The sequence below is a fragment of the Mytilus galloprovincialis genome, chromosome 6 (genome assembly GCF_965363235.1).
Source record: "Mytilus galloprovincialis chromosome 6, xbMytGall1.hap1.1, whole genome shotgun sequence".
NCBI classification, from domain to species: Eukaryota; Metazoa; Mollusca; class Bivalvia; order Mytilida; family Mytilidae; genus Mytilus; species Mytilus galloprovincialis.
Window position 1 is genome coordinate 54,499,797 of NC_134843.1, and position 144,179 is coordinate 54,643,975.

The 144,179-nt window shown below is 31.2% G+C and overlaps 6 protein-coding genes across 9 annotated transcripts in view; 2 read left to right on the plus strand and 4 right to left on the minus strand.

Moving 5' to 3' along the window:
* The window catches only part of LOC143078615 (uncharacterized), an 18,234-nt gene extending 12,770 nt beyond the window's left edge, over positions 1-5,464 (minus strand). The window contains exons 1-3 of the mRNA XM_076253469.1: positions 5,376-5,464; positions 3,492-3,531; positions 2,563-2,590 (exon numbers count right to left, since the gene is read on the minus strand). Coding sequence (XP_076109584.1) covers positions 2,563-2,590; positions 3,492-3,502 — 39 coding nt within the window. The 5' untranslated portion in view covers positions 3,503-3,531; positions 5,376-5,464. The remainder of the gene's footprint in view (positions 1-2,562; positions 2,591-3,491; positions 3,532-5,375) is intronic.
* Positions 5,465-11,060: 5,596 nt separating this feature from the next.
* Positions 11,061-21,301, minus strand: LOC143079897 (cilia- and flagella-associated protein 45-like). 2 transcript variants are annotated; one of them, XM_076255522.1, is made up of 10 exons: positions 21,181-21,301; positions 19,553-19,851; positions 17,537-17,681; positions 17,082-17,252; positions 16,156-16,503; positions 15,787-15,894; positions 14,665-14,972; positions 14,023-14,247; positions 13,061-13,128; positions 11,061-11,288 (listed from the first exon to the last, which is right to left on the minus strand). In XM_076255522.1, coding segments are annotated over exons 1-10 (1,677 nt in total). In that variant the 5' UTR covers positions 21,184-21,301; the 3' UTR covers positions 11,061-11,286. The 2 variants fall into 2 exon arrangements, with proteins under 2 accessions (XP_076111637.1, XP_076111636.1); XM_076255521.1 differs by lacking the exon at positions 13,061-13,128.
* Positions 21,302-21,330: 29 nt separating this feature from the next.
* On the plus strand, positions 21,331-41,916 carry LOC143079898 (large ribosomal subunit protein mL39-like). The gene is made up of 10 exons (XM_076255523.1): positions 21,331-21,460; positions 23,888-24,082; positions 25,464-25,603; positions 29,458-29,557; positions 30,742-30,803; positions 34,605-34,865; positions 36,865-36,939; positions 37,945-37,992; positions 38,863-39,197; positions 41,797-41,916. The coding sequence occupies exons 1-9, from the start codon at positions 21,403-21,405 to the stop codon at positions 38,944-38,946; spliced, it is 1,023 nt and encodes a 340-aa protein (XP_076111638.1). The 5' UTR covers positions 21,331-21,402; the 3' UTR covers positions 38,947-39,197; positions 41,797-41,916.
* Positions 41,917-44,086: 2,170 nt separating this feature from the next.
* On the minus strand, positions 44,087-62,044 carry LOC143079899 (glutathione synthetase-like). The gene is made up of 12 exons (XM_076255525.1): positions 61,928-62,044; positions 60,377-60,563; positions 59,102-59,177; positions 58,672-58,826; positions 57,886-57,928; positions 56,803-56,876; positions 56,115-56,279; positions 55,496-55,565; positions 54,419-54,610; positions 53,255-53,336; positions 51,022-51,211; positions 44,087-45,710 (listed from the first exon to the last, which is right to left on the minus strand). Exons 1-12 carry the CDS (start codon positions 61,986-61,988, stop codon positions 45,560-45,562), a joined length of 1,446 nt encoding a protein of 481 aa, XP_076111640.1. The 5' UTR covers positions 61,989-62,044; the 3' UTR covers positions 44,087-45,559.
* A 5,946-nt stretch (positions 62,045-67,990) lies between these two features.
* LOC143079900 (sphingomyelin phosphodiesterase 5-like) lies at positions 67,991-81,618 on the plus strand. Of its 3 annotated transcripts, none has more exons than XM_076255527.1 (7): positions 67,991-68,150; positions 70,739-71,658; positions 72,163-72,235; positions 74,060-74,200; positions 76,888-76,977; positions 77,316-77,560; positions 78,543-81,618. In XM_076255527.1, the coding sequence occupies exons 2-7, from the start codon at positions 70,771-70,773 to the stop codon at positions 78,627-78,629; spliced, it is 1,524 nt and encodes a 507-aa protein (XP_076111642.1). In that variant the 5' UTR covers positions 67,991-68,150; positions 70,739-70,770; the 3' UTR covers positions 78,630-81,618. The 3 variants fall into 3 exon arrangements, with proteins under 3 accessions (XP_076111642.1, XP_076111641.1, XP_076111643.1); XM_076255526.1 differs by having other exon boundaries at positions 67,991-68,131; XM_076255528.1 differs by lacking the exon at positions 67,991-68,150 and adding an exon at positions 70,612-70,633.
* A 44,966-nt stretch (positions 81,619-126,584) lies between these two features.
* Positions 126,585-140,898, minus strand: LOC143079901 (bactericidal permeability-increasing protein-like). Its single transcript, XM_076255529.1, has 15 exons — positions 140,741-140,898; positions 140,198-140,297; positions 139,354-139,485; positions 139,048-139,121; positions 137,778-137,932; positions 137,022-137,085; positions 135,549-135,640; positions 134,836-135,012; positions 133,799-133,867; positions 132,763-132,927; positions 131,663-131,730; positions 131,260-131,302; positions 130,621-130,684; positions 129,123-129,199; positions 126,585-127,191 (listed from the first exon to the last, which is right to left on the minus strand). The coding sequence occupies exons 1-15, from the start codon at positions 140,841-140,843 to the stop codon at positions 127,102-127,104; spliced, it is 1,473 nt and encodes a 490-aa protein (XP_076111644.1). The 5' UTR covers positions 140,844-140,898; the 3' UTR covers positions 126,585-127,101.
* Positions 140,899-144,179: the final 3,281 nt, after the last annotated feature.

The following is a 144,179-nucleotide window of genomic DNA, read 5'->3' on the forward strand; positions in this document are numbered from 1 at the left end:
GTGGGAATAGGAGGAAAACTTGTGCAACGGATTATACTGTAATAACATTTTTTAATCAACTGTTAATTGGCCCAGTGTTTTTTTTATTAGAACAGGTAATAAGTCATTTTTGTACCTGTATGAATTCTGTGGGTTTTTTTAAACAAAAAAAAAAATTAAAACAAACATAAGTATAATTATTTTATTACTTTTATAACACAAATTCAACTTTGGATTCAAGCAAGCATATTAATATAACAAATTATACAACAGCACTAAATCAAATCACACATTGTAGCAACAATCATTGTATATAAGTCTATTAAAGTTTATCATCTATTCTACGTGAAGAAGATGGGAGGCTGCATCACCAAACTCTATTGTAGTTACTTCTTGGTTGCGGTGTGTAAGCTTAAGTTCGTCTAATCTGATGTTGATTTCTACATACTTCTTCTTGGGGCTGCTCTCTTCCCACCGGCTGCATACTGGATCATAGTCATGGCGTTGAATGCTTCCTCATGTTTCAGTAGTTTAATCAGTTCGAAGATGTTTGGATGTGCATGGGTGACATGTTTCTTCAGTTTGCTGTGCCATCCCTCTAGATGCTTTGTTGTCCTTGGCCCTTGTGTTAGGTAGTGGTTCCAAAGATGACTATTCTGTTCAACCCAGTATGTTGTTACATAGTCTGTAAAGGCTGTGTAGTTAGTGTTGGTATCGATCTGGTCTATGTCTGTTAGGGCATTAAACCACACATCTTCATCCTCGGCAAAGGGTATAAGTGGTTTGCTGAGACTTTGGTTGGTATGTTGTTCAAAGTATTGATGGTGGCAGGACAGTTTGCAGTTAAACACTTCCAGTAAGTTTGTATGCCCCTTTTGTTCTTTGCCTGGAACTTAAACCCACTGTGTACAAGGTTTTGGTTCCCGAGTCTGTTTGTAACAAACTTTTCTTGTAGTCGTGCATTAGCCATTGTCACTGAATAATGACTTGACTGGGCAAGGACCACAATTTATATCAATTTGTTAGCTTGGAGCTCACAGAGCTTGGGGTTGGCATCTGAGTAAGTATTTGTCAGTTAAGTTCTTAGCTTGCAAAAATGATTCTGATTTTTTTTTGCTTGGATATCTCAGTCAATTAAAGTTAATCAAATCTGATTGCTGATGCTTTGAAGTAAAGTTAATAGTTTTCACCTATTATTTTATATCTTTGATTATTGGTCCAAGTAACTATATTTTAAGAGTATCCTTTTATTCTACATCTTAAATTATACTTGGTTATAATATCATTTATATCTAATTTATAAGTACAGCAGACAATTATTTAAGGTTACAAATTTATCTAACTCTTATCTATTTATGATAATTTTCCTATATTTTTAAGTACAATTTAAAAATTTATTTCTAAAAATAAATCTAACTCCAATTTATTTATCATAATTTTTCTTTATTTTCAAGTATTTCTTTGGTGAAAAAGAAACATATTACAAATAAACAAGGTATTATACCAAATATGTTATACTTTGAAAACAAATACAGGTAAATCTTAGGTGAAATTCTAATTAACCTTGATTGCTATAAAAACATCTATTGTTATTTGCAAGTGGGAATAGAAGGAATAGTATTTTTAAAAAGTGGGAATAGGAGGAAGACACCATATAACCCTTCTAGTTGTCACGTCATTAAAAAGACACTACCAAAGGTAATTTTTTTCATTAAAAATTAGTAATAACAAGATTAACAAAATAAAATAAAATAAGCAGTTTCACACAGTAAATTTCATCACTAGTCAAAACTATAGTAAACACATTTATTTTTCATTACCGATATGTTATTACGAGTGAATGGCAAAATGTCGACCTGGGAAGATAACTTCCAAAAATATCTTAATGAACTGTTACACAAGAAGTCAACTGTTTTACTATAACCTGACGTAAAAGTCAACAGGAGAAAGAGTCTAATAAATTTCTTACTTTTGTAACTTAATATAATTAGCATTAGCAGTGCAATATTCATAATTTTTTACACTTATACGTGTTTTGTTTTAAAAAAAATTAATGACGTCACCGGCAAGGACACTGGTTTATTTTTTAAAGTTGTCTGGTGATATGATGTACTTCAGTCATGTTACGATATTGGAGATCTAGAGCTTTTTCAACGTAGACACATCGGAATGACCCAGGACCCAAAAAAAAGCTATGGTACCGTGTGGACGTAAATGTCACCCTACGCATCCATGCAAGAATACATTTAGCGATGAAAACTAACTTTGACATCAATATTTAATGTTGTTTGAATTGTAAATAATACAATTGCATGTAGAAATCATTGTTATTTTATAAAGTTTTCTCATGCATATTATTGAAAAATATACCTATATGGTCCAAATACACATATGGTCCGGCCCGTTTATAACCAAACGAGTATATACTCATATGGTCATGACCATACGCGTATGGTCCAAATCCTCATATGGTCCGGAACATTTATAAAGAATTTACTTATATTCATGGCTACCGAAATCTATGTTTGACGACTTGATGATCTTTGCGTTGACCATCAGAGTCGTGTTGTGAAGAATACTTACTGAAACAATTCCTTTAGGGATCTCAGTTCTGCAAAAGATATATATATATATACTTCAATAAATACAAACTGCAACTTATTCATTATGTTTTGCGAAAATAGACATCAAACGGTAGATATTTACCGTTGATCCATATTCCATTATATTCAGGTAAGGTATTTGTCGTTGTACTCCCTTACAAAAATACTTTCATGACTTACGCATACATTCAACAGTGTACGCAGGAAAATATAGTAAAAATTGTTATTATCGTGGATTCATAAATATTCGTTGGATACCAATTTTCGTGGAATTCGTGGGTAATGGGGAACCACGAATTTAAATGTTTAACGAATTACATACTTTCCAAAGGCTAGAATGAAAACTTTGCCAAAACCACGAAATTAAATATCCACGAAAATGCAAGTTTTCCTCAATCCACGAAAATTGATGAAGTCACAGTATTGATTTTCGGCAGGCGAATGACTACAAGGGCTTTCGGATCGGTTCTTTTGAATTGTTGTTTTCAATTTATGTGCTTTGCACAATTCGGATTGTTCAGTATAAAAAGATGTGGTATTATTGCTGATGCAGCATCTCTCAACCAGAGACCAAAATGACGTAGAAGTAAACAACTATAGGTCATCACACACCTTTCAACAATCTACAAATGCATAGGAAGCAAGCTTTCTTCAACTGAGTTTTGTAATTTGTTTTTGTTTTTGGCTGTTTTACAGCTGTCCTGATATAAAGAGAGTTGGACGCCGGCAGAAATGTTTTGTCCCAACATGTTCTGCGTGTGACTGTCTGTCGTTTAGTGTCTGTGTTTCAGGGGTTGTTGTTTGTTGGTGTATGATAGTCTGGTTGTAAATGGATAGTTGTTAAACCCGTTTCAATTGTTTTAAATTTTATTGTTGTCGGGTAATCTATAGTTACCTATATTTACTTACATTCTCGTCATTCTGTGTCAGTCGGATAGTGGCCTTCATTCTGAAATAATAACATTAGATGTATGTTTCATTATTATACGTTATATTGATTGGCTAACAGCAATGGCGCGTCATTCTCCATTTCAAAATGAATTTTATTAAGTGGTATGTTAAAAATTATGGTTAAAAAACATTTCTTTTGCAAACTTATAATCACAAAAGTCTAATTGGGCACAATAATGAATAGCAACTCGATTTGTCTTATACACCAATTCGTAAATGTTACCTCTACAAAACCTACCTAGCGTGTTTGCTTGATTTTGTTCAAATTCTTCAATAACTAAGGCATTAATTTGCTTATTTTTTCTTTTTTTTTCCGTCACAATGTTATGAGAGTATTAAGTCAATAATGAATGGCTTTCTTTCAGTATGAAAATGAAAAATCAATGACACATAGCAGATCTTATATCAAAATCATGTTTCTTGTTAATGCGCATATCGATATAAAGACGTCGTTAAATCACATGCTACATCCAACTTTCAAAGATAGTTGAAAAAACTAATAGTTTAGTTGAGAAAAAAAGGTATGTTTTTGCATCTACTATTACAGTTCACTGATACTTGAAAATCAATATACCGGTTTCTTTGACACAGATTTATCCAATATGTGTTTACCGAAGAGTTATTCCTACAAAAGATAATGAAATAAGTGTGATTTGACCTTTAATACATTTTTGAACATTTGAAAATTTAAGTCTCAATCAATGGAATCACTGTTTATTTTTATCTATGTTTTAAGCTGATATTATCTAAACTCAAAATTTGCGCAATGCATAAACCATCATAAATGTAAAGTGTTGTTGGGTTAAAAAAAAAAAGAGAGGCTTTCAAATTATTTCCGATAGCAGCAGTTCAATACAGAAAAAATATAATTAAATAAAACAGACGTGTTTTGCATATTATAGGAGATTTTGGCACTCAAGTATATTGTTGGATCTGAAATTAAAGCAATCTATATTGATTGGTAGAGAGGTTGTAAAATATACCTTACATGTACTACAATTCAAACATTTTTCAACCAATGGTCAATCTTTCAATTTGCTTTCATTCTTTATACATTTTATGTTTATCTATCTATTTATTTATATTTTTCAGTGTTCGAGAGATTTACAGCCGATTGCAATGAGTGTTTAGGTAAAGCTATAATATCTTTGATTAGCTTGCTTGCTAACTGAACCTTGAAGTGATTATTAGGTAATGTATACTTCCCTGCTTTCGAAGTAGTATAGTCCTACATACAGATAGATTGGTTATCTGTCTACTCTTAAAGGAGTGTATAAAAAGGAAGATGTGGTATGATTGCCAATGAGACAACTATCCACAAAAGACCAAAATGACACAGACATTAACAACTATAGGTCACCGTAGTATACCTAATTTAATCATGACTCCATGGTTTTGCTAGCAAGCAAGCTAACAAGCTAACCAATGATATTACCGTAACCTACACACTCATTGCAATCGGCTGTTAAAAAATCATCAACCAATTTTCTTGAATTCTTGAATTCTTTATAAATGAACTGAACAATTTAAATATTCGTCAACTTTAACAAAATTCAACGTAAATGACCCTGACTTGAAAATTCACGTAAGATTCATATGACTCTCAATTCAAGTGGAATTCGCATGAACATCTTCATTCGAGTTTTCTGTATTAGCTCGTTTGAGGTGAACATGGTGATTAACACACATGACTTTCACTAGAGCAAAATTTACCTGTGTATGGTCTGGAATGTGATTGCAATATATGGTATGTATCACATGCCTTTGAAAAACGAACAAGATCATGCATTTATATATTCAGCTAAAACTCTGATACTTAGAAATTGAAAATAAATAACTCACCCTTTTTACTAAATCTTAATTTAATAAACACAATGCACATAACAAAGTACGAACTGTTTATATTATCATATGATAAGTGCGTACAATTTTCTTATTTATTTATGATAACTTTATCTGACAAGGAACACATTGTAACATGTATTTTACACATTATGATCATCATATGAAACCAGTACGATTTTAAATAAATATATTATTGAAATTAAAAGGTCTAGAATATTTAACCAAGTTAAAGATTTAACGCTGTTAACATTTGAAAAGACGACAAAACCAGTAGAGCACTAAGAAAATTTGAATTAGGCAAACAGACAAACTCTTCGAAGAGAGCAAATTTAATCCACACCATTCTGTGGTTCAAAAATGGTAAGATTTCAACATGTTAAAGACGTTAAACAGCTGATGCGCATTCCTCAAACTGCACACTCCCTTAAAATACCTTAAATTGGTATTTAATTAAAAAAAATGTTTCGAAACAAAATGGTCTTAATTATTTTCTTAAGGATCAAGTAAAACCAAGGAAATATAATTTTCCGAACTTTGCTAATCTCAATATCTTGATATAGCTATATATATATATATATATATATATATATATATATATATATATATATATATATATATATATATATATATATATATATATATATATATATAAAAGTCTATAAAAACGACCAACCAGCAAATTTACTATGTACCGGATCGTCTAGAATAGGCGATACTATGCAGATAAGGAAAAAATTATATCAGTCTAAAGATTTGCACAACGGTACTGATATAAGATGTTATAATACGAAAATGTTGTTATTAAATCGTGCTGACAAATATTTCGGCTCAACAAATGGCCTTCTTCAAGTGTCACAAGTGTCACAAGTTTTTGTTAAAACTTGTGACACTTGAAGAAGGCCATTTGTTGAGCCGAAATATTTGTCAGCACGATTTAATAACAACATTTTCGTATTATAACATCTTATATCAGTACCGTTGTGCAAATCTTTAGACTGATATATATATATATATATATATATAGCATTAATTATTTGATGACACTTAAACGTTTGCACAAAGTGGCATTACCAATCAAACAACAAATCAGGCATTAAATTGATGTCTATAAATATAAAATAAATTGAACATTTTGATCTGTAAAATTGAATGTATGGTGTCCGTGCGTGATCCATATCACTAGTAGATCTGTAATCTATTTACATGTAGTAACATATACTAGCACTTCCAACTTTGTTTCGTACAAAGTCACACTGACGCTGTCACAAGATATGTTTCAATACACTGATTCGAAAAATATATGATTTCTATTTTGTTTGCTTGCAAACTAGCGAGAAAAGTTGTTACGCTATACTACTTTTTTACAAGATGTAAGGTCTAATTCAGTTGAAATATCGATTCACATGGATTCCGAAAACAAGCAAGCTTTTCACATGAATATAGTGCAAAAATATAATTTAAGTTTACACAAGAAACATGACTACCGACTGAACATTTTCAAGGTTATATTTAGTAGGTAATAATCTTGAACATCGAATTAAACTTTGACCTTGACCTCAATTTCAAGATCAAGTGTCATGAAAATCATATCAAAAGATCACAGTTTCAAAATATATATGGAAATAAGGTTATTCTGCCAAACAGCTCATTTTGAATGTATTGGGGAAAAAGTCACCAGAGCAACTTGAGCCAAATGTTTTGATGTGGTGTCATGTCGAAAATTGGCAATACCTTATATCAATAGCTTTTGTGTGTTCTTAAAAGTAGCAATAACAAACAAGTTCAAAATTTAGAATATGACCTTGACCTCAATTTCATGGTTTATGGCCAAGGACCTCATATCAAATGCCTCTAGGTTATACGATTCATGAGGTACATCAACTATATGTCAAATACAATAAACAGCTGTGACATGAGCGTATGATACACCCGTGGCGTTTTTAGAGAATAAAACGTTCAATTTCTTCTCAATGTCATATTAGACATTTATGAAAATCAAAAGGGAGCTTACATCAAAAGATATTAACAATTCACCAAAGTTTCATGAGAACTGTAGAAGGCATTTTTGAGTTATTGTCTGAAAACTGGAAAATCCCTACTTTTTTATGAATATAACTCTGTAACTCGGAAAAGTAATATCTTAAATTTATCAAAATAGAAAGGGAGCTCATGTCAATAGATATAAACAATTCACTAAAATTTCTTGCATGATAGTGAAAGCATTCTTGAGTTATTGTCCAAAAAACTGGAAAATATCCCCTTTTATAAAATGAATAAAACTCCATAACACAGAAAGGTAAAATACATTTTTTCTTTTAAAGAAAGGGTGTTCATGTCAATAGATATGAACAATTCACCAAAGTTTTATTCAAATTGTTTAAAGCGTTTTTGAGTTAACGTCCAGCATGTTGACATTCAAAAACGGGCGTATAAAAAGGAAAATACCTCTTATGGCATGTAACAAGGCTACTTTGGTCTAATAAGGATCACCCTGAGGAAGTAACAAACATTTTTAAGATAAAACTTTAAGTGATAATAGTTACCCTTTTTGAGAATCAATAACAAGAAAAATAGTATGTGGGTAGAAAACTCCCACATAGAAAAGTGTTCTCATAAAGTATAGTGGGTTTTAAAAACACAATTACTGTTTGATATCATATACCAAATATCTTACCGACATGTTTCGTAGCAAAAGCATTAATTCGAAATGCTATTCAGTATTGGTGAATGAAAAAATAAAGGGCTGCGCTTTAGCGCATGATACGCCCGTTGCTCTTTTAACTTGTCTTTTATGCTTTAAATGAATTTATATGATCAACTAGAAATATATATACAAATCAAAAGGGATGTTACATTAACATATTCACCAAAGTTTCATAAAATCTCCCTTTTTTAAGTATAAAAATTCATTACTTAAGAAAACGTAAAATCTAAAATTTATAAAAATGGAAAGGGAGCTTATGTCAATAGATATAAACAATTTATCAAAGTTGCATAAAATTTGTGAAAGTGTTAGTTATTGTCCCAAAATTGGAAAATCCCCCCTTTTTTAAGCATTAGAATTCATAACACGGAAATGTAAAATCTGAAATTTATAAAAATTAAAAGGGAGCTTATGTCAATAGATATAAACAATTCACCAAAGTTTCATGGACATTGGTGAAAGCCTTTTTGAGTTATTGTCTGAAGTGTTGAAAATCCCCCCTTTTTTTTATGAATAAAGCCCCATAAATCCAAAACTTAAAATCTGAAATTAATAAAAATTGAAAGGGAGCTTACATCCATAGATATAAACAATTCACCAAAGTTTCATGGACATTGGTGAAAGCCCTTTTGAGTTATTGTCCGAGGTGTTGAAAATCCCCCTTTTTTATGAATAAAGTCCCATAAATCCAAAACTTAAAATCTGAAATTTATAAAAATTTAAAGGGAGCTTACATCAATAGATATAAACAATTCACCAAAGTTTCATGGACATTGGTGAAAGCCTTTTTGAGTTATTGTCCGAAGTGTTGAAAATCCCCCCTTTTTTATGAATAAAGCCCCATAAATCCAAAACTTAAAATCTGAAATTAAAAAAAAACGAAAGGGAGCTGACATCAATAGATATAAACAATTCACTTAAGTTTCATGGAAATTGGTGAAAGTGTTTTTGAGTTATTGTCCGAAGTGTGGACAGACGGACGGACAGACGGACAAAGGTATACCATAATATGTCCTGTCTAAAAGACGGGCGTATAAAAATATAAGCAGAACAAAATTAATTAATCTTTCCATAGAAAGGTAGAAAGACCTTAAAACATACTGATAATTTGGAAAGATTGAATCATTAACTGTTGCAAAATAAACTTCTTTATCCTATTTGTATTTAAAAGAACTAAAATTTTAACCAAAGGTAACATGCTGAAATATCTAACCTGCATTACTGACTTGTGCTGATAGTCTTCAAGATAAAGGTTTTAACTACAAATATCACATAAACTTGTCATAATAGTCTCTGATGAAATCATACAGCTCAATACAATAGGATTTTGATCTTAACCCCAAAAAACATCAACCCTTACTACAAGAACTTAACTTTCAACTATGAACCATGAAAATGAGGTCAAGGTATAATGAACCTTGCTAAACCGACATATATTCCTTAATATCATTACATACACTAAATATATTTGACCTATTCCTTATAGTGAATTGAGTTTAGTGATATAGGACATATGACACACATAAACTTCAGTGCATATGGCATCTGTAAACAAGTTAAAAAGTGAGGAAGGAACTCTTCCGCCTGAAATATTAGGCTGAAAACATTTAATGTATCATGTTACTACCACCACAGGATTAAGATATCGCTTTTGTTGCATGGGAGACAAAAATCACTTAAAACTTATGTTTTACAAAAAATTATAATAACATTAAGTTTTCAACAAATTTTAAGCATTATAAGAACTCAGTAATCACTGACATATATGTACATCATATTTACTCAAATTGACTCCATACACAATATAATATAATATCAACACCAGCTTATCATACATACATGTACCTTTTGGTGACTTTAACTGCTGTATTTTGTGTTCTTGGGTTGGTCTCATTGACATAGATCTCACATATGCTTTTATTCATAGACAAACCATTATTTAATTATATTGATTTTAGTTTCACTCTGCATGAAATGAACAGAAAGTGGAAACATTTACAAATTGACAGTAATTCAAATACTCAATTCAATGCAATAAAGGACTAAAAGCAAATTCCATTCAAACATGTTCACTTAAGTTAAGATAAGCATGATAAGGCGTGATGAAGAAAAATAATAACTTATTTTAAAGAATTTTAATTTCGATAAAAGAAAACAGAACAGGTATTCTTAGACAATATATAAAATCATGCCAGCCATCAGCTCCTTCCTGTAGGCAGTGAAATGGTATTCAGTGTTTCAACTATATAATGATATCTTTTTTCCAAGGACACATTCTTTAGCACTAAGATATCACAAAATTAGTCGCATGATTTTTATTTTTCGAAACAATATGTATAAATATTATATTTCTAAACCACATACACTATATCTGACAGTTTACATATAAATTTACAAATAAAATATCACAGACTTGCATACAATAATAAAAAACAAAACATCACCATAGATTTTAAATACTGTTAAAATTAATTTTTGGGCCTTATATTTTTTCTTTCGAAAAAAACTCTTTTCTGATTTTATATTTCAATGAAATGAAAAAAATAACAGCCAGAATAACATTTTTTCTAGTTTTCTTTTACTGGTTTAATATATAACAAAGAAAAGTGGTACCCAAAGATAATGGGAGTTCATGATTGTAAGAAAATATCCTTCATTTTAAACTACAGTATTTAGTTTCACAAGAAAGAGCTGTTTGTGAAACTACGTACAGCCACTCAAAACATTTGATTTGAATGGCCAGATGAATTAGTGAAAAGGTACCATAAAAGGTTAAATAATCAACTCAACATAATTTTTTTTCATAATTGAATAAATCATGAAACAAAATACATTTTTCTATAAATTTCTGCATTTTAAATGTCAAATGCTTAAATCCATTATCTTATGGATTAAAAGCTATAATATTAAAATCAAAAATATCATCCTCTATCCTGTAAAAAATTATCAAGAAATTGAATAAAATAAGACAAATAATATACAAATTTTCAACTTGTATTTCATAAAATAAGATATGTGAAAATCTCTTTTCAGATCAAATGATGTAAAATTCCATTTTTTCTTTCTTACAACATGAGGTTATATTCCCTCCATAATTTTACTTGTCAATGTTTTTTGTGTCATTTTATGATTATGTACTGATGTGTTGAGGCTGGGCTATTTTTCTTTCCACTTGAGCCAAATACTTCTCAGGTATTCCAGCATTTCTGAAAAAATAAAATGAAAAGAGTTATCTCCCATGTCTGCAATTTTTTAAATCTTAAAATGTCACGAGAAATTTCCATAAAAGATGTAACAAGAATGTTAATCTAACAAATATCTATACACACCAAAAAAATATTAAGGTCAGTTTTGGTTTACCAATATTTTCTTCAAATTATATATATAAATGTATTTTTTTAAATATTTTAAATTGAAATAAATTCTACTAACAATTTTTAAATTCTGTGAAAAGATATAATTTATTTAATATACATGACAATGATGTAATAAAATAGTTACAACAAGACATTTTTAACATAATTTTTTTTATTAAATGTTCTTCCAAATTTTGTTTACATATATATTCAAATGCATTTTGGGTATAAAAATACACTATTATTTTTCTTTTAAACATGAATGACAGTGACCTACAAACAATGGATAAAGTACTGTTGAATATAAATAAATTTTGAAGTTTGACATGATAATGTAATTCTGTAAAATAATACCCCCCCCCCCTCCCCCCCATTAAATAAGGAAAAAATATGATCACAATGACAATTAATAAACTTCAATGAGTCTTTTTTTCCCAAAAAAAGTTTTAAAATTTAAAAAGTGACCTCATGTTAATTGATTGATTTGAGTATTATATTCTAACTGATTTGACTGAATTCTCATTTTAAAACATTTATTTTTAAAAGAAAAATTCAACTGAACTTTATCAGACAATGTATATTTCTATATTGCACAAGGTTTGTTTTATGAGTTGGTGGCACTCATGTCCTCTTTCTAGAATAGGTGCATAAAAGCCAAAATATGTTGCATTGCTGTGCTAAGTGAATGTAACCTAAGTAGTCATAAACCCCAAATATTTGATCCCTGCTGTTAGATAATTCTGATTTAATCAAACAATGGTCAAACATAATTACAAAGAATTATATTATAGCAAGTTAGCAACATGAGGGGGGAAATGGGATTCAGTGATTCAAACCAGGAAACATTATTGTAAAGCCACACACACAGTTAATCCCATGTTTAAGATAGCACTTTTAGCACTGCATTTCTTAATGACAATCTTTTATGAACAAACACATATAAATATATTGAAAAAGAAAAATATAATGTACAATGCAATGTGCATGTCAAAAAGAAATATACAGAATGATTGAATAAAAAACAAAATTAATTTGACTGGTGTAATTTATTTATTCTATTAATGTTTGTTCATTTAGTTGTTTGTGATAAGGAAACTAATGTTCAACTTTGAAAGGGAGATAATCAAAGATTTTACTTTACAATTAGTGAGTTATTCTTCCAATGCCCATTCCATTTAAATTTAGCCAATTAAAAAACTTTTAATTTCCTTGCACCAACCAAAAGAAATATTTTCTTAATGTATATTTTCCCCTTTATATCAGTAAATATAAATAAAACAGACCAGATCATGATTGTTTCAAACATTTGTAATATTACATTAGGTCCTTCTCATAAAATACTGTTAACCAACTTATTTCCATGTTTTTAAATCATATAATTTTTTGAAATTTTCCATTTGGCTATTTGTTAGTTGTATGAAAAAAATTTAAGACTGAAATGTTTGGGAAGATTATTATTTGTGATTTATCACATAAATTAATAAATTACTAAGTAATTTTCTGTACAACAGTATCCTCATTAATTTAAAGCAAAGTTGAACAAGTTTCCATAACCAAACAATTAGTTTTCAGCAAAAGTGCATGTCAACCCCTGAAATAATTTACATAGCCACACATCTTACATGCAGTTGTAACCACATTGACTTTGTGTGCAACGTGCGATACATATCTCTCTGGTATTCCAGCATCTCTGTATTTTACAATGATAAAATTAAATATATTTGAACTTATCTAATGAATAGTATTGGTTAGTGCTTATTGATACATGTACCCTTTTTACATGTTCAAATATTATAATTTGCAGAAAACATTTATATACTTTGAAGTTTCTTTATGATCTTTTTAATTATTTACATAGTTGCTTTAGACTGTCAGAGAAAATTCAGCCAGGTTTTTGAGTGAAAACATATGTACACGCCCTAAATGATCTGTGTAGTAACAATGACTAGATAACTGGTTACAAATGTCCAAAACACTAAAGTGTTATTTTTGTCATCCCTAACAATGGCTGGAATAGTAATTTCTTTTGTTTTGTTTCAGATTTTCAAAACTGATAAATTCTCTAGTTTAAAATTCTTTTCTCCTCTTTACGACTTTAATTTTAATTCAGGTGTTAACTGCATATTTTTATCAACAAATTATCAGAAATAAGAAAAATATTCCCCAATTTCATTTTAAATTAAAACAACATGCACAATTCAATCTAGTCATTTACAGTGCAATCTATATATTGTTTAACTATCATCAAAGCAGGAACTACTTTCATATATATATAACAGTGAAACATGCCAAGATATATCCCTTATTTTGAACACATATCTCTTTTTAATTCAAATGAATTAACTCAATTTCAGGAGACCAACAAACTGCATCAATATAAAAGACATGTTATTTAAAGTTTCATATAAATATTATTAGTGTAAACATTAAAGAGGTTTTAAAGTTATTGGTAGATACTATAGAAATAGATATATGTATATAAGCAATGTTTTTAACTAAAGCTACATGTAAAATACTTATAAATTTACATTACCAACAGATATGTAAGTAAAATATTTTCAAGACCATATATTTGAGTAAATACCTTAATTCATTCAATTTCTTCTTTTTAACATCTTCAAGTTTCAGTCTACGATGTCTTGCTTCCTCATCCAGCTTGACTCCTTCTTCGAAGAACTGGTTTCTTTCCATTACCCTAAGAGCCTCTTTCTGGCGAATCTGGGTTCTGACATCATCAGCATGAGTATGACGTTTCTTGGTGGCCTCATGTTCTTCCCTTCGTTCCTTTTCAACCAATTCTTTTTGTGCCCTATTAAAATAAAATACTTTTAAAAATATTTGTGTGCCCTATAAAAATAAAATAATACTTTTAAAAATATTGATCATTGTGTAAAACATTTTGATGTAAAATGCACATTTTTAATCCATAACGTCATTTTCTTTTAATAATTTTTTTTTACTCATATTTGTAAATAGGCATTTTGAATTAAAACTTACTTATTTTCATGTGTTTTTCCCTGCATGACATTTTTATGACCAGAGATGTGAAGGTCAATTGCATTATTTATTGTTATCAATAAGGATACATTGTTTAGATTCCAATATTTTATATATTCCCTTATGTTTCTTAATTTTCACTGTACTATCAACTTCAAGTCTTTAATTATTGCTCATAACTGTGTATACTGTAGTCAAAAATTCTACAAAGATGATGAATTACACATACCTGAGGACCCTTTCAAATTCAGCTCTTTCCCTCTGGGCTTGAACTGCCATGAAATGTTCTTTCTGTGACATTTGATTGGCTCTGGCTTGAATCAACATAGCTTCTGTCACTGCCTTCTTCTTTGATTCCTCTGCTTCTTTCTTACGCCACTCTCTTTCTGTCTTTTCTTGTGCACGTTTAGCTCTAAGAGCATCCCGTTCTGCTTGCTCATCCCTAGCTCTTTCTTGCATGGCTCGTAATCTTGCAGTTTCTCTTTCTTTTTCAACTCTGATTCTCTCCTGTTCTTTTTCATAGGCAGCTTCCCTTTCCTATTAATCAATACATTTGAGTAAAATTACCACATTCAATGTACAAATTTCAAAGAAGATACTTATAACAAAAATATTTTTATGAAAAAAACAAACTTAGAATATGAAAGTTGTTAATAAATGATACCCGTTATCCACAAACAACTAGCATAATACAAAAATGTATGTACTTTTAAAATTTAATTATGATAATTTAGGTACCTGTGAGTATCAGTATGCTATAACATACAATTTGACAAAGAAAATAAGAGACATAGATGCCAACCCCCTTTTGACACAATCAGTAACAAACTATCAAATTTTCCGTATTTTTGAAAAGTTTTCAGTAATCATTCATAAACGTGCATTTACCAATAAAAATTACTGACGAGTGGTTGCAAAGTGATGTACACTAAAATTTGTCATTTAACATGTTGTCTGTAGTATGTATTCCATTCATTAATTGTTCAGATGTTCTCGACTCAAACATTTTTGTTTTGTCAAGGAGAAGTAGAGAAAGAGGGAAAGCTACTTAATAAAATGCAAGTTTGCCTCTTCGGAAGTCAGTTAGTTACCCAACAATAGGTTGATAACTCCCGAGAAACCGGAAGCATTACATTGGCGTTTCCTAAATACTGGACCAGGACGGAAAAGTAATGATAAAAATCCGTGTTTTACAAAATTGAACGTCGATGATTAGGAATCCGTAACTATTCGACTTTGACCGTAATAGCGTAGTTTTTATCGCAAAATCGGAAAAACTACGGAAAAATCGTAATGGTTGGCATCTATGAAGAGACAACAAAATAATAAATATCTATAGTATCCAACTTACTGCTTTCTGTTTCATGTATTCAATTACTTTTTGTTCCTCCACTTGCTCTTGTTCTTGTTTAATAACTTTTCGTTTCATTTGATCTGCATTAGCCTTGTTCAAATCTTCCTGTTAAATAAAAAAAAAAAACAACATCATGTAAAATAAATCTAGATACTGCATTTAGGTTGCCATGAAAGGTACTGAAATAGTATTTCTCTTAAAGATAAAAATACAATAATGATTTGAAAACTAGTTTAATTTGTTGTTACTTTTTACCAAACTAAGATGACTGTTTAAACTGTGAAGACTGATTTAACAAAATTACCTTGTATGTGCTAAATATGAAATTTTCAAATCAAGTTCAAAATTATTCAATCTTTTACTAACCCTTAGCTGTGTCTGTTCTACTTTCTTCTTTTCTAAACCAGTTCTATCTTCATCCATCATTTTTTCTATGTATTTCTGCATCTGAATATTTTCTTGGTCTTTACGTTCTAGATCAAAGAGTCTCTCTTGTTCATTTTCTTGAATTTGGTCTAATAATTTGGCAGCACCCATTAATCTTTCTTCTTTCCTTCGTTTCTCAATTTCCTCTTGTATTTTGATGGCATTCTGTCGATCAACCTCCATCATGACATCTAATCTTTTCTCTTCCTCCGTCATTTCACCTGAAATCTGCCTCTTTTCAAGTATTTGTGCATCTCTAATTGCATGGCATTTAGCATTCAAAATGAGCTGAAAAATAGAAACAATTAGAAAGGTTGTTGCTTAGTTAACACATTTATCATTTTTACATAGGTTTAAATCATAAACTATCACTAATTAACTTAGTCAATGTCAATCATAGACTCAATGGACAAGATTGTGTATGATTCAAGAGGGCCTAAAAAGTTAGCAAGAATTACATTACAACTAATAATTCAAGGTGTGTTAAAATGAACTCTTTGGGTCATATTCGCAGGGATGAGTTTGCAAACTGTTAGAGGATCCACTCTTTTGATCTATGTAAAATGAGGCATTGTCAGAGGGGGCCTGATCCCAAAATCCCAGGTTTAAAAACATGAAATCCTGAGGTTGCGAATTTTAAGGAAATTTAAATCCTGACATCCCGAAATTCGAAAATGAATTCCCAAATCCTGAAAAGCTGAGCTTAAAAACACCCGTTCCTGATGTCCCGAAAAAGGTCCTGCCCCCCTCCACCCTCTAAAATGATTCATCTCTGGTCTGCTTGCAGGCAAATAATTAAATTGACCATCTTAATTTTTTGTGTGAAACTAACATTATAAAAAAAATCTTTTAAACGCATTATATACCTCATTTAGATGTTTAATTTCATCCTCTTGTTCTTGTCTCATTTCATTTGCCTTAGATAATAAATGTTCTGCATTTTCTTTTGCCTCTTCCTCAAGGTCATTCAGTTTCTCATTTTTCCTCCTGTCCATGTCAAGCTGTTTGAATAAAGCTTTACGTTGTTGGCTTGCTTCCTGTTAAGAAAAAAAGATATATCTTATTACTTACACTAAGGTAACTGTTACCCAATTTTCTTGGAACTGGCCGAGGTCAGTTCAATTTGAGTTTTACCTCTAGAGCGACTAAGAGCTATTAAACAATTTATCAGATATTGAAATCAATACTGCACTTGTTAGCATATTAAAAAAGCACAAAACACATTAAATATCAATTTAAGAGAACACAATGTGTAACTGAAAGTTAATCTGTCTCAACATGCAACACACTTCATAAGAAGAGTATTTAAAATTTAATTTACCATAGCTGCCTCTTTTTCTCTCTTGATTTGTTCAAGTTGTGCCAATCTTTGTTCTTTGGTTAAAGTTTGAGCACAGTTAACAATTCTATGGAATTCATATCTTGGTAGTACAATACTCTGTCCTGATGGATCTTCTGTTGGAACTCTGAAACATAATAAAATAGGTATAATATTTGTTGTTATATTTTGGCCCCAAAATATAGCAGTTTTACAAAATTGTTAAAACATAAACTTTCAGCTATTTATTTGGAAGTAAAATACTTCTGTTCCATAAACATAAATATGGGCTGTTTTTTTTACAATACAACTTCATGCACATGAATCTTGTACTAGCATCATCAAGTCAAGCAAAATTACTGAAGTCTTCACAACTTTATCATTTGAGCTAATTTCAGGGCCTTTTATAGCTGACTATGCGGTATGGGCTTTGCTCATTGTTGAAAGCCTTATGCTGACCTATAGATGTTAATTTCTGTGTCATTTTGGTCTCTTATGGAGAGTTGTCTCATTGGCAATCATACCACATCTTCCTTTTTTATATCTTTTCCTTTGATTATATTGTAATTCATTTACTACTCGACAAAAACATGTCTAACAAAACAAAAAATTGGGTGAAATATGTCGAACACACTCAGGGATCTCCATGGATGAAAATTGAACCATGGAGGAACTTTCACCATTACAAACTGTGTCTACGCTGTACAGTGTAGCGCGATCAGAAGTATTTTATCCCTCCATACAAGGAATGGTGAACATGCTATTAATTCATTGCTTATTTAAATTATATTTATTTGAATTTTCATTATAGAATTAGAAGTATCAATATGTTCATTTATTGCCGTTTTTAACCATTCAAATGCCAAGTCTTCATAGTCCCCCCTTAGTCGAGAATGACCAAAGGTGTCATGAAGGTCCCCATGTAGATTTCTTGTATTTTTGGTAATTGTTATGGGGGTTTAAATCATATGATGTGGAGCTTATTTTTCGTGGACACTGTCAAATTCAGAACCCATTACCGGTATGGCTGATTTACAGCAACAACAAAACGATTCGTACGGGTTATGTAAAAGGTTAAAGAGATTTGTAAAGCAAATGAAAAGGTTTTTAATGACTTTATCTGACAAATTGATGCTGTGCAACATGCATCTTTCGAGTCTGAATAGAAACCGGAAACGCGGATGTATCAATTTGATTGTAATATACGAAATGAATTCGGAATTACGATACGATATTTCTTTACAGGAAATATTTATAAGTTTTTACTTTTAAACTTTTAAAGTCATTCTAAATTATTGTTACAGTAGTACTCGAGTTATTTGTGATGAAATAATATTTACTGTTTTGCGTCTTATTTGTACTTCTTAAAAAAGGGGGATGCTGATTGCGTAAGTCAAAATAAAGCACGTGTTCGACTTGTTAAACTGTTTTCTTTGTAACTGGATTATTAATTTATTTATTTAATCTAAATTATCATAATCATTTGCTGAACTTAGTTGATTAATTCGACAAATGGATCGTCTATCCTCAGATAGTATTTTCCTGTCTGGTTTGTTGATCTACCTGTACAAGCTCAGGTACAAGTGATTAGCGATCTTAATCCGGATATCCCTCAGGCGTTAGAACTGTGTTGGATTATAACATAAAAAACCTAAGGGTTATGCAATTACATGCATTTGATTATAATTGATAAAAAAAATGGCGTCGGGCTACAAAAATGATACGTTTTGAACGATGGCGGAAGACAATTTAACGATGGCGCAAGACAATTTAACGATGGGGCGAGTCATTTGACGATGGCGCAAGACATTTGAACGATGGCGGGGCGCCATCATTAAACAGGCCATGGAGATCCCTGCACACTGTACATTTTTAAGTTGGATTTTTTGGAATCTGTTTCAGCTACTTTAATTAGGCATGTTAGATGACATTGTGTTGATCTTAATCATGTTAATCGAATGACACTACAAATATGTATGCAGTATATTCTAAAGATCAAGTTATACTGTTTACACTTACATTAAATTTCTAATTAAATCTTTTGTGATAACTTGGACTGTTTCTTTGTTTTTGTTTTTCTTTCCTTTACTTTTACGTTTTGCACTTCTATCCCTGGCTAGCTGTTCGATTGATAGATCATCATTTGTCCATTTCTCCTCTAACATCTCTTGTCTTTTCTCAACATGGGTTGGTTTTCCAAATAAATTTTCATCTACCTGTGATGAGTGACTAACTACTCTGTAATTTTTTGTTTTTGCACGTCTGGATGCTGAGGAGGCGGAAGAATGACTCCCAACAGCTGATATTGCGCTGCCAGGCTGAAATAGTAAAAAGAAATTATAAAATTTGCAAACATTATGTTGTGAGTAGAGGAAAAGTTATTTACAAGCAAAATCAGCAAATTTTAAAAGATACCTCTCGGTACCTCGAATGACCGAATAACACTTGAAATTTTAATATTAGCACATTTTGGGGGTTACACTAATGACTGGACCGAATGACAGGACCGAATGACAGGACCAAATGAAAAATGCTAATTACTTTTTCATTTCTCAAAGAATTGATCTCAAATTTGAAACATAATAAGATTTCATCATTTGATATATAGATTTAAAAAAATAAATAAAAAAAAATTGTAAGAAACTTTAGAAAACGTGACATGACCAACTCTGGTAATGACAGGACCAACATCGACAATGACTTTTAAACATTGATTATTAATTATTAGTGTATTATCGATGTATTTTGTAACTTAAAAATTATTTACAGAAAGCAGATTAGTTCATAAAAAACTTTAAAAATTTAGTATGTAGATCCAATATGGTGATCACGGAAATCACAATGGCCGCCAAGTTCGATGTACACACTAAATTTAAAATGATCTTTATGAACTTATCTGCTTTCTGTAAATCAGTTTTCAATAATCAATTTTTAAAAGTCACCAAAATGTGCTAATATTAAAATTTCAAGTGTTATTCGGTCATTACAATTACATTACACATTTCCTGGATAAGTTTTACTCAGTATTTTGAGTTCATTTCCAGTATTATACAGATACAGATTATACAGATACAAGTGTTATTCAGATAATAACAGTGTTATTCAGTCATTCGTGTTACCCGATACCTCTTGATGATTATCATAATACATCATGAATGGTGAATGCTAGTTTTTCTACTATACATTGATATTTTCAAGGACATTAGTGCACATAGTTGCTTTACTATATGGTACTGCAAAACTTAGTGGTACTCCATGTATATCATGTAGATGGAGGCAACGATATAATTTTATTAAGATGCCAAATCTACATGTACAAAATTAAATGTATGATTCAATCAAATGCCTTGTTATGAAACAAAATATTGATTTTCACTGCAAGGATCTACTGCAACTACAGACATATCATCATTTTAGAAACTATATTTGATTAAACAGCTGACAGTCGACAGGATGCCCAATCTTGATTGGCTGTATTCTGTGTTGGCAGACATTGATTGATACAAATTTTATGTTTGATCCATCAACTTTTATATCTAAGTAATTCATGATATTGTTAAAATAACGAGGACATTTCAATATGTTAAATATATCATTGTGATACCGTGTATTGTTTTCACAAAACTGCAAGTGTTTTTATGACTTACCATGTTGATATTTTGTAGTAAAGTATTAGAAACAGTTAATGCATAAACAAGCAGCCGACATGTATTTACAACGTGTAGTTATGGAAACTCTATACAGAGGGCGTGTTAATCAAGAGAAGATAATATTTCACAGTCGCCTAAGCGCTTTTTTATACTCAATGTGACAAGGAAAACGGAAGTAAAATATTAACATTGATCGATAACAGATTGTCTACCCTGAAAATGCATGCACGAAAATTAACCTGTCTCTGTTTTAGGAACTTTCCTCTGGCTCATAAAAGTAATATATTTCAATACAATATGTGCAAGGAGGAAATGCACTTAACTCTTCGTAACACCGTTCACAGTTTTTTTTAATTATTTTAATATTTTTATAAATTAAAAGTGCTCAGACAGAAATTCATGTGACATTTATTCAACCTTTTTAAATTAGACATGATCCACCAAATGAAGAACACATCCCCAATGACTAATTATACTTTAAAATAAGGACAGGGTTGTCTAACAATTAACTGAGGTGACATTGCCATATAATATCACAATAAGTCCGTTATTACCATGATTACTAGATAGATAAAAAAAATATTTTGAAGCTTATTTTGACACATTAATATGAGGCAGGCATTACCTGTAAATGGGGACGAAGTCTGTATGAATTATTTTTTTGTAACTTAAATATTTGTTAAAAAAAAGAAACGGAAATACCGTAACGTTTCCGATTTTGGTTCTGTTGTTAGGGATTTTAGTTGTGACGTTATTTAAATTATGATGTCATATGCAATGTAAACAAAGAAACGCTATCATCAGGTAACGTTTTTTCATATCAAGGAATTATTAAAAATGAAATTGGTATTGCGTGTTCCTTCCTATTTTATACTAGACTGATAAATATATATTTTACTCAAAGTTTCATACAAATGAGACCGGAAAAAGGAAGTACATTGTACATTTCTGCGCAGGTCCAGGATTTCAAAACACGACAAAAAAAATTTGAACGATTTTGAGTTCATTAGTACAATGAAAAATTCGGGAAATTTTCCCGAATTTTTTTTTTTATTGAATTTTCTACTGTTAATGGGGACTTTGTCCCCATATTATATAGCTGTCAAATTTACAAATCTTATTAAGAAATTCATTCAGAGATTAAAATACATATATCTTATGATCCTGTGTATACATGGTATAGGTGTTGGCAGAATTAAAGTTTTAAACAAAATGTGATACATTCATGACTGTTTGTTCATCTTCTTTTTTTACATTAATCCAAAGTTTTAGTCTATTGACAAATGTTATTGTTCTATCCACAATCACATTGCTAAATGAACATCCATGGGGACATGCTACCAATAGTGATATAAAGATGAAAATTGCGATATATATATATTTTTTTTTAAAGTATTTACAAATATCATGAATATTATAATTTGTAAATGAAAAAATTATGATTAATAATAGAAAAATAATAAATGTAAGGGTTTCAGACAATGTGATATTTTTTTTAATCTAAATCTCTCTTATATTTATTGAAACTCTTCATTATATAAGTTAAAGATAAATACAGAAGCCATTAGGGTATAGATTCTTCAAACTTGACATTTCCTGCATCTAGACGATTTAAACATGGTGTTGGAAATTAAAGAAAAATACTGTTGTTTTAAGCAGTATTCAAATTTAAATTTATTACTTTTCTGTTATGTTAATTAATTATAATTAAAGGGTTGTTGTTATAGTAACTAAACTTATGCATCTGTTAGCCAATTAGGTAATTACAATGTCATGAATGTTTATCCTCAGGTAATCAAATCATATCTAATTGTATTGACAGTAAAATTACCTGTAAATTAAAATATCAAACAATGATAGTCCCAGAAATAATTAATATAGCTTTTAATATTTATCTATAAAAGATTGCAATATCATTACCCTTGAAGCACAATTTAAATACGTGTAGCAAATTAAACCATACAAGCTGATTATTTGGTATGGGTATTGCTCATAATTGAAGGCCACACAGTCACCTACAACTCAACTTCTATGTCAATTGGTCTTGTCATGGGCAGTTTAGATTAAACATATTTATTTATAGTGGATTGGAAAACAAGTTATTGCAACTTATATTAATCCCTTTCCACTTTGAGGATACGACTGCTGCCTTGTAGCAGCATTAGCCTGCTCTTTTTCGAAATCTACAAGAGTGTCTTTAATGTGCAAGCGATATGGCTCTGAGTCTCTCTTAACAAGGGTCAGCCCTTTATTGTCCCCTTACACGGACTATCATTGTTTCCTCAAGACAAGACAATGCACCACGATCTAACCAGGAACCTTTGTGTTAGTAGTCTGACACACTAACCACTACACCACAGCTCTCCATGGGCAGTTATACCATATTTTCTTTTTTCAATAAATATCAATAATTTTATAAACTTAATTATCATGATTATGCAAAAGGAATATACTGCTGATTTATAATTATTCATGGGGAAGTAATTTTCATAGAACCTGGGAAAATGTGAATGAAATTTCAATGTCCAGCAAGTCATGTAAGTGAAAATATGCTTCAAAATCACAGAATCAAGTATCCACAAAAACACTCTTTCCTCAATTTAAAATGAATCCACATGTACAGTATTTCTTACTCCAAATGATTATTAAGTCTAGAACAAAATTAGTATTTATTACATCAGTGTTACTTTATTTTTTTTAACAGGATTCTTTTCTACAAGAAAACTGTCAAATGCTGAAGTCAGAAGAAAAAGAAATGATTTATTTGAAGCAGAAAAACAGAGACAATTATCATTATATGAACGAATTGAAAAAGTGGAAGTGCAATATACTGGTTTGCCTGAATCATGTACACTGATCATGAATAAAGGGATATCTACTCCATATAACTGTGCTATGCGTTAGTATTTATAAAAAAAAAATGTAAAATCACAAAATTCAAGGAAAATTCAAAAAGGAAAGACCCCAATCAAATGGTAAAATCAAAAGTTCAAACACATCAAACGAATGGATAACAACTGTCATATTCCTGACTTGGTACAGGCATTTTCTTATGTAGAAAATAGATCTGATTAATCATATTTTACTGTATTAAAATGTTTTTAAAAAAAAATAAGAGAAAGACAACTTGTTTAATGATATTACAAGTGCATTTTGATTTACATGTTACATGTATTACAATTAATGTTGCATGTGAATTTATTGCATTCCAGTCCCCTTCGGAATATTTTTGGTGACAGCTCTTAAATTTAATAAAATTGAATTCCTCAAATGAAAACATAGAATATGATATTCACATACAATCTTCTCAAACAGCATAGACATGTAAATAGATTCATGTATCAGGTTTCATGGTTACAAAAAAAGTTCAGAAATTAATAAAAATGTGGTCAAGGGGAGTTAATTCTTTCTTGTCTTTTTCTTTAAAAAAGAAAAATTTCTCATTAAACCTCAGATATAATTTCTATTAAGCATGTTTTATGACACTCAGCATTTTGTGTCAAGTTTGATTTTTAACCTGTCCACAGGCACAATGAATGGTCCATCTTTGTCTAGTTAAGTTTTAATCTTTATTTGAAAAAAGCTATTAAATCTGAAATATTTTTATTGGATTGCTTTTGGCCAGGTTGGACAAAGTCCAAATCCAGCTTAAGGGGGTAGACCTTGGTTCAGGGAGATAACTCTTTAAATCAGTAATGCATTTGTAAAAGTCAAGTTTCATCAATGTATTTTAAGCATTTACCTGAAGCAGAGTGGAAATAATCTATGTTACCTAGAAGCTTAGAATATATTTATGAAAGTGGTTGACACAAACATACTGATGATTTTATGAGTTATCTCCCTTAACCTAGGTCTTCCTCCTTAAAGAAGGGTGATGTTGGGTAGATGGGCTGCCAGAGGAAAATTGTTACCTTAATTCTGTTATCAACTCGTACAGTTTTCAACCCAGATCCCTGAAACTTCATAAGAAGATTGCATTTTTGTTAAACTTGTACAACTGCTTTAATGAGCTGGGAATGTTATTATCATGTCAGATATGAAGTATAGATACCTTCATTTTTCATATAAAATTTTTCAAGATGTACATTGTTTAAACTACTAAAAAATGACCTGCTATTGTTAATTTATTTTGAACACTTGAAAAAAAATTGGTAAAAAATCACATAAACTCCAACAGTGTTATGGTATTTGATTCATACATAGAAGATGGTATTTTTCCAATCCAAACTTAAAAATGTCACAAGATTTCTTGTAAAAAAATAGTTTGTTCCCGTTTTTAGATATGACAGAACACATTGGAAACCAAGCCGTCTTAGCATTAGTGAACGGAAAACTCTGGGATATGCATCGACCATTAATGGAAGACTGTCAGCTATCATTCTTACATTTTAGAGATGAAGATCCAAGAATGGTCAATAAGGTTAGTAAATGATTGAAAATAAACCAAGACAAAATTTGCCATTATTAGGAATTGAATGTTTTAAAATGGAAGGATATTGTATATCAATCCGTGACACCAAATCAAAATATAGATGCCCACACAATAAAAATTTGAGAAAAAAGAAAGTGCAATTTAGAGCAAACATTTTCACCTCTCTACAAATCAAAGCCAGCTCCTAGCACTAGTTTGAGGGAAAATAAGGGGAAATCATTGCCAGATGTCAATCAATACGTGAAGGTTTAAAGTTAAGAAAGAAAAAATTAACATTCATTTCATATAAATCATGGTAAAATGTCAAATACCTTTTTTTCCAAAATCTGTAATAAGTATGCTTCTTAAGATATAAAAAAAAATAAAAGATATATATGGTATGATTGCCAATGAGAAACCTCCCGAAACCAAATGATGTAGAAGTTCCCAACTATACAGTACGCCCAGAGAGTATGTAATCGCGAACTCTAATCACCGATTTCCGAGTGTAGCGGTGTGAAACCGCGAATCACGGATTATACTCCCAATTTCCTCCAAAGATTCTCTCCCAACACCGCGTGGCTGTTTATTGGTTTATTGCCCATCGGATATACTGAAAATTAATGACGCGTGACAACATCATCGGATTAGCCAGATTTATTACCTTTGTACATTTAATCGATCTTGATTGCACCTGAGTGCTTTAAAATACGTTATTTAAATGTCCTTTCATTGTCAGATAAAAGTGTGACATTTTTATTTAAAATAAGATAATTACTCTTGTATGTGTATGCCCATGTCATTGTCATATGACATACAACGTACAAACGTATAAAAATATGATTAAAACACTTATTTTGTATTTTCATTATAGTCCAATCAGGTCATAATTTTGTTTTTTCAACAAAGACGATTTTACCACAATTAGAACCTTTTATGACCTACTCAGTGAGCAATATTCGGTTCATTAATAGTTCAATATTATATAATTAATATCAACTGGCTGAAAACAAAATGATGTTTTTTACGGTAATATGTCCAATCTAAATTAAACCCAAGAGTTAATTTATCGGATCAACAAGTGAACTCTGTTACTTTCAATTTATTTTGAAATGTAAAATATTATGTTTCACTACCTCGGTAGATTACCGACTTGAAATATTTGAATTTAAAAAAGAAACTGTAAAGTGACAAATAGTTTTGTATGCAATGTGGCAGCCCTATATTCATAAATACTGAGATACATTCGCCGCCCAGACACAACACAATAATCACAACCTTTAAATATTTAATTATATGGAGAAAAAAAATCGTGTTTTTTATCCGTTATGATCTGTTATTGATCTTTAATTATTTAAAATAAAATTGGATTTGCGCAATCCATATTTTACAGCTCGTTAAAAGTCCTCGGCGAAATATAAAAAGAAGTATTTCAACAATTATAAAATAGAATATTAAAATGAAATTATATCGTGTTCTACAAGAAAGAAATATGTAAAAAAAAATGTGGATCGGATTTTTACGATCGGCAAATTTTCACAGAGGATCTCTACCAACGCCCATCAGGAACTGAACGACATGCATCCTGTTTTCATCTACCATTTATTTATAGTGTTGACTATGGACGTATAAATAATGTCCGGTTTTATGTCCTCTGTTGATTGAGAAACGTAAAAATAAAAGGCTGATGTTGGTTAATTCAGAATAGAATCCGGTTAATCAATTGTAAAAGTACCTTCTAGAGCCTCAATCTTAACGCACACAAATTTATGTCAATCATTAGAAAGCAAGTTTAAACCTTGAATGAATTTTCCCACGGTTATCCAGAAAGGTCACCTGAGTTTACTGTTACATGATACTATTTCCCGCCAAATAAAAATCTCGTGGACAAAATTGATTTCACTATTTTTAGCATTCAATATTGTGAGCAAAGTCAAGTTCAAGTTCAACTACGCACTGTTGATCACTGAGATGCGTATCGTCTTCCAACGGCAATTAATTGCTTTAAAAATATTCAAAGATCACTGTTCTAAATACAACACAAAAGTTTACATTCATTGTGCGTAAATGGATATTATGCAACGACGAGTTGATGCAGCTATAGAAGTATTCCTGTTGTAGCCAAAATGTATTATTTATCCTAAAGTAATGCTAACAAATCGTGAAGAGAAAATGCCTTAGACTTATTAAGCATAAGGAATGGTGAAAAGTATTTTCTTTTTTTCTTGCATTTACAAGTTTTAAGACACGTAATTTTCTTTCTTTCTCATATTTTATACCTTCAGTGTTAATTTCCGTTTATTTTCACGCAAGTATGTCTCTTTTCGTAAGTTATATAAATTACCGATAAAAAAAAACCGAGGTCATAATCAAGTATAGATTTTTTTTTTATAAAACTTTAATGCAATTGAAAGCATTTAATAACAACAACCTTTTGCTTTTTAAAACTTTTATTTTGTAATCGTAAAATGGAAATGGCGTAGACTTATTAGCATAACAGATAGTGAATAATATTTTCTTTTTTACTTGTATAAAAAACTTTGAGACGTGTCACTTTTCTTTAAACTACCCTAATTTATTCAGCGTTAGTTTCCGTTTATTGTTACACAATTATATCTCTTTAAGTAAATTAAATATTTATTTACTGATAAAAAACGGAAGTCAAAATCAAATATAGTTGTTTTTAAAAATTGATTTAGATGTACAGAGTAATTAAAAGAATTAACAACAACGTTTGGATTTTTATTTTAATCTTTCATTTGTTTCAAGCAATCAGATATAAACTGATAATCAATAGACAGGAAATACAATTGTTTAATTACATTAGAAATCTCACATACCTTGACTATCGCGTGCCGGCATAGATCAGAAGGAAGAGGGCAATTAATTACCTGGTGTGACACCGCGTCACTCCAGACTGGGAGAGATGTTGCTAATACAATAAACAAAAGGTAACGGATTTACGCGGAAGTCAGAGGGAATACTCCCAAATTTCTCCGAGTTTCCTGGTGTCACACCAGGAAAAAACTCGGTGTATGGAGTTTGGGATGGCTTTCGCAAAAATTGTACTGTAGGTGTCATACCACCAATTAAAAGTCCCTATCTGTTCAACCAAATTTTACAATTTTCACAGCTTTCTAAATATTTTACCTTAAGCTTAACGTCATAGAAACCAGGTATATCCTGAATCGTACATGTGTCAACTTTCTACATGCCAATTTTCAACAGATGTTTAAAATCATATAAAAAAGAAAAGGTCTTTCGAGTAGAGGTACCACTAAAAATAACCCCTGGTTTTATGGAAATCTTAAATTAGTATACTATGGAGTGCATTAATCCTCAATTTTGAATGCAAACTCATAAACAAGTAAATTTTAGCTCAAAATTGTCTTAATATATTTCTCTTTCACCAAAAGTTTCATTTCTGCCAATTTTTTGGTTAGTTTAAGTAAACAATGACATCGAATGCACTATTTTTTGTCTGAGTAGGCCTACTTTCACATACGTTCTAAATTTGAGGGAGTAATTGGTGGTATGACACCTAAATTAAAATAAAAGAAAATGGTATGATTGCCAATGAGAAACCTCCAGAGACCAAATGATGTAGAAGTTCCCAACTATAGGTCACCGTACCACCTTCCCAACTATAGGTCACCGTACCACCTTCAATATACCCAATTGTAATATAGCCTGTGTGGAATGTTTAGACAAATGTAAAACAGTACTTCGGTAATACTTCTTCAAGTTAAGTTAAAAAAAAAATAATCATGTGGGATTAGTATGGTTTTCATTTTCTCTACATAAAAAAGTCATATTTTATTAAAACAATACTTTATTTGATACACCTTCTTTTTATTATATAGGCGTTTTGGAGATCCTGTTCTATGATACTAGGAGGAGTATTAGAAACAGCATTTAAGGAGGAATTCTATATTCAGCTTTGCAGTTTTCCTAAACCTGATGGTATAAAATGTTAAAATAGTTATTATCATAACATTGTAACGACAATTAAGGAATGACTGTAATATTTTTTCTGTCTATGAAGAAATAACATAAAAAATGTGGTGCACACTGAATAACGCGTGTAGCAGGTTATTTAACAGTGTGCACCACATTTTTTATGTTATTTCGAATAGACAGAAAAAAAATTACAGTCATTTCTTATAATTTAATTCCATTTTAAACCGTAGAAAACCATGAAAAAACGTTGATGACGTCACGGTCACATGACTAAATTATGTCTATGGGCTGATAACAAAATCAGAAGACGCGTTACATCCAAAATTAAATTATATCTGTGTGGATGATAACTTTGCGGATATATTATTTGATAAAAGAACCTTAAGAAGTAAAAGTTTACTGAATAGATCTAATTTTTTCAGGTTTTACACCATTAAAGTGAATTGTAACACTAATTGAGTTCTGTAATGACCATTAAATATCAAATTTTTCCAATTTCATTAAATCTGAGGTTTTCTGAACCTTGCATATGTTTGGATTGGAAAATCTATTGTGGTGGAATCTTTTTATCTAAATAGTATAATTCAAATCTCATGCACAGTCAATGTGATACTAAGCCTGTTTGATATTTTTATCACAAGCACATGTATAAGTGATGACGGTGTTTAAAATTAAGCAACACAGAATCTGTAAATGCTTTCAAGAAAAACATTAAACTTATTTATTCAGACAGGCTTTTCCACATAATTAATAATCAAGAAGGTATTAGACTTTCATTAGATCTCGGAATATATTTTAATGTATCATACTTACTATTTATTGCATTTTTATTTCCTTTACTCTTTTTATTTTTAGACAAAGCTATAAGTCCAATTTCTACATGTTCTACAAATAGCTCTTCTGTCATGTCTGTTGATTTTCTTTTAATATTTTTCCAAAATTTATTTATCATTAAAAATTATTTTTAATGAATAATTTTTAATTTTCATATATTTACATTTTTGTTGTTGTATTTTTTTTTTTACATTTTTTGATTTTTTTTCTTTTGAAACATTGACACATTATATGCATTGTAAAGGGCTTAGAGTAATTGTTAATTTTAGATAAGCCCTATATACATGATATAAGCACTGTAAATAATAATAATAATAATAATAATAACTTAAAACTATGTTTTTATTTTTCAGTACGTAGTGGCAGTTTTGTATATGATGTAGATTTAGATATGCCAGATTGGTCACCTTCATCAGTAAGTATATATAACTCACATTGAGGGAAAAAATGTAAAAACTGTAATACATACATTTTATTTCATATTTAATTCAAGATATTTTGGACAGGCATATATTGCCATTAGCTTGAAAAATTACACTGGTTATATAGCAATTTGACAAACACCAATTTTGATCATTAAGAAGCTTAATATTCCTTTTACACACAACGTAATTAAAACGTTTAGCTGATTTTACAGAGTTATCTCCCTGTAGTGTTAGGTACCACCTTAAACATTGGTTATAGTTTCAGAAAAAGAGTACAAAATGGGTGTATATATAACATGTACATGTATAAAACTTTTAAAAAACTAGAGGCTCTCAAGAGCCTGTGTCGTTCACTTTGGTCTATGTGCATATTATCAATGGACACAGATAAATTCATGACAAAATGGTGTTTTTGTGATGGTGATGTGTTTGTAGATCTTTCTTTACTGAACATTCTTGTTGCTACAAATATTTCTCTCTATAATGAACTTGGCCCAGTAATTACAGTGGAAAATATTTCCTAAAAACATGACGAAAAAGTTGTTAACAATTGACTATAAAGGGCAGTAACTCATTAAGGGGTCAATTGAAAATTTTGGTCATGTTGACTTATTTGTAGATCTTATTTTGCTGAACATTATTGCTGTTTACAGTTTATCTCTAGCTATAATAATATTCAAGATAATAACCAAAATCTGCAAAATTTCCTTAAAATTACTAATTCGAGGGCAGCAACCCAACAACAGGTTGTCTGATTTGTCTGAAAATTTCAGGGCAGATAGATCTTGACCTGATAAACAATTTTACCCAGTCAGATTTGCCCTAAATGCTTTGGTGTCAGAGATATAAGCCAAAATCTACATTTCCCCTCTATGTTCTATTTTTTAGCCATGGCAGACATCTTGGTTGGTTGGACGGGTCACCCCACACAATTTTTAAACTAAATACCCCAATAATGATTGTGGCCAAGTTTGGTTAAATTTGGCCCAGGAGTTTCAGAGGAGAAGATTTTTGTAAAAGATTACAAAAATTTACGAAAAATTGGTCAAAATTGACTATAAAGGGCAATAACTCCTTAAGGGGTCAACTGATAATTTTGGTCATGTTGACTTATTTGTAGATCTTACTTTGCTGAACATTATTGCTGTTTACAATTTATCTCTTTCTATAATAATATTCAAGATAATAACCAAAATCTGCAAAATTTCCTTCAAATTACTTATTTCGGGGGCAGCAACCCAATAACCGGTTGTCCTTTTCATTTGAAAGTTTCAGGGCTGATAGATTTTCACTTGATGAACAATTTTACCCCATGTCAGATTTGCTCTAAATGCTTTGGTTTCAGAGTTATAAGCCAAAATCTACATTTCACCCCTATGTTCTATTTTTAGCCATGGCGGCCATCTTGGTTGGTTGGCCAGGTCACGCCACACATTTTTTAAACTAGATGCCCCAAAGATGATTGTGGCCAAGTTTGGATTAATTTGGCCATGTAGTTTCAGAGGAGAAGATTTTTGTAATAGATTACTAAGATTTACGAAAAATGGTTAAAAATTGACTATAAAGGGCAATAACTCCTAAAGGGGTCAACTGACCATTTTGGTTATGTTGACTTATTTGTAAATCTTACTTTGCTGAACATTATTGCTGTTTACAGTTTATCTTTATCTATAATAATATTCAAGATAATAACCAAAATTTGCAAAATTTCCTTAAAATTACATATTCAGGGGCAGCAACCCAACAACAGGTTGTCTGATTCATCTGAAAATTTCAGGGCTGATACATTTTCACTTGATGAATAATTTTACCCCCATGTCAGATTTGCTCTGAATGCTTTGGTTTCAGAGTTATAAGCCAAAATCTACATTTCACCTATATGTTCTATTTTTAGCCATGGCGGCCATCTTGGTTGGTTGGACGGGTCACGCCACACATTTTTTAAACTAGATACCCCAAAGATGATTGTGGCCAAGTTTGGATTAATTTGGCCATGCAGTTTCAGAGGAGAAGATTTTTGTAATAGATTACTAAGATTTACGAAAAATGGTTAAAAATTGACTATAAAGGGCAATAACTCCTAAAGGGGTCAATTGACCATTTCGTTCATGTTGACTTATTTGTAAATCTTACTTTGCTGAACATTATTGCTGTTACAGTTTATCTTTATCTATAACAATATTCAAGATAATAACCCAAAACAGCAAAATTTCCTTAAAATTACATATTCAGGGGCAGCAACCCAACAACGGGTTGTCTGATTCATCTGAAAATTTCAGGGCAGATAGATCTTGACCTGATAAACAATTTTACCCCATGTCAGATTTGCTCTAAATGCTTTGGTTTTTGAGTTATAAGCCAAAAACTGCATTTTACCCCTATGTTCTATTTTTAGCCATGGCGGCCATCTTGGTTGGTTGGCCGGGTCACGCCACACATTTTTTAAACTAGATACCCCAAAGATGATTGTGGCCAAGTTTGGATTAATTTGGCCATGCAGTTTCAGAGGAGAAGATTTTTGTAATAGATTACTAAGATTTACGAAAAATGGTTAAACATTGACTATAAAGGGCAATAACTCCTAAAGGGGTCAATTGACCATTTCGGTCATGTTGACTTATTTGTAAATCTTACTTTGCTGAACATTATTACTGTTTACAGTTTATCTTTATCTATAACAATATTCAAGATAATAACCAAAAACAGCAAAATTTCCTTAAAATTACATATTCAGGGGCAGCAACCCAACAACGGGTTGTCTGATTCATCTGAAAATTTCAGGGCAGATAGGTCTTGACCTGATAAACAATTTTACTTCTGTCAGATTTGCTCTAAATGCTTTGGTTTTTGAGTTATAAGCCAAAAACTGCATTTTACCCCTATGTTCTATTTTTAGCCATGGCGGCCATCTTGGTTGGTTGGCCGGGTCATGCCACACATTTTTTAAACTAGATACCCCAAAGATGATTGTGGCCAAGTTTGGATTAATTTGGCCATGCAGTTTCAGAGGAGAAGATTTTTGTAATAGATTACTAAGATTTACGAAAACTGGTTAAAAATTGACTATAAAGGGCAATAACTCCTAAAGGGGTCAATTGACCATTTCGGTCATGTTGACTTATTTGTAAATCTTACTTTGCTGAACATTATTACTGTTTACAGTTTATCTTTATCTATAACAATATTCCTGATAATAACCAAAAACAGCAAAATTTCCTTAAAATTACATATTCAGGGGCAGCAACCCTACAACGGGTTGTCTGATTCATCTGAAAATTTCAGGGCAGATAGATCTTGACCTGATAAACAATTTTACCCCATGTCAGATTTGCTCTAAATGCTTTGGTTTTTGAGTTATAAGCCAAAAACTGCATTTTACCCCTATGTTCTATTTTTAGCCATGGCGGCCATCTTGGTTGGTTGGCGGGGTCATGCCACACATTTTTTAAACTAGATACCCCAATGATGATTGTGGCCATGTTTGGTTTAATTTGGCCCAGTAGTTTCAGAGGAGAAGATTTTTGTAAAAGTTAACGACGACGACGGACGACGACGACGCCGGACGCCGGACGCAAAGTGATGGGAAAAGCTCACTTGGCCCTTCGGGCCAGGTGAGCTAAAAAACATGCAGTTCTTCCAATTAGAATACTCCTGGTTTATATACATGTTAGATCACATTTTACTTGATTTAGCTTATTATTTATTTTTAGTTTTGATTGTTAATATGTTTCACTAAACATACAAATAAACATCATGCATGTATGTATTGTGTGCTTTCTTTGTAATTACAGGTAGAGTTACGTTGTATTAGTCAGATTGGTTCAAGGTTAAAAGAAAAAGATTGTAAATTTGAAAGACTTGATATGACAATAGAGAAAGCAGAGGAACTGTTTATGGACAATAAATTTAAGTTACAACAGATACCATCCATAGCCTCAAAATCTGAGTCATCAAATCATGTGACAGTTTACAGAGCCGGAGAGCATATAGATATCAGCCGAGGGCCAATGATTTCTACAACAGCCTTATTAAATAGATTTGATATTACAGCAGTAAGTTTTATGACCGTTCATGATTTTATGCACACACATATTAAAATTATATAACATTTCAAGGAGTTGATGAGGTATAAATATATTCTCCTCTTAGGATTTTACAGTCCTAATGGTAAATCCTTGCTAAAGTGGCACAATAATTTGTCTGTGTGGGGTGTATAAATTTGCCTGTTTATATGCACATATTAATCAGAAAGAAAAATGGATTTAAGATTGCACAACTGTTATGCATTTTATGCAAGGGAATTTTAGTTAACTGGTATCATTTTAAACAATGAAACATGTACCAATGTCAACACGTACTGGTCCGAGACCACAATTAATTCTTAGTGCATTTCTTTTAGAACATAAATGTTAATTAAAAAAATCCCACCTGCGCTTTCTCAATGAAATTTTTACAGTATGTTGTGCTACTTTTGGGACAAATTACATCAAAATTATAGAAAACTTCATTGGCTTTAATTCAAAATATGGACAATTTTATGTTTAGGGCGTCTTGAAATCTTTTGACAGCTTCCAAAGTGATTTTAACCTTTTTCAGCTGGACCAAATCACTACTTTCCTTTAAAATTCTGGACCCAAATTTTTTTACAGTGTAATTTAACCCCCCTACTTGCAATTTGAGGCATAAAACATGGAGAAATAAATCTGGAAGGGGTATAAAAAATATTAGCAAGTAACCCACTGTCAACACTAGGGACTATATTTGTGGACAACAAAAATCAAGGGACGGCAATTGTGGTCTCGGACTTACTACCTAAAATAAAGTCGTAAGATAGTACAATTACAAATTCATACCAACTTAATTAAATGCACATGAATAAATATGTCGTCTTAATTAAATGATGAACATGTCTTTTAGAAAACAACTGAGTTAATTAGAAGAGTAAGTTTAATATGTCACTTATTGTCCACAATTACAATCAAAACAATGTGAATAGAAAAAGTTGATTAATTAAATTATGTCAGACTTAAAAAAAAAAGGAAGATTAAAAGACAAAATCAAACATGAAAATAGGGCAGAATCAATATGCACCAATTGCAGTTTTGAAAAGGTATTAATTGCACCACTCTCTTTTATTTTGATGATATTAATTGCGCCAATAAATGAAATGAAATTGCGCCACATTTACCTGTAAATATTTTTTACCTATAACATACCTATACATGTTTTACTGAATGTAGGACAGAAATTCACAGAATATTGGATGATATTGGTGTTGTTACAAACAAAGATGATGAATATGTATAGTGTAAAGATCCAGAAAGCGGGATAATTTTATTAGGATGCGAGGCTAATTTAAAATTTCTGTGTACAATGTCAGAGGATTTTTTTGCTGATGATACCTATAAATGTTGTCCAAAATATTTCAAACAACTTAAAAAATAAATAAAATTGGCGCAATTAGATGATTATTTTATTGGCGCAAATGATACCTCTAGTTTAGAAAATTAGGTGGCACAAAAGAAGTATTGGCGCAATTAAGTTGCGACGCAAATGAGTTACTTTTTAGCGCAAAAAGATATCGCCCAAAAAATACAAGGCAAAATTCATGTTCGATAATTAGAATGTTAAATTAAAAAAAAACAATTGATAAAAAAAATGGAATTATTTTATGGTAAATAATTAAATTTCAATAAACAAATAAATTCAAGACAAATCTAAAAAAAAAATCAAATTAAATAAAGTGCATAGGTATGACTTCTGTAAAATTTCTACGAACTTTCCACTGTTGTTGGAATCCTTGTTTAATGTATATTGATAAATGCAAAATGTGTGATGAAATATGCATTCACTCAGGAACATAAAAAGTATTACTTTAAATATTTGATAATTTTTTTTAGTTTGCAGCATTTACTAAAATCTTAATAAAAAATATTGCAGTTATGTCATTACAAAAAAAAAGCATAAACAAATTTCTTTATTTACAGTTTTCTATAATTTAGTTTCACAACATTATTACACACATATAAAAAGGTTACATTTTGATTACAGGTACACAAGTTAGACACTAGTTTATCAAATACTATGTTCAGAGTACAGGGCATAGGTATGCCTACACAGCTTCAGGTAAATACTTTTTATAGAATTTATATCAAACCATATGATTGTCTTTATAGGTATATTTGTTGTGTTTGCAATGATGATGTCCTATTGACATTATGTTTTAAGTTGCCGCTGTGCTCGATTTATGTACCTTCTTATAATAATCCCCATTTTTAGATATAACCTGTGTTGTTATAGCTAATAGCTGCCCCCCACAAAATAGAGTATACCTAGAAAAAAAAAGGGTTGCTGTCCCATTGTTGTATGCTGTAAATTCAGAAAAAAGTCAGATCACAAAAATACTGAACTTAGAGGAAAATCAATTTGGAAAGGCCATAATCACATGGCAAAAATCGAATAACAAAACGCATCAAAAATGAATGGACAAGAACTGTCATATTCCTGACTTGGTACAGGCATTTTCAAATGTAGAAAATGGTGGATTAAACCTGGTTTTATAGCGCTAACCCTCTCACTTTGATGACAGTCTCATCAATTTCAGAAATTATTGCGATGGTTATATTATTGCTTAAATGGGACAGGCTTATAATCGCATTAATTTATTCTTGCATTTTGAAATTTTTTATATGAATTTAGCAAGATTTTTCTCAATATCACAAAAACTACAATCGCAGATAAGTCAAAAATGACAAAATCGCAATAATAAATGCACGCATTATTTCTGAATTTACAGTATTCCACATCTCCTTTGTTTGATGAACAAAATGTAACTCTTTACAACCAGATCTGCCAGTCAAAATGTTGAAAACTTTGGTTTAGATATAAAGTTCACACACTACTATGTTTCGTATATATGTATTATAAAAGCAAACTTGAAAGGTAAGAAATAACCATTTGAACCCATGGCATGATATATAAGGGCCAAATTGAACTGTCAAAACAAAGAAACAGATCTTGTGATATTTGAAAAATACCCTATGATACCAATTTCTGTGTGTACAACATGTTTTAAAATTTAAAGTTGACATCCCACTCTGTTGTGACCATATTGTTTTGTTTTTTTAACAGTTACACTACTGGACATATGAACAGTTGGTGAATAGAAGTAAAAAGTTGGTGAGTAGAAATATCAATTTGTCAATTGTTTATGATAAAGTATTGGATTTTCTTATGCTCTTTCTGCTCATTACTTTACAGTGGCTTTTCTTCCTGTTTTTATTGCATAAAATTATAAAAACTACATGTTTATTCTTCTAAGGTAAATATTGCATTTATGCATGGAAAACCCTTATTTAGCTTATTGTAAATTCAGAAATTTGTGAAAAAATTTGACAGGGGTATAATCCCAATAATTAAAATTGCATTTTGATTTTTTTATATATATGAATTAAACAGAATTTTTTTCAATATCCCTAAAGAAAAATTGCGTTATAGTCTAACATGACAATATTGAAATAATAAATGCACACAATAGTTTCTGAATTCACAGTACATATATAGTATTATAGATTATCACTGTTTTTAGGATAGAAAAAAAAACAAGTGCATGAAGCACAACATTCAATACATATTATCCATGCACAATTCAAGAAATCTATTAATGAAATATATATTCATATCTTAAAGTTACTAAATTATGCTAGTTTGCTTTTAAAAACAATGTGCATGGTGCCTGAACCTTATATATTTTCTATATTGAAGTAATATTTAAAATTTGAGTTATCTCCCTTTGTCCATCATTGGAAAATATCTCCATTTCATTGTACCAATACTTAATTAATATGCTTAATACATGAAATGTTATGCAGTGTTTAATACTTAGTTCCAACTACACATTGAATGCATCTTAACCCACAAGTACTTTGAATTAATATGAAAAGGAAAAATTAATCTCTTCATTGTATTTGAAGTTTCTCTCTAGAAGTAAAGAAAACAAACAATAAATAAATTCTCAGCTGTTGCATTTAATTTTTTTTTTTTTTACAGAACCCTGCACTCATACCAGGAACAGAACCACAAACAGATACCCTAGAATCAACAGAACCATCAAAGCAACAAGCTGTAGATTAAATAAAGTGAACCACAAAGAGCAGTTATTTCTTCTTTGTGATCAATTGATAAATGAACATATAATTTGTATAGCCAGGAAAGATGAAAAACTTTACGACCAGCTAGTATTTGAAATCATGTGAAAACAACATAACATATACAGGAATTAATCTAGCAAGCTTTTTTCTGTATTTCCTAGTTATTTAGTTGGTCAGGTCTAAGGAAAAGATTATGATGTAACAAATTTAGAAAAGATTGTGATACTGTTCTATGTTAGGGCTATTCCAGAAAAAAATGTATGGGGGTGTTGGACGGCAGTTGATCTTTTTTTGCATGGGTGATGGGGGGAGGAGGAATTGAAATTGTGTCGGTAGTTGTTCTCTTACATAACTTAATTAGATGGGTGGTTGTACCTAAAGAGAAGAAAATCTCTTTTTCAGTTGATAGAACCTTTAAATATCAATAGAACACGTGTTTATTCTGCGATTTTGTTTACTTTTTGCGCATGTTAAATCCGTTGGATAATGTCCGAGCGTTTCGAATGGAACTATATATGCATATCGGTGCTCCTAAAAGGGAGAGAGATACGAAGTGTCAGAGTAGTAACTGGTTTCCAGAATTTCTTTTTCAACTCTTCTCCCTGATATGACATGTTCGGTTACCAGATTGTTTACCTCATGGAAACAGCATGTTTGTTCCTGGCTACAATCCAACGGATTATGGAAATTTGAGGACTTTTATTCTCAAATGAAAGAGATTTCATCAATGTTGAGAATTTGATTGGGGTCAGCTCTGATAAAATAAGGGAATACATTAGGAAAAGAGAAGATACAAAGATTCTGTGAAAAAGACTCAAATTAAGAAAGCATTCTCACATCGTTTGTTATTAAAGCTGACAGTTATAGAACTTAAAAAAGTACTTGAGAAGTTCAATGTTTCATACACATGACAACAGAAGAATTGAGCTGACATTAATGAATTAGTAGACAAGGAGCTAGATAACAGAAATCTAAAAGAAGATGACTTATTTGAATAAATTTGTTTAACACAATATCAAACATTATTTAACATCTGACAGCAGAAGATAAGGTTGCATGGGTTTACAATAACACATGTTTATCAGATAAAAAAGGAAATTGTTTTATTGCTGTTTTTCATCTTGATGGCTTTCACAATTTTACAAAAAAACTTCAAACCAAACTTTATTTGTCAACATATTAATTCCTACAAAGTTGTTCGTCATTCATTTTTTTACATAAATAAGGCTGTTAGTTTTCTCGTTTGAATTGTTTTACATTGTCTTATCAGGGCCTTTTATAGCTGACTATGCGGTATGGCCTTTTCTCATTGTTGAAGGCCCTATGGTGACCTATAAGTGTTAATGTCTGTGTCATTTTGTACTTTTTTGGATAGTTGTCTCATTTGCAATCATACCACATCTTCTTTTTTTATATTTGAATGTATATGGTAATCACCCAGTGCTTTGGATTGTTTGTGAATGTATGCTTTTAAGTACCATTCTTTAACCATATATGATCAATGAAACTTTGCATTTGTCTTATACCACCTGAAGATGTGCATCTGGCAAATTAATCCTGGTCCAATGCATCCAAGGGGAGATAACTTATACTGTGCAAACCCAACTCCTCAAAAAAATGACTTGTAACTGAATTTATACATATGTTGAACAACATGACAGATGCCACATGTTGGGCAGGATCTTACCCTTCCAGAGCACCTGCGATAACAATGTTTTTGGGGTACATGTTGCTCTGTTTCCATTTTCTGGTTGTGTTATATGTGGATTTCTGTTTATATCTTTTCACATTTTGTTTTCTTTAGTTGCAATGGCTTGGCACAGCTATTTTTTTCCACATTTGAGTTTGATTGACCCTTTTGGAATTTATTGCCTGCCTCTCTTTATGATGGGTTATATTCTGTTACAGTGTTCCACCTGTACTATTTCTAAAAAGTTGAATTGAATATTTCCCAAATCCTTGAGCAGAAGGTCCACACCACTTAAATCATTTGAAATTAATGAAAATATACCACAGCTTTTAAAGAAATCACATCAGACAACAACAATACAATTTTTTTTTTAGAGGTTACTAGTACTCAAACACTGTTTTAAATAATAAATGCAATATGATAGTTTTATATACAGATATATAGTTGTTTATTTTCATGACGCTGACAGTGACTAGTACAAAACACATTTATGCACAAATCTGCAATAAAAGTTATTTTTAATGCCAAGAGTATCAGGACAAAATATAAAATGTTAAGCTATAAATAAAATTGAGAGTGGAAATGGGGAATGTATCAAAGAGACAACAACCCGACCAAATAACAGCAGAAGGTCACCAATAGGTCTTTAATGTAACGAGAATATACCGCACCCGGAGGCGTCCTTCAGCTGGCCCCTAAACAAATATATACTAGTTCAGTGATAATGAATGCCATACTAATATCCAAATTGTACACAAGAAACTAAAATTAAAAGAATACAAGACTAACAAAGACCAGAGGCTCTTGACTTGGGACAGGCGCAAAAAAACCTAGTCACCAATAATTTATATCAAATATCTGATATTGTCAAAAGTGCAAAAAAACTTAAGAATTTGAAAACTTATTAACATATATACTGTCATCAATATAGCCACTTTCTGGTATCAAAATGCATATAATTTTGGTTGCTAATTTGTGAACGTGAAAAAGCTAGCCTTTATTTTTAAAAATTGTATGGGTTGTGGGGTCAAACTGAAAATGAAGTGTATGGGTAGTTGTCCCATGATGAAATGTAATTTAGTGGGTGATGGGTATAAAAATAAAGTGCCTTCCAACCCCCCCATACATTTTTTTCTGGAATAGCCCTTATGGAATCTATTAGTGAATTAAATTTTCTATGACAACCAATATTGTATTTGATACTCCAGATCAAATTATATTTAACAAGCTAAATATAAATCGTATTATAAAGACATATTGTAACCAACCGTAGCCTATTGGTCAAATTCATCACATCATTTATTTTTCTCGCCTTGACAGAGTAAAAAAGCGAGACATAGATATGCTGTTTCCAGCTTCAGCGGTGGCGTCAACAATGTATTAGTTTGTGATTAGGTTTAGTTTATGGTGAACTACAAGTGATAGGTCAGTCATATTCTGTATATACATGTAGTTGTAAAAGCATTGGCAAAACTCATTTCCATGGAGATTATTTGGCCCTGGCCCCTCAGTCATGGTCTATTGAGTTTGAACAATTTTGCTTAGTTTATATGTATGAGTTTGTGATTAGATCAGTTTAAGATGAACTGCTAATGTTAAGTCAATCATATTTAGTATGCAAGTTCATTGGTACTTGCAAGTCTTATTTCCATGGAGATTACAAAGCCCCATCCCCTCATCATGGTTCTTTGACTTTGAAACTATTACAAAAAATAATGTTTGTTAAAATAAAAGGGAACAACTTATGATAAGTTAATGGTATTTGGTATGCAGTTGTATTAACATCGGAACATGTCATTTCCATGGAGATTGTTCATCGACTTTGAATACATGGTATAGTATTACTATTTTGATTTCGACATTTTCATTACTGTATCAAAATTACAAAATTATAAAAAGGCGAGACATATCTCTGATAATAGTTTATATTCAAATTCATCTGTACTATTGGAGCTCATTAATTTTTTGCCACTAGATGTTAAGGTGCACGTGGTACCCAACACTTTCACTAAAATTAATTTTGCTCGTTTAATTTTCATTAAATTTTGTCAAATTATTTACTTTGACCCTTTAACAAAAATATAAAAATTTAAAAAATTTTGAACCAACCGTTTTGTCAGAAAAATTACACTGGTTATATAGCAGTTTGACAAACACCAATTTTGATCTTTGAGAAGCTAATTATTCCCTTTACAACACAACATAATTAAAATGTTTAGCTGACTTTACAGAGTTATCTCCCTGTAGTGTTAGATACCACCTTAAGCAACCAACAATCAATACATAATTCATGTTTCCTATGAAATTGGTATAATGGTTTTGTCTTAAAGAAATTAAAAGTTGGTTGGCTCAGGAAGAAAAAAAAATTCTCTGTATAGTACTCCAATTATTTTGGCATTAACATTTTCATTAACACACACACACACATTAATTGCACAATGTATGTAAGGGATGACATTATACACTAACATACACATTCATGTTTTGTTCAATGATTTCAAAAGACATGCAATATACTTCTTAAAATTATCTTTCTTTGACAGAAACTGATTACATGAAGGAAGGGACAGAACAAAAATACTTTTCCTGACAAAAGTGTAGCATACAGATGTTGATGTGTCATTGAAATTGTCATAACCATGTCTATATCTTTTAATTGGATGCCGATCAAACAAACTGATTATGACACTAAATAATAATTACGTAATGTAGGATTGCTGTCTCGCTATAGAGACAATAAGAAAACTATGGATTACCAATGAGACAACTATCCATCAGTGATTTATATGTGTGCAAAATATGTCACCATATAAACTTCTACACTGACCAAAATCCATACCACAAATTAAGTTACAAAAGGCCTGACTTGCAGAAAATCTTAAACAATTCTAACAAAGAAAACAAATGGCCTGATTTTTTGTTGAGCCTGTGACTTTTGTGGAAGAAAGTTCGACATAGGGATAGTGATCAGGCGGTGGTGACTGGTACCTCATACCTGTCAGACAGTTTTCATTTGACCTCAACCTCATTTCATCGATCAGTGAACAAGGTAAAGTTTTCATGGTCAAGTCCATAAATCAGATACTATTATATTTGGTATATAGAATGATTGAAAGGTGTACATGTCCAACTGGTAGGTGTCACTGCTTTTTAGCGGTCAAAGTAAGTTTTTGTCCTGTCCAGAGTCAGAAGCCTCTGGGATTTGTTAGTCTTGTATGATTTTTAATTTTGGTTTCTTTAATATATTTCATATTATTTCCATTAATATTATCACTGAACTTGTACATATTATTGTTTAGGGGCCAGCTGAAGCATGCCTCCAGGTGCGGGATTTCTCGCTGCATTGAAGACTCATTGGTGGCCTTTGGCTGTTTTTTGCTCTTTGACACATTCCCCATTTCCATTTTTCATTCTTATTAGAGACAAAAAAAGACTAATTGCACTAGTTTTTATTACAAAATTACCAATATTCTGATAAAAATGTATGATTGTATAAACTATAACATTATATACTAAAATCTCAACAGAGTAAACTAAACATGACAACAATTATTTATTTTTAAAAAATAAGCATTTTGCTTGGTACTACATGTATCAACATATATTTTCTGTTTTGTCTAACAGGATATACCCTGGAAACTTTGTTATAAATAATGCCACAATTTCTATTCCTGTTGGAACAAATACTCTATAGCCTTAATTTCATTAAGAATATTTTTGAATATTTGTTCCCATGGTAGAATCTAAACTGGGTGTTGAGAAAAACAGAACTGTCTATATTTTGGTTTATTTGATCATAGTTTTGTATGCAGTAAGTTTCTCCTTATTTGAAAAAAGTATAATATTTTTGAACAATTCAATTTTGTTGAAATACATTGCAAATTTATTAACCAAAATATTACTTATGTATCAAAAAAATGAAAATGCTCCACAGTAAAAAATAAATCAAATAAACATGAACAAATAAACCTTTGACTTTTCTTGTTTTTATGGTATGAAAAATTATTGTACTGTTTAAAATGGTTTTAACAAAAATTGTTATATCAAATTCCATTATATAGAATCATGGATTTCTCAGTATAGGATATAAAAAATATCAAATTGGATACATATATGTATATCAAAGTGGATAGTTAAAAAATGGGTAAGTCTGCATGCCAGCAATGCATGCCATGTCGCATTAAATGCAATCAAAACTTGAGATAATCTTGACAATGATTAATAGTATTATGCTTACAATTTTCTATTGGCAATTTTTTCCCATCTATTTGTACTATAATATATAAGAATCTGCTTAATACACATTATAAATTAAGTCTTTCCATACAAAATAAAAGTAAAAAGCTGCTACAAGAGCATATGATACATTTGGCCTCTAAATGTTCTATACTAGTTATAGGAAGATGTGGTGTGAGTGCCAATGAGACAACTCTCCATCCAAATAACAATTTATAAAAGTAAACCATTATAGGTCAACGTACGGCCTTCAACACTGAACAACAAGCTATAAAGGGCCCCAAAATTACTAGTGTAAAACCATTCAAACGGGAAAACCAACGGTCTTATAGTACCCATAAGTTCGAAAACATTAAGAAATTTGAAAAAATACCTTAAATTTCAAAAATTAAAACTGTTACTACCAATGTAAGTTTTCTTTCTTATTTCATGAAAAATATAGAAGAGAATGGCTTAAACATAAACTGAGTTACTGCAGGGTATTTGTCTGTTATATTTGTGATAAAAATTGTTGCCGTCCAGGTAATGACAAAATTCATTTTTTATTTTTAAATAATGTGAGCCTTTAAGCCATTACCTTTATTGTAAAAAAATATTCAATGTAACTAAAAATAGGATGCACCACAGTATACCATAATACATTTGACAATCAAGTGATTATTACGAGTAATTATAATGTCCACCCTTCATTGATATCAGATATTAGATATGGTGTATCTATTACAGAAAATCCTACAACAACCCCTCCCTCGTTAGAATCCTCACTTTTAGTTCTCACTAAATGTCCTATTTCTTTGTTCTCTAAAATATCTGTCTCTGATCTGAAATAAAAATAATCCATTGTACAAAACATACATGCAGTGGATTTAATATAATTTGTCCACTTCTAATTTTTTTTTTAGTTTTGACACAGTTTGTGGATATTATGTGAACCAATAGGTTAAGTAAATATTAGATTGACACATAAAGTAATCAAATGGGCATAATTTGTTAAAATCTAAGGTTACTCTTTTACTATTATTGCACATGTATTCCTTCAAAATAGCTATTTTGGCTTCAATTTTAAATTTGTTTTCCAATCTTCATAACACTCCAGCTGTCCAAGAATATATTGCTGATGTCTCAAATAAGTCTGTTAGTGAAATTATTTGAAAGAAAGTATTCTTATTATTTCCCCTTGCTTGTATGTATATCTATATGTTAAGAAGTTAAATGCAATAAATTTAAATTTTTAACCAGATGCTTCAAAGGATGCAGCTTTATACGACCGCAGAGGTCGAACAGTGAACAGTTGGGGCAAGTATGGACACAACATTCAAGCTTGCAACAGCTCTGAATTTGGATTGTGATCAAATTTTTGACATAATATAGATTTCTGACACAAAAAAAAAACTAGAGGCTCTAAAGAGCCTGTGTCGCTCACCTTGGTCCATGTGAATATTAAACAATGGACACAGATGAATTCATGACAAAATTGTGTTTTGGTGATGGTGATGTGTTTGTAGATCTTACTTTACTAAACATTCTTGCTGCTTACAATTATCTCTATCTATAACAGTACTTTCTGTGGAAAATGTTATTGAAAATCTTCAAATTTTAAGAAAATTGTTAAAAATTGACTATGAAGGGCAATAACTCCTTAGGGGGTCAATTGACTATTTTGGTCAGACTGACTTAATTTTAGTTCTTACTTTGCTGTACATTATTGCTGTTTACAGTTTATCTCTATCTATAATAATATTCAAGATAATAACAAAAAAACAGCAAAATTTCCTCAAAATTACCAATTCAGGGGCAGCAACCTAACAACCGATTATCCGATTCATCTGAAAATTTCAGGGCAGATAGATCAGGACCTGATCAACAATTTTACTTCCTCTCAGATTTGCTCTTAATGCTTTGGTTTTTGAGTTATAAGCCAAAAACTGCATTTTACCCCCATGTTCTATTTTTAGCCAAGGTGGCCATCTTGGTTTGTTGGCCGAGTTACCGGACACATTTTTTTAACTAGATACCCAATGATGATTATGGCTAAGTTTGGTTAAATTTGGCACAGTAGTTTCAGAGGAGAAGATTTTTTCTAAAAGATTACTAAGATTTACGAAAAATGGTTAAAAATTGACTATAAAGGGCAATAACTCCTAAAGTGGTCAACTGACCATTTTGGTCATGTTGTCGTATTTGTAGATCTTACTTTGCTGAACATTATTGCTGTTTACATTTATCTCTATCTATAATAATATTCAAGATAATAACCAAAAACAGCAAAATTTCCTTAAAATTTCAATTTCAGGGGCAGCAACCCAACAACGGAATGTCCGATTCATCTGAAAATTTCAGGGCAGACAGATCTTGACCTGATGAACAATTTTACTGTGTGTCAGATTTGCTCTAAATGCTTTGGTTTTTGAGTTATAAGCCAAAAACTGCATTTTACCCCTATGTTCTATTTTTAGCCATGGCGGCCATCTTGGTTGGTTGGCTGGGTCACCGGACACATTTTTAAATCTAGATACCACAATGATGATTATGGCCAAGTTTGGTTAAATTTGGCCCACTAGTTTCAGAGGAGAAGATTTTTCTAAAAGATTACTAAGATTTACGAAAAATGGTTAAAAAATTGACTATAAAGGGCAATAACTCCTAAAGTGGTCAACTGACCATTTTGGTCATGTTGACTTATTTGTAGATCTTACTTTGCTGAACATTATTGCTGTTTACAGTTTATCTCTATCTATAATAATATTCAAGATAATAACCAAAAACAGCAAAATTTCCTTAAAATTACCATTTCAGGGGCAGCAACCCAACAACGGAATGTCAGATTCATCTGAAAATTTCAGGGCAGATAGATCTTGACCTGATGAACAATTTTACTGTGTGTCAGATTTGCTCTAAATGCTTTGGTTTTTGAGTTATAAGCCAAAAACTGCATTTTACCCCTATGTTCTATTTTTAGCCATGGCGGCCATCTTGGTTGGTTGGGCGAGGCACCGGACACATTTTTAAAACTAGATACCCCAATGATGATTATGGCCAAGTTTGGTTAAATTTGGCCCAGTAGTTTCAGAGGAGAAGATTTTTGTAAAAGTTAACGCAGGACGACGCCGGACGCCGGACGCCAAGTGATGAGAAAAGCTCACTTGGCCCTTTGGGCCAGGTGAGCTAATGAAAGCATCTTACAAATCTATTAGGCAATACAATGGAGTGTTCAATTAAAGATTTCTTCTTGAAGTTTGAGAAAAAAATTGAACCCCTTAAAAACTAGAGGCTCTAAAGAGCCTGTGTCGCTCACCTTGGTCTATGTGCATATTAAACAAAGGACACAAATGGATTCATGACAAAATTGTATTTTGGTGATGGTGATGTGTTTGAAGTTCTTACTTTACTGAACGATTTTGCTTCTTACAATTATATCTATAATGAACTTTGCCCATTAGTAACAGAGAACTATATTTGGTAAAAATTTACATAAATTTACCAAATTAATGAAAATTGTTAAAAATTGACTATAAAGGGCAATAACTCCTTAAGGGGTCAATTGACCATTTTGGTCATGTTGACTTATTTGTAGATCTTACTTTGCTGAACATTATTGCTGTTTACAGTTTATCGCTATCTATAATAGTATTCAATATAACCAAAAACGGCAAAATTTCTTTAAAAATTACCAATTGGAGGGCAGCAACCCAACAACCAGTTGTCCAATTCATCTGAAAAATTCAGGGCAGATAGATATTGACTTGATTAACAATTTAACTTCTTGTCAGATTTTCTCTAGATGCTTTGGTTTCATAGTTATAAGCCAAAAACTGCATTTTACCCCTATGTTCTATTTTTAGCCGTGGCGGCCATCTTGGTTGAATGGCCAGGTCATCGGACACATTTTTCAAACTAGATACCCCAAAGATGATTGTGGCCTAGTAGTTTCAGTGGAGATTTTGTAAAAGATACTTAGATTTATGAAAAATGGTTAAAGATTGACTATAAAGGGCAATAACTCCTAAACGGGTCAACTGACCATTTTGGTCATGTTGACTTATTTGTAGATCTTACTTTGCTGAACATTATTGCTGTTTACAATTTATCTCTATCTATAATAATATTCAAGATAATAACCAAAAACAGCAAAATTTCCTCAAAATTACCAATTCAGGGGCAGCAACTCAACAACCGATTGACCGATTCATCTGAAAATTTCAGGGCAGATAGATCTTGACCTGATAAACATTTTTATCCCATGTCAGATTTCCTCAAAATGCTTTGGTTTTTGAGTTATAAGCCAAAAACTGCATTTTACCCCTATGTTCTATTTTTAGCGGTGGCGGCCATCTTGGTTGGTTGACCAGGTCACGCCACACATTTTTTAAACTAGATACCCCAAAGATGATTGTGGCCAAGTTTGGATTAATTTGGCCCAGTAGTTTCAGAGGAGAAGATTTTTGTAAAAGATTACTTTAATTTACGAAAAATGGTTAAAAATTGACTATAAAGGGCAATAACTCCTAAACGGGTCAACTGACCATTTTGGTCATGTTGACTTATTTGTAGATCTTACTTTGCTGAACATTATTGCTGTTAACAGTTTATCTCTATCTATAATAATATTCAAGATAATAACCAAAAACAGCAAAATTTCCTCAAAATTACCAATTCAGGGGCAGCAACCCAACAACCGATTGACCAATTCATTTGAAAATTTCAGGGCAGATAGATCTTGACCTGATAAACATTTTTATCCCATGTCAGATTTCCTCAAAATGCTTTGGTTTTTGAGTTATAAGCCAAAAACTGCATTTTACCCCTATGTTCTATTTTTAGCGGTGGCGGCCATCTTGGTTGGTTGACCAGGTCACGCCACACATTTTTTAAACTAGATACCCCAAAGATGATTGTGGCCAAGTTAGGATTAATTTGGCCCAGTAGTTTCAGAGGAGAAGATTTTTGTAAAAGATTACTTTAATTAACGAAAAATGGTTAAGAATTGACTATAAAGGGCAATAACTCCTAAACGGGTCAACTGACCATTTTGGTCATGTTGACTTATTTGTAGATCTTACTTTACTGAACATTATTGCTGTTTACAGTTTATCTCTATCTATAATAATATTCAAGATAATAACCAAAAACAGCAAAATTTCCTCAAAATTACCAATTCAGGGGCAGCAACCCAACAACCGATTGACCGATTCATCTGAAAATTTCAGGGCAGATAGATCTTGACCTGATAAACATTTTTACCCCATGTCAGATTTGCTCTAAATGCTTTGGTTTTTGAGTTATAAGCCAAAAACTGCATTTTACCCCTATGATCTATTTTTAGCCGTGGCGGCCATCTTGGTTGGTTGACCTGGTCACGCCACACATTTTTTAAACTAGATACCCCAATGATGATTGTGGCCAAGTTTGGTTTGATTTGGCCCAGTAGTTTCAGAGGAGAAGATTTTTGTAAAAGTTAACGACGACGGACGACGGATGACGGACGACGGACGACGACGGACGACGGACGACGACGACGGACGCAAAGTGATGGGAATAGCTCACTTGGCCCTTCGGGCCAGGTGAGCTAAAAATGGAACCCCCCAAAAAATGGCTATTACCACCAAACTCGATCCCAGCCTCTCCAAGCCTTTCCATTGTAGTATATGGAACCTTGTAGTACAATTTCAAAGAGATCCATAAACTTCAACACAAGTTCTTGTCCAGAAACTACAAAAATGCTTGTTTTTGGTCTCTTTTTGGCCCCTAATTCCTAAACTGTTGGCACCATAACCCCCAATATAAATCCAAACATTCTACTTGTAATATTAAACAATGTGGTACAATTTCAGAGCAATTGAAATACTTATACACAAGTTATTATCCTGAAAGTAGAAAAATGCTTGTTTTGGGCCCCTTTTGGGCCCTTATTCCTAAATGGTTGGGACCATCATCCTCAAAATCAATCTCAACCTTCCTTTTGTGGTATTGAACCTTCTTATTAAATTTCAAAGATATCTATTCACAAAAACTAAAGTTATTGTCCGGACACCAAATGTGTCTTTGGATGATGCAGAAGACGACATCATACCATTATACGATCCCAAAAAGTTTTTTTGGGGTCGTATAAAAATAGCTCAAAATGATTATTACCCTAATAAAACTCCATAAATTCCTATTTCATTGACCACATTCCTCGATAATAACTCCTCTCCTTTCTTTAATAAATAATTCTTCTGAACAAATGGGAAAATTCTTTCCATTATAATATATGCCGATCTTTCATCAGAGTCTCTATTTTCTTTCAAAAAGTCAGGAATTTGTTCATCATATAAGTTATTCCCTGGAAGAAAAAAAATGTTAGTATATATATACGCGTATATTAATGCATTCATTAGCCAATTCAACTAGAGGGAGCCTGTGTCGCTCACCTTGGTCTATGTGAATACTAAACAAAGGACACAGATGGATTCAAGACAAAATTGTGGTTTGGTGATGGTGATGTGTTTGTAGATCTTACTTTACTAAACATTCTTGCTGCTTACAATTATCTCTATCTATAATGAACTTGACCCAGTAGTTACAGTGGAAAATGTTAGTAAAATTTTACAAATTTTGTGAAAATTGTTAAAAAATAATGACTATATAAAGGGCAATAACTCCTTAGGGGTCAATTGACCATTTTGGTCATGTTGACTTCTTTTTAGGTCTTACTTTGCTGTACATTATTGCTGTTTACAGTTTATCTCTATCTATAATAATATTCAAGATAATAACCAAAAACAGCAAAATTTCCTTAAAATTACCAATTCAGGGGCAGCAACCCAACAACAGGTTGTCTGATTCATTTGAAAATTTCAAGGCAGATAGATTTTGACCCGATAAAATTTTTTACCCATGTCAGATTTGCTCTAAATGCTTTAGTTTTTGAGTTATAAGCCAAAAACTGCATTTTACCCCTATGTTCTATTTTTAGGCATGGTGGCCATCTTGGTTAGTTGGCCGGGTCACCGGACACATTTTTTAAACTAGATACCCCAATGATGATTGTGGCCAAGTCTGGATTAATTTGGCCCAGTAGTTTCAGAGAAGAAGATCTTTGTAAAAGATTACTAAGATTTACGAAAAATGGTTAAAAATTGACTATAAAGGGCAATAACTCCTAAAGGGGTCAACTGACCATTTCGGTCATGTTGACTTATTTGTAAATCTTACTTTGCTGAACATTATTGCTGTGTACAGTTTATCTCTATCTATAATAATATTCAAGATAATAACCAAAAACAGTAAAATTTCCTTAAAATTACCAATTCAGGGGCAGCAACCCAACAACAGGTTGTCCGATTCATCTGAAAATTTCAGGGCAGATAGATTTTGACCTGATGAACAATTTTACCCATGTCAGATTTGCTCTAAATGCTTTGGTTTTTGAGTTATAAGCCAAAAACTGCATTTTACCCCTATGTTCTATTTTTAGCCATGGCGGCCATCTTGGTTGGTTGACCGGGTCACGCCACACATTTTTTCAACTAGATACCCCAATGATGATTGTGGCCAAGTTTGGTTAAATTTGGCCCAGTAGTTTCAGAGGAGAAGATTTTTCTAAAAGATGACTAAGATTTACGAAAAATGGTTAAAAATTGACTATAAAGGGCAATAACTCCTAAAGGGGTCAATTGACCATTTCGGTCATGTTGACTTATTTGTGAATCTTACTTTGCTGAACATTATTGCTGTTTACAGTTTATCTCTATCTATAATAATATTCAAGATAATAACCAAAAACAGTAAAATTTCCTTAAAATTACCAATTCAGGGGCAGCAACCCAACAACAGGTTGTCCGATTCATCTGAAAATTTCAGGGCAGATAGATCTTGACCTGATGAACAATTTTACCCCATGTCAGATTTGCTCTAAATGCTTTGGTTTTTGAGTTATAAGCCAAAAACTGCATTTTACCCCTATGTTCTATTTTTAGCCATGGCGGCCATCTTGGTTGGTTGACCGGGTCACCGGACACATTTTTTAAACTAAATACCCCAATGATGATTGTGGCCAAGTTTGGTTAAATTTGGCCCAGTAGTTTCAGAGGAGAAGATTTTTGTAAAAGTTAACGCAGGACGACGACGACGGACGACGACGGACGCCGAACGCCAAGTGATGAGAAAAGCTCACTTGGCCTTTCGGCCAGGTGAGCTTATAAAAACTGTATCTTACATTTATCAATGAGTGAATAATGGGAGTTTCACTTTGCTGCTCACATAAAAAGCATTCTTCATTTAGTTATTCTATTATTTTCATCGTATGGAACTTTCTCTACTCTCACTTTTCATATGTATGATATTTTTCCAAAGAGTTATTTTCAAAAAGTCAAAGTAAACATACCACCACCTTCTCTCTGTGGCTTTACTACAAACTTTCTTGGTTCTTTTATAGCTCTTTCTATTACTTCATCACCCTCAGATCCCTGAAAATGCAGATTAATTAGTAATCACCACAAATGACTATAACATAAGTATTTCAAGATTTTCTACCATGTTAATCTAATTTTGGAGTATGATGTAACTGTGCTGTTTCACCACTGTCCCAGATTAGGGGAAGGTTAACCCTTTGAGCAATCAAAAACATGTTTAATCCATCACATTCTTTATGTGCCTGTACAAATTAAGGAATCTGTAGTGCAGTGGTTGTCTTTGATTCATGTCTGTCATATTTTCTTTGTAATATTTTATGTACGTTTTTCTCAATGTGGAAGAGCGTTCAGTGACCGATAATTGCTTATATCCACTTCAATTGAACTCTGGTGGATAGTTGTCTTATTAGCAATACTACCACAGCTACTTATGTTTATAAGAGTCAGAATAATTTGTTTAAATGTCCGTCACCATGCCCTCACACAAACTGTTACTTATTGTCCAGGCATATTATAAATTAACATATGGATGTTAGTGTACTGCAAGGCAGGCTTAAAAAATACATAACATATTAACAACATAACCTATTTCTGTTTAAAGTCAGAAACATCTACAGTAGTTGTAGTATGTCATACCTTGAAGGTTTTTTTTTCTTTATCTTAGGCGAATAGGATTATAATACTGTAAATTCGGAAATTATTGCGTGCATTTATTATTGCTATTTTGTCATTTTAAACTTAAATGCGATTTTAATTTTTACGATTTTGAGAAAAGTCATGCTTAATTCAGTTAAAATATTACAAAATGCGAGTTTTAATTGCGTCAACAACTCTGTCGCGTTATTCGCAATAATAAAAACCTCGTAATAATTTCTGAATTTACAGTACCAGATAAATAAATTGATTGATTTTGATAGAGTCAAAACATCTATAGGCCTGTGATGTCTATGTTGTGCTCTTGACGTCTCTTGTTATTTTTGCTGTTGGGTTTCTGTCTCATATATATATACCCTACATCCCTTTTATATATACCCCAATACCAATATCTCATTCATCTCAAGTTTGGATACCGTAAAAATATTCACTGAAGTGCCAAAATTCCAACAGAAATTAACAAACAAATAGTTTCTTCTTACCTTATCTAAGCTATACTGTCCTATAAATGTCTGTCTGACTCTGTCTACTGCTACAGGGTCAGTTAGGAACCTTTCCACAGCTCCTGGTCTAGCAAGCTCCTGTTGGATCTTCTTTGTTCCTGCTAACTGGTAATGTACAGTTGGACACTTAATGGCCTTTGACCTTTCTATTTTCAATCTTGTATCCCAATCCTTCAAAAAAAGAAATCATTACAAAGTGTTCCATACAAATTTTCAAAATTCAAAATACATATTATTACAAAATGATTGACATGTGAAAATCAAAACTGAGCTTGGAACTTATAAAACTAAACTCTGCGCAAAATTTCATAAATATCTAACAAGGCAAATTAAAATTAGTTATCTTTAGACATTCAATGTTTGAAATTTCATAATGGAACCCAAGACTGACAAATCTGAAATCAATAAAATCAAATGGAAGTTTCTTGCATTGAATCAAACATGGAGAAAAACTGTGTATAGATCAATATCAGCAACTTAAGTGGGAAAAGTTATAGTGGATAAACTGACCAAGTGAGCAAAAAATTAACTCAAAAGTAGACAGAGGGACCATAGTATATATACAAAAGTTAGCTTTTGTTGTTTGTTGACCATATTGACAGACTTATGAAAAGATATTTCAATGTCCTTATGAAAAGATATTTCAATGTCCTTATGAAAAGATATTTCAGAGACACTGTTTTTATTCAATTACGCAATTATCCTAGTAAAGGTATCTGCACTATGCCATCACAGCTAGATCCCACAAGAGCCCTGTCATACCTAGGAGTTAATGCAACACATTGCCAAATTTGATCACATTTTGACTTTATTTTTGCATCATGGTTCTTTTAGCAATCACATGACCTGTTAATGTTGTGTGTTATGGTCTCTGACCATATCATGAGTATTACAGTTAACAGTCAAGAACAGTTTATAGCTGCTATGGGGTATGGGTTTTGCTCCTTGTTAAAGTTGGTATAGTGACCTAAAGCTGTTAAATTCTATGTCATTGTGTCTATGGTGGAGAGTTGTCTCATTGGCAAATATACTACTTTTTTTTAAATATATCTTCACCTGCTGAGATTTATATTGGTCAGGAGAATATCCAGATCTGAAGTACACAACAGCTATCTGTTTGCCATCTCTGAAAGATAAAAATGCATATTGAAATGATATTAAACTAAGTGTACTTTATTTTAAAATTATTTTAATTGATATGAAAATGATAAAATATGACATTAATGAATGGTGAGCATTTTCAAAATATTAAATGGGAGAAACAATAATTTTTAAAAACAAGGAATAATTTTGGGTAGATGCAGGATTTTTTCAAGACCAATTGGTGACCTTGGGTTGTTATATGACCTTTTGTCATGTTGCTGTCTCTTTTACACATTCCGTGTTTCCATTCTTAATTTAAATAAAATGGTTTTGAATATTTTTAAAGATCACAATTCAAATGAGATAACAGGTCCAAAGGTTGCACCCCAATCACCAAAAGTTTATCTATCTATATGAGCCACAAATTTATCTAAAGGTATCTCAGGTTTTCTGATTGATATTTGGTTTCCATCATTTGATTTTGTACAGGGTTTTTGTCTTTCCTTGTTCAACTTATAATTTTGATATTGCCTTCTTATGATCTTTCTACATTTTATAAAGAAAGTACAGATTATCATTTGAATTTACCTACATAAATAATTCTTTTGAATCATTCAACACACTGTTAGTTCCTATGTCTTGAAATGTACTATAAATAACTTTACAATGTCTATTTATATTAAATGCCTCCTTTTCTAACCAAAGTTGGTCCATTCTGTTTCTCTCTACTTTATCCACTATAAACAAAACATATGCACTGAAAAATATGAAAGTGATTCAGAGGTAAAACCTACCTATAATAAAGGTGTAGTCACTTCAACTAACATGCACCTATATTCTAAATAACTATTTCAATTTGAATAAAATTGGGATTTTCTTAATTTAACTGCCATGACTGTCAGATTTCACATATTTTTTTATAATAAGGATTTTTAATTACAATAGTCACAGTACCAATTGACTGATATTAACTGATCAAGGCCAAAATGATTTCACACATCCACCTATGGTTTTAGCAAATTAGATCTCTTACTTTATAAAAGTATTAATTGTTTCATTTAATAAATTTGTATTTGTCAAATAATTACATAACAATTAAATTCATATGATGAATAATAACATTTAACAGATCTAATCTCGTTCATCAAATCAAGATTATAATAAGGTAATTTCAGTGTTGCTAAGAGGTAGTTTTTGTCAACAAAAGTTGAAGTGATGTAGAAGGTAAAACAAAAATATAGATTTTTATACAGTTGAATTTTAAAAGACAATCATTTTACCTTTGTTTACCATATGATTCCCAACCTATTACCAAACCTCCTGCTAAACCATTGGCTGGATTATTACGGGGCATCTGAAAAAAAGTTTAAATACTGAAAATTTTAAAGGCTACTGCAATGAATCCATCATCTAAGAATTTTAGAGCTGCATAAAAGTAATTATATCAGTTTTAAGTTGTCTGATTAGGTATGAAAAATCTTTGGTTTGTGCTGATTTAAAGGACAAAATATTTCAAAGTCAACAAAGATTGCAAGTTATATAATATTTATTTTTAAAAGTCTGTATTACAAACTGAAATAAATAATATTGAGCTTGATATTTTTTAAATAACTTTTTTTAAGACTATGTAATTTTGGTATTTCCTTATCATTTTTCATTACATAATCTAAGTAAAATTAGAATCCTTAAATTGATAATTTTGTAGCACTTGCTGTTTTAAATATCAGCAAGATGATTTGTGGGCTAGGTTTGGACAGCTTATATTAATAAATACTCAGTGGGAAGTTGGCCTCAAAGAGTATTAAAAAAACTGCTGATTGTCTGCTTTTTCTTAATGTGTTGGAACCTTAGTATTGTAAAATTACAAAATGTACTGCTCAGAAATAATCAATGTATGTAATCATGGGGCTTTGACTCTTTTAATCTTTAAATAAATTTAAAAATTTTCCATACATTTCTATAAATGTGTTAACTTTTATAGTTCGGTTCTTATGTTGTACTGTTATACCACTGTCCCAGGTTAGGGGGAGGGTTGGAATCCCGCTAACATGTTTAACACAGCCACATTATTTATGTATGTGCCTGTCCCAAGTCAGTAGCCTGTAATTCAGAGGTTGTTGGTTTATGTGTTACATATTTGTTTTTCATTTATTTTTTTACATAAATAAGGCCGTTTGTTTTCTCGTTTGAATTGTTTTACATTGTCTTATCGGGGCCTTTTATAGCTGACTATGTGGTTTGGGATTAGCTCATTGTTGAAGGCCGTACGGTGACCTATAGTTGTTAATGTCTGTTTCATTTTCGTCTTTTGTGGATAGTTGTCTCATTGGCAATCATACCACATCTTCTTTTTTATAACTTACATTATCTTCTTTAAACTCAATACCAGCTTCTGACAATGAATATCTTAAAAAAAAAAAAACAATCATTAAATGGATTATGCATTTCACAATCATGAAAGAGGGTGGTAATAGGGGTACCTTCATGACAAATAACGGTAAAAATTATTGCCAAATAACATAAACGTTAATTTTTAGTGAATGAGGATAAAATGTGCAATTTCTTTTAGACAATAAAACAATCGACTGATTTGGATGAATCACATTAAATTTTCCCAAAAATGATGGTAACAATAATTATTTAAGACATCTGACAAATCATGATAAGGATATTTTGACGATTCATGGTAAAGTTTTGACCCATTTTAAGCTAACGGTAGCTGAAAATCACCATTTGACGACAGACGATAAAGGGCATAACTACCCTCATGAAAACCCTTACCACATACCACCCGGTACATGGAATTAATCTGACTTTTAAAATATACAATACCTTTTATAAATAAATTACTGTAATGCTCCCAAAATTAAAGAAACACAGAACTCAGTTTTAAGAATGTCTGAATTTTACATTTGACTGCATCAAGGCAGTCATTCTTATCCTTTTACTAGCTCTTTGAAATAGATAAAAAGTAAAATATATGGATTCATAAAATAAATAATATAAATACATATCAGTTTAAATATGAATTGATTGTAACAGATGTCTTGTAAAAAAGTTTTTTAATTTTCTTAAAAATTGACTGAAGGAACAGTTGCATTTTCAACTTTTGGATTGACTAAAAACAATCAGTCAAAATATATACACACCTATGTACATCTTTCAGCTGAGACACCAATCCACCAAAACTAGAAGCAATCGTATTAAATTCTATCTGTTTTAGCTTCAAATTGTCTATATTTGTATTGGTTGTACCTCCTGTGTCCATCATGTAATCATTTCTAAATAGTCCTAGGCATTTAGTCTGTAACAAAAAGAAAAACAGGAAATACTTGTATTAAGAAACCAAGTAAAATTTAACACTCTGATACACATTTTTATATTAAAAAGACATAATTCATATATATTTTGAACATTGACCAAAACAAATTAAGATTAATCCATAAAAGAAAGGTGTATTTTCAAATGAAAAAAATGGTGGAATACATATTGCTTTGACTCCTACTTTACAAACTTTAATAGTTGCATGTGTGATCTCATTTCAGTAAGAATCATTTTGTCACAACATCATGAATTTACCTGTGCAGGCCCTTCCTTTTTAACAGCTTCATAAATATCCCATAAATTTTTGGTAAACTCATCCACCTTAATAACACTAAAAAAAGAAAGATGAATGTTAACCAATAAATTACAATAAAGTCTAATGAAATAATGTTTAGATAATAAAAATATATGAATTATCTCCCCTTTCCATAGATGTTTGACTATAACCACGAAGAAATCATCTATGGCATGGGGTGATACAATGCAATGGATCCAAATATATCACTGGATTGTTTTCTAAACCAATTTAAAATGGATATGATCCAATGTTAGAAGCTAGACACCTGCGACCAATTGTTCAAAAGTGTTGTTAGCCTATTATGCACCTATTACACTATATTTGCCATCAAAAGTTTAGCAAATTGTAAAAGTTATTTATTATCCATACTGCCTTTTTATTTTAGAATAATGCACAATATCCATATTATTCCTCATGATAAGCTCTAAAAGCTTGACTACAGGTAAATCAAATTAAAATTCAATAATAATACAAACTTCAAAAATATAAAATTATCTCCCCTTGCCAAATATTATCACAATAGACAACTTTCGAGTTCGATGCATTTCCATCAAAAACTCTGGTTTTAGTTAACGTCATTTGTGCGTTTAGGGGCGTTGTCACTTCCATTCCAATGTTGAGCGAGTGGTTGGAAAACTATAATTCTATATTGTACGAATTATTCGGCAAATTGAATTCTCAAAATTGACAATCAGCATTGCTGTCATTAGGGAATTGTCATTAAGTACCTACAGAACAACCATTATTTCTAGTTTATCCTGCACAATGACGATCACTAAGACGCTTGATGAAAGTAAATCGTGCAGGGATACAGGCGACCCCCTCTATCTGGTAAATGACGTCATAAAGGCGAGTATAATTGACGAGTTTTTTCCGGTGAAGGATGAACTCGAAAGTGGTCTATTCAAAAAACACATAAAGGGAACAGTAAATTGCTAGAACCAAAACTTAAGGACCGGTCTGAAATATAATTGTATTTGTGTACTCATCAATATTTTCTGCTGTTATACTGGACCAAATTAAATATAAGTTAATATAAAAGAAGATGTGGTATGATTGCCAATGAGACAACTCTCCACATGAGACCAAACACAGAAATTAAAATCTATAGTTGTTTGGTACAGTAGAATTCAACTTTTCTCATGGTTTGGACATTCAAATTACAAGCCATCCCCCTCAAAAGCTAAAATTAAATAGAACAAGTTAAACACAAATTAACTTAAATTACTTACTTTTTTAAACTCTGATAAAGAAAATCATGATCATGTGCTACTCTGTGCATCATTAAGTTAAAATCTTTCTGTGCTTCTTTAGCTTGGGATAAAAGTTTACTAGGAATTTTACTCGGGAATAAAGTAAATGGTCCATGATGTATCAGATCTGATGAGGATGGAGATTCAGCTGGTCTCATTTGTAAACCTGTCAAAAATCAGTTTATTAAATTAAGTGTATATTTTTTTCTGCTTTATATAAATAAGAAGATATGGTATGATCGCCAATGAGACAACTCTCAACAAGAGACCAAATGACACAGAAATTAACTGCTATAGGTCACCATATGGCCTTCAACAGTGAGCAAAGTCCATACCGCATAGTCAGCTATAAAAAGGCATTGAACATGTTGAAATGACAATGTAAAACAATTCAAACGAGAAAACTAACTGCCTTATTTACATAAAAAAATGATCGAAAAACAAATATGTAACACATATAAACAAAGGACAACCACTGAATTACAGGCTCCTGAGTGTATATTATTCTGTACTATAGTTTTATCAAGTCTGCCTTGACAAAATAATCCTAAATATTTGTAAATATAGTCCCACATTTTGATGTTGACATGAAAACAAGATTTGTCAAACGATCTTTTGTGAACTGTGAACTTTCGTACCAGAACAACACCTAAACATGCTGAATTTTCTCTGATTTTAACTTGACCATGGAATGGTGTGTTTGATTGACAAGAATTGGCAGTTTTCTTGAATTTTTTTGTGGTTATCTCTGATTCTATGGGATCCTTCACCTTATAAAAACTGGCTACCGTGATATAGTAAAGTAATTGAAGGTTGCTCGAGACTCTAAGATACAAAATGATTCAAATGAAAATAGTGTAAATTTATATATATCCTGGTTAACCATACTGCAAAAATTATGACGTTAAATAAGACAAGAACCTGTCCATAGTACATGGATGCCCCACTCGCACTATCATTTTCTATGTTCAGTGGACCATGAAATTGGGGTCAAAACTCTAATTTGGAATTAAAACTAGAAAGTTCATATCATAGGGAACATGTGTACTAAGTTTCAAGTTGATGTAACTTTAACTTCATCAAAAACTACCTTGACCAAAAACTTTAACCTGAACTTCACACTATCATTTTCTATGTTCAGTGGACCATGAAATTTGGGTAAAAACTATAATTTGGCAGGGCGTAAAAAAGCATATCATGAAAGCTGTTCCATTGTCAGTGATTTTATCTTGAAATGTTTTTGCTATCAGAAGTCAGTAAAAATTATTCAAGTTAAACACACAATTTTACACAGACATTTTCAAGCTTTAAACCTATATTTTAAAATCTCATTTCTATTTAATTCATACAAACTTGAAATTCTATTTCTGTATGTCATGTATGTAGAAAATGTTGTCATCGTCTTCAAATATCTATTGAAATCATGATTTAAAATGAAAGCTGTTTTGTGTGATTACAGATGTTAGAGGACAGGTTGATTATAAATGTCAATCATGATTAAATTTGTTTGATAAAACTAAATATAAATACCACTCAATAATGCCATTTCTTTTGCTCTTTCAGCAACTTCTTTGATCTTCATTACATCCATTTTGTTGACATGCACACTAAAGCTTCTAAGATGTATCGATAATAAAAGTCAACATTTAAAGGCATAATAATGGTGCAGCCACATTTTTGTATTCAACATTTGTCATTAGTTCCCAAGACATTAATTAGGTATCAGTACTTTAACTTTCATAAACATTTAAAGCTATTATGAAACTAGGGTTACTGCTACACAGCTACTTTTAGTACAAGTAATCTTAATGTACAGTTCTAAAGATGCATATCAAATTAAAGGGGAGGATCCAGTTATCTAAAGAAATGGGGGGGGGGGGGGGTCTCAATCCAACACAAAGGGGGGTTCTAACTATATGTCCCTATTCAAATGCATAATTCGGCCAAAAAAAAAGGGGGGTCCAACCCCTGGATCCGCCACTGTATTATGTATATACCATTGTTTGTAAATCATTTCATTGCGTTATTTTTTACATAAATGCACTTCAATGTAAGCTGGGACTAGAAATATGTATCAAAATAAAACTTGAACAATTTTATTTGGATTTTACAACAATGCATACAATGCATTTTAATTTTATTTACAATGACAGTTTTTGGTTGCATGTTATAGTCCGACGCATTTTGGTGAAACCACTCTAAGCAGCCTTTACAAAGGAGTGATGCAGCAATGTGCACGTCAGTATTGTATGGAACGCCATCACTGCCTTATAAGAAGAACCTACTATGACATGATGCAAATGTTGCTTACATGATGTGAATTCTCCTTTATATGATGTGAATTCTTCATTACATGATGTGAATTCTTCTTTACATGATGTGAACTCTTCTTTACATGATGTGAACTCTTCATTACATGATGTGAATTCTTCATAACATGATGTGAATTCTTCTTTACATGATTTGAACTCTTCATTACATGATGTGAATTCTTCATTACATGATGTGAACTCTTCATTACATGATGTGAAAACTTCATTACATTACATGATGTGAAAACTTCATTACATTATGTGAAAACTTCATTACATGATGTGAAAACGTCTTTACGTGATGTGGTTGTTTCATTACATTATGCGAAACTTTCCTTATGTGCTGTTAAAATAAAAACCCTTGTACATGATGAGAATACTTTAGTGTATGATGTGAATATTGCAGTACGTGATGCTAGAACAGCATTACCTGATGTGAACGTCACCTTATAATTATACGTCATGTAAATTGTTTAATGAGACCATTTAAGGGTTAAAAACTTGATAGAAGCGTGCTTTGTGTTTTTTTATTATTAGGTTTGGCCGTTTTCGGTATTCTGGTGCTCCATAACTCCTTAACCCAAATTTGTGCCCTATATTCACTATAAACGTTTTGTTGCACAGTCCATAGGCTTGTTAAGGATATATAGGATTTAATTGTAGTTAATGTATGCCATTCAAGGGTTCAAAACTTTATAGAAACGTTCTTGGTGGTGTATTTTTATGGTAGTGCTATTGTAACGGAGGAGGTTGGTGACGACACCTCCCGGGACGGGTAGTTGCCATTATTGTGTCCCTATTCGACCATCGGGACACCTGATGTCAGATTATGGTTGAACAACACACAATTAATCAAATGAAACTATGTTTATTCACAAATGTACAATAATTGCGGACAAACGAGAGTCAAAAAACTTTCTTAAATGAAGATCAAAAATAGAGTAATTTCAAATGTAAAAAGTGTTCCCAGAGTTAGTCTTTAGTAAAGTAAATTGGCTTCGCGTTGTGTTTTAAGTAGTAAAATTGCACCAAGAAGAGGTGACTAACTCTAGCGAACTGCACCGAAGTGGTGACTAACTCTAAACTCAAGTGGACTGATACAGTCCGGCGAGTATTTGGAGGCCAGTACAAGGCCGACTCCGACTGAAAAACAATTAAAATCCTTATATTGTCATTAAACTGGATAACTTTAACAGAAAAGGTACTGAAGACAAATTGAATAAATCAACATTCATAAAACATTACAGAAACATCAAAAGTTAAATACTAAAACAGTTAAATTAACAATCCTTACTTTTATCTCACTATGGAGTTAAATCAAATTAAACTTAAAATAAACATTTAATCAACAAATAATTAATCTATCCAAAATTAAGGGGAATTAACTAGGCACATCTATTACACTATTATAAGGTTTATATTTTAGGAAACTCAGTATTATATACAAATTCTTATGAGTTCCTTACCAACGAAGTTGAAGGGGACTTTAGGTTTGCACTTTGTCCGTCTGTCAGAATGTCCGTCCGGAAAATTGGCCTTCCGCATTTTTTAGTTTTAAACATATTTATTTATAGTGGATTTGGAAACAAATTTTGCAACTTATATAAACCCTTTCCACTTTGCGAATGCGAGTGCTTCTTCTTACTTCTTCTTCTTGTGGTATCCAGTTATCCATCAGATTTTTGATGATTTCTAATTGCTGCGCATGCGTAGGATAATAATAAATAAATATTTACAAAAGAATAGTGCCAAAAATAAACAAATACTAACATGACATGTGGTTAAAACTATTTACATAACTACTAGGTTTACTGTTCTATATTGTAGAGAACAGTAGGTGTCAACTGTTCTCTAAAAATATTTAAGGTCTGAGAAAGTACTACCTTTGGAGGTAGTACATTCCATTGTGTAATAGTAAACGGAAAAAATGAATGAATGCCTTGTAGCGGCATTAGCCAACTCGTTTTCGAAATTTACAAGGATGTTTTTTACGTGCAAGAGATATGGCACTGTTGTTGGCCATGCTTGAAGATATTGATTTGATATTTAGTATTATATACAATATAACCATGACAAGTTACAGATCAAGTTCTAGTTTTGTTCCGGTTTGAGGATTTTTTGCAGAGTTATGGCCCTTGGACTTAGAAAATTCATTCAGATAATTGGTTTTCACATTTTGCTTTTTAAAGATATTGACTTAAAATTTGGCATATAGTAAAACCATTACAAGTTACAGATCAAGTGCGAATTGTGTTCCGGTCTGATGATTTTTTGCAAAGTTATGGTCTTCGAACTTAAAAAAATCATGCAAGAAATAAATTTTCCGCTATTTTTTTGTCATTAACTTACAGATTTAGATTTGAAATTTGGTTTATAGTTTTACCATTACAAGTTACAGATCAAGTTTAAATTTAGTTTTGATTTGATGATATTTTGCAAATTCATATGATCCTTAGACCAAATTGAAGAAAAATCACACAATTAATCAATGTTCTGCACATGTTTTAGTCGGTCATGCTTGTCTAACCAACGTTATATTGATTTGATATTTGGTATCTATACTTTTAACATTACAATTTACACATCAATTTCAAATTTTCTGTTTGAGAATAATGAATTTTAACTGGTAGGGGATTATGTATTGCCATGCAATACTCTCAGAATGCTGGATACTACCCATGCTGGTCTTTGTCCACACTTTTTACGTTTGTGTATCACTTCTTAGCCATTTTTTATGGATTTATTTTTTTAAGTTGAGATAAATTAATAGATTAATTAATTTGAAAGTGAGATATGTAACAAAGTAACGTAAGTGAGACAACTGTACATGTACCGTATAGCTTCTGGATATACATGATATAGGAGAAGTATTTTCGATATTTTTTGGAAGGGGTTTGCCAACATTGCCTCTAAAAAGTACTATTTTCATATAAAATTCATTTGAATTAGGTTCCTAAATCTATGTAAATATATCAAAAAAATGACTTATACTTTTAAAAAAAGAAAATTTTAAATATGACACGGCCATGCTTATATAAGCTCTAAATGTATAGCATCACTCATAATTTACAGAAATTTGATATACAGCTCCCTTTAAATGCATTTAAGGATGTACTTAGTTGAGATTTTAAAAAATCCAGAAATTAAAATTGATACTATAAGTCGAAAGAGCATCAGCTAAGGAACAAAATAGGCTAAAAAAAATATTGATAGGTCATAGAGCTCCTTTTTGAGATATTTCAGTTTTAAAAAATGGCGGGAAAAGGCTGACTTGGACTTTTACCTTACATTTACATTGGTATTAATTGGACCTCAAAATTAGCTATTGAAGTTTTCAATTATGAAAATAAAAATCGGTGTTATGGGGCAAAATATTTTACCCTATAGCTTTGGAAAAAATCCAAGGAGTCTGAAAATCTGACACATATTTCCAAAACCTCACCTAAGTATTTCCTTAAATACCACAATAAGCCATTAATATATGATTTCCAATAGCATATTAATAAAATATGTAGAACATACCATTACCCTAAATCAATATTCAGTTATCAAGCCACAATGAATTTTGATATAGAATTTCATAAAAAAAAAAGAAAGGTCATTTGATTTCTATATAAAATCTAGCAGAACTATGACCTATATTTTTAGCTCAATACATTTATCGTATACCCATTTAAAGGAATTTAAGTTATAAATGCCATGCATAATAACGTCCGAGAGGTCCCGTGTTCTTATAAAGATGTTTTGACATAATGAAGTGTTCACATAACGTCATATGTGTTTCTTACCTCGTAATATCCATTTGACATTACGATGTATATATTTTGGCATAATGTAATAGAAATAAGACATAAAGATTTTTTAACATATTGTAAAGAAATTTTCGCATCATGTAATAAAACTTTCAGATTAGGTAATGAAACAACCACATCACTTAATGAAGTTTTCACATCATGTAAAGAGGAAACCACATCATGTAATGAAGTTTTCACATCATGTAAAGAAGAAACCACATCTTATAATGAAGTTTTCACATCATGTAAAGAAGATTTTACATCATGTAAAGAAGATTTCACATCATGTAATGAAGAATTCAAATCATGTTAAGTAGAATTCACATCATGTAAAGAAGAATTCACATCATATAAAGGAGAATTCACATCATGTAAGCAACATTTGCATCATGTCATAGTAGTTTCTTCTTATAAGGCAGTGATGGCGTTCCATAGTATTGCATACTGTACAATTCCATTCTGCATTATCGAATGACTATTGTGGGTTATTACATGATTTTATGTTCACCTCGCTCCGATTTCAATATCCAACTTAGCATAGCTGAAAAACCTAATAAAACTTAAAAACTTAAAAGTCATTTTGAATGCAATTAATGTTAACAGTTGCCAACATTCATTTTTTCATAGTTGTTCTTAATTGGCGAAAAAAATAAGCAACAAAACTAGAGAAGGTTTAGTTTAAGTTTAATAAATCTACCGTACTTTGAAGTGCAGTAATGTAACAATAACTCAATGTAACCGCAGACACAAATATTATTGTTACATTCGTAGTTAATCAGATCCGTACCCCACCCTGTATTCCGGAAATTAGTCTCCAATGTAACAATAATTATTCCATTATTGTTACATTTCCATGTAACCTAGCCAGTGCCTATATATATATATATATATCCTCTTTTAAATGTAATCATGGTAATAAAATGTGTATTTTCATTAAGATCCAATATAAAATCAGAAGTTTAACAACTTACAATCAATTTAACTCAGCTTTAACTCTGTTGTCAGGATATGCTAACCGATCCTAACCGTTGTAGTTTTCAGGGTAAAAAACAGGACATGACACACAATAAAAAATGTTTACATCATATTTAACACGGCTCGTTTGAGTGTAAGTATAGTGTAAGTTACAGCACATATATACTCAGTGACCCTTTAATAAACTAGAATACATACAGACAATTGAAGGAATACAAATAAGAAAATGAGAATGTACAAGAAAAAAATCCAAAATGTGGTTACCTGCTTCAATACCCTCATCAAAACGAAAGTAGAAAAAAACAGAGATTACGATTTCGGTCGATGTAAAATAAATATTATGATAATTAAAGATTCTGTCCTTAACATAACATAGTCTGCAGAAAAATAAAATTAATTTGAAAATATAGTCTGGTTTTATTTCGAAATATGTTGGTATACTTCTGTATGTTGATATTTTATTGCAGACATTGAATACTCAATTTAGCACTATCCTCTACTTTCACTTTTGTTTTGCTTGACTTTGAACTTTTCTTTGTTGGAGTTTGGTTGTATGGATTTCTGTTCAACATAGCTGATGGGGGACAGTTTAATGTTTGATATCGTTAACGAGGAACAACTGTCTGTCCACAGTTGTACTGATGCAATAACAGGTGAAGAGTTGTGAAAATAGTAAATGCATTTTCTTCTGATTTTGATAGACATGATAGACATGTTAGATAAAAATTGAATTCAATCATAAATCGGTTAATCAAGAACGTGTAACTAAAGTTCATCGTTGGGTTAATATACTAGATGATTGCATGAATATTAGAAATGTTTGTCAACGGAAAAAAACAAGAAGGAAGGAAAAAGGGGGGGGGGAGTAATTCTAAGTTAAATTTAAAATTTACTGAGCAATCAAGTTTTTAATGAAGCAAATGCATCAGATTTGGCACAAATTGTAAAGATTTAGAAAAAAAAACAATAGATGAAAAGAAAATGCCCCTAAATAAGCATGAAATGTGTGCGTATCTCAGCCTTACACAAAATGTGCAAGACTTGACAGCACTGAATTTAGGGTCTAAGATTGTTTCAACTTCTGTGAATTCATTATTATTAACGGGATACAATTAACTTATTGTGTATTTGGTAAAGGTGAACCACAACTTCACATCTTAAACAAAGTATAAATCTTCAATTGGGTTGCAGCCTGTGATAAAATAATGAAATCAAATATTCATGGTTCAAGTCACAACTTTTCCTTTACATGCTTAATGCCACAAAATGAATCTGCAGTATGATTATGTTTTTATATTGTGTGTGCAGTTATTATTTATGCATCTCTCCTGAACAGAAAAATAATTTAAAAATAAATCATGAATACATATATTATGTACATGACAGATAAGAAATGGATCTTCATTATCATGATTATCATGATTATCATGCATGTCTATATAAAAAAAAGAAGATGTGGTATGATTGCCAATGAGACAACAACCACAAAAGACCAAAATGACACAGACATTAACAACTATAGGTCACCGTATGCCTTCAACAATGAGCAAAGCCCATACCGCATAGTCAGCTATAAAAGGCCCAAATAAGACAATGTAAAACAATTCAAACGAGAAAACTAACGGCCTTATTTATGTAAAAAAATGAACGAAAAACAATTATGTAACACATAAACAAACAACAACTATGTCTGATTGATGCAAATGATGCACCAACTAGAGGAAACTTATGATAAGGTTATGAAAAAAATTAAACAGAATAAAGTCAACATAAAACACTCACATGGTATTGATAAAAATAAGGATTGAAATACAATAATTTGGATGTGAGGCACTTACAGTGCAATCAAATCCATTCAATTTAAAAAAAAAAAAAAAAAAAAAAAAGTAAAAAAAAAAGTCTCATGTTAGTTAAGTAAATGATTTAATTCCAAAAGTTATTGAAATATTCATGTTGTAATGTAATTTATTAGTAGACAATGTAATTGTAATGTAATTAATTATGAAGACATAATAATTTTAATTGATTACACTTTAAAATTGATATAATTGTAATTTGTAAAAATTGCTTTGGTATGTTATTGACCCCAGATCTTTTTTTAGATCATACTTAGTTCAAATAATTATGATTCCCTGAAGTCTAGCAGTAAATAATTTTTGCTTTGACTTGTTTTATTAGTCAGGGGTGCTACTTAAACAAGTGATTTCATTATCACCTATTTCAGTGAATTTTTAAATTCAGTTATCACCTTTTTAAGTGATTTTGGTGTTTCCTTTGATTTTCAAATGCTGATTTCATTGATTTTCCATATTTTCACAAATTTTTCTATAATTTTCCTACATAAATCAATTATTCCTTTCCCTTTGGATATCAATTTCACCAGTGCCCTTGGGCAGTAAGTTAGTGTGCTAAAGCTTTTCAAAAGTGCCCTTGGGAATTGTTCTGTAATCAAATATTCATTAACTGCTCTTACTTTCAGACAAAGGTTAACAATATTAGAATTTTTTTCAATGGAATTCTGGTCTTTTTACCATTAAAAAAACCAAGCTTGTGGGAAAAATATCCAAAAAATGTTATATTGAAGTGATTACATTTTAACTTCTCAAATAACTTGTTTCAGTGATTTTAAAAAGTGTGTGTGGAAATTTTAAATATTTCACAGCCAAGATCACTCAAGGAAGTGATTTTGAAATCACTTGTCTAAGTAATACCCCCGACTATTTATGCCTTATTGAAAGTTTGTAAAAATTCAATATCAAAAAGTACAATGTATGTCATGATCATGATACTTATTATCTAGACTAAAGTATATATATAATGCGCAATTCATGACGATTACAACAGAATTATTCCAAACATATACATGAGGGTTTGGATGAGGTTAAATGATTAAAGAATAATGCCCTTAAAAAATGAAGATTAGAGAATAACGGGCAAAAAAAATGAAGATTAGAGAAAAAAGGGGTTATTTTTTTGAAAATTAGAGAAAAAAGGGGTGAAAATTAAATGTTTACAGAATAACAGACCCCCCCCCCCCCCCCCCATCCAGACCCTCATACATTTGTTGACGTTATGTCCATACCAGTGGCTCATTTCTTAGTTCCATGAAGCAAGGAAAAAAATTATCTCAGTACCTTACAGTAGTTGAAATAAATGTAAGTAGATACAAATTGAGCTTATAAACAGTTGCAATCAGACTTAGTTATAAAAGAGATATGTTTAAAATCTTTATCATATGCTAACTATTTTCATGATTGTAGGTTTATGAATCCTAGGCAGGCCTGTGGGCAAAATGTTGTATAAAACAGCCTTCCCAATCTCCCTCTTACAGTACCTGTTCTACACCAGTGAAGTTGCCTTATACCCTGTTGTTTGGACAGTGAACCAGTTGACCTCACCATTCCTCATCTCTACGAAAGAAGATCATTGGGATTTGGAGATAATAATAAAGAAAATTGTATACCCACCATTAATTGTACTGTTTTTATCGGTATTTGGAATTCCAGCTATTTTTGGAGTTATTTTACGCTGTTTATTACATTTATTCCGTAGACCATATGTTTTATCTGTGGAGAAATCATTTCATCCTCCATCTATCAACGAAAGAAGAGCAAGTATATCTGTCGGTAGACTTCATCCAGATGGTAGGAGAAATTCATTACTGAGTAAGGGTTTGAGTAAAACTTTTACCGTAAGCTCAGCTAACTTGTGCCTTTTACCCGAGCTTTTATCTAGAATAAACAATTTACCGAACACTGATCACAGATCATGGAAGATAGGAGAGAGAATTGTTATAGATCAATTTTTCTTTCAAAATTCAATGAATTCCATTCAGTCATTTTCACCTGTTTCAAGGAAAAATTCTGGTATCTCACAGTCAGAGAGAACAGTAGTGGAACCAGGTCATAATATTTTGACTCATTTTCCAAAACTTGACTTCTTGTGCCTTCAGGAAACTTGGGATAGGGATTACAGTCACAAACTGATGAGTGAACTTCATAAAGTGTTTCCATGGATACTGTATGATGTAGGAAAAACAAATCTTTTAACAAATAGGTTTATGTTAAATAGTGGTTTAATGCTAGCTAGTAAATATGAAATTCTAGATGCTGATTTTCATCCTTATACTGACAGCTTCTCACAGTGTCTCTACAGTTCGAAGGGGTTGCTAATGACAAAGGTTTGTATACTTATATACTGTGAACATAATCACTTATCTATATTCATGATATTTGTGAGTAACAATTTTCATTGGTTTTTTTAAATGAGTTGGTTTTTAAAAAAATGCATATTACTTTTTTTCATTATTTGGACAAGATAATCCCTTAAAAACACTTGTACACATTGAATAAATTTAATATTCAAAGAAGACCAAAATCAAGTACAAGAATACTTTGAAAATGAAACCTGTTAGAACTAGTGTTGCCCTCAAAATCTTGAAATTTTAGCTCCACATGTCAAAAAATTGCTGCACAGAACACCTATGTTGCAGCAAAGACATATAGCTGTAGTACACTTAGCTAGAAAAAGAACTTAAGTGCTGAGTTTTTTAATAATTTTTGTCTCTTTAGTTAGCCTAAGGTTACTTTTTACAATTTGAATAACAATTAACAATGTTGACATTTTAAGGGAGATAACTCTAGATTTTCTTTAGGTACTTATTGATAAACATTATTATCTTCAGGTACTGCTTTCCAGCACTGAACATCATGATGAAGTTGGATACATTTTCACTACACATTTGCAGGCTTATCAAGGTATATTTGTAATTGCTAAGTTTTTAAAAATACTTAAATATGTGTATAGAAGAGGTCAACACTGACACATCAGACAATAAACATAAGAAACACATTTAATAAAATAAAATTATTTAACCTTCTACCAAGATTAAGGGAACTGACAATGCTTATATATAGACCATTTGTATACAAGTCACTTTATTTAGATTTGAATGGTAAATTATCTCCCTTTTTAAATAGTAATTTTTATCTATTTTACTTGTACTAACTATAGATTATCCCAGTCTTTTAAACATTCCTACTCACTATTACTCACTACATCAACACTAGAGGACAGTTATACACTGAATCATTCAAGTTATACTTAATAATTGTTTTCATTTTATTTAATTTCTCTTGACTTCATTGTTCTTATAGGGTGTTTGAATGTCTGTCTTTTTTTGCTTTCTTTTTTACTCATAAAAGTTTTATTTCATGGACAACCAAAATTTGTCTTGTATTTTCCAAATAAAATTGTCTAATGTTACAAGCCTAAATGGCCAGTCTTTGAAGTTAAAGACCTTGCACACTTCCTTAACACATGTGCAGAGGAGGCTAGAGAAAAACTCCGCTCTGCACTCTACTTCATAACATCAAAACTAACACTTGAATCAGAAGTATTATTAGCAACAACAGAAAATGATAATTACAAACATCACATAGAAGATATTCAACATTTGTTAGGGGTCTTTATTAAAAATACTGGAAGGTTCACAAAATAGATAGTTAAGGTTTTATAAGGGTTAATTATTTATTCATTTTTTTTGGGGGTTTTGTTTTTTTTGGTTAATTAATTAATTATTTAATTATTTATTTATTTATTTATTCATTTATTTATTTTTCTCTGCAATGCCACATCATAAATACAAATGTACTAATGAGTTTTATACAATAGCGACATAAAATTACCAGGGTGATCGAAATTACAGAGAGATTATAGTGTCAAGTTGACACTTCTAAAGACTAAAGACTAATTTTGCTTAAAATACACCTTAAAGTATAGTTAACAATACAACTACAATACTGTTATATCAGTAATGTACCAGTATTGTTTTGGTTTTTTTTAAAGTTACAATATATTACAAAATTTTTATACCAGTATTGTGGCCAATACTGGTATACCAGTATTGCGATCACCAACTACAGGAGATCCAGATTTCATTGTCTATTTCTCGTGATAAAACTTTAATCTCTTGGTTAAAAAGAATTTAGCAAACCAGTTAAAAATGTTTGTATAATATGTTTTGAATTCGAGAAATTATTTGACTTTTAGGGATTGAAAAAAATACTTGTATCACTAAATTTGGTTAATCATAAGGAGGCAATGTTTAAGCATTGAGGAAATTAAAGTTTGAAATATTCATTATTCAATTAAAGATTACTATAAATTAAGAAATTATTGGGAGTATTTTCGCTAATGATGCGAATGGGTGAGTATCGCAAAAATAAAACCTCTCATTTTGATAACTGAAACGTAGAACTCTATGCAGATTATTTTGTAATTGCAATAATTAAACTCGCAATTTTGTCTATATTTGTGAAATCTCCATAATAAATGCAAAAATTTCTGATGATTATAATATTAAATGGATGATAATGTTGAACAATGAACAAAAATGTGAGATTAATTATTTTAATTTCAGGAAATGTAACATACACATAATACTACATGTATCTATATATAAAATGCATGTTTTAATTTGCAAAAACCTATCATCCAACACCACAACTTAGCATAATATATTAACATCCCAAAATCTTGAATTTAAAATATTCTTAAATATTTTATTATTATATTTATAGGAATGGAAGACATAATACAAAAACAACTAGATGAGATATTGTCGTGGACCAAAAAGTTCCGCGAGGAATCTGTCAAATCAGAAGACATTGTTGTATTTGATGTGTTATGTGGTGATTTCAATTTTGACAATATTTCTCCAAGTATGTCATTACAGTTTTTAGATATTTCTTTCTATATTTAAAAAATATATATGTTGGGAACATCAAAATCATCCTAACAGCACACATTTCCACAAAGAAAAATGTCTTTAAAAGACAAATTCATATTTCCAAGTACCGGTATGTAAAGTTTTACAGTTGTATTTAAAAATAGAACATAAATGACGAAAAGGAAGAAAGATTAGAAGTCAACATGATTCAAGATAGACTGTAGACAGGTGTCTTTCAGACATGTCAAGCTTTAAATTTCCAAAAGTTTAAGAAGGTAGATAGATAGATAGATAATTTTATTAACCAATCATGGTGCCCAAAATTTGAGCTATACAATCAAATGAATTACAAAATAAAGCACAGAAAATGATTAGAATGATTAAAGTAAAAAAACCACATGAATAACACATTTACACTAATTAACCTGATATAAACCAAGTTATTGACAAAACATAGTTGTTATGGGTGCCACTGTGACCTGGAGAAATCACATAAATCTTTATAGTTCTAGGTCTATGGGAGACAACTCCTGATCAATTTTATTTCCTATATATATATCTAGTATATATTTTTCTTCTATTTTTTTTTCAAACAACAATATTTTCTATAATTTTCTTTCGTTCTTCAAAAAGGGAGTGCAATAAATTAGATAAGTTTGAAGTAACAAACAAATCTTCAGATGAAAGAATCCAAACAAATGTGTGAATAGAGCCTATCAAAATCTACTAAAGAAAAAAAATTCTTTGAAATAATAAAAAAGAAATAAAGAAATAAAGAGCTGAGGAACCAATGCCTCCTATGGCAATAAATAATAATAAAAATGATATATTGGGATGTGCCCTCTTCTTTCTTTGTTGATTCAGGGCAGACAATTTTTTTATGTGAAAATTCATCATTAGGATAGAAAAAGTTGACCAATCTTAATAAAACTTGGTATGACTAAAGCTTAATATATTACAAGACTGCTTACAAAGTGTCATTGCAATAGGATATATATTATAGACAATATGATTAATTCTATATTCAACTTTGCGTGTTAAATTTAGACGTTAAAATTGAGAAATTTCAACTATCAACATTTGGGGCTTTTAAAATTTAAATATTGCAAAAAAATACTTTTAAAATGCCTTAATATATAATATATCATGTATTTAAAGCAATAGAGTACTCATTTGTTATATCAGACTTAGCATAATTTTTCAAAAGTCAAATTTATATGAGCCTGTGCCTAAAAATGGAGGTTTTCCAATGAAGGGGGCCTTACATGAAGATGTAATATTTTCCAGCAATTTTAAATTTGTGAAGCTTTTTGATTATAAATAATCCTTACATATGTATTTAATGTACTTTAAATGGAAAGAAAACTTACAAATAACATATCATATTAGTTTAAAAGGGTCTTAGGTCAAGTAAGACTAAAATTAATTTAGGGTCAATTTAGGCCGTAGCACATATTTACATTTAAAAATGCATATTAAACCTGTAGGAAATAAAAATGTGTGTCTTTTCTATCATTTCTATACTCAGGTGACATGATACAATAAATCTGAGCACAAAAAGGCTCTTACATTCAACTTTTTTAGCAGACAGTATGGTCTGATACAAAGATTTTTCACTTTTTAGTGAAAAACTTGCATGCAATTTTAGTCTCAACAGGCTTATATTTGAACCACATGCTATCCTACAGAAGTAAAGAAAGATATTATGTGAAATGAAACAGGTACAAAAGACATTGTTAAGTGCTTTTTATACATATTTAGTGAGGTATTTATTATGGACTTCAACTTTTATGTGCCATGCTCCTCACATTTAACTTGATCCAAACAGGGCGTTACACGAGGGTCATTTATACAACACATTTTGCTCATATTTTCTGAGATAATCTTCTTTTCTGTAGATTCAGAGTTCACAAATGAGTAATAAAACTGGATTAAAGCATAGAAACACAAAAATTGACACATGAAAACATGTCAGATAGAAAGTCAGAATGCCACTTATGCATCAAAATTGAAAGAGCTATGAAATGCTTATTTTGACCATATAATGCCAAAATTGGTCATTTTTGCAGAAATTCTATCAAATAAAAGTTTAAATCCTTTAGTTTTATGCTATTTGACGAATTGGCACCATCAAATCATTCAGGGAAGTTGCCAAAGTACAGATTCTATATTTTCTGATTTCACCTCTTAGGTCCGAGTACACAGTTATTTCGTAATGCATTTCTTTTAGACAATAAATGAAAATTAAAAAAATCCCACCTGCGCTTTCTCAATAATATTTTTACAGTGTGTTGTACTACTTTTGGGACAAATTATATCAAAATTATAGAAAACTTCATCAGCTCTAACTCAAAATATGGACAATCTTATGTTAAGGGGGTCTTGAAATCTTTTGACAGCTTCCGAAGTGCTAATTTTTGACCTTTTTCAGCTGGACCTAATCACTACTTTACATTAATATTTATGACCCAACTTTTTTTACAGTGTCATTTCACCCCCCAACTTGCTATATGAGGCATAAAACATGAAGAAATAAATTTGGAAGGGGTATAACAAAAATTGGCAAGTAACACACTGTCCACACTAAGGACTATATTCGTGGACAACGAAAATCAAAGGACGATAACTGTGTACTCGGACCATAATATTATGATTTTTATTTCATAACTTTTCATTCAGTTGATGAGCCTTGTACAAGACATAAGTTGTTTGATATGTATGAAGATGTGTGTCGTATCAGTCCAGGACAAGATCAAGATTGGACAGTAGGTATGACAGATATTGTAGTCTAACATGATATGATTTTTCACTATATCCTAGAAGAATGATAGACCCAAACCAACATCATAAGTTTTAAAAGCAGACTTATCCAGTGCTTTTTGTGTGTTTGAGCTGTATTCTACTTTATAGAATTGACAGGCACATAGCTCCCTATACACCAACACACACATGCATGCACATAAGCATGATGAACAAAAAAACATATTTACATTTTTCTTATTATGCCCCTGCCGAACGGCTTTACCCATGTATGTCCTAACACCCATTCGAAATTGGTTTCTGCTCACTCACTTTAGTTTGAATGTTTATTATTTGTATTGACACAGGTACAGAGATGAGGCAAATGTGTCTTTGGGAGAAACAAATTTCCACTCCAGAAGGTCTTAAAGAAGCTTTAGAGGACCCTATTCTACGACATAGATATGTAGTAGATGGTAATATAAAGGATGGCACAATGAGAGAAATCTGTAAGACCAAACCTTTGGAAGACGAGGATGTTAAAACTAAACTGTTGGGTGTGTCTGGTAAAAGGAGAATTGATTATATTCTTTACAGAAAAGATACCCCATTAGTAAGATGCTGTTTTTGATTAAAGGATATGCCTAAGACTTTTACTGAAAAATAAGAGACAATATACATGTGATATCTGTTCAAATCTGTTTTTATAATTTTACATGATTTAAGGCTAAAGGGAGATAATTTATAATATTTCCCTAAGTAACTTTATTTAGGGTAGATAACTGACTTATATTTCTCTATCATGCAGTAAACAACAAGTAATTGTCTAACAGGTAGTTTATGCAGTTCTGTTAATGATTTTGTGGTAAAATAAAAAATTGCATTATTCTATGCTATAAATCTAATCATAGATTTTAATCGGGAAATGACAGGGTTATGACTATTGTCTATGGTCAGATAACGTTGAAAATGTGAGAAACATTGAGTTTTTTTCTTCAAATGCCAGGTGTATTCTACCTGTTATAAATAAGGTTCTTACTTATGTGCTTCATACAAAGGGTTTTAAATCTATGAAAATATTTGGGTTTAGACAACATAATCATGATAATATACAGTGGTTTGTAGGTTTGTTGGGTATTTAATGCATGTTAGCAAAGGGACAAATCTATTGCAGTTTAAATAAATGTGATGAAGGATGAAATTAATATATATTGGTAGATAGGGTTGAATTATGTACATATAATGAACATTTCATTTGTTGCTGTTTATCATATTTGTTTTTCTGTTACTGTTTTAAGCATAAAGTAGGCCATTAGTTTTCTCCTTTTGATTTGTTTTACATTTGTCATTTTGGGCCCTTTTTAGCTGACTATATGGTATGGGTTTTTCTCATTAATGAAGGCTGTAAGGTGACCTTTATGTGTTAATTTTTATGTCAGTTGGTCTCGGGGTGGAGATTTGTCTTATTGGAAATCATACCATATCTTCTTATTTTTATATGATAAGAATCAAACATTTATTTATGAAGAGTTGTCACCTTTGCTGGTCAGATCAACACAATATAGTGTATAATATATAAAGTGTCTCTTTTTCAGGCTGTACAGAATTTCAGCTTTGTTACTAGACTAGCAACACTTACTGACCACATTCCAGTGACCATGACATTTTCTAGTCAGCAGTAACTGGACGATGAAAAGATGAACAAAAGGAGTCATATCTAATTATTATCATATCAAAATCTACCACATTCAGGTCACAATGACATTTTCTAGTCAATAGTTAATTTTAATGTAACTGTAAGAGGCATTGCAATGGAGGGATGAAAAAATGAAAAATGTGGAAATAGAGTAATATCTAATTATTATCATATCAAAAGTATTATTATAGAGCTGAATGATACAAGACTTTTTTTTATTTTTAAGGATGTACTTAGGTGAGGTTAGGTAACAATTATGAAATTAAGAAATTAAAATTGATCCTATTAACTGGTAGAGCACCAATTGAGGATAAAGAAAAGCTAAAAAATATTGATAGGTCATGGACCTCCTTTTCGAGATATTTGAGATTTTAAATATGGCGGGAAAAGACTGACTCGGACTTTTACCTTATATTTGCATTGGGTATTATTTGGGTCTCAAAACAAAAGAAAGAAAATCAAGAATCTTCTAAAATTTTGTTAAATGACCTTTCATGAGCTATTAAGTCTTATATGAAAAAATAAATGGGTGTTTATATGGGGCAAAATATTTTACATTGTATTGTATGGGAAAACGCCAAGGAGTCCGAACATTTGACACAAATTCCAAAACCTCACCTAAGTACATCCTTAAATGCAAAATAAGTGATATTACATATTCCAAAGGGTATTTTGAGATATGTTTGTTCTTTTTTGAACTTTCACTGTGAGAGCTTGCCAGAAGTTGAGTCTTTAATTAAATAGAAAGAAGAAATAAGTGTTTTTTGGCTTTATTCAGGTAATTTTTCATATTTAGACTTCTGTTAAATGTTTATGGACCGAGCTTAGACCATTATATTAATAACACACATGTGTATATATATTCAAGAATAAGATTTAGTTATTTGGGTTCTGTTTTAAATAATAGCATTATTTATTTTCTTATTCCAATCAAAAATTAAATTATTGTGATATATAATTGTATATTTTTTAAGCATTAATAATTTTAATACCTTTTACAACCATAGATTATAGTTTGGTTATATAGGAGTTTATATTCAAAATTAAAGCATTATCATTTTCTTATTGCAATAAATAAAATTTATTTTAATGATATTTAATTGTATTTTTTAGATTAAAACATTATTCATTTATTTTTTTAGCAATCAAACCACATACTAGGTATATATGTGCAAGCTAGTGTTGTAATTACATGTTTTAAAGGAATCCTAAATTAATTCCCCTTGACAATAGCTAGAAAATATTTTGTAACTTTAAGAAAATATTTATGAAATTTACAAGAAAGAGTTAATAGAGTTATTTTTATATACATGTAGGATTTTATAAGAATAATTTATGTGTATTATTTAGAGTGATAATTAATTACTGTAAATTCAAAATATTCTGTACATTTAATCACTATTGTTGATCAATTGACAGAAATTGCTGTTCAATTATAACAATTTCAGGCCATACTGCATATAAATAATCCTTTAAAGATTTCAAAAGTTAAGTTATTATTTTTTATAACATTACTCTTTTGCGTTATTCCAAGTAATAAAAACATTGCAAAAGTTTCAAAATTTACAGTATCCTTTACTGTATATTAAATTTGAAATTGTTTTGTTGTAGCAGTGTAAGCTTTAGTCTTCTGCAAAAAAATAATGTTCTTGGGGCAAAAAGGAATTTCATTGAAACTTGTTCCTAAACAAAAAGACAAACTACAGGACTGAGGTATTATATTAGATTATCTCCCCTTGATTTTTGTTGTATTCATCTTTTTTTCTCTGTCTCAGTATTTAAAATTAGTTGATATTTGTTAAAATGTTCAATTTATCAATTATTGTATATTGCATTTTTATTGTAACATTTTTGTAAATGTATAGGAAACTTGTCTGAAATTTTTTTTTTTAAAAGAAACTTAAAAAACATGTGCAGCAATGGAAATGTGGTAAAATATAATTGTGATATTTGTTAATTTTGATATGTATGAAAAAGATCGAATGAAGTTTTATATTATTTTTTTACTTTTATAATTATGTTTGTTAATAGTCAATTTGCCAATTACCGACTTGATTTTGTTATTACACACTTTTTAAGCTAATTACTTCCCTTTGTCAATCGTAGACTGGTTCCATACCGGACAAAATTGGCTTTATATAGCCAATGCAAAGCAGGATGAATTGAAAGTGATGTATCGGCGGTTTAACTAATTTTTCACAAAAAATAATTTCTGAAGTCAATAGTATTTAGTTAAACAACAAATTAATGTTATTTTTTTATTATATCTTTATTCTCATAAAGCCAATGCATTACATCAGTACAGAGATAACAACAATAACTATTTACAATATATACAAAACAAGGAGAGAGGTTACAAAAGTCACTAGCCAGGAGGACAAACACAAGTATTAATATTTTTTATAAGTAAACAAAGTTTCTTCAGGACTGGTTTTCGTGTACTTGACATTAGTTCTGAAAATTTAAATGTATAATGTCGTTGTACAAAATAGGAGGAGAAATACTCTGTACGTTTTTGATAAAAAAAAAGTACATTCCAATATATAGTGATATTCGTCACCAATTTGTCGATTTTTACATAGATGGCAAACACGGTTTTCTCTCAGTACATTTTGCCACCTTCCTGTTTCAATCGGCAATTTGTTATTGGTCGTTAGAAATCGACAAAGAATAATGGCATCTTTAAAGTTCAAAATATTAAAATATTCCTCAAATTCCCAGTTTTTCTTAAAAATTTTGTAGTAGTTGATAGCTTTTAAATTACTCACATTAAGCACAGATAGATTTGCTCTTTCTGCTAGCTCTCCATTGTCAATTAAAATTAATGTCCCTCATAAGGGAGACAACTTTTTTAGGGATCTCTAATTACAGGGTCAATAATGGGAATTGGCAAATAGTCTATTGTTAAGTGGAAAGATGCGATTAATTGTTATTTAACATTGATATTTCAAATAAAAAATTTATTAAAAAAATCATTCAGTGCTTTTCATGCAATGCTTGGGGCCTCCTTGGCTGAATGGTCTAAGTAGTTAACCTATAGTAAATGTATCACTTGCTTGTCAACACTTAGGGTGTGAATGTGGAACCCCTGCAAGTGACAGGTGCATATGATTCCAATCTTGATTGAATATGGTTGCCAGTTTTCCTGATGAAGGTTAATTGTTTCTCTGAGGGCACTTAAGGTTAGCTTCCTCAACCAATAAAAACTGGCAGCCATGATGAAGCTATTGGTGCTGAAGTTTGTATTAATCACTAACAATCAATCAATCAATCAATCAGATTCAATTAAGGTGGTACCCAACACTTTCACTAAAATTAATTTGGCTCGTTTAATTTTCATAAAATTTTGTCAAAGTATTTACCTTAACCCTTTAACAAAAATATAAAAATAACACTGGTTATATAGCAGTTTGACAAAGACCAATTTGATCATTGAGAAGCTTAATATTCCTTTTACAACACAACGTAATTAAAACGTTTAGCTGACTTTACAGAGTTATCTCCCTGTAGTGTTAGGTACCACCTTAATATTGGATAGTTGTCTCATTGGCAATCATACCTTAATTTCATATATATATCAAACATCATGGTTAAGATATGCTCTATTATTTTTAAATCAGACACTATGAAAGAGCCAATAAAAAAAACCCAGGATAACGGAAATCTCTAACAATATTTGACTGTCATGCACCAGAGTCATTGGAAGAAAATATACATACAAACAAAAACAGAGTCAAACGTAATGAACAATGCATTGCACACACATATATCTCCATTCTTCTATGTTGACAAAATTTCTACATTTATAACACACAATAAAAACTGTATATTCCAGCTATCAGTTGTATGATCAATAACTTGAATAGGCACTGAAATGTTAACAGACGGCTCACCGTTTGGGAAGCAGGATCAATGTGTGCTCACTACTACATAAAGCTAGGAACAAGCTATGGCAATCATAGCTATTGGTTGAATTCTGCCAATATATTTCATAAATTTCTGTGATATTATGCATACAACCACACATGAAATTTTATATTTTGACAAGGGTTGGGATAAAACACAGATTACCAAATCCTAAACTTTTTTTTATCTAAACCATTCTGATAACAAACATCACATAGAATACAAAGCAATGAAATAAAAAGTTCAGAAAGAGCAGTTGACTTACAAAATTACGGTTGTTTGGGTAAATACTGCTTGCTTCTTTTCCAGTGGCAAGATTGATTAATCATGTTTGCTTTATGTCCAGTGGCAAGTAGCTAATATATTTCCAGGATGATTAATACTATCATATTATAATAAAATAATATATATAAAAAAAACTCGACTATGAGTATTGTGCAAAAGCAACAATTGTCACACGTTACTAATCACTTGCTAAAAGTACTTTATCCTCATTTTCATATGAAAATTATGCCTTTTTTGTATCCTTTTTCAGAGGGTCAGGACAGGGGTCTTTATATTTTTGCCATTTATATATTTTTGCACATCTTTGCTTTCTTTTCTTTATTTTTTGGGTCCCGATTTCTCTATTGTTAATATTTTTGGTCCTTTATTCTTTATTCTGTAACCCTCTTTCCATACCATTATTAAGATGCCTCAATGTAGTATTACAATAGACATGATTCATTTATTTTGGGAGGTTATATAAAAATTGTCAATATGCATTCATTTTCAAATGATGATTATTGTTGCTGTCTCAACTGACTTATACCTAATATATACTTGTATCAGAGACATATACATACACTGTCACTACTATGGATGGATCTGCTTTTATATCTAATACTTACATCAGTAAAGAAAGTCCCTGCTTACATACATGACCCATAGATGATAAAGATGTAATACTTTTATAATAATGGGTATTTAATTTACATCTATGCATGACCATACATGTAAGGAGAAATACCAATGATTTGTGTTATGAGGGGGGATAGGAGGGGTCCTGATCCCGAAATCCCGGGCTTAAAAACACGAAATCCCGAGGTCCCGAATTTAAATAAAGTAAATCCCGACGTCCCGAAATCCAAAAAAAAAAAGAATTCCCGAATCCCGAAAAGGTCAATCCCGAAATCCCGAGCTTAAAAACACCTGATCCCGGAGTCCCGATAAAGGTCCTATCCCCCCTCTGTTATTAGAACAGAAGTAAACAATTATTCAAAATCATACAAAACAATATAATCAGCTGTATAATCTATATTTCATTAGCTCCCTGTTTGTTCATTCGCTAAGTAAAAAAGTATTTATTAATGAAGAAATATAAAAAAAAATTATAATTTTACATAAAATTCGAATATGGGATTCGGAAATAATATTGGAAAAACTTTTATTAAATCATCTCCCGTAGATTGATACTTGTCATAACGTAACAGAAAACAAAAGAAACAGTAAAGAGAAAGAGAGAACGAAGAAAAAAGAAAAGGACAGTCTTCTTGCTTTTGTTATTACGTCACTCTATGAATTATAATATGATAAATAAGCTGAATTAAAAGTAAAGAGTAATATTAATTTTCTCACGAATTATTTCTTGAGTAACATCAAATGAAATAAATGATCGCTCTTTTAAAAATAAAGACAAAGAAGAAAGAAAAATCAAAATCATACAACCGTGATTACTATGTGTGCTATATATATTCAAAACAGATGTTTCAAGCCTGTAAACAGAACACGTGCATTATGGTTCAACTGAAGGTCAAAATACTTAACGTGCCTTGATATTTGACCGTACATTTGATTTTGTGGTAAAAGCTTTTATATATTTTGAAAATTGCACACATTTGCCATTTATCATTTCCTCGACTCTGAGTTCCTCGACAAAGGTAAGAAACTTTTTATAATTTTTTAAAATTTTGAAATTATTGTGCAAAGAGTTTACTTTTTTTTTGTGGACGACTATACTCATCATTAAAGTAGCTAAAGCGTGAATCAATAAATGTCAAGGTGTGGATATTATTAGTTATCTTGGTGTTGTTGAAAATTCATACACCCCGAGGCGCAGCCGAATGGGTGTATGAATTTTCAACAACGGTGTAAAATTCCGTACATCCCCGATAACACCAACATGACCAAGATAACGAATTTATTTCTTATGAACATTCTCATTCTGCAATCCTCCGTAGAATGCGCTACTCTCCTTGGAATCAGTCGAATTGAGACGAATGAAACAATTCCTTTATTCATTTCTAAACCGGGATATGAAATTAAAAAATGCATAAATGGGAATTTTTCAGCGTAGATGTTGCTGCATATTGTCAAATACTTTTTTTTTTTGGAATTCAGAAAAATTTTGTTTTTTTTATCCTCAAATTTATTCAAAATTCAAAATTTGGTGACTATGTGGAACGCATCTATCCAATCGAGCTAGAGATAAAGGATACTACAGATACAGTTAAGTCGGCCTCATATCTTGACTTACATCTAGAAATTGACAATGAGGGTCGGTTGAAAACAAAACTTTACGACAAAAGAGATGAATTCAGCTTTCCAATTGTGAACTTTCCATTTCTAAGTAGCAACATTCCAGCAGCACCTGCATACGGGGTATATATCTCCCAATTGATACGATATTCCCGTGCTAACATTTCCTATCATGTCTTGATAGAGGGTTGTTGCTCACAAGGAAGCTATTAAACCAAGAGTTCCAAATGGTGAAGTTGAAATCATCCCTTCGTAAGTTTTACGGACGCCATCACGAGTTGGTTGACCGTTATGGAATAACCGTATCACAAATGATATCGGATATGTTCCTTACGTCGTAACTACAATCCCCTTCCCTTTCCTGAATGTGACCTACCGAATTAGACTATTTACCGGATTTGTTATCACATAAGCAACACGACGGGTGCCGCATGTGGAGCAGGATCTGCTTACCCTTCCGGAGCACCTGAGATCACCCCTAGGTTTTGGTGGGGTTCGTGTTGTTTATTCTTTAGTTTTCTATGTTGTGTCATGTGTACTATTGTTTTTCTGTTTGTCTTTTTCATTTTTAGCCATGGCGTTGTCAGTTTGTTTAAGATTTATGAGTTTGACTGTCCCTTTGGTATCTTTCGTCCCTCTTTTATTTAGTTTTGATTTTTTATATATTTTTTTTTTTTTTGGCAAAATTTTATTTATCCCGGGGTGAACAAGGGTGGGTTATTATTTACACCGGGGTAATTAACCAATCATGCAGATTGCAGTATTTTTGCTGCATAAGAAATAAGAATATATATGTAGGACTCTAAAGTGCGATGGTACTCTAAATTGCGATGGTAACGGTAAAGTGCGATGGTCTACGCTAAAGTACGATGGTTGGTTGTTTGCTAAAGTGCGACGGTATAGCACGCTAGAGTGCTATGGAACAAAATAGAAAGGTTTAAGGGAACCAGTCTTTATGCAAAATCTAGTCTTCTATGATATAACATATAATGCGATAGGCTTTTACTTTTACCGGTAGTCTTATTTGACTGTTTCTAAATTAAGAAGACGAATTTTGCATTTGCAACTGGCAAGGGGGTGTGTTTACATTAATAGTCTGTGTAAACGACAAGCTACATCCAATACGCCCCTCGTCCTGAACATGCATGAACTATTTGCCACTGGACGGAATTAATCAAATTTATTTTTCCCCTTTTTCGTAGCGAGTATTAACCATATCTGTGCCATTGGCCACTTTTGGGTCATTTTTTTCATACTACGTTCGGTGCCACGGGGCCACTTGTTATGAAAGGATTTAGGACACTTTTAGAAATAATTAGAAATTGAAATAAAAGTAGAGCTTATTAAAACAAAAATTATATATTTCTAATTTATTAAGTCAGTTAAAAGTAAAAGAGAATATAAATGTCAAATAATTTATTGGCATAAGAAAATATAACAAGAAGAAAATACAAAGAAAAGAGTTCATCAGTCATAAGAGTAACATACATTATGTAAGATGCAAGATAAGCAAAAATAGTACAAGTCAAGAATCTTAATTAATAGGTTAGGTAGCACGTTTCAGAAGGTTGATAGGTCGACGGACAGATGCGGAACGAATTGCTACTACGTCATAGGTTATAACCATATTCACAGAATTTGAAGATAGTGCAGCATCATGAATATTCAGTAATACATTACTGCACACAAGAATGTTATTAATAACCAACCAAAAAGCCATTTGGTATAACAAACGCCAGTTTCTCTTTTCAAATGGCTATGAATTAGAAACTAAGGGGATTAACGTGGAAGCATTGTTTGGTATATTTTGACGACATCATTGTATGGTCTGAAAATTTTGAACAACATATCAAACACTTAGGTCAAGTATTCGATAGACTACAGGAGGCCAACATGACAATCAAACCTACAAAATGCGAATTCGCGAAATCAGAAGTATTATATTTAGGACACATATTCTCCGATAAGGGAATTAAGGTGGATGATTCAAAAATACAAGCTGTCAAATCATTTCCAATTCCAAATAACCAACATGATGTAAGAAGTTTCCTTGGTCTTTGCAATTACTACCGAAAATTTGTTAAAAACTATTCAAAAATTGCAGCACCAATTACCCATTTGTTAAAGAAAAACATGAAATTTAAATGGACAAGTGATTGCAATGAGGCATTTGATACTTTAAAACAAGCCTTGATTACTGCCCCAATTTTGAAGTATCCTGATTTTGAAAAAGAATTTATCTTAGCATGTGACGCATCAACACAAGCGATAGGATACATTTTGTCACAAAAAGATGAGAACGGACAAGAAAGACCTATTGGGTATGGGGGCCGTAATCTTTCCTCGGCAAACGTAATTATACTGTGACAGAATTGGAACTATTAGCACTGGTCAAAGGTATTTCCTACTTTCATGTATATTTGGCAAACAGTAAATTTACTGTATATACAGATCACAAGGCATTATGTTGGTTAAAAACTATCAAAAATAACTCCACGAAGTTAATGAGATTGGCTTTACAAGTACAAGAGTACACTTTTGAAGTATGTCACAGAAGTGGAAGCAAAAATACACACGCTGATGCGTTATTTAGGAGAAAATATGATTTAAACGATCAAGAAGATGATACAGATGGTAAACCCATTAAAGCAGAGAGTATTGACCCTGAAATCATTGCATCTATTCCTCAAGGTCAAATTTTCGAGATATATCTCTCTCATTCAGACACAGATTCTAAGGTCAATGCACTTCCAACTATCAATAATATTACAAATGTAGATACCGTTGCGAAAAATATAGGAATAAAACAGAAACATGTCCGTATTTCAAATACATATATTATGAGTACTTATTAGAAGGGACATTACCAGACAATGTAGATAAAAAGAAAAATATTCCCTATGAAAGCATGCAATATGAGATGCTAAATGAAGTGTTATACCACGTTTTTCAACCACGAGCTAAACAAAAAACAAAAAGAGGAGAAGTTTTGTTACAGATTGCAGTACCACAAGAATTAAGAAATAGCATATTAATTCACTAGTAACCCGAATTTAACTTGATCGGACAAAAACGTGTTAACGCTATTTAAATGAAATTGATCGTTATTTGATAAAGATTGACAAAAATTAAAAATAATATTTAATTCATTTCAATTCATATCAATTCATTTTAACGCCAGTCAAATAGATTTCTCTGCAGTCGATCAATTGAAATCAAGTTAGTGGTTAGTTGCGTCAAACTAATAGGCCACGCCCCTGTTAAGCTATTTCAAACATGCATTAATTCGTTTTAAACATTGATGAGACCCGGGCTTTTTACAGGTAAATCACTCAAGCAAAACGACCTCGATGTATCTATCGTAAGTAACGTGTGGTCCTTTGCAACTATTTACGAAACTTTATGTATTCCTGTATATTTACCGTTTCTTTTTTTTCTGTTTACTATATTGTACTCGTAAATCAAATGTAGACACGGAACGTCGGGTTGTTGTCTCTTTGACACATTCCCCATTTCCATTTTCAATTTTACGGAAAACTACACAGAAATTATTTATTGTGTACATAATTTAAATCGATGTGTCTTATATTTCCGGGAAGCAACATATATGCATTCTCCTGCTGTATATTGATATTTGGAAAAGCTTCTAATGAAAAACAAGATATTGTTGAATAATAGAATTGACGAAGATAATATTGACGTTGAATATGATAAACAGAAAGGCATGCTGAAAATTCTAAATGAAGTAGCAGCCCACTGAACTTTTAAAACTGTGTTAAATTGTAATACCGGTCAATGGCCAAATCGGGCGTTAATTGTGGAAGAGAAACAAATACCAAACAAAAATATTGTTCTTACGATTCTGTAAAAAGATTATTGTGCTGTCATGCACCCTGACGTACTTGTAATAAATGAACATGTATTCTGTATATATGAGATAAATTTTAGTCTACGATAAAGATGGGTAAGTTGATTTAAGTTTAACGACCTTGACAGGCTATTTGTCGGCATACTTTTACGTTTTTTAATGTTTTAAAGAAAACATACATTTACGTTTTGGGCATTTAATATAAGTCTACTTACCAAATTGAAATGAACATATACATTGTTAAAAAAACAAAAAATGGAAAAGAAACATTCTGCATTGTTGCTTTCATATAATTTTATTTCCTATATATTTGAACGGAAATAAGTTAAAACTGATTGTAGTATAGTTAAAATATTTCATCTAGGTGCTCTCGTTGAAGTTCTCTCGTTACATATTAAAATGAATTTCATTGGTCGGAACGTTTGCAAACTTTCAATCCAGGTGTTCTCATCGAGGTCCGCGTTCATGTTTCAAATCAATACACAATATGAAGTCCAGTTCGGCAAAAAGAAATCAAATTCAGACTCTACGATGTCCGATTAAACAAACAGAATTTAGAAAAATAACACTTTTACGATTCTTTCAATCACGACAAAAATATCTATCTTTTTCTCCGATGAAAATCATTACTATTTATATTAGAACAAGTCAAAAGTTGCCGGAGCTTGATTTATGATGCATACGAAACTTTAATAAATAATTATCCGGTTTGTATTTTTCCAAATAACTATTATATCCGATAAAAATCGAAAAATAAATTATCGGTAAAAAATACCGACTTTTCTATGAGACAAAAATTATCCTTATTGGAGTCAAATTTGTAATAAAGGACAAACCATATCCTCATGTTTTTTTATGCAGCACTAGTAAGCATAGTTCGTCTGTTCTCGCGTCAAACCAAGCCATCATAAATACACCAGAGATTACTAAAATGAAAGTCTTTTCGCTCATTGAGATTTTTTTTGTAGGTATTAAGCTTCAATTCGACCATTGAATTTTTCAGAATGACGAAAAATATGTTATAATCCTTGACCTTCCCGAAGCTTATACTTCGTTCAGTCGATTGTATGAAAGTTTTTTTTAAAGAAACCGGTCTTTTACTGCAAAAAATAAAAGATAAAAGCGATTTTTGTTTGAAGTAAAGAATGTTATTCTTAAAAAAAAAGAAAGTTTTCGTGTTTTAGGTCCTCCTGATGCAAACGTAAAAGTTGAAATAAAAATTACACTCCGAGATTACACTAAAGACATTTCGCTAGCACACATGGGACTAGATTTATTAATCGTTCATTTGTAAGTCAAAAATAATAATTATGCAAAACAAATGACAAAACTTCCCAATTTAAAATTGAGAAAAATCCGACAGGAAACCAAAGTACAAAGGTACGGCATTTATTTAAAAACAGTCTCCATCCAACTTCAAAATGTGAGGTAAATGGATTAGTTTACGCTAGCCAAGCAACCAACAGACAAAATAAATCTTGCCTCCCCGATGAAGACTATCTATAGACACGGAATAAAAAATAAGGAAATAATAGCATGTTAGATTGGTTACAAACACATTTATGCAAACATGAAGCAGCTGTTTCTTTACTGAACTGGTCAGTGGAAATACAAAACCAGGGTTTCAAAAAGATGAAGAAAAAGAAAAAGACATTTAAACATGTTAAAATTTATTTAAAAGCAAATAAGAAATAGTGTTTCACTGAAATTGAAAAAAAAGAATCATAATAGTCTATAATATGTAAAAATTTATATCAGAAAGCTAACAGCAAAATGAAAGGAAAATATGTGTTGCTTAAGAACATTGACCTGGGCCGTAACAGCCTCATGTTTGAAAATTTAAAACAAAGTTGAAATAAAGGCTTGTCTTCATATCAAATTGTTTTCACGGCGAATGTCTTGCAAGAAGAAAACTCCCATTACTCCGGTGTCGCCCCTGCATAATTTTGCGTGATCCATGCATGATCATGCATGTTTCTGAATTACTTGTCTTTTGTGCATTTACTTTCCTACTAAATGGCTATAGTATAAGTGTTAATTTTCATTTGTAAATGTCTGGTTTCGCAATGATGCATGTCCACCAATATTCATACATTGTGCGAAAAAATATAGTTTAGAAGATATGATTATATGCTGAATACAGAAAACATATAGTCGTTTCTACATGAAGAATTGAACTCTAACATTACAGAATACCAAACTGGCTCTCCTTTTTGAGTATTTCCATCTGGTGTTTTACATTTAAGGGTTTAACTTGTATTAAGTCGTGTCAACTTACTGTCAAGACAGACGCCTTTATAGAAAATAAAGGAATATGGAGTAAAAGTACACGGGACCTTAAATCGAACACAAAGTCAGAGCTTAACAAAAATACAAATTATCAATGGTCAGCGTTTTATTCCTGTTCATCTTTATAGTCGCTAGAGGGTCTTCAACAATGAAAGAATCACTTGTTTACCAGAAGAACAAAACGACAATAGCACGAAAGGATCTAAGAGTACTTAAGTTTCTGACAGCTAGTTCACACTGTTACGTTTGAAGTCTTCCTGTCCGTCATCCCGCAATCGTTATTTTTGAAGACCATAAGTGAATGAATAATTTGATTTTCTGTCTCTGGACCTGTGCATACATAAAATACTTGCCACTGAACATTCAACCAAGTAAAATCAATACACATCGTTTCATATATAAAAATCAATCTACAGATGATAAAGTATTTCTTTGTTGGTTAGACTCCCTTTTTTGGAGTTGAACACTGTGCGGGACAAATTTCTTCTCATGGGAAGATATATTTTTCCCATGGGAATATTAGTTTTTTCTTTTTCTTTTTTTTTCAGAATTTGTAAAAGTGCTATGAAATATCGAAATGGACTGACAATCACTAGTAACCAATGACTGGAACAATATTAATTTAACAGGCATTTCAATAAATTAAAAGTATTTCTATCATACTTTTAAACTCAAAAGTCTTTTTATATCGTTGAATGATTGATAGAAATTCTACCGTTCAGCGGCTGATTTTACAATTTGAATCTTTCACCTTTGTTTTCGGTCAATATCATCGTGCATTTCATGTAATAGTGTTCGCTGAACTGTCAAGTATCAGAAACATGTCTTTTGAATTTCAGAATTTAATTTAAGAATTAAAATTATAATTCTGTTTTAATCTATACACATGGGGAATGACGAATCGTGTTTTAGATTGTTTTCTAATTATAACCTTATAATTTCGTGAATTTACATCATAATCATTATGAATGTACTTATTCTTTTTCGTCTACGTAACTCGATATGCGTGTTTTTCGCCACTAGATAGATGTGCACTTACATTTTTTGTTCAAATTTCCTAATTATGCTTATGCAATGTAACTCGTCTACACAAAAATCTTTTATTTCAATTAATTTTTTGGCAAACACCTTTGGAAGTCTTTTCTAACCTCTCGGGTAATTATCAAAGAAAATCCAGAGTTTTGCATTTACAAGGACGCGTACGGATGATCTTTGTGACATATTCACTTGTACTTTACCCGTAGGCTGTCTTCGTGTACTGTAATTTATGGTTTAAAGGAATACGACTACTTTATTTCTCATAAAACTTCAATTACTAGTTATCAAGAACATACATAAACATAACTATAAGGTAAAATTAGTACATGCATGTGTAAACGATACAATTAAATTAACTTGGAGGACTGACTTTCACATTTATAACTTTTACATAGTTTTTCCAGAGACATATATACACATATATGTCTCTGGTTTTTCTAATATTACAATATTTGATGAGTTTAACTGTTGAACAGCTTTAAAGATATAAGGGTTTGACTAACAGTAGTTCCTTAAACATTTCCTTCTTTTTCTATAGTTTAAATGTTTTACAATTCATAATGTAATGGTACTCGTCATCAATGTTGTTTGTGTCACAGAGACGGCATATTCTGTCTTCTCTGTGTAAATCCTGACACCTTCTAGACTCAATCGGCAACTACCACATCTATATCTGCGTAATATATGAATTTAGAAAGGTAAAAAGGAAAAGTAGTTTTCAAATTGATAATTCTTTTTGAAAATACGACAACATTATGTTTTATGCGATTCTGCAATAAAAGCAAAGAATTCTTCTTGAAACTGGTATTTGGGTTTTTGTTTAATACATTTTGACACCCATTTATCACAAACTGTGCACAAGGACGGATAACTAATATACGTCCTTGCTGTGCATTATAGTTGTAAATTGCAATTGTTTTAAATTTTAATTTTTTCCTCACTAGGTGAAAGTATGAATAAAATTTAATGTAAATTGCGAAATTACGAGCATTAATCTATACTTTTAAGTTAGAATTTAGAGTCTCAACTTTTTTCAAAATCTCTGTAATATTACCCATGTATTATTTATGTTTATGTCAAATGCGTTTGATTGGATAATAGTTAAAGGTAGGCGTGGTTTTTGGTAACTTTCCTCCAATCAACTGGCCTATTCGATAAACCTGTGTGCGCTGATGCGTGTTAACTGGGTATTGTAACGGTACGTGTCTTACATCAGAATCTATCGTGCGTGACCAATGTTTATTGTATAATTTCTTGTCATGTGGTCAAATTATCTGAAAAAGTTCCAAAGGTTACAACTTTTTGAAAGATTTTTTTCGGCAGAAACCAACAGCACTATTTGACGGGACTAAATTGTTTTAAATTACGTGTTCCCAGAATATTTAAAATTGCTATCAAATTAATTATTATGAATAATATGTTTCTTTCAAATCAGTTGCAACAGAGATGTCTCTGGTTGCAACTAGCGGGCGCTTAAAAGTGACTGCAGGGTCATCATGTCCATTTAATAATGACAAGATGATTTCTTAGAACGGCTAATAAATATATTATTTTACTTTTTCCATAAATATTTACGATTTTACTTCTCGTGCTTCGTTTTTTCCGATTTTTATATTCCGTGCAACGTTTTTGCGATTTTTATTTATTTAATGACCATCATCATGTTCATATTAATAAGTGACTGAAATATATATTTTTTTAAATCTTTTAATTCACATATATATATTGTGAAAGTACGTGTTGAAGTTTGGATAGCCGGCAGAGATATTTGTTGCTTTTTCATTAAACTCATCTTGATCTTGGCTGCCTTAAGTCCGGTAAAACCTAAAATTGAATCTTATATTTCGTAGCCTTCTTTGTCGTTGGAAATTATTTTATTTATCAGGTGGTCGGCCACATGACCTATGATGTGTTTTGTACACGTATCTCTCTACTGTTTATTTTTCTTGCAAGCGTGTTTTATTGTGATGACAGGCGACGACAGACATGCGTTCGAACAATAGACAGTATTTATTATGTAACTGGAACACTTAAGTTTGTTTCTTGTGGTGCACTTTTCAAAATTTAAGTTCATATATGAAGACGTTAAGCACTGTATTGCTGGACAAAACGAAACCAATAAGATAATACATTTTTACTACATGCAATCCCACTTAGTCTATATATGACCTGTTTGGGCAGAGATTATCTTAAATGCGTTATTTAAAAGCACATACCACATAGTTATTATTTAATAAATTATTTCATACAATATGTTAAGCATACAATTAAAAAAAAAATGCAAATCGGATTATCTTCTGACATACTTGTTCTTCTTTAAGAAAAACAGATTTAAAGAAATTATAGTTGAAAATATTTCTGTCGGCTGAAAATTTTCATTTTTTCATGCTTTAAATATTCAGATTATATTGTATTACAAAAATTATTATTTACACAGTGTATGTAAAGTGCGGATCCTAAAATATCATTTGCACGGTATATGACAGAAATTTTTGATGTAGAATGATAAATAAACAGACGACTTTTTATTTTTTATTTTTGAAGAAAATGAAGAAAAATAGTTAAAAAGTATATGTTAAGAAACACATAATACTAATAAAACAAAGTAAGAGATGCGAACGGGTTTTTTTCGCGCCTAAATCCAAATAGCTGTGAAATATATACCAAACTAGGTGAATATTTAGTACATTTCACGAACAGATCGTGCAGGTGTTTTATAACTAACAGGTAAGATGTTGTTGCAGAAAAAATATTCATTTCAACACAATTATTAAAGTTGTATAACGTAGAATAGAATTTGTCATTCAGTTTCTTTATATTGAACTGAATTCCACTTAGATGCTTTCTTTATGCGAGTCATGTTTACTGTCGAATAATGATACTATTCTTTCATTTTCACTGTAGAGCGATTCATTATTTTTGTATATGCGGCGCATTTTCACTGTATTATATATATTCTTTTTTTTTTATCTATTACAGCGTATTTTTTTAAGCATGTAAAGCAAGACTTTAGTTAGCGTGCTTGCTTTGAGTTTTTTTTGTACAATCATTATGATACCACCCAATTTAATTCAAATATAATAATTATATAAATACAGGTTAAACTATGCCGATACATATGGTTTAAAGATGTCAATCTTATTTACAAAGTTTGTATAAAAAAATATACAAACTTAGCAAGCAAGTCAACCAAAGTTTTGCTTTACATGCATTAGGAAATTAGCTGTAAAGCCTTAATTTAGCCGACTTGCAGAAACAATTATAGATAAAGTAAGAGACGGATTTGATAAAATTTAACTTACGGAGGAAAGTTTGGTTTTAAAACACTCTAAATAAATTCAATAGAAATAACATTTATTTCAAATGTATTCCATTTTATTTCTTATAAATCGTATAGGGATCTTTATCCTTGTTTTTTTTTATCCATTTCCATATCCTTCCTTGTTTTTTTTATCCATTTCCATGACACTTCACCACTAATTACGTACATCTTGATATAGATTGAATCGTTGGTTTTCCCGTTTAAAAGGTTTTACACTGGGGCCCTTTATAACTTGCCCGGTTCGGTGTGAGCCAAGTCTCCATGTTGAAGACCGTATTTTGACGTTAAAGGTATACTTTTATAAATTGTGACTCGGATGGAGAGTTGTCTCATTGTCACATAAGACATCTTATCTATCTATGGCTCAAACCGAAACGAGACGGGATAAAAAGGGATAAAAAACACCCTTTTTTTAATATATTTATAATGGGCTTAATATGAGTCAGAAAAGAGTATAGATTAGTGGGTCGCGTTGGGGTATAAGCGTGGTATTTTTAAAACGTAAACAAATACAGTTTTCCCATGATCCTTTATTCTACAATAATGACAGTAAAAATGAACTAGCTGGATTCGCACTTTATATACACTGTTTACACATCATGGGGTAAAGACATGTTTTCAAGGCGTTCATACGAAGCAATCTCTTTCTCTGTCAAAATTATAATTTTAGCTCTAAATTAACACAAACTGAAATTTTTTCGTGAATAATGCACTAAAAACTGTGGAACATTTAAAAAAAAATTGTCTTTGTTATATATTTGAAAATGAACTAAATCTGACTAAAAATCTGGAAATGATTTTTTCAACTTCTTTTACTTTTAGAAAAAAAAATCGAACATATACACACAAATAAGTACCGCATGAAGCCTTTGTAAACAGATATCAAACTGTTCGAAAGCTAAGTTGTTATGATAAACCCAAGGACGCCACATGAATTTTTTCTCTCAATTCAATCGTATTTTTCTTTACTGAAACCATTTGTATATACACGCATCTTTGTCGAAATCAAAATAAATCAAAACACTTATAAATATATCTATTCTTTTTGTCTCCGTTTCTCTTACATAGCAAGCTAACCACCCTTCAACTTATCAGTCATTTAGTTGGCACACATCAAAGTCGTGCACCTATGGCAAATAACTTTGTTGGAAAAGAAATAAAACAAAAACAAAATTATTTGTCCTTTTAATCATTTTTGATAAGAATAACATATAATTATAAATATTAAGCATAAATCTTTTCAACACTATTGTTTATTACTAAATAAAAAGATTATGATTGTTTAATCAGTTGTTATGTTATTGGCCAGTGTCAAACGGTTCATTGATTTTCGGCATATCAAAGAAAACGGGCATGTGCCTAAATAATGTTGAATATCTTGTTTATTTATGATTATTTTTCTATAAAATTTGAAATTTATGCATTAAATATCGATCTCTAACATTATTTGTAAAAATAATACACATAACAACACTCCTTCTAGTCCTTAGTGGCATTGTATAGTCCTTAGTGCACTAAGGAGTCCTTAGCAGTGTTTAGACGTACCGGAAAAAATCAAATTACGACTTAACTACAATTTCTAATGACTAAAAAAATCAGATACATTATCTTCATGAAAAACAGCGTCCGATGGTATCTTTTTACATTCATAGCACCATCCCATCATGGGCTTAGTGCAGTTTCTTGAGCTTAGACTGACAGTGCACCAAGGCGGCCGAGGTGGTGTTTAGACGCTCCCCAATATAGCGTCGTATATTACAAAAATTGAGAATGGAAATGGGGAATGTGTAAAAGAGACAAAAACCCGACTATAGAGCAGACAAAAGAGGAAGGCCTATATAACAGGTCTTCAATGTAGCGAGAAACTCATGCGTATACATACATGCATTATTGTATGCACATGCTTGGACTTATAGATGCATATATATACTTGTACAAGTCCAAGATTGTGTTATAAAGTATTTCTTATAAAAATACAGGAACATTTTAATGCTAATCCAAACGCACAGGTGTCAATATCTGCAAATCTTCCGGTAATTACAAGTTGTCATTTAAAAAAAGTGAAATTATAGTGAATTTTCTACTAAAGGCTACAATTGTTATATTATTAATCAACAACTATTGCATGAACAATGTAAAATTGGGGATTTCTAGAATGTATTTTAAGTAACATGCTGTATGCCCTGTGCAATATGATGTTTTTGACCTACGAAAAGCTTAACCTTACAGTATTGGCGTGCAATCTGAGTAAATACAAATGTACATGTTATCAAGTTTTAACGAATCACAAATTCTTAAAAATATTCGATTAATAATATACATGTATAACACGTGATATCTACATGTACAATATACTGAAATGACACGGCTGGGTATTGTAAAGTTACTGAAGCTAGATTACTGGCAGGTGTATATCCCCGGGCGAAAAAAATACTGATTTGTGAAAACAGTTAGGTGTAATTTGTCATAATGTAAACGTTTGAATAGCGCTCATCTCTTCTGTTGTATAATATTAATTGCGCCAATAAATGGAACTTGACACATTCCCCATTTCCATTCTTAATTTTATTAATTGTGTCATATTTACCTCGAAACCATTGCCCAAACTATTAACATATTTACACGTACATGTAACATTAGAATACTTACTTCAACTGTTAAATAACTTTATAATTACTAAAATTCGAAATTATGTACTTCTCCTTCCATATGCCATGTTGTTTGTGTCAATTCTATCTTTCCATCAGGTCCATTGTGCACTTTTTTTGTCAGTCTAAGTGCACTAAGGAGGCCCTTTCAGTTTGCGAATTCTGAACCTACATGTAAATACCGAAAAGGACCTCCTCAGTGCTCTAAGAAGAAACATTTGAAAACAAGTCTATAATATTTGCACAATTAAATGATTGTTTTATTGGCGCAAATGAATGTTGCAGTTTTTATGATAAAGTGATACAAAAAAAAAAAAAGAATTCGCGTAATTAACTTGTGGCGCAAATTAATTATTTTTTAACCAAACTGGATATCGGCCTTCAAAACATTGTGTATACACAAACAAAGCAATATTGATCTTCTACGCAGTCTAGCCGGAGAATAAAAGTTTTTGCAATTTGTGTAGGATTTTAATTTTAGAATGCAATGAACAAGTAAGAAGATCGTTAGAAATCTTAAGTGAATCGGAAAATGAGCTATGCACGATGAAAGGGAAAAGTTTGGTGCGTCGATAAAAATTTCATGGATGCACTTGATAATTGTAAAATTTTAAGTCTTTAAATAACATCCATTTGTAGAACTGATTATTTCGATCCTTCAAATATATGTAGAATAATAATATAAAAATATATCATTAAGTCTCTTTCATATAAATACTGTAGATTTGTATTTGATCATCGATTGCAAACATAACGTTCAGTGAGAAATATTTCATGTATTCGTACAGAGAACAAATCAACTTCTTTCAGAATTTAATTGATTGGTTAAATCATAATTTTGATAATTATTGTAACTATGAAACTAATGTATTAAATAAGAGTATTATTGTACAATTAGAAACAATAATGTTTGATAAATATAAAATAGAATGGAGTAATAGAGTATCTGCGTATGCTCAAGGTAATAAATTAAGAACTTATAAGTTATTTAAACATGATTATTGTACTGAACCTTACTTAAAGTATAAAATGCCACTTAAATTTAGAAGTTCTTTTGCTAAGTTTAGATGCGGAGTTGCTCCCCTTAGAATAGAAACGGGTAGATATGAAAGAAAAGAAATACACGAAAGAACATGTTTTTATTGTAATGATAGTATTGAAGATGAACTACATGTTTTATTGAAATGTCCACTATATGGAGATCTTAGACATATATTGTTTTATGAAGTTTCAAATTTTAATGTGGATTTTAACATTTTATCAGATAATGAAAAATTAATTTTTTTATTCAATAATGATAAAGTTTTTGACAGTGTCGCCAGAACCTGCTATAGTATTTTAATCAGAAGGAATGTTTTTTTTTATATAATTGATTATGCTGTATTTTAATGGTATTCATAAGCAAATATATAATATATATAAAATGTACAATATTTTATTGTTTTTTAAATAATATTGGTTATACAGTCTCTCATAAATCTTTTAAGATTGGCACATACAATGTGAATTTAAAGTTTGTTGTTATATTATGTATGTTTTACGTACCTGTATGAATACTTTATTGTGTAAATATATGTAATTGTATGTGGTGAGACTTTAATAAAATATTGAATCTGAATCTGAATCTTGAAGTAAATGATTTGCGACAGAATAAGTGAAACATGGCCAGCAGCTTACCTCTAAAATAAAGAAGTATAAAAAAGGTAGAGTTAATTCTGTATTTTACTCATACTGCACTTAAGCTCTTTTTACAGTCAATACCGAAAATATGAAATACATCGATTTAAATTATGTACACAATAAATAATTTCTGTGTAGTTTTCCGTGTCTACATTTACATACGAGTACAATACAGTAAACTGTATAATTTGTGTATGTATTTGATCCTATGAGCTGTATATTTTCTTACGGAATAAAGAATTATTATAGTAAAACAGAAAAAAGAGAAACGGTAAATATACAGGAATACAAAAAGTTTTGTAAATAGTTGCAAAGGACCACACGTAACCTACATGCCACGAGTTTTCATAGAATTTGGCAATTTTTGAAACGCATGTATATATGCGATAAAGATCTAGTGCATTTGAGCAAATTAAAATCATGTTATATATCTAACTATTTTATTTTCAACAGATTCACAAGTTTTGCATTTTTAAACCGCGTGTGCATATATATTTTAATGTTTTTTATTATAATTCCTTATATATATGAACATGTCACGTGTATTATTCGGGCGCCCTATTATTCATTCGCTTGTTTAAATTGTGAAACATGTGACTTTACTAAGACTGTACGCATTTAAAGTTTGAAACAAAAAACTGATTCTGCCCAAACGATAGATACATCGAGGTCGTTTTGCTTGAGTGATTTACCTGTAAAAAGTCCGGGTCTCATCCATGTTTAAAACGAATTAAAGCATGTTTGAAATAGCTTAACAGGGGCGTGGCCTATTAGTTTGACGCAACTAACCACTAACTTGATTTCAATTGATCGACTGCAGAGAAATCTATTTGACTGGCGTTAAAATGAATTGATATGAATTGAAATGAATTAAATATAATTTTTAATTTTTGTCAATCTTTATCAAATAACGATCAATCTCATTTAAATAGCGTTAACACGTTTTTGTCCGATCAAGTTAAATTCGGGTTACTAGTGATTGCATTTCATGATAATTCTTGTCACCTAGGTGTTATTAAAAGCTATGAAGCTATCAAGGCTAAATATTACTGGCCTGGTTTGTATCAACAAGTTTACAATTATGTAACGTCTTGTAAAACATGTCAGGAAGTAAAATCAAGTCCACAAATGCGAGCGCCATTACATCCGATGCCTGTAGTAAACATTTTTCATGTCGATATCCTTGAAGGATTATGTAAATCCCGTTCCGGGAATTCAGTTATCCTCTTGGTTACAGACAGCCTGAGTCACTGGCCGGAGTGCTTCCCCTGAAAAATCAGGAGGCGAAATATATAGCAGACGTGCTATACATGTATAGAGAGAAATCTTCACAAGAAATGGTTGTCCGTCATATTTGACGAGTGATCGTGGAGCATATTTCTTATCGCGTATATTGAGTTCACTTTGTGAGGTATTCAAGGTAGCTAGAAGTTACACTAGCTCCTATCACCCACAAACAAACTCCTCTTGCGAAAGAGTTAATTCTACTTTAGCCCAATCCTTGAGAGCGTTAGGCTTCAATGAACAGGACACGTGGGATGAAGTGTTACCTAGTATAATGATGGCATTTCGAATGACGCCAGTCACCCAATCCATAGGATATTCACCTTATTATGTTTCTATTTGGGAAAGAAATGACTTTACCTATTGACACTCAATTAATTCCCACACATAAAATGGAAAAAGCACCTAAACAGTTCATTGATGAACTAATTAAAAGGGTCAAAATTATCCATGAAACGGCTAAAGAGAATATGAAACAGGCGCAGTAAAAAGTAAAATTTATTATGATAAAAAGTCAAAGATTTCAAAATTCGAAGTTGGAGATCATGTTTATCTAAAAATAAGGAAGATTCGGTCCGGTAAGAAAAAGAAACTGACACCGAAATGGATGGGCCCTTATTACATAGTACGGTGCGGATCAAATGATACGTACAAAATTTGTGAGCTGCAGACACATAAATTGATGAAACCATTAGTGCATGCTAATAAGTTAAAACCGTACAAAGATCCACGAGATTACAGACCACAGGCTGATAATCATTCGGATCTGCGTGCTGATGACAAGACTGACGACGAAGATGAATCAGACACACCAGTCTATTCAAAAGTTGCGTCAATCAATCAGTACAGCAATCACAGAAAAGTGATACGACAATAAATAAACAAAGAGATAACAATTAATCTGATAAGAAAGCAGACAAAACACCTGACGGTACTAAAAATAGAAACCGCAATAAATCAATTGACGGTAATAAAAATAGTAATAGCAATCAATCAACAAAGAAGTGACAAAACTATTAAAATCAAAATTGATATCGGGAAAAAGACATTACTTGGTACAATGGGCAGACGGATCTACCCCTACTTGGGAACCAAATGGTAATGTTTCAGATGCACTTAAACAAAAATACAACGCGACCGTAATTCAAAATCGTTTAAAGAAAAAGCGACGGTATTAATTGGTATTCAATTTCATCTCATCCATTGGGTGTATGAACTGTTAAGAGGATGACTTTCAGCATAGTGACAAATTACTTTTTGCCGAAAACGTTATGTTGCCTATAATTTTTAAGTTACGGTACCTAACTTCGATTCTTTTATATTGTAGACATGGCAAGGGTAATAGGAGTGATGTTACTACGTTTGTCAGTGTACTTTTCAGTTCTGATACTTGCCAATGGTGATGAATACAGATTGAACTATGGAATAATTTTTCAACAACAAAAAGATGTTGACTTTGCTACTGATATGTGGACAAATACATTTGAAATTGAATTACATTTAAATCCTAATGTGACTCTACCGAAAGAAATGTGCGTACATATTAATTTAACAGATTTTTCCTTAGAGGCCATCGTTTTCATCAACAGACGAGTCAACTCCTTGAACACTAAATGGCCAAATATTAAGGAAATAATCTATATAATAAAATTAGCTGCCTTTTTGAATATAGATTCTTCGAATTTGATGTATATTTTTAGAAAGTTTAACTTTACTTATGAAAATGCTTTTTATTTTGTACGTACGATTGTACATCTGAAATCAAGTGGTTATTTAGACATGAGTGACTTTATTTTATTTGATATTACAAATGCCAGGATAAGTGTAAACTTTTTACTTTTTGATTCAAAAATAATATTTACATTGAGCAGAAAAGTACACAATTTATCTACGTATCAATTTAACCGTAGAACTAGAAAACTAACGTGTAGATGCATTATATGCAAATGTTTGAGACAAATTCGGTTTAATAACAAATTAATTCTTTAAAATTTCTTTTCTTTAGTTATATAACACAGAGTTCATCAAATAAATTTCGATTTCACCACAAAAATTAATAATGTATCATCTATCTTCAGAGATGGAAATAACGTGCTTATTCAAAAATTCTCATGTTAAAGCAACCCCAGCTCTAATCACCAAAGCGCCGATATTTCAAGGACTACTGCGGGTACGGGAAAACGAAATTAATTTATCAGATTTTTCTTTTCACGCTTTTATATATATGAATAAAATATTTCATTCAGGTCAAAGTTTGAAACCAAATTGCTTTCCGTCAAGAAGATAATTGATATCGTTCATTTAACTTCGTTTTTAACTATTACTGCACATGATGTGATGTTGATAATTAACAAATTTAACATAAATTATGAAAATGCAAGATATCACATAAATCTGATTGTACATTTTAATTCAAGAGGTTACTCAGAATTAGCCACAAGTGTAAGATATGAAATCATCCAGAGTAGGATTACAATAAATTTTGTGTTACAAGATTATAAAAAAAATATTTTCCTTGAATAGAGACGTGCACATACAACGTATGTAGATGTACGATTATAAGAACAAACGCGTGCTAACCTGTATGTGTAATCTTTGTAAATTTTATAGACATATACGCATAATATATAAAAATAACAAAGTTTTAAAGAACAAACCCCGTATTTTCTTCTAAAATTATTTACTTTAATACATCTTCGTAATATTCCATATTTTAGGTTAATAATGGAACAAGTACAGAAGACAATCCTTCTTAAAGAAATATTAAATCGCGAGTTGAGAAGAAAAATGAAATGTCAGGAAATCAATCCATTTTCTACAAGTGCTAGAAACAAACTTATAACCATCCTAGAGTTTCATGTTTGTTTATCATATTTGAGTTATACCCTAAATTAAGATTGCGACGAATTCATAAATATACTGCCTTCACAAATTCTTTGGGCAGACAAAGACGCAAATAATTTTAACAGTTTCATATAAAAAAAAAAAAACAACAAAAAAAAAACAAAAAAAAAAAAACAAAAAAAAAAACGCAATTTTATATCATATTTTCTGGTGATATGACAATAAAGTCCGATATTCTCAACAAATAAAAGAAATAAATTATATTAAATTCTCTAAACAAATTCATATTCAAATATATGTGTCACTATGGTACAGTGGACTTATAGAGAGAAAGAGAGAGAGAGAGAAAAAACACATTTTATTCCCCTACATATGGAGTACATAAGACACAGATCTCCATATGACTTATTGTCGCGACGAGTTGGAGTACATCCAAAGACAGATCTCCATTATTTCGCAGGTGGACTTTGTTCCACAGAAGAGGATCGGCACCGCTTGATTGTAAAATTATTTTTTTTATTGTGCATGCATCATATATTTTTGTGTATATATATATATGTGTTTGTGTTTCATTTATTGCAAAAACATTTCATAGGAAAAATTAAATTAATCACAATTAATAAGATTCAAAGATTAAAAGTTATATTCAAAACAATTTGAAAAAAAAATGAAATCAGGAGATTTCAAACTTAACAAGGGGGTAATGTTATGAAAGGATTTAGGACACTTTTAGAAATAATTAGAAATTGAAATAAAATAGAGCTTATTAAAACACAAATTATATATTTCTAATTTATTAAGTCAGTTAAAAGTAAAAGAGAATATAAATGTCAAATAACTTATTGGCATAAGAAAATATAACAAGAAGAAAATACAAAGAAAAGAGTTCATCAGTCATAAGAGTAACATACATTATGTAAGATAAGCAAAAATAGTACAAGTCAAGAATCTTAATTAATAGGTTAGGTAGCACGTTTCAGAAGGTTGATAGGTCGACGGACAGATGCGGAACGAATTACTACTACGTCATAGGTTATAACCATATTCACAGAATTTGTAGATAGTGCAGCATCATCAATATTCAGTAATACATTACGGCACACAAGAATGTTATTAATAACCAATCAAAAAGCTTGATTACGATGATGAAATACACAAAATAAAATTTAGAATTTAATAAAATTTTAAATTATCTTTTAATATAAGGATCAGAATTTGGAATTCAAACGAATTATTATTTTATTAAATTGAAGAAATAATAATCCAAATGCTTTTCAAAAATAAATAAGTGCATTTTGCATATTATGAAATAACAAGTATTTTGGCACCAAATTACATTATTTGCAGAAAGGCTCAGATTTGAACGGGGGAAAAATGATGTCATGCAGGTATTCATCGGGACCTATAAAAGAAAAATATTTGGGTTCGCGCTAACATCATTTTCCTCCCAGCAAAAACTGAGTTCTCGTTGTTTATTCTTTTACAAAGGTAAGCAGTTTTATTTATTTAAAATTTAGGTATACGCATTTAAGATTAAAATGAAATAGGAAATAATATATAGGTAATAATAAAAGAAAATATTTATTTATATAATTCAAGAAATATAATATATCAATTTGATTCTTTATTTAATTATTAATTAAATTAAATATTAACACTTTATTGTATTTGGATAAAATCATTATAATAAATAATATCATGAGATTATTCACCCCACAACAATAAATAGGATGATCATAAATAAGTTAAAAAGCAGATGTTTCATACGTACTGCATAAATGCATAGAAATGGCATAGTTAATTGACATGGAATTCACGAGTTAATTGCAGCAATTTACGAAACAGGAATACTTGTAGTTTGTCAAGAGATCATGTTATTTGTTGTTATTGTGTATAATTAATGTATTGTAAATTATTTTGATCAAAAAGAAAAGAAAGAATAATTAAAAGCATGATTTTCCTCCCAGCATAACTGAGTTCTCGTTGTTTATTCTTTTACAAAGGTCGTTAGGCAGATTCCAACCTAGCACTACCGAGCTTTTTCCCAGAACAACAAAAGGTATGCTGCAGCAGTAGTGGTATTTGTCAATGACAGTCTGAAGGGTTATTTGGTCAAAGGGCATTAAGTTCCATCGTTTATTGGTATTGGTCAAATGGATAGGTCGGAGAGTCGTTGGGACGAGGGACACTAAGTTCCGTCACAACAACATGGTGGAAGCAGAAAACGACAATGAGGAAAGTAACAACAGCAGAAAAATTTAAGATACCACATAAATATTTTACGAGGGCTAGCAAAAATAAAGAAGACTCCGTTAATTTATCTCCCGCTAATTTAACTAAATTCTTACTAAGTGCTCTAAGAACAGAGGAACAAAATCTTCGATTTAGAGAAAATGTTAAAGAAATTGATTTTAATACAGATATCGAAACAGAAAGTACAAAAATAGGGGGACAAACGTCAACTCCGAAGGAGTCTGAACTTTTCAAATTTCAAGCTGATCCACATACTCCAGAGGATCAAATTGTACGTGACAAATTTGCACAATTAGAGCCTTCTGCTCCTCCAATATTTAATTCGGAGAAAGTACCTGATGTCATGAATCAGATAATATATCTAAGTTAGACGACGACGAATTTCTGTCAGAAAAAAATTTTGAACTACGTAATTCTACGGATAATGTAAATGAACCAGAAATAAAACAGCCGATACAATAGCATCAACACAGAATAATTGATAACGATCAATTCGTGCAAGAACCATTTAATGACATTTCTTCTACTATCAATTTTCAGAAATATTCGCAGGACCCGACCTAATAAGTGAGAGAAAAGACAAGAGTGACAAAAAGGCGAAAAAGTGAAGAAAAAGTAAGTCCATTTCATAGTGACACATTTAAAATTAAAACTAGTGTTAAAACTAAGGATAATGTTGAGATAAATAAAAATAATCAAGTAGGAGATAAATCAGTTACATCTAATTTAAAAAGTCAATATTCATATCAATCTTATCCTCACGCTATTAATATGGCTTCGGCATTAAAGTTAGAAAAATTTGAAGGGACCATATCAGGTCAGGCTGCTTTAAATTGGCTATCAGTTTTTCAACAGTGGTGTCAATTTTATGAACTCTCGGATCAAAAGAAGGCTAGCTCCTTCCCTTTTCATTTAGAAAAACACGCAAAAATTTGGTACGATACGTTATCGGAAAGAGTAAAATTCAATTATGCAGCTTTAATAGATGCGTTCAAAAGGCGATTTAAAAAAGCTTCCGATACAATGGATTTATCAGTACTACATTGCACTCAAAAGAAAGATGAAAGTTCATCAGATTACTTAAGTAGGTTATCAAAAATAGTAACTAATAATAGCATCCCTGAATCAGTATTTCTGGCAGTAGCAATGAATGGGTTAAACGCTGGTATAAAAGCATTAGTAATTACCAAAGAACCTAAAAATATCGAAGAATTAAGGCATGCAGCTCAATTAGCAGAAAATGCTACGGCGTCTCACGCGAATGAAATAAAAACATCATATGATAAGGTGTTATCAGAGATCAAATCGCTAAAAGATGACATTAAATCAGTCAACGCGATACAATAATGTAAACCAGATGAGGATATTAACTCACTTGTTATGGCTACTTCCCCATACATGCCAGCAAATAATCAACAACAATCGGCAAATAATAGGGACAGACAACCTCAATAGGATTCATATCCAAATAGACCTTATAATCAAAATTATAATCAAATTGGAAAAATGGATCAAATCAAAGGTGGGGTCAAAACTTTGTGCCGCGACAATTTAATCAAAATTACAGGAACAGAGGTCAATACCAGAGCAATAGGGGTCAATATCAGGACAGAAGAAATCCAAATCAGGATAGGAGAAATTTTGGGAATAATAATCCAAGGGGAAATTTCAATAGATTTAATAACCAAAATCAACAATGTTTATACTGTCTAGGATATTGTAGTTCAATTAAAAGAAATGTTTGCCCTGCGAAAGATGTTCAATGTCATGAATGTGGAAAATGTGGCCATTTTTCAAAAGCATGTTTGAGCGCTAGGAAATCCCAGTTTTGATGTTGCGCGCCTGTCCGAGGCATAACTTCGGATAGGCATGAAACGAAATATGAAAATATGACGCTACAATCGCCCATTCAATCTTGTTTGTTGGCTATCCGATTCGGGGATTATGCAAGCTTAGCACTCATTGATACTGGGTCTAGTATATCATGTATAAATCATTCAATGCTTAAAAATTCTAAATTTTCAACACTACCTCTTGAAAAGCCCAAAATTACCAAAATATAAGGGGCCGGGGGAGCAAAACACCAAGTTACAGGTCAAATCACTGTAGAATTTTCAATAAACAAATTTTCTTAAACGCAAATATTTTACGTCATTCCTGCACTCAGGCAAAGTATGATTTTAGGCACTGATTTTCTGGCTGAAAATCGAGCATCCATTGATTGGGAGACAAACAGTTTATTTCTAAAAGATCGTTCAATAAATATCAATTTTACTGAATAACCGCCAGGGTATGCGAGGGTCTCGGTAAAAACAGTATTAAGTCCAAATTCAGTTCGGAACGTACCAGTAAAGTTATCACGAACGAATAAAAATGAATTGGTCTTATTAGAACCTACTGAAGAGATTTATGATTTAAATGTTTTTCCTGCGAAATGCTTGATACAAAACATACCTGGACAAGTATACATACAAATACTTAATGTATCAGATAAAGAAATTACGCTAGAAATTGATTGTTGCCACTGTCTCTACTGTTCAAGAGGCATCCGTGTTTAACCTCACGAAGGACAATGAGCTAGATTTTATACCAAACGAGTCTGTCAATATCAATAACGAAAATTCTAATGAAGAATATAAACCACCTCCAATAGATTTTGATTTGTCAAAATCGGTTCTAACAACAGAACAAAAAGAAATTTTTCAAAAATTTTTGGCTGAACATCGAGGTGTTTTTGCAACTACTTTAAAGGAGCTAGGAAAAACAAATGTATTTGAACACAAGATTGAAATGACGAACGACACTCCTTTTCAATCTAGACCATATAGAACTACCCTAACAGCAAAAAAAGAAATAGACAGACAAGTGGCCGAAATGTTGGAGCATGACATTATTGAACCTTCCAATTCGCCATATTCTAGCCCCGTGGTCCTAGTAAGAAAAAAGAACAATGCAGGCTTCAGTTTCGCAATATAGATTATCGCAGGATTAACGAATTTACGGTTCCCTTGACCTTCGCCATTCCACGGTTAGAGGACATAATAGACACAGTCGCATCCTCCAAAGCGGCCCTATTTTCGGTCGTAGATCTTTCTGCGGGATTTTAGCAGATAGGTCTAGACAAAGAATCGAGACCAAAATCAGCATTTATTACCCATGATAATTTATATCAGTTCAAACGCATGCCATTTGGTATAACAAACGCCAGTTTCTCCTTTCAAATGGCTATGAATCAGATACTAAGGGGGTTAACGTGGAAGCATTGTTTGGTATACATTGACGACATCATTGTATGGTCTGAAAATTTTGAACAACATATCAAACACTTAGGTCAAGTATTCGATAGACTACAGGAGGCCAACATGACAATCAAACATACAAAATGCGAATTCGCGAAATCAGAAGTGTTATATTTAGGACACATATTCTCCGATAAGGGAATTAAGGTGGATGATTCAAAAATACAAGCTGTCAAATCATTTCCAATTCCAAATAACCAACATGATGTAAGAAGTTTCCTTGGTCTTTGCAATTACTACCGAAAATTTGTTAAAAACTATTCAAAAATTGCAGCACCAATTACCCATTTGTTAAAGAAAAACATAAAATTTAAATGGACAAGTGATTGCAATGAGGCATTTGATACTTTAAAACAAGCCTTGATTACTGCCCCAATTTTGAAGTATCCTGATTTCGAAAAAGAATTTATCTTAGCATGTGACGCATCAACACAAGCGATAGGATACATTTTGTCACAAAAAGATGAGAACGGACAAGAAAGACCTATTGGGTATGGGGGCCGTAATCTTTCCTCGGCAGAACGTACTTATACTGTGACAGAATTAGAACTATTAGCACTGGTCAAAGGCATTTCCTACTTTCATGTATATTTGGCAAACAGTAAATTTACTGTATATACAGATCACAAGGCATTATGTTGGTTAAAAACTATCAAAAATAACTCCACGAGGTTAATGAGATGGGCTTTACAAGTACAAGAGTACAATTTTGAAGTATGTCACAGAAGTGGAGGCAAAAATACACACGCTGATGCGTTATCTAGGAGAAAATATGATTTAAACGATGAAGAAGATGGTACAGATGATAAACCCATTAAAGCAGAGAGTATTGACCCTGAAATCATTCCATCTATTCCTCAAGGTCAAATTTTCGAGATACGTCTCTCTCATTCAGACACAGATTCTAAGGTCAATGCACTTCCAACTATCAATAATATTACAAATGTAGATACCGTTGCGAAAAATATAGGAATAAAACAGAGACAATGTCCGTATTTCAAATACATATATGAGTACTTATTAGAAGGGAAATTACCAGACAATATAGATAAAAAGAAAAATATTCCCTATGAAAGCATGCAATATGAGATGCTAAATGAAATGTTATACCACGTTTTTCAACCACGAGCTAAACAAAAAACAAAAAGAGAAGTTTTGTTACAGATTGCAGTACCACAAGAATTAAGAAATAGCATATTAATTGCATTTCATGATAATTCTTGTCACCTAGGTGTTATTAAAAGCTGTGAAGCTATCAAGGCTAAATATTACTGGCCTGGTATGTATCAACAAGTTTACAATTATGTAACGTCTTGTAAAACATGTCAAGAAGTAAAATCAAGTCCACAAATGCGAGCGCCATTACATCCGATGCCAGTAGTAAACGTTTTTGAGCGTATTCATGTCAATATCCTTGAAGGATTATGCAAATCCCGTTCCGGGAATTCAGTTATCCTCTTGGTTACAGACAGCCTGAGTCACTGGCCGGAATGCTTCCCCCTGAAAATCAGGAGGCGAAACATATAGCAGACGTGCTATATAGAGAAATCTTCATAAGATATGGTTGTCCGTCATATTTGACGAGTGACCGTGGAGCAAATTTCTTATCGCGTATAGTGAGTTCACTTTGTGAGGTATTCAAGGTAGCTAGAAGTTACACTAGCTCCTATCACCCACAAACAAACTCCTCTTGCGAAAGAGTTAATTGTACTTTAGCCCAATCCTTGAGAGCGTTATGCTCCAATGAACAGGACACGTGGGATGAAGTGTTACCTAGTATAATGATGGCATTTCGAATGACGCCAGTCACCCAATCCATAGGATATTCACCTTATTATGTTGTATTTGGGAAAGAAATGACCTATTGACACTCAATTAATTCCCACACAGAAAATGGAAAAAGCACCTAAACAGTTTATTGAAAACTAATTAAAAGGGTCAAAATTATCCATGAAACGGCTAAAGAGAATATGAAACAGGCGCAGTTAAAAAGTAAAAGTTATTATGTTAAAAAGTCAAAGATTCCAAGATTCGCAGTTGGAGATCATGTTTATCTAAAAATAATGAAATTTCGGTCCGGTAAGAAAAAGAAACTGGAACCGAAATGGATGGGCCTTTATTACATAGTACGGTGAGGATCAAATGATACGTACAAAATTTGTGAGCTGCAGACACATAAATTGATGAAACCATTAGTGCATGCTAATAGGTTAAAACCGTACAAAGATCTACGAGATTACAGACCACAGGCTGATAATCATTCGGATCTGCGTGCTGATGACAGGACTGACGACGAAGATGAATCAGACACACCAGTCTATTCAAAAGTTGCGCCAGATCAATCAGTACAGCAATCACAGAAAAGTGATACGAGTATAAACTAGTAATCATGCTTCGATTTTAAAAGACACACCTGATTATTTGTTGGTTACCAAAGATAACAAATTCTATAATAAACTGTCAAAATTTACTATTCAACAATGTGAAAGAACAACAAATATACGACATTGCAATGCCAAACCAACTTTCCACAACATCGATAAAGAAACTTCCGAATGCATTATAGACATATTTCTTAATAACAAAGAGGGAATTAAGGAAAAGTGTAACTTTAGATTTCTGGAAAACTTTATTCATCCCAATATCTTACAAATTGCGCCTAATAAAATTCGTCTATAAGATATATAATTTCACATTGCCAATTTGGATTGCAATGCAGGTTCATATGTATGCCCAGGTTGTGATTTTTGTATCGTTAGCATACCATGTCATTGTGCAATTATTACATCAACAACCCATTTCCCTGCACATGTGTTTCCTTCTTACTATCCTAAATTTGCCTTTTCGATTTCAAAATCCCGGCTGAAGTTAGTGACGTATTTATTTCAGGACTACTCAGACCTATTGTTCACTAAAAATGCTCTGAATTCACTATAATAAATAAATATACCGACCAGTATCTTCAAATTCAACCGTATATTCGAGTGTCACCATTAAGAGCATACTTACTACGTCGCATAATAAAGAAACCTTTCTGCGCGTACATCATGGTTGTACATCATATTAACATAAAATATCCAGTCGGCACAAAGGAAACAAAAACCAAAAATTCTCAACCAATCGCTGAGGGGTCAAATTACAAATAAAGAAATAAAGCAATCGCGAAACCACCGAATTATTCAATTTATCCAAATATCTCTTAAATAGTAGTAAAAAGATAAGGAATGCTACTGTCAGAATACTACAATATCAATAAAATTTAAATTAATCTTCACAAAATAATTTTCCTTTTTGATTTTTTTTAAGACATACAAAATTTTTATGAACGTCATTTATTTTCAGAAATGAAGATTACATGTAATTTTGGAGACAGAACAGTGTGTGCAACGGCGGCTTGCACACAAATTTATCCAACTTTTCAGGGATTAATTCGTTTTGGGGGGACCCATATTAATTTAACAGATTTTTCCTTAGAGGCCTTCTGTTTCATCAACAGACGAGTCAACTCCTTGAACACTAAATGGCCAAATATTAAGGAAATAATCGATATAATAAAATTAACTGCCTTTTTGAATATAGATTCTTCGAATTTGATGTATACATGTATTTTTAGAAAGTTTAACATTACTTATGAAAATGCTTTTTATTTTATACGTACGATTGTACATCTGAAATCAAGTGGTTATTTAGACATGAGTGATTTTATTTTATTTGATATTACAAATGCCAGGATAAGTGTAAACTTTTTACTTTTTGATTTTTATTCCCCTACATATGGAGTACATAAGACACAGATCTCCATATGACTTATTGTCGCGACGAGTTGGAGTACATCCATTTTAAGACAGATCTCCAATGTTTCACAGGTGGACTTTGTTCCACAGAAGAGGATCGGCATCGCTTGATTGTAAAATTATTTTTTTTATTGTGCATGCATCATATATTTTTGTATATATATATGTGTTTGTGTTTCATTTATTGCAAAAACAATTCATAGGAAAAATTAAATTAATCATAATTAATAAGTATAATGGCAATTTTTGCCTTGCTGTGAATACTCTAATGGAAAAGCCAGGAAGGCATATTATAAGATAAAGAAAACTATAGGTCTCAACAACCCATGTAGACTTCTTGAAAAATTGTTTGATTGTTTAGTTACTCCCATTCTTACATATTGTAGTGAAATTTGGGGGGTGGATTCACATTTTAAAGACTCTGATCCCTTTGAAAAACTTCATGTTAAATTTATCACAGACATATTATGGGTTCACTGTAAGGCATCTAATGATGGATGTCGAGCCGAACTTAATAGAATTCCCTTGAAAAATAAAATATTATATTCAATATTCAACTACCTGAACCATATAATTTCTTCGGAAAATTCTTTGGCATATGATATATTCACTAAATCTGTAGATTCAAACCCTTGGGTCATAAAGGTCAAGAGTCTTTTGAATGGACTTGAAATGTCTTATATCATCAATAACTTTAATTATGTTAAAGGTAAGTTAACTTCTATTAAACAAAGAATTAATGACCAATGTTTGCAAGTTCAAAATGCAAATATATTTGAATCAAAAAAGTTAGACTTTTTCAAGAGTGTCTACATAATGGGCAGAAGACTACCCTATGTTGATATATTGAAAACAGAAGTGACAGAGCTGCAATATGTAAGATCCGTATATAAGCGCTCATATACTGATGATTGAAAGAGGGAGACATTTAAATATTCCCAGAAATGAGAGATACTAGCTGCTCTGTATGTAACTCTGGTCAAATTGAAAATGAAAAACATTTTCTTTTACATTGTGAAAAATACTCAACTAAAAGGACCATATTTTACCAAAAAGTTTCAAATATAATCGTTGATCTTACAAAATTTCAAAAACATGAAAATAATATAATCTTTTTATTAAATAATAATTCATACACAATCCTAAAATTGACTTCCTCTTTTATTTCAGACAGGTTGAACCTGCGTAAAGCAGAACAAACTCCATAAAATTGTCAAAATGTTTAATTCATAATCATTGTTTATAATATTACATATTAATATACTCATTATTTGTAATACTTATTATGTTTGACCAAGGAGGTTATCTAATATAACCTCCTTGGTTTGACCAACTATGTAATTGATAAACCATGAGCCTTAACCATTTATTGTTGATGAGTTTGTGCTAATAAAATATTTGTATTTGTATATTTAAATGATACACATAACATAATGATGCCAATATAGACAATGACTTTATTATTAATGCCAGATGAAAACTCTATATGTTCTAACAGCTGATAAATCTTATTGTACCTTAACCATCTTACCATAATCAAGATGATTCATGGCATCTTCAACACACAACAATCAAACATAAAAGTCGTGTGTATTTATTGTAGAAAAGATGTCACGGGGGTCAGCCAAGGTCGTTATAAAACTTACATCATCATCGGGGTCAAGATGGTGAAGTTATAATGAATATAAATTGGTCATTAAATTAGCTTTTATTTCTTAGTTGTTTGCAATCATGCATAAAAGGTTATGGTCTGCAGTTTTATTAAATTCCAGATTGCACAAGTGCCAGCAATCATCAACCTCGAGAAAAAGCAATCGGATGTTTCTTGGAGATTTAGTTACGAGGTATATATCTTGTTATTTTAATTGTTACAAAAGAAAAAAGAAATTGTTGAAATTTATTTTATAAATCTGATTTTTTTTTTTACATTTAAAGTTAAATGATAGTTAATTCATGTATATTTAAAGATAAATAAATACCAACTAATAAGTAAACTGACATTGATTAATTGTTATTCCGTGTTTTCATGAAATTTCAAACATATACATGTACAAAAAGAAATAATAATGTAGAATTTGTATAACTTTTGTCTATCTATTTTTTATTGTACAGTTTCTGTTTTCTTTTTCAAAACTGCTCGAAAAACGGACTTATTCAATTTACACGGATAAAACGAATTGCTATGTTTCCGCTTATTAAATTTGATCGTTTTGAAGATATTGCATGCACATACATGTACGTGCAATTCTTCACTCAAGAGACTGAAATACTGGTGACTGTTCTTCAAATGTTCCTTGTTTAAGCGGTGTGTTTCCATTCATTAGGCTGCACCTTCAATTATGCTTTTTTGTTTTATGTCTACATAATTACGGCTTAAATCATAGCTCCCTGAATAAAATCGGTGATATGAAAACAACATAATTTAAGAAGCTACGGTTAAGATGTTTTATATCTTGACTTTATACATCTGAAAATGTAAAATGAGGATCGATTGAAAAAAAAACTTTACGACAAGAAAAGATGATTTCAGTTTCCCAATTGTGAATTTTTCATTGATATGTAGGAACATTCCAGCATCGCCTGCATAATGAGTTTATATCTCCCAGTTGGTTCGACATTACAGGGCTGATATTTCCTATCAATATATATTTTATAAAGTGTTGTTGCTCACAAGGAAGCTTTTAAACCAAGAGTCATCCCTTCATAAATATTACTTACGCCATTATGAGTTGGTTGACCGTTAATGAATATCTGTTTTACAGATGACAACGGCTATGTTTCAATTATCGTAACTGCAATCCCACCGAGTCCCTTTCACCAGGATGTTGTCTACCACATTATACTTATATCAGTCATTTCAAAATAAAGTACATATTCGGAATCTGAACTTTTCCAAAAAGAAAGTTAAAATAAATGCAAATTAATTTTAAAAACCAATAGCATATTGATTTGTTAATATTTTTTTCAAATATGCAATCTTACCAACACTTGAGAAAATTTTATTTTAAAATTGTGTGCCAGCTTGTGTCAGATTTTGTCCAGCCTGTTACTTTTTTTAACTGATAGCAAAAGTGATAATAGAAAAGAAAATATCCAATGAAAAGTGTGGCTCACATTTGCATAGCAGTGTTCATTTGAAATCACATTTACATTTTTCATTTATGTAGATTACCCAAAAAAAATCTGCAGATAGTCGGTACGTTCAGGAAAATCATCACATTTCTTATTTTTCAAACACTCTTAAAAAAATATTGTGGAGACAGTGGCATTGAAAATGTACTATTATGTCCCTTTTCAATTATACTAACTGGAAACTTAGTCAATAGATCAGTTATGTTGATTGTAAAAATTATTTTACACATTGTTTGGGGTAACAGGAACAAACAAAGGCAGTAACAGGGAGGACAAAGTGGTAACAGTAGAGAGAAAACATAATTTGGGTCACGAAAATCAATAACAAAAAACTGGATTTTGAATTTCATAGGGATACGAACGGGAGATATAAGTATCTAAACATTATACACGAACTATTTATATGTGTATCAACCCTGTCCGGGTCAAACAAACAAAACAAAACAAAAACAAAAGAAAAATTGGTATTGGTGTTTTTTTTTGTTTTTTTTTCGCTAAGTATGAAGTAAGATTTGGTTGCCGCAAGTCGTAAAAATCAGTACATAAGATGACATGCCTTTCTGTGAACTACCGCTTTTAAGACCAAGTTCAGCATGTTGGTTCTTATTTATTTATCATATTCTCTTCCTGATTATGCCTTTAAGTGTCCACTGGAGGCTAACCAATCACCAGAACAACCACCCATCGTACCGTCTTAGAGAAGGTTGAAGATATAGGCGTAAAAAGCAAAACTAATTTCATATGTTTAAAAACATGAGGACAATTTAAAGAACACAACAATACAACTGAACGAAAATTCAAATTATTTTTTCTTATTGTCAATGATTCTGATATACATGTATCTAGTTTTTGACACATTTTAACACTGAAGGCTTGTCATTCTTGGATTTTTGGATCATCTCCATAAGTCCACGAAGAGGTTCTGATTTTATTTGAATTCGGAATGATAGCCAATATTCTGGAAGTTGTAGCAGCGTCTCTCAATTGTTTTGGCAAAGAAAAGCACGGAGGCTTCCAAAAAAAAAGGGGGGGGGGGTATGTCATTATAAAAATTATTAAAATGAATAATGCACACAGATTTGCCGCTGGTGTGCGTATTTATATTTGGAATGGCAAATATATCAATGACCTGCAACTTTAAGAAGGCAATAAATCAATGGGTAGAAATTCTTATATCAATTAATGGGTCGACTCATACGTACATGATGTGCACCTACTGTAGACTAAAATTGGTGTTCTAATAATATTTGTATCTCCTTATATCATCTCATTTAAGTATGATAGTGGTAGCTGTGAAATATCATGTGACGGAGAAGGGATTTTCATTGTTATTTTATGATTAGGGCAGGGGAGTTCAAACCACAACCGGAGGTATAATATATCCACATTTATATGTTGTTCACCTCCCCTTTTTTTTTGAAATAAAAGAAATTCTTTTGTGTCATGAGTGTTGCTGTCGTCTCGCAAGGTTTATATCTCTATTAGCCTGTAACGAGAAAGTATCATGTCTCTAAGAAACCAGTACAAAAGTTGCATGGCAAAATATGATAATGATAGTTTTACAACCCAAGCAGAACAAAATAACACATCAAGGAACAAAATGAACCAAATTAAGTTCAGGTACTAAAGAAAACACTTAAGTACAAATCGCAAAGTGTAAAGCATTCAAAGAGTATTGAAAAGAAACAATGCGTATTCTATATGACACGCTTGAATAATAGCTACATACAGTAATATCGGCAACTGAATTCTAAATAATAGTTGCACAATTAATAATTTTGTCCATCCTGTTACCAGTCAAGGTAGCACTTGACTTGTTCTAGAAATACCTCAATACAAATGTACATTTTATGAATTAATATACCGTACGGTAATAAATATGTGTAACAATTAATTTGCGATAATGTAAGAGGCATTTTGAGTTTTCTTACAAAGTATGTCTATCCTGTTACCATTTTTGTCCCTCCTGTTACCACTGTTTTTGTAACAGGAAGGACAGTAACAGGATGGAAAAATTGGTACATAACTTAAATTGGTTTTAAAATAGTCGCTTCCTAATAATTGATGTAGTGTTTTTATACTTCCGGCCCATGCCTAAGTTACGGTAACAAGCGTTTCATTAGTCTTATGCAATTAAAGATTATCTATCAACTGGTAACATTAAAGACATTATAAAAAGGTACGCATACATCAATACCTACCGATCTTTTGAATCTGATGACCAAAATCTTTCCACATAAAAAATTTCACCATGTCGTTACGTCCTGTATCCACGCCTACGACGTCACCATAAAAAACCGCCGTTATTTGAGGGAGAAAGTAGTTTTATTCCGTAAACAAATAAATAGTAACAGGAAGGACAAATATTGATGAACAGACATTCCATTGACTGTGGAATAAAAGTTGTCTTGATTTGAAACATGGAAAGTTATTTATTTTTAATTATGATGTTACTAAATGAAGAAAAATCATTCTGTTTACCTTTAAATGCAGTTTTATGTACAGAAAATTTGAATGCAAATGTTATTTATCAAAAATGAACGCATGGAAATTGGCGAATTTTCATACTTCAACGAATATAAAAAAAAATATGAAACTTTTTGCACACTAATATTTGCATGTACTATCTTGCACAATATGTAAACTCTTATGTTAAATTGAAAAAATATGTCAAACTTACAAATAAAACAGACAATAGACAATAACCGAAAAATGTACATTTTTTTGAAATGACTGATATCCGTAGTAGTACTTACATGAGTTCTACGATCTGCATACTCCTCCGGAGCACTTGAGATCATCCCCAGTTTCTTGTGTTGTTCGTGTAGCTGGTCTTCAGTTTCTATGTTGTGTTTTGTTTGCTGTTGCTTTTCATTTTTTTTTATCTATGGTGTTTTCAGTTTATTATTATGTCCTTTTTGGTATCTTTAACCTGTCTATCATATCTATTGAGATAGCTGGGTCATTATCAGTCACGACAATGTCGGATTCCTACATATTAAGAAACCAATTACGTCATAGTTTTTTATTTACAAAAAACAGATATAACGAGCCCCTTTTTTTCAATTTCGTTCTGTATTCAGCGACAAACCGGTTAAGTATTCTTCATTTTTACTATTTTGTTTGTTACACAGTTTGAAGTGTCGTAAATGGGGTATACTCATGTCCTCTACGACCCCAACTAAATGAAAAGCGTAGTTCAATAACCATGTAAACACCGATAAATACAGCTAATTTCGACAAAGACCATGATGTACCTATGTCAACTATTTGGGTTTTCTATACTAATAGGGAAACAGATCAAATGAGGGTCGGACTAGTGGGTCGAAGGACGAATGGGGTGTCGGAAAATCGGATTGACCTAGTTTCAAATAAAATTGGCATCTCGTTAAACCTGATGATTTGAGCAATCAGTACGTCATTCATCTGTTACCTTTACAGTATTACTCGTTTAGACATCAAAAGGAAAATTATTATTCATCAAAGTTAATCAGTATGTTAGGCAATACTACGTCAATGACCCAGTCACAGTTACATATCGGAAAGAGTGTCATTTTTATACGACCGCAAAAATGTTTTGGTCGTATATTGGTATCACGTTGGCGTCAGCGTCGTCGTCGTCGTCGTCGTCCGAATACTTTTGGTTTTCGCACTATAACTTTAGTTTAAGTTAATAGAAATCTATCAAATTTAAACACAAGGTTTATTACCACAAAAGGAAGGTTGGGATTGATTTTGAAAGTTTTGGTCCCAACAGTTTAGGAATTAGGGGCCAAAAAGGGCCCAAATAAGCATTTTCTTGGTTTTCGCACTATAACTTTAGTTTAAGTAAACAGAAATCTATGAAATTTTGACACAAGGTTTATGACCACAAATGAAAGGAAGGAATTGATTTTGGGTGTTTTGGTTCCAACTGTTTAGGAATCAGGGGCCAAAAAAGGGCCAAATAAGCATTCTTCTTAGTTTTCGCACAATAACTTTAATATCAGTAAATAGAAATCAATGAAATTTAAACACAAGGTTTATGAACACAGAAGGAAGGTTGGGATAGATTTTGGGAGTTGAGGTCCCAAAAGTTTAGGAATTAGGGGCCAAAAAGGGGCCCAAATAAGCATTTTTCTTGGTTTTCGCACCATAACTTTAGTATAAGTAAATAGAAATCTATGAAATTTACACACAAGGTTTATGACCATAAAAGGAAGGTTGGGATTGATTTTGGGAGTTTTGGTCCCAACAGTTTAGGAATAAGGGGCCCAAAGGGTCCAGTTTGATTTCATAAAAAAATGAATAATTGGTGTTCTTTGATATGCCGAATCTAACTGTGTATGTAGAATCTTTATTTTTGGTCCCGTTTTCAAATTGGTCTACATTAAAGTCCAAAGGGTCCAAAATTAAACTAAGTTTGATTTTTACAAAATTTGAATTCTTGGGCTTCTTTGATATGCTGAATCTAAACATGTACTTATATCTTTGATTATTGGCCCAGTTTTCAAGTTGGTCCAAATCAGGATCCAAAATTATTATATTAAGTATTGTGCAATAGCAAGAAATTTTAAATTGCACACTATTCCGCAATAGCAAGAAAATTTTAATTGCACAGTATTGTGCAATAGCAAGAAATTTTCAATTGCACAGTATTGCGCAATAGCAAGAAATCTACAATTGCACAATATTATGCAATAGCAAGTATTTCCAATTGCACAGTATTGCGCAATGGCAAGAAATATCTAACTGCACAATATTGCGAAATAGCAAGAAATTTTCAATTGGAGTTATCTTTCTTTTTCCCAGATTAGTAGTTGAATCAACTTAAATCATTGTTTTATACAATATACAATGTATATTCACTTTTACTACCAACTGATAAATTAAAACAATCTTTATCATTCAGTGATAACAAGCCCATTTTTTACATTTTAATATTTTATGATGTATTTAAATGAGAAGTTATTGTTGCAAACTCCATTAGTAATTTGAATTGAGATCAGTTTTGGAATAAGGGAAAGGGGGATGTGAAAAAAAAATTGGGGAGGGAGGGGGTTCTATTTTTCTCATTTCAGATTTCGTAAATAAAAAGAAAATTCTTTCAAACATTTTTTTGAGAAGATTAATATTCAACAGCATACTGAATTGCTCAAAGCCAACAAACAAATTTTAAGTTTATTAGACCACATTCATTATGTGTCAGAAACCTATGCTGTGTCAACTATTTAATCACAATCCAAATTTATAGCTGAATCGAGCTTGAATGTTGTGTCCATACTTGCCCCAACCGTTCAGGGTTTAACCTCTGCGGTCGTATAAAGCTGCGCCCTGTGAAGCATCTGGTTACTTAATGACACAAAGTTACTAGAACTAACCAACCATCTACGAAGTCATTGCAAAAACATCCCCGATTGTATTGCACGGTCGAAACATAATCATTATCAGCGTTTATTTTAGATATAGTACTCGATTTAACAGTATTCTGTCAATATTTAAATGTACATTTTCAGCATGCAGTTACATAACTTGAAAAACGGAAAAGAGAAAGGAAAGAAAACGAAAAGGAATATTATACAAAGAAAACCGTTTATCAAGATTCGCACAGTTAACGGAGTAAAAGGTACTACATATATATAAAATATTGAAGTAAATTCTATCAAACCACTAAAGTGCACCCTGAACATGAGTACATGTGTAGTACAACTTGGCCTTGCTCCAAGATTTTTTCAACTCATTAAATTAGTCGATATTTTACATGTACATATTCCAGAAAACACTACATTCAGTTATCAATCAAAAAGAACATACATTTCAAGAGGTGAAATAGACGAAATATGTCTTAACATCGCATTAAAACAAAGAAGTAAAATATACACAAATTTAGCTTACTTTACCATGTTTACAATTTATGCATGGAAGATGAGAAACTAGATTTCTCGGAACATGCCGATAGCTCGCAAACATCTTGGATTCCGAAGTGATTTTAAAACATCACATCGTCATTATGAAATCATTACCCTAATAACTCTGCACATTTATACAATTGTAAAGACATTCTACCAAGACAACTTGAAATGCTTTCAATCTACTATTAAAAATAAGTATACCAACCAGTTTCTTCAAGTTCAATCGTACATTCGAGTTTCACCAGTGAGAGCTTACATACAACATCGCCTAATCTGCTAATAAAGACACCTGTTTGCGCGTATGTCATGGTAGTACATCACAACATTAAATATCCGATGGGCAAAAATGAAACAAAAACCAATAATCCTAAACCTATCGCTGAAGGTTCAGGCTACAGAGAACGAAAAAAAAGAAAAAATGAAACCACCAAATTATTCAATTTACCCAAATACCTCTTAATTATTATAAAAAAAAATAAGGAATGTTACTGCCAGGACACTAGATTCAATTTATTTTTCACTTCACAAATTTTGTTTTTGCTTTATTTTTTTTAAGATGTACCAAATATTTATGAATATCATTTATTTTCAGAAATGAAGACCACATGTAATGTCGGCAATAGGACAGTGTGTGCAACAGCAGCTTGCACACAGATTTCTCCCACATTTCAAGGATTAATTCGTTTTAGGTGCACAAATTGTGATTTTATGAGTATTTATGAAATAATTGACGTAATACAATTGGCTGCCTTTCTTAAAATAGATTCTTTTAATTTAATGTATATTTTTCAAAAATTTAAGATTGATTATGAAAAGGCTTTTTATTATATACATTGTATGAACACTTGTACAATTAAAATTAGGTGGATATTTAGACATACGTAATTTTATTTTATACGATATAACTGATGCAAGAATGAGTGTGTTTAACTTTTGCTTTATGATTCTTAAATTATTTTTACAATAAGTAGGAAGTTTCCTACTTTATACACTTATAAATTTGATCACCGAACGAAAAAACTAATGTGTAGATGCATTGTATGCAAATGTCTTAGACAAGTCCTTTTAAATTATTTAAATCAAATAGCAAATTAAATTCTTTAATAATATAAAATGTATATTCTAATATTATTCTTATTATTTCTTTGTTTGGGGTTAATGCGGTGTTCATCATTTCGACACAATAAATTATTAATGTATCATCTACTTTCAGAAATGGAAATAACTTGCTTATTTAATAATTCACACGAAAAAGCAACATCATCACTCATTATGATAGCGCCGATATTCCAATGACTATTGAAGTTTTGGGAAAACGAAATTGATTTATCTGAGTTTTCATATTATGCTTTTATATATACCAATAAAAGATTCAGTTTAAATAAAACTAAAATTCTTACCATAAAAGAGATAAATGATATCATTCATTACCTTCATTTTTAAATTTTGATGCAAATTATTTGATGTGGATGTTAAACAAATTTCATATCAGTTTTGAAAACGCAAGTAATAATATAAATACTATTGTACAAATTAAATACAGATGATACCCGGAACCAGCTAGAAATATAAAATTTGAAATGATTTAAAGTAGAGTATTGAAGCATATTTTGTTTTTATTTCAAGATTGTAAAATAATATTTTCAATGAACAAAAATGTATAGATATAATAGAGAGAGAGGGCTCGCGTGTTACAGTACATCCAGAGACAGATCTCCAATAATTCGCAGGTGGACTTCAGTTCCACAGAAGAGGATCGGCACCGATTGCTTGTTAAATTTATTATTATTGTGGATGCATTACATATTTTGTGTAGTATATATGTATTTATGTTTCATTTAAGCATATTAAAACTAAAAATTCTGACAAATAAGATAGCCAAAAAAAAAAAAACCAAAGTATTCTTCAAAATTATTCAAAGTACAAAATTTAGAACGGAAACATAAAAAAGAAGATTTGGTATGATTGCCAATGAGACAACTATCCACAAAAGACCAAAATGACACAGACATTAACAACTATAGGTCACCGTACGGCCTTCAACAATGAGCAAAGCCAATACCGCATAGTCAGCTATAATAGGCCCCGATAAGACAATGTAAAACAATTCAAACGAGAAAACTAACGGCCTTATTTATGTAAAAAAATGAACGAAAAACAAATATGAAAAAATATGGAAAGTCCATTATAAAATGGAAAAATCAAAGCTCAAACACATCGAACGATGTCATTGAAACTCATACCACATCTTCCTATTTTGTTATTAATCCCTACCAAACAAACAAATATGTCTACAAAGAATAAAAAATTGCATATATACAAGAATCAAACAAATTAACAAAGCACAATATCACAACTGCAGGATGTACAAAATCCAAGCCACGCCAAAAGGATTTTTACAATCAATACAGTTTTGGTATCTTTCGATGAACCTTTTGTATTTATAAAAAAGGACGAAACGTGTTTCACCTAACCCTGGTACTTACTGCTCAGACACTGATAACGTTTTATACAGTCCGAGTACCAACAGAAAGCTTTTGAATACCGAATGAGTTTTAAAAGGCATATCCAATATGCGGTTGACGTATGCATATTGATGTAAGGGTAGGGGAATTTTTATAAATTCAAAATTCAAGTTGTCTCGTTTGTCATATTAGATTCGGATAATGAGATGACCGCTTATGTCAAGTTTGGGGTATACGTATACAAATGAGGCGAAGGAAGCATGTCAATTGTTTATATAATTTCTAGTTTAAAAGGATATATAAATGGAACCCAATCAAATAATTTCTATTGTTAATGGAAAAAGCATCATCAATATATCTGAATGTTAATAAAACTATTAATTCAAATTGTTCAGAAGTAATCAGGATTTGGAAACTGTGTTGGAAAAGGCTGTCACAGGTGATCACTTGTTTATTCAACTTGTTGTCATCATAAATCTTGTCTCCCTGTTACATCATTTAATGTAACCTATAACAGTACTTTTTACTGGCAAGGATCATTACTACCGATGTCACTTGCTTATCTTTTGAGTTGTTTCTCTGGTTTTGGTGGAATCCTTTTATTGACTGCTGTTTGTCTTTTTGTCGTGAATGTGTGCTATTCCACTGGATAGAATAGGACATGCTAGTGGTGACACGGACTCTATTAAAACACTATAATAGCTAGTTCTAAATGCTAAAAATGAAGTTATATCTTCAAATATTTTACGGATTAGATTGTACGTTGGTTAACTATTATGGACTATATGGGTCATATATAACCACGGCCACGTGTTTCTATAGTCAAAATTGCATCTGTTTTGACATCGACGACAAAGAGTAATTATCAACTTTGAACTGACCAAGAAATCATCACGAGTGGAGTAAGTAAAGCATAATCTGCCTTCCTTTCTTGAGCACATGATATCACATAGCCTTTGTTGTTGTCCCTGTGGATAACATGGATAAGTCTTTATATCATGAACATGTAAGTAGATTTAGTGAACTTGTTGTTGTTTGATATTGACACTGGTGTGTTAGTTTGTCCTTGATATCTGAGTTTTCTATCTCTGCTTGGTATCTTCTGCTTCTCCATTACAGAAAGTTGCAAACGAATATTTACATTTTCTTACCAAACATAACAAAGGTTGTTGTTATGATGCTTCTACCACTTTTCAATCCCAAATGAAATCAAAGGCGATGAAACCAAGAATGTTTTCCCAGTTCACTGATGCCCCACTCGCAATATCATTTTCTATGTTCAATTGACCGGGAAATTGGAGAAAAAAACTATAATTTGGCATTAAATATTGAAAGACCATATCATAGAGAACATGTGTACTAAGTTTCAAGTTGATTGGACTTCATTTTCATCAAAAATTACCTTGACCAAAAACTTTAACCTGATGCGGTACGAACGGACGGACGGACGGACGCACAGGCCAAAACAAATAATGCCCCTCTACTCTCGTGAATCATAAAAATAACACGAGGTAAATTCAAAACAATTTTGAAGTCAAATTAGGACAAACTTATACCATGGAAGGCATGTGTAGTACATTTTGGATCATATATGAATTTTAAATTCAAATTCATTTCAAAATGTTAGAATTGGTAATTGTATCTTTATTTATAAGTGTGTCTTTTTCAAGTATAAGTTAAGATATATATTGATCATATTTATGTATAGAAATATTTAAAAATATTTTTTATTTGTAATTGAATAAATATTAAATGAAGCTAATAAATGTACAAGATTAAAAAGAGCTGTATAAAAAAAATAAAATAAAGTACGAGACATCTCTTCACTAGCATGACTAGAGACCAACATGAAGCATATGTAGACTATAAGTCACCGTACGATATTCAACAGAGAGCAAAACTTTAAACTCATAATGAGTTGTAAAAGGCTAAAAAATAACAAATATTTCACAATTCAAACGAGAAAGTGACTTCTTGATTAATGTACAAAGCAATAAACGAAAAAATATATGATATACAACAACAAACAAAACCAACTGAATTACATGCACCTGATATGGGAGATGCAATTACATAATTTGGCGTGGTTTGATACGATTGTAGGACAATACCCATCCCTAACCTGGGACAGTTGTATTAGAGTACAGACAAATAAGTCCTGAAAGTACTATCAAACATTTTTACATGGTTTCTTTTTTCGCTTCTGATTCCTGAATACATGTTTTCGGTTAAATCTCTTCCTTTGGCAAAAATCTTAGGACAGTTGATTTTCCACTCCTAGGAATGTACTTCAGATTTGTCTCAATAAGGATTGCGTTCTGAAAATAAGAATTGTTTTGCACGTAATACAACTAATCTACATATTAATCATAAACATATTTAGTTTTATATTCATGTAATTCTTCAAATATCCAAATTAAGAAAAAGTAACATAAACAATTTTACTGATTGTGTCCTATTCCCGTTTTCCGATTTCTAGCTATTGTTTTGGTGCTGTCCAATTCAAAATCATTAACATATAAAATGCGTGACTAGCCTTCGTTGAAGCAATGTAAAAAGTAAAATCACAAAAATACTGATCTCCGAGGAAATTTCAAAACGGAGAGTCTCTATTCAAATGTCAAAATCAACCTGGTTTTATAGCGCTGAACCTGTCACTTGTATGACAATCGCATCAAAGTTCATTTATTTACAACTGGACATTATTAGATATTAACAATAACGTAACATTCATTTTCTTTTGAATTGACGAAATAAAAGTAAATGTCGGATATGTGGCAATGAAATATCAACATAACGAGGAAAGATTGAAATACAATTTTGATCCGGCATATAGTATTTATTGATAGACAGGTGTCTTTTCAAAATAATTAGTAAAAAATAATAGTGAATAAAACAGAAACAAAGATCTGCAATCACAACCATATTCTCCATAATAACAAAATACATTAAAAGAGCATTTACTGTCAAGTCCGTTCACCGGTTCGACCCAAGTCGTCCCATATTTGATTAATAAATTGATAAAACTTTTTAATAAAAAATCTAGAATAAACAATTTAAGACTTATGGAGTGAGACTTAATAATATGTATCTACATTTCGTTTGTATTTTCGTCTAAACTCAATCTAATCAATCAACGAAGTGTGATCCGTAGTCATTCAATATTCTATAAACAGAGATATAGATAAAGATAGATAACGAACACGTGCAATTGGGTTTTTCTAGGTCTGTTTGTTTTCAAATCACACATAACTCTGAACTCTAACATAAAGGTATAATAGGTTATTTGTGTCCTCCATAAATTTTGGAGACAACACTCATCATAGATTCCAGTATAAAAACTGTGTACGCCGACCGCATTTCTTCAACAACAGACTCATCGGCGACGCCGAAAAAAACAAGTTTAAAGTACGAAGTTGAACACCATTGAAGACCAACAATTATAAAAGGTAAATTTTGATCATTTCGATTAATATAAATATGTGTTTTTATTTAATTTTGTTCATTCGAATTCATGCATTGAAGACTTTTTTTTGCTCTTTAATATTTTATATTAAAAGTTTATATTTGCATTCAGCTATCAAAATTACATACAGATAAGACAAATCGTTGTGTCATCATTATCTGTTATGTTTAAAAATATATGTAGTAGACGTATCAAGCTCTTTTCAAATCTGAAAACAAACTTTCTTTTTAGGTTTTAATGCATATGACTGGAACTAGCACCACATTGTTTCTATCGGATTTGAAATATTATAATTACAACGTTCTTTTTTTTTGAAAATGAATAATATTTCCCGTTAGAGTAATGCAGTGATGTGCACTAAGTTTATATCACATGGTTGTCTCATGAGGAAAAAAACACGCACTAATTAAACTTCCTAATATACTTGACCTGCGTCGCATGTCTAATGATCTGTTCACTATATTTTATTATGATTCAACTGAGTTCGTTTAATTATGGACTTATTGTTAGGTAATGTGAAAAAATATTTCCGTATTGAGAGCATTTAAATTATACTTTTCCATCGACATCTTTTTATCTTTAATAATTTATGCAATATTACTTGTTTATGGAATGTAGGCGTTTTCACAATTTTTCTCCGCTTTCGCCTTTTTCTCTCTCAAATAAATGAGTTTTCAATGAAGTGGGTATGCAGTTTATCAAATCGATAAGTTTATTTCAAATTTTACAAAGTTTAACTTCCTCAATTTAATATGTAAACGAAAAAAAGCCGATTAGTTTTACCTTCTTTAGTTTCAGTTCAGGTTGTACGAATTGAAAGTTGTCCATTATTGGTAGTGGAAATCCTCTTTTACATAGACCTAAAACAGACAAGTATATGAACGTGTGTTTATCAACACGATAAATGTCTCGAGTGTAGTAAGAACTGAGTATCATACATGTATCTATCCTTCTTTGGGTTGGTGTTTCTTAATCATTCGATGTGTGTGCAAAAGCTTGTCTTTTCTTTACTCCCTATTTTGATACGGTGTTGCTATTGTTTTGGACAAATGGATTTTGATCCCGATCCCCTCATCCCTTTTGCACATTTTTTAATTTTTTTTATATTTTTTTTATCCTCTTCTAAACAAAGATGACAACACTTTTGATATTATTTTAGGATTTTAAAATCATGAAGCTCTTAAACATTCATAATGTGGCTCTCCAAATGTGAGGTTTCAAGCAGGTATGATGAAAGTTGTTCGTCAAACACATATATGTATGGTGATTATACTTATTTCACGTTTTACATAATAATTCATATGAAGATATGGTTGCGCTTGATCGTCTAAATATTCAACTTAACCGTAGTTACCACTTGTATCATTGCAGTCAAGTATGCCTAACTTTGTCAAAATGTGTGTATTCTATCAAACTAGATTAAAACCATCTTTTTCCTCGTCAGGAATATAACTTCTGTTCTATTTTCTCTATCTGTTGGTTAATAATGTTTGAGTTTGTAAGTTTTTATGCACTTTCTCAATTAAAAAAAAAAAATAAACTGAATTAGTACTTTTTTTCTGCCATTAGATGTTATCAGATATAAAATCTTCAACATATTAAAATGTTTTCAAACACTGGTTTGCAACATTTTTCTAAACGCATGACTACTATAATGTTCACTTCAATCAAAACGTATGATCACCTAAAACTTGTCATCAAGCATAGTTAATTTTTAGAAGAATGGTAAACACAGACAACTGTTCTTGTATTAAGACGATAAATACATCCTTCTTATATTTTTAGTATAGTCGAAATTTCAGGGAATTTCAGTTGATATTTCATGTAATTGTAAATTCCTTTCAACTAACCTGTTATATGCTTTGACACATAACAAGCATTGCAACACCAATTTATAAAAATCTTTCATGTCATATTTTATATATGCTACCTTCAGGTATATTATCAATATATCATGTATATTGTAGGTCAAGAAACCTAACTTGTCATAACGACTGACCATGAATATCCGAGGTTTTCATCAATTTGCTTAGGTACTGTCATGATTTAAGATACATATTCTTATTTAAATTTCCTGCTTCTGGTTCTATTTTCAGGTAAGGTTGACATTGGATCAGTTTGGTTATTCTGTTAATATCTTTTGTTAATTATGGTTGCAGCGATCCAACTAAATACCTTAAACTTTGAAAGGACTTTTATATAAACAGACGTATCGTCTGCAACCGTTTATAAAATTAAAATTGAGAATGGAAATGTTAGTATTAAATGTATGCACACTTACCAGATACCATTGGTGCTAAATATGGCGTCAGAATGTCATCTTCCAGAAACTTTAATGCCTTTTCCTGTTAAAAGATGATATGTTATGATATATCTATATCTATCGATATCAATGATATTTATGGGATGGAGTATGTTATCGAAATCAAACAAAAATTCAATATCAAACAAAAAACTTGATTATTAACGTGTGAATTTTTTTCTTCACAGTGAAAGCCTCATTTTTGTAAAAGCCTCTCGAAATTTTGAGTCTTGATGATTTCAACATTGTACTTGTTTTGGCCTTTTCAATTTGTTTCTTTTGAGCGTCACCGATGAATCAGTTGAAGACAACATGCGCGTCTGGCGTTCAACATTTTAATCATGGTATTCATGATGAGTCTTTCAATTCTTATTTTCTCTTCTTCTCTAATAAATCAATAACTTCATCGGACATAATAAAATCGCCATGATATTACAAGGAAAGTATTTAAGATAAAAGGCAGCTAGAATCATGATTATCATGATTATATGTTTTTTTGTGAAAAGTGTTAATTTATTTCATAAATTATTTTGATAGTTTAATTGCTTTTAATTTAAAAAAACATATTTACATTTTGTTTATATATATACGTATGTAGTGTAAAATATCTGAACTTACATCTATCGTTCCAATTACAGAGTCTGTGACGTTTGTCTGAATTCTAAAAATAAATAAATAAATATAATTTTATTTGGGTATAATGGTGTTTAAATCATAAAGAGCATAACTTAGACTTGTGATGTTTGTCTGAGTTCTAATGATAAATTTGTATTATTTTGTTTGTGTGTGTGTGTTTTGTTAACTATAAAATACGTTCCTGATAATTCACTTTTGATGACGAGCCAAATTCTATGTTTTTGTTTTTCAAGGTAACGGAGGAAGATTTCAAAACACGAATTCTAGATAAACATGATAAAGATCATGCTTTAAACTTGATATAAGTTAAGATATAAGCATTTTGAGAGTTAAAACTCTGAACAGAGAAATAAAAAAAAAAAAAAACGCCATTTCATGTACTTACTCGCTCCTTGCTAATTGTCCGTAGAGAATTCCATTATTTATTCTTGGGTTTAATTTTGATCCTCCAACCTATAGTAAAAAAAGAAAACCTCAACACGCTTTAATCGTCTATTATGGAAACTTATTTGCAGTTGTACTAAAACAACACCCGTTTAAGTTGTATTTGGCATGTTAGAGCAAGTGTCTCGGTCTTCCCATGAATTTCTTGAAATTATCAGTTCATAAATTCAGTGATTATCTAGAAGTTAAATTGATAAATTTCTCATGCAAAGTTGACCTTACTGTGCTTGTACTTTTTTTTCGCGGGTACTTATTTTTGCGAATTGTGTATTTCAAACACGTTCGCGGGTATTTATTTTCGCGATTTTATGATTATTGCCTTTCAGTTGAAAGGTTTGATTTAGATTCGCGTGTATTTATTTTCGCGATAATAAACCAGCCGCCAAATTCGTTAAAATAAATACACCGCAAAAATAAGTACAATTACAGTATTTGGATTTGGCTACTACTTTTGTCCTTTTGATCATATATCTTCCTAAGTATTATATTCGAACAGCGGTATACTAATGTTGCCTTTATTTGTATAAGTGGATATTCTAAGCTATGAGAACTTTTAGAATTCGTTCCTATTGACGGCAAATCAAGTAAAGCGTTTCGACATACTCGGTTTGAATTGTGTTATTTCTATCTCATGGTAGCATTTATTTCAATGTTCGTAGATATAACAATGCCTCAATATATCAACCGATCCGAACTTAAGGAAGCCTGTATAAAGCAAATATATATAGATTTAAAGAGAATAATTAAAATGTGCATCCTGCTTCGACAATGCTACTACAGTATAGTCCGGTACTTATTATTTTTAAATTGTTTTAACAAAAATAAACGAATGTATATACACAGTAACAATTGAAGAAAGAATAAGCCTCTGTGTTGAAAGCTGCAAGAAAGTTGTTTGCACAGAAAATCAAAAATTGTAACCCTTATACATTTAAAATAATAAATAGTATTGAAAATGTAACTGATGAATTTCAGGGCTTTATATAAATGCAAAAACTAACATAAGATGTTAAAAAACTACATAGTATATATAGGACTAACCGCTGAAACTCTAAACAGGTAATGCAGACTGTTGTTCAGTTCTCTGACATACACACTAATATTCCCCTCTGCTGTAACACTAACGATACTGGCAATGTTAGTTACTGGTTGTTTGGTACTCGTCATATGCAGCTCTACTGAACAATTAGGGAAGGACTTCGCAATCTATGCAAAATTTATGAACACGTTTAGCTTTTTTGTTATACATTGCAATGCAGAACTATGAATTAAATAAAGTTAAAAAAAAATAATCGTGAAAAAAAAATGATTATTTATTTAAATGCAAAATTAAGTATTTTTGTATAGTACATGCCACTTATTTAGTTTACCATTACAAATTTTGTCTTTATGGATTTGCCTAATGCATAAACAGACAATTATGGCTATCATGAAATGCCAATTGAGGTGATGAATTTAAAGAAAATAACTGCTCATGTTTTATAGATATTTTAGTTTTCTATACTAATTCTAAATAAAGGACATTTTTTTTTAAAATTCAATTGCCTCAGTGCGAAATCGACGTGTATGTTACCGGTACTTGTCACGGTACTTGTCTATCCTAAATTCATGTATTTGGTTTTGATGTTATATATATATGTTATATTTGTTATTCTCGTGGGATTTTATCTATGTGTGTTACATTTTAGTGTTATGTCGTTGTTCTCCTCTTATATTTAATGCGTTTCCCTCGGTTTTAGTTTGTTACCCCGATTTTGTTTTTTGTCCATGGATTTATGAGTTTTGAACAGCGGTATACTACTGTTGCCTTTATTTACCATAAATTACTCATTATATGCGGTATTCGACGTTGAAAACAAGGATTTGTTTTATGCATGAAAATATGCTGCAATTTGGGTTTGTTTTAACTGTGGGGAATATATAAAAGAGGAACAAAAGATACGAGAGGGACAGTCAAACCACGAAAATAAACTGACAACGCCATGGCTAAAATGAAAAGACAAACAGACAAATAATAGTACACAATAGTTTATAAAAGTATATAAGGATGAATAATTTTGTTGTTGTAAATACTTACCTGTGGAATGAGTTTTCCAATGCAATTATCTTTACATGTGGTGTTCAGCATACTCTTCTTATATCCAATCTTCAAATCAGTCAAAGAAAAATATTAAGGTGTTAATGTTGAAATATATTTTAATTTACACAATTACTTACTAATATGAAGTATTTTTAATTGATCTTTGTAATTCTGATTGTTATCAAAGGTACCAGGATTATAATGTTATACGCCAGACGCACGTTTCGTCTTAATCAGACTCATCAGTGACGCTCAGATCAAAATATTTAAAAAGCCAAACAAGTACAAAGTTGAAAAGCATTGATGACCAAAAATTCCAAATAGTTGTGCCAAATATGTCTAAGGTACAATGTAATCTCTTCCCGGTAAAAGAAAATCCTTAGTTTTTCGAGAAAAAAATGTCAACAGGAAATTTACGAGTTTAGAACAGCGGTATACTACTATTGCCTTTATTAAAATGACCCTATAATTGATATAGACCTTCATCCAAATAGTGGCAGTAAGAAGGTTAACCTAAAAAAGTAAGAATCTCAACATGAAGCACATGTCAAGTTTTGAATTTACATCTAGTAAAGAATATAATAAATGTGATGTGTACGCTTTGCCTAATTTGTATTTGACTGGTACGAAATGAAAAATTTTGTACATGATAGTTTACAATGTTTCAATTCTCAGAGTCCACTGTTACCTCGAAATGCTCCTTTAAAAGCAGAGACGAGAACATTTCAATTTTTAAGTCTTTTTTTTAGCAAGGGTGTAAACCGACGACCTCCACCCCTCGAGGATTTTTTTAAAACTGGATAGGGTTGTAAGGCAATCTTTGAAAAACCAAATATTATAATATATATATATATTTGATAAATTAAAAGATGTTTTTTTCAACCTCCCTAAAATAATGAATAGAATATAACTAAAGATCAATGTAATACTGTTCAGAACTTTCGTAACAGCACTGGAACTTAAATTTGTTAACTATGTTTTTAAGTAATAGAAACAAATAGTGCTGTATTATTCTTTAGGTTGAATTTACTTACGTTTCTTGACGTTATGTTGAACACAAGCATGTTGTGTCTGTAAGCTTGGTAGAGCATAGTATTGAAAACATAATTAGATATTGCTATGTAGGCCATTTTTGTAGTGTCGTAATTGGATGGAAAAGTAGCGGGTGAAAATGAAGCTTCAGTTTGACTATTACGCCATAGCACCGTTCCCTATAAAAGAACAATAACGTAGTACATTAAATTAATTGAAACTATAAAAGAAAGATTTACATAATACACATACATAGAACTAGATGGAAAAAGTCAAAAGAAATGGTGTTAAGTGTTAACACGTACATTCAACTTCAAATTCATCGTCAGCTAATAATGGATCAGATCCTAACTATTTCATCTAAAACAAGTGAAACGACGAGTAGATGTCGCCACTTTCCATGCATAAAACATTTACTAGAACAAAGGTTTGCTGAAGGAAACTTAATTATAAAGTTAAATTAAATCAATTTAAGGTGCAAATGGGATTATACTAGTATTAGGAAAAAGCTACAAATGTTGTAAGTTTCTATAACGTTTTACAAGATGTTAAGGAGAGTGTAGTGTAATTGATTGGAATCTCATGAAAAAACTATGATAAAGTCCATGATTTGTTTCAAGTTTAAGATTATGGTATTCGAATTATTATATTGCACAGGGATTAAATTGTTTAAATGTTGGTATTGTATACATGCATTTCAAATAAAACTATATACCCTGAGGTGTACTTCTAAATAGTTCGTTGACATACTTGGAACGGATAGCAGCCTATAGTCAACCATCATCGAATTTCCAACCGGAATCTTTACTGTATAATATAATTGATGAATACATTATAAAGTTAAATACAATATATTGTGTAATACGTTTATTAGCCGTAGTAAAATAGTGGTTGTTCTATTGAGTGTGACTTTTGTCCTCTTTGTTTACTGGTTAAGAATAAAATACAATTGCCTATAGTTTCCAGGCAGGCTTGATCTCGTGATTCCTAATCATAGGCTTTTCCACCTATCAATTGTGATTATGACTTGACCATAACCGTTACCAAAACAGTAGCATTGCATTAGATTATAGAATATAGACAGTGCCGTTGAATTACGAATTTTTCTTTCTGTTGATTGCTTTTGATCTAGTCTAACACAAGCAGATTTCCAATGTGTAAATCAAATATGTAAATTCCATGAAAACATTTACGCGAATACACGTTTCTTGCCGATTCTTCTCCGCTAAGAATTATACGAAAAGATACCTAATACAGATAAACTTAATCAAAAGTATAAATTTTATTACGAAATTTAGGTAAAAATATGATAATTCATATTGTGTTCCTGTTCCTCATTTAATCGTTTCTTTATTAGTTCATTGGCATTTTACTATTCTTCTACTTCTTCTCATACATATGTAAAAATAAACATGTAAGTGAAATACGTAGCATCGTATAGATTAGTATTTCAAACACTAACTTGTTCTACTACTTAACATAGTTTGCCTAAGCTCTCTATCGGAAAAACTTTTCTAAATTTTCACAGTCTGTAATTCTGATCAACTTCATAATTTTATTTAATTTAAGCGCTACTGAAAATTAGACTTTAACATGTTCAAAATAAGAAACTCGCGCCTATCGTTCCATCAGATTGGTATCTCCTACATGTAGTTGATTTTAATTCAAAAATTAAAAAAAAAATCATACATTTTTGGGCTTTTATTACACGAGTTGCATAATACGACATATGTCAATAAACCATAATTTCGATAATATCGTTAACTTCTCTGATGCTTAGTGCATTGCTTGCATTAGAGAAATGAATCAGATACATATAATCTCAACATGATCAAGTTGTTTCTTTGGACATGTTGAGAAATAACACTGATATAAACCATTAGAGGGAGGGGATCTCGCTAACGTGTTTAACCCAGCCGCAATTTTGCGCTTTTCCTAAGTCAGGAGTCTCTGGCCTTTGTTAGTCTTGTATGATTTTTAATTTTAGTTTCTTGTGTATAATTCGGAGTGTAGTATGATGTCCATTTTCACTGAACTAGTATACATATTTGTTTAGGGGCCAGTTGAAAGACGCCCCCGGATGCGGGAGTTTCTTGCTACATTGAAGACCCATTGGAGGCCTGTTGTCTGCTCTATGGTCGGGTTGTTGTCGCTTTGACATATTCACCATTTCCATTCTCAAGTTTACCTTTCACATTTGAAAGAACTCTCTGACCGTTCTTCTCGACAAGATCTTTTAAGATTCCACAAATCTGGAAAGAAAATTTTTAAGTATATAAAGTATTTATAAAACTGGCTTAACTCTTATTGGGTTTTGCATGCAAAATTGAGAATGGAAACGGGGAAACATTTTATCAAGCAATTTTTTAATGAATAGTATCGAAGCTCTTTATTTTCACAAGGTCATCTAAAAAGGTAGACATACTATGCTGTCTTTTAGGCTATCTAATTCATAAAATGTTTTTCTTAAGTTTTTTATCAATTCGAACTACAGCTATCTTCTGCGGGTTATTCGTTCTGAAAATTCAGCATGGCGTTGCATTGTTAGCTTAATACTTGTCATTATTTCTCAACTTCTTTATTGTTTGTTATTGTGAAGATTCGCAAAAAAGTGAAAATGACAAATAATGAATAAAAAAACATTTTTGCAGACCTATTGAAAAATTCTACCACGATATGACAAAAGTGCTTTGGATATTTTACCTAAAATAGTTATCTTCTCCAGAAAAAAATTCACATACGACGTATGATTTTCAATTTTTAATACTCAATTCTGTGTTATAATCTTCAATCGAAGCAGTAGATTTTGTTTTATGCTTAAATTGGTAAATTTTGTGTATTTTAAAAAACTTACATCCATAAAATCAAACCTTACTTATGCTGAATGTTGGAATAATTAATAGGAATGGATTCAAATTTTCTACATACTTTCTGCATAACTTACATTATTCTGAATTTGATTTCGAATACCCTGAATAGCCTTTTCTGCAAAAAGTTTGAATATCCAGTCTTGTCCACCATGGAATACGTACTTAATTGGACCATATGTATGTACACATTGAAAAGTCCTTACAGTTGATCTTCCACTACCGTCAGTCCCTTATGTGTTAAAATACAGACAAGAAAAATTAAATTTTGAATCATAAGACTAATGCATAATTAAAAATACAAATACTGTGAATTGACAGGTGTAAAATTCTCACTCCTTTTTATGACAAACATTTTGTAGAGAGATAGGCTAGCTTAATTTTTCAGCTACTATCAGCCTAATCCGACCATGATCAACGATTATGAGTATAAACTGTCAAATTAATATATGTCAGAATGGATACATCAATTGAAATACTTGAATCTTTTCTGAAAAGGACAATATACTAATTTTTTTTTTTAATTAACAGAAAAGCAGGGCTAAAGTGAAGTACGAATCTTGTATTAAATGTATTTTTAACCTATACATGGATTTTATCGTGCATTTCTCAATTTTCTGTTTACCCCTGCAAGTTGATTCTTTTGATTTATATCATCTCATCAAAGTTATGCTTTTCATTCACAATATTTTGATCTAAAACATCACTGATCACTGAAGAGATATCATTTTCAAAAGGTGCATCTAAGGCTGTGAAACTGATCACGACCTAGTGTCAATCAATTGTGAATTCTTAAAATGTTTAGGGATTTTCCAATTGTAAGCGCTAAACATCTCGATTGTCGTACAAGTGAGAGGCTAAGCGCTATAAAACCAGGTTCAATCTACAATGTTCTACATAGGAAAATGCCTGTACAAAGTCAGGACTATGACAGTTGTTATCCATTCGTAAGATGTGTTTGAGCTTTTGATTTTGCCATTTGATTAGGGACTTTCTGTCTAGAATTTTCTTTTGAGTTCAGTATTTTTTTTCCACACTATCTTCAATCACAACTTTGCAATAACATCATTTTTTTTGTTTTTCTACACTATACGTTTATATTTCAATGCTTAACTGAATGTTCAAACACAGTATCCTTAAACACTTTTTTCTACGAAAATGGGAAGCGTAGTAAAAATTACCAATGTTAGTTCATGAAATATCTAGTTTCATTATTCATAATTTTATTCCTGTGTTTTTGATCGTTTATATTTTGTTGTATCGATAAGATGTTTCGTTTTCTATTTATCAATTATGTCTATTTTATACCCAGAACAACTTTGCCATTTTATGAATATGATTCCATACCTAATTGTATTATAATTTTGAATGACATTGCTGAAAAATTCACTGTGAAGCTTCCTTTGTCTGAATGCTTGACGCTGTAATAAATAAAATTTCGATTTAGTATTAAAAAAAATATAAAAACGGTTTACTTTTGTATATGTCCTTACTTATTATATATTTCATTGATTTAAAAATATTGTTATCATGTATTTATGCAGAAAGAAAGAAAAGTAAAATTTATTATTAAAAGCGAACTGTAAACTACGAATTGTTTGCATTGTATTAACAGTACACATAAATGACAGAGGGGGAGGAAGAAAATCTTACAAAAATCTGCTATATTCATATTTATATTGGCCGCCAATATCCAAATCAATGTTTTCTGCAGTCCATCTGAGGCTAGTATCTGTATATCGTGTAAAACTACTCTTTCCAAGTTGAAACTTTTCAATCTTAATACTAAAGGAAAAAACAGTATGTAAGTATTTTAAAATTTTTAACTTATTAGACATTAAGTAGACATATAATATCAAAGGGGTACAAAACACTTATTAGAAGCAATTTAATATGGTCATCTTTTTTTTAATAATTGTGACATAAAACAATTTTTTTTAACAAAACTTAATTATTCACAGCAGATGACACTCTATGCTTCGGTTATTCAATAACTGTATGACATGAAATAGTTACTCATTAATTAGACGTTCTACTTTGTTGTACGAAAATGACCAAATATTGTTAATACAGTAACAACGTGAAAATGATATATAAGTTCAACAACAAACAGAATTAGATTTTGACAAGAAATATAAAGATTCCTAGAAACAGGAACACTAACAAGAAGGAAAGGTATTGACTCTGTAACACTGGGTTAATATAATTTGACTTAACTATTCATTGCTGACTTTTCAAAATTTCTAATAAAATAAATATTGACACAAAAAGAAAGACATTTATATATAGAATAACCATACATTGTCTCGAAATATATCAATGTTATTTGTACAAGGCTTGGAAACAGGTAGAAAGCGAGGCTGTGCTGATACATTGTCACAATCATAAACAAGGTGATATACGGTCAGTGACAGTATATCACATATGAATATACTGTCAATGCAATTTGACTGCTCAAATAGCACAGCTGCAGTATATATTCTTTTATATAACTTACTCGGTCAGATCATAGTTTACGTTAATGTCATGTCCAGTTTGTTTTGTAATCTTCATTGTTTTCACATTCTTGGTAAGTAAATCAGCTGCCACAGTATTCACTTTAAGAAAAAATCATGAATTTAAACTATTTATATAATTTAGTAAAATAATAATAAAAAATCTATACGACCAGTAGCAGCAACATATTTTATAATTTGAAAACATGTGACTTTTTATTGTCTGTTCGCATTTGAACATTATTATTCAAATCAAACATAGTTTGCATCTAACCAAAAAAAAAAACAAAACTTTGAACACATAATATTGGAAATATAAATATAATGAACAATCAATATATATACTTTAACATGTTAAACACATGCTCAAATTGCCGATTCATACGACAAAACTTTAAGCTATTCTTGAACGTATCAAAGGTTTGTGGAAATTACAAAATTATCAACGAGAATATATTAAACACATGTAACAAGTCATAAAGAACAGTCCTAGATGGAAATTTTCACTGACAAACACAAAAGGAAAAGACGAGTTTTATACATACCAATATGTATCCCTTTTTGTGTTATCTGAAGTCTGATTCCTGGATTTCGTGCCGATAGGCCTTTCGAAAATATTAACAAACTGAATATCACTGAAAGCCACATATTTCTTCAAACGTTTTGCATAATATTAAATAAAAGTTTGATGACAGGAATTTTTATACATGGAAATGCTTCCCCCTTCCGCGTTAATAGTTTCCTATCATCGACAATTATCAATAGATATTTGGTTTTTGAAAAATGAAATTTTTACAAAAGGCTTTGAAACGATCCATTTCTTTGATTTAATGTTCATTGAAGCTTATATAAATGAATGTTATTTATAAATATATAATTTTTCTATATAATTATCAATGAATATATTTATAAATCCTTTTAATGTATCGCAAGGGTAAAATTGTAAAGGACCCGAGGGTCAGTCTGTCTGTTTGCTGTTCCAATTATTAAATTTTAAACTTAGGTCAAAAACATTTATAAAAAAGGAGAAAACAAAATGAATAAAAACACTGATATCACCTGAACTCCTCATCCATTCTGCTAATTATTAAATTAAGAAATCTTTGTATAGTCTAATTCTTTCAGTGGAACACTTTTACTACGATATATGGATTTTAGAATTGCTGCATACGTAATTGCTGATGATCTTACCATCAGTCATTATTTATTCATAAATATTGCGAAGTTTACTGAACTTTTTCATATAATCTTTTTGTTAACGCTTATTAGACAATGCCCATAAAAAACCATGACTGCTGTATTTCATTCTTTATAGGACAGATCTTATCATAGTTCGTCAGATTTGACATAAAAATCCAACTACAGAACATTTGATTCCCGTTTGAACGTATATTTTTGTTCGTTATGACAATAGATTTTGCATCGTCAATTTCTTTAAAGTTTTTAGTAAGCAATCCTAATTGGAGATCTTCAATTATACATGTTATATTAATTGTTATGAATTTTCTCATTAGAAATAGATATAACATAGGAAAAATAAAATATCCGACAAATCAATCGACATTTCACAATAGATTTAAAGCAGATACCTTGATGATGTACTTTTTGATTATTTTTTTTTATCTTACAACCAATATTGGCAATCTTTCAACATGATAGTATTGGTACAAAATGAAAAAAATGAAAATAAAAAGATTAGGTCAACAATAAAAATGAGCTCAACTTTACCATGTTTACCTTCACAATAGATCCTTGTTTGGACAGTGACATTCGTCATGCTGCATCCTATGTCGCCTAGATATCTTACAAAATATATTTTAATGAAGCTGTCTCTACTATACATCATAGTTACTTTTAACTGGTTAAAGAAACAACGGACTTATGAACTCTTTCAGAGATTTCATACTCAGCCGTAAGGTATCCGCATTGTATCTGTAATTATAATTTTTTTCTCTTAAACAATTCAATGGGTTTTCCCACCATACATGATGATGTCGTTAATAAATAAAGAAATATTTGAACTCGGAAAATGTCTGAGATACCTCACTAATGCAAGGTGTTATTGAAATAATGTATTTAACCCGAATGCCCCAAATACACAATAATCAAAATGTCTGTCAGGGTGAAGACGGTGCTTAATATGGTATACTATAGTCTAGTCGTCTGTTCGTCCATCCGGTCCTCTCTGTGTTCGTCAACACTTCATGCGATAACTCAAAATACATCAAAACAATATGCAGCCTTCATTATAGACAGGTGTTTAACATTATGACAAATCCTTAATCTTTCAACATGTAACCAGAAAAAACAAAATGAAAGACTACTTTATAAATCAGTTGAACCAAAAGTTCAAAATTTTCGTCTTTGTCATCATGTTTCCATGTTTTGCTACTTTCAGTTTCACATCGTTGCATTTTCCGTACAATGCTTATATTCTTAGGTAGTCATTCAACTACTTCATTTTGTTGATTTATACAGATTGACCACATGCATCTCATTCACAAAAAGCAAACGATTTGGACGTATGATTGGAACAGCCCAAACAATTCAAGGCGGTCTGCGGACATACATGTATATTTGTATTTTACCACTGGTATGTACTCAAAGTCATATAAGAATCATTGTTTTTTAATCTTTATCGTTCATTTGGTGCTAAACATGAACGATCAGTTAAATAATAACTTTTTTGGTGGATTTTAAAATTATTTATTTTTGCAATTTAATTTATCTGTTACGATAAAATATTGAAATACTTGAATTCATTTATTTCTGTGTTTCCACTTATCTCCAATAACGAGATAAAGGATCATGACTTATCAATTTTTATATGTCATGGGATCAATGATTCAAACAACTTTACTAGTTATTCACAGTTAAATGGCAGAATTCATCAAATTACCCTTACAGACCTCTTGAAATTTATAGTGCATGTAATTTTCACTTTCTGATTTTACACAGTCAAAAGAATTAAAAATAATATGCAGACACTATCACGGTGACACTCTATACAATTCAATAATAACTATAGTTTATAGTTGATGTTTTTCCATCGGTTATGGTTTGTGAGCTGGAACAGTTTTCGCTTAATAGATTTGTGACTTTTAAACAGCGGGTATACTACTGTTGACTTAATTCAACATATATATAAAACTTGATTCAATACAATTTTGCATCAATAAAACAGGAGTCACAAGTTCCTACTCACGTTTAGCTGAATTTTACAAGTTATCGTCAACGTTTGACGTAATTACGAGACCTTACAAGTACATCCTGTTTGACAAGTCTCTCTGGTAATAAAAATGTTCTAATCAATATCACGAATATGCATCATTATCTAATAGAAAGATTTAGGAAAGTTTATTATCGTTGCATAGTTAAGTGTCGATGGTTATAAACTCTACATGCTCTAGCTCCTGTAAAATATATGATTGCCAGTTCATTATGAAACGCCTTGTTTCGTTGCTTTAATTGTTATTTCGTGCATGGGTTCGCATGAAATAACCAAAGTTCCGAACTCCGAGGAAATTTTAAAACGGAAAGTTCCTTATCAGAAATTACTACTCCATATATTTTCTTTCACATTTTGAAACTAGTTTTTTTACAACGATTTAGATATAGTCTTACCGTGTTACTCTTACAACCAGCTATACATAGATTCATCACTATATCGAGTGTGATACAATATTTATCCACTTGAGACAGTTAAATTTTCAAATCTAAAACGCGAGGCTCGTTCATGATCGTTTTGAATATTTTAAATTAAATTGTCAAGAGTGGATAAATATCGTATTAAACACTATTTATTGGTGGAATCTGTTCTTCTAAATTAAAATGATTTTTAAGCAATATGAAGGCAAACTTATTCCTTCTTTTGAAATGATCTGCAAGAATGATGTGTTCTTTTTATGCGACGTCACCAGGCATGGTCGCCTTTTTCATGACGCTACAATAGGAAATTCAGAGGAAAGCAGGAAAAGTTGACGT

Bases quoted from the DNA above. Each gene is read 5' to 3' on its own strand.
- LOC143079901 (XM_076255529.1), bottom strand. From the start codon at position 140,843: ATGTGGCTTTCAGTGATATTCAGTTTGTTAATATTTTCGAAAGGCCTA. The intron at 139,486-140,197 runs GTAAGTTATATA...TTTTTCCTTTAG, and splicing joins GTAAACTATGATCTGACCGA to TATTAAGATTGAAAAGTTTC. The intron at 135,641-137,021 runs GTAAACTTGAGA...TATATTATACAG, and splicing joins AGTTCTTTCAAATGTGAAAG to TAAAGATTCCGGTTGGAAAT.
- LOC143079899 (XM_076255525.1), bottom strand. From the start codon at position 61,988: ATGGATGTAATGAAGATCAAAGAAGTTGCTGAAAGAGCAAAAGAAATG. The intron at 60,564-61,927 runs GTATTTATATTT...GATTTTTGACAG, and splicing joins AGAAATGGCATTATTGAGTG to GTTTACAAATGAGACCAGCT. The intron at 54,611-55,495 runs GTGAAGATATAT...CTTTTTTTGAAG, and splicing joins ACCAATATAAATCTCAGCAG to GATTGGGATACAAGATTGAA.
- LOC143079900 (XM_076255527.1), top strand. From the start codon at position 70,771: ATGTTGTATAAAACAGCCTTCCCAATCTCCCTCTTACAGTACCTGTTC. The intron at 76,978-77,315 runs GTATGACAGATA...GTATTGACACAG, and splicing joins AGATCAAGATTGGACAGTAG to GTACAGAGATGAGGCAAATG. The intron at 77,561-78,542 runs GTAAGATGCTGT...TCTCTTTTTCAG, and splicing joins ACAGAAAAGATACCCCATTA to GCTGTACAGAATTTCAGCTT.
- LOC143079898 (XM_076255523.1), top strand. From the start codon at position 21,403: ATGCATGCACGAAAATTAACCTGTCTCTGTTTTAGGAACTTTCCTCTG. The intron at 29,558-30,741 runs GTATAAAATGTT...TTTATTTTTCAG, and splicing joins CAGTTTTCCTAAACCTGATG to TACGTAGTGGCAGTTTTGTA. The intron at 36,940-37,944 runs GTAAATACTTTT...TTTTTTTAACAG, and splicing joins GTATGCCTACACAGCTTCAG to TTACACTACTGGACATATGA.
- LOC143079897 (XM_076255521.1), bottom strand. The intron at 15,895-16,155 runs GTTAGTAAAAGA...TTTATTTAACAG, and splicing joins TAGAACAGACACAGCTAAGG to GAAGATTTGAACAAGGCTAA. The intron at 14,973-15,786 runs GTAAGTTGGATA...ATTGATTAATAG, and splicing joins AATACATGAAACAGAAAGCA to GAAAGGGAAGCTGCCTATGA.